Raw genomic sequence first — 144,179 nt, 5'->3', positions numbered from 1 at the left:
AGAAGGTTCTATCGTACAATTCGATTTTATCTTAAGGTAAGTTTAAATTTCAGCAATCTTTATAGAACTAATGTGTTTTCTTATATATGTAGTTTTCTTGGATTGCATTTAATTTCTCTTTTGATGAAACTCATAATAAAAATTTAATGTTAATATTTTTAGTTAATTATTTTAAATTATTTTTTAAAATTTTAATTTTTTAATTTTTTTTCTTCATTGAAAAACAAAACAAAACTTCCTTCGGAAATTAAGTATTCTCAAACTAGACTTTTTTTGAAAGCCTTAAAAAAATAATAAAAAAACAAAATTAAAATTTTATATAGATTTTTTATGTTAAAAAATTAAAGATTTATAAGAGGGTTATTTCAGAAAGAGTTTTTAAAACCCATTCAAATCTCAATTCCAAGAAACTAGATTCTTCAATCTTTCTTCCTTCTCACTTAAAAAATTCGATTTTCTTCTTGGTTCTTGAAGATTAATGTCATAGAACTGGTTTGAGTTCATCTTTAGATAACTTGAAGTTCCTACCATCTCTGTACAGACAATATGTTTTGTTATACATAAAGTTTTCCTGACCTGCATATAACTTCTCAGCTTCTTAGATTCCTTGATGAAACTCTATAATTAAAATTTAATGTTAATATTTTTAGTTTATTTTTTTAAATTATTCTTTAATTTTAATTTTTTTTCTACATTAAAAAGACAAAATTTCCTTCTGAAATTAGGTATTCTCAAAATTGAATTTTGTGAGAACCTAAGAAAATAATAATAATAATAATAATAATAATAAAATTAAAATTTTATATAATTTTTTTTCATATTCAAATGTTAAGAAGGTTATTTCGAGTCCAATTTCTCTGTTGAGTTACCGTCTTCTGCCGAGCTTTAAAAACACATTGTTTTGATACTTTAAATATAATTTTAATATATTTTAAAATTTTAAAATTAATAGTCATCAGTGTATTTTGAAGACACAACAGAAGAACAATAGAGAAAAAACAGTAAAGAATCCAAACTCGTTATTTCAAAAATAGTCTCTAAAAACCCTTCCAATTTCAATTCCCATAAACTAGATTCTTGAATCTTTCTTCATTCTCCTAAAAAAATTGACTTTCTTTCTTAGTTTCTTGAAAATCCAAAATCATAAAACTAGTTACATTGAAGGATTCTACAATATAATTCGATCTCATCTTAAGGTAAGTTCAAGATTCTCTTATCTCGGTAGAACCAATGTTTTCTTATACATGCAATTTTCTTAGACTGCATGTAATTTCTATGTTTCTTAGATGAAACTCCGTAATTAAAATTTAATATTTATATTTTTAGTTAATTATTTTATATTATTTTTTTATTTTAAATTTTCTATTTTTATTCTGCATTAAAAAAATAAAATTTCCTTCTTAAATTAAGTATTCTCAAAATTGAATTTGAGAGAACCAGAAAAAAAAATTATAAAATTTAAATTTAAATTTTACTTATATTATTTTATATTAAAAAGTTAGAGGTTTATAAAGGGTTATGTCAGGAACAGTTTCTAAAAACTCTTTCCAATTTCAATTCCTAGAAGCTAGACTCTTCAATTATTATTCATTCTTTCTCAAAAATTTAAATTTCTTCCTTATTTTTTGAGATCCAATGCCATAGAACAAGTTAGACTTAAGGAATTTTACCATATAATTCGATTTCATTTCTTAATATAAATTTAAGTTCTGTAATCTCTATAGAACTAATATCTTTTCTTATACATGCAGTTTTTTTGAATTGCATCTAACTTTTCTATTTATGAAACTCCATAATAAAATTTGTATATTAATATTGTTAGTTAATTATTTTAAGTTATTTTTTTTATTTTAATTTCTTTAATTTTTGTCTCCATTACAGTAAGCAAAATTTTCTTATGAAATTAGATATTCTCAAAAATTTAATTTTGTGAAAACGTGAACAAAATAATATATATATATATATATATATATATATAATATTAAAAAGTTAAAGTTTTATAAAAGGATAATTTCAGAAACCGTTTCTGAAAAACCATCCCAATTTTAATTCACAGAAACTAGATTCTTCAATAAATTTTACTTACTTCCTTATTTCTTGAAGATTTAATGTCATAGAACTCGTTAAACCGAATGATTATACTATATAAATTGAATTCAGTTTAAGTTTTTGTCATTTTTGTAAAATTAATATGTTTTCTTAAACCTGCAGGCAGTTTTTGTGAACTACATGTAATTTCTTTGTTTCTTAGATAAAATTCAATAATTAAATTTAATGTTAATATTTAGTTAATTTTTATTTTTATTTTTATTTTTAATTTTAATTTTGTTCTGCATTAAAAAGAAACAAAATTACATTCTGAAATTAGGTATTCTAAAAATTGAATTTTGTGAGAACCTGAGAAAAAAAAATATTAAAATAAAAATTTTATATAAAGTTTTTCTATATTAAAACATTAAGAGCATTATTTGAGAAACAGTTTCTGAAATCTCCTTCCAATTTTAATTCTTAGAAACTAGATTTTTCAATCTTTCTTCATTTTTTCTCAAAAATTTGACTTCCTTTTTTTTCTTGGAAATTAATGTTATAAAACTAGTTAAACGAGAGGATTCTAACGTATAATTCGATTTTATCTTGAATTTTCCTGTTATTTTTGCATAACCAATATGTTTACTTATACATTCAATTATCCTGAACTCATGTAATTTGCTTCCTTACGAACTTCATAATTAAAATTTAATGTTAATAATTTTAGTTAATTATCTTAAATTATTTTTTTAATTTTTTCTACATTAAAAAGAAAAAACAAAACTTACTTCTGAAATTAGGTATTCTCAAAATTGAATTTTGTTAAAACCTAAAAATAAAAAATAAAAATAAAAATTATATATATATATATATATATATATATATATATATATATTTTTTTTTTTTTACATTAAAACATTAATAGGGTTATTTCAGAAACTGAAAATCCTTCAAATTTCAATTCCATAAGCTAGACTCATATTCAAATGTAATAGAATATAGATTTAATACGAAGAAGATAACGTTGAGTTCAAAAATTCACCACTCATTTAAATTACTTTAAATACACTTATTTTGGTAAATTATAATTATATCATTAATTTATTAAATTATTTAAATCTTACTGTACTAAAAGACTGAACCAAAATTGATTTATTTTAGTTTTATTTTATTGAAAATTATAGCTAATTAATTGATATTACAAATCAAGAATCTAAAACATGCCTAGTTAGAAATAACATATTCATATTATAAATTCTAATTGTAAGTTTAAGTTTGTTAATGTTATCCAAATCTTAAAAAAAAACTCATTTTATTAACAAGAATAAAAGAAAAGATAAAAAATTAAAATTAAAATCTTTTTAAATAATAAAACTTCACAAATTTAGAATATTTAATAAATAATCCTTCTTAAACACACTATTATCAATATACATTTACTATATATAACCAATTCAATTACACCATAATGACATCAAGAACAAACCTTCCAAACTTTAACTTTGTGTTTGGATGGAACATTTTAACAATGCTCACAAATTGAAATGTTTTGTATTTGATTTGCTTGCGATTAAATTTCTTTCATTTTCTAAATAATTTGTTTGGATAAAGAAATTAAAATACCTTACATTTCAATTTTTTATTTGGAAAAAACAATTGAATTTCTTGTGAGATAAAATTTAATTTTTACATTTATTTTAAGCTTAATTATGTTTTGAGTTCAGGTCCGTTTGTGCCTGGCCAGGTTTTGTCGTTTGTGTCGGTTAGGTTGGTTCGATCCGTCTGGATTGTATGGCCAGTCCAGTCTGTCATGGTTGTCGGGTTCGTCGGGTCCGTTTCGGAGTGAGTTGAGAGTGTGAGATTGAATGAGAAGAATTTCAAATTCCACATTTTTTGTAGGTATTTGAATTTCTTCTAATTTAACTAATTAAAATACTTAAAAAAAATACATGCATTTTAAATGTTTTTTAATTTCTCTATCAAAATAAAACATTTCATTGCAAAAAATTTCAAATTCTTCAAATAAATGAATCATCTCTTGAATTACCTCGTCCAAACACATCATTAAGTTATAAATTTTAATGACAAAAGAAAGTATATTTGATTTCTTTAAATATGTAAACGTGCTATGAATACACGCTTTGCGCTTATGTCCAAAGTTAATGCTCCCACAATTGCCTTCATTAATTATTATTTAAAGATGTTGATGACAGTGGGCACAACAACTAAACACATTAAGGGATATGATTATGGTTGCTTTTAATTGACTCTATAAATAATTGATGACACCAATCCCCCTCCAATTTTTTTTCAAAGTTCTACTATGTGAGTCTAAATTTATGTGCAATGTTGTTGTCTTTCAAAATAATTTAAAGTCAACAACATGGTTCTGTTATAGATAACAAGAAAGTCATAATCATTTTTCGCATTAGAAAATCACATCATCAGAAATCCAAGTCTCTGCCTTTTTTCTCATTTTCAAAGTGACATGTTTTTATGCGCTGTCTTAATGTCTAGGCTCTAAGCTGTGACCGAGAAATTATATATATTTCAATATGGATAATAATAATAATTCAGCCTAGTGGCATATTAAAACAATAAAATGCAGATTATAAGGTAATTAGCATCTATCAGTGACCCACTAAAGCAATAAGATGAACAAGTGGTTAATTTTTTTTTCTCGGTTGGATAATCTAAAAATATTAGTAAAATGTATAATATAATCTCTTTATTTATAAGACTTATTGATGGTCCTTCAAAAAAATAAAATATATTAAAAAGAAAGTGAGAGCTGACCAGTTGGTCTTCCTCTGGCAAAGTAAAAGTCCAGAAAACTTTTTATTCACATTATATGTTTCGCGACTATAATACTTTTTTTTTCGTAAAAGTTAGAGAAAATAACATTGACCTGTAATATAAATAAGAGGTACATTCATATATTTAGTGTTGAACCAAATTTAGAATAACATTACTTTCACACAAGTGTTTCAGTAAAAAAGGGCATCTCAGATAATTAAATTAGTGTCATTTTTATGGAAGTTCGATGTGATATGTAATATTTTATTGACATGTATAGTTAATATATAATTTTTACAGGTGAAATATTAAAGTGTGATTCGGAGGAAAGTATAATGACGACAAAAGCTTTTTGTGGGATCGGTTATATATTTGGATAAAACATGCCAATGTATTTTATGCAAAATAGGTTTTAAAAGGGCCTCTATATTTAATTCCAGGTCCCCAACAACTCGTGTATTTCTTAAATAAAAATTTTTGCCTGTTAAAAAAACATGTGTGTGTGGTTCATACGACAAATTTCACATGGTAAAAGCAATTTTTTTTTTGTGCTATTTATTTGTTTGTCTTTTGTTTCTTCCCCGCTTATGATTAAGAACTAGACCTCTTACTAAAATAATCTACACTGTGATAATCATAACATAAATGTGTAGAAATTTTTTATTAGCATATTTGAATGGTGATACTCGTAATAGTAACCACACGTACCCTAACTTTGGAGAGTTCATTAGAAAACGAAGTTCAAGACTTTCCCTGTTCAAATGCAATTTATTTCTAGGTATATATGATGATGGAATTAGTAATATTTTGTTGCACATGGTTTTAATTAAATTACTTTAACATTAAGATTGTTGAGATCATTTTAATTTTTAAGCGACGTGAGATTATTAAAAATATTATAACAAAATTTTCAATGATAAACAAATTTTTAAGATTTTTATTTTATTCAAAGTATTACTTATTTTAAAATCTGAAATTGCGATATAGTTTTATTATTATAATTTTATATAAATGATGAGAGGAAAAAAAAACTCAAAAATAAAGAATGAATATCCGTAAGAGAGTTTGATTACACTAAAAGGAGTCTTGGCTGCTCCGAATGTTTTTTCACATAAATTATATAATAAAATTAATTTTTTAAATTTAATATATTTTATATATTTGGTCTATTTAAAATTTTATAGATCTGTTTTAATATTATAAAATATATTTTTGAAGATCTGCCCCTATGATTTTTTTGTGGGAGAAGTCTCTCTTGAATTGGATTGTAGTTTAACATTTTTTTATTGAGATTAAAGGTCTAAATCTCTATTTTATTTTTGAAATTAATATTGTAATTGTTTAGGTTATATAGAATAGTAGACCATATTCTTCTTCCAAATTATATAAAGTAGTTTAAATTATCTTATTATTTAACTCATTTTACGTCCTTCATCCGTTTTAGTTTAAACAAACATCAAATTTAAGAAAAAAGAATACATCCAAAATTTACATCGGAATTTAAATTCTACCTAAATTTAAGTTACTCATATTCAATTAAAATTTTATCTGCTTCCACCCTAAGTTCGTCGAGTGACATCGTTAGGAGTAATCATCATACATCTGAGGTACTGTTTACTTTGGAGCATCGTCACATTCATAGTTTTGTCCTTAAAAAAAGTCTCGAAGGGTGGAAGAAGTACTTAAACTGCCTTTTGGCCTTGACTCGTAAGTGGTGTGAGATTGTTGGGCGTGGTAGGAACATAAATCGCCTAGTTGAGGTATAAGGAGAATGACAGATCATTCCTAATAGAGAGCTTACGGGGTCAATGTTCCAATTCCAAGTTCGTTGAATGACATCATTAGAGTCATTTACCATGTTTTTGAGGTATTGTCTACTTTGGAACGTGAAACTCTATTACGGTTTTGTTCTTAAAAGACGCTTAAGAGGGTGGAAGGAGGAAGAAATATTTAAACCGCATTTGATCTCATCTACAAAGTGCACTAGTTGCACGTAGCAAATAAGAAATAGAGTTCTCTTTACATAGACTTGTGCAATACATGATAACTATCACATTTCACAACTCAATTCAACTACAAAGTTCACAAAAACACGAATAAACTCTTTTTGTAATTTTATCAAACTCTTGGTGTGCAACAAAAATTTAAAATAGTATATATAATTGTCAATACTATATTTCATTCACTTCATTCTCATGCATTAAAAAACTCTCAATTTCATATTCAAGTGAAAATCAATTCACAAGATTACTCAAATATTATCCCTAGTGACTTGAGCTTATGATAACTCATCAAAGTCCAATCCCTTGGATCATTAACAAGTAACCATGCATTAACTTCAAGAGTCTTAAGATTACTAATGAATCATATTTTATCCCTATATACAAGCTCAATTAGGTATTTAATTTCAATTTTATATTCAAAAGACATTTTTCAATACCTCAAGAACCAAGTATCAAGCTATGAGTCGCCAAACCAAAGCAAACATTAAACATAAAAATCAAATACTAACATTGAAATGGAAAAAACATATGTATTAACATCACAAAATACACAAGATTCAGTTTATTATATCTAATCTCAACCAATAGGGTTTACTCTCCATGGTGGAGATCCTAGGTCATACAAATTAAATTGAAACAAAAAAGAGATGCACACCCTTTTCCAAGGTTCTTAGCAGATGCTCTAAGCTCCGTATATGCTCCCCATTCAAATCCACATCTCCCATTCGTAGATCCTTTTGCTCATCAAACCTTAAAGGGACACTAAATCATGAATGAAGATTGAAGACTCAAGGAGAAGTGAGAAAGCCTTCCAGCACCCGAAACAACCTCAAAAGACTGACCTTTCTTAGTTGCTCTAGGTGGAGAGAGATTGTAGGAGGAAGAGAATACCCCAAACCCCGAGGAAAATACGAAAAAAATATCAATTTTGATATGTCAATAACACTACTGCTCAAAGCCATCTTAGTCTAATTTTGAAAACTTGTTTTTCTATCATAATCGATTTAGTGGAGTTTCTAATCAATCATTTAAATTAGACCAAATATGAATTTAGCCAATTTTGCAAATAATTGATTATGAACAATGATTAATTAATTATGATAGACTTTTAAAAAAATCAATAAATATAATCAAACAAAATTGTCTTAAAGTTTTTTTTTAATTGATGAATGGACAAACTAATAGTTTATCTTTAATAAGAATTGATTATTACATGAAGTTACGTCTAAACTTCTTTGAAAAGAAGTTATTTTCTTTTCAGAAAAAAATAATTTCATATCTTTCAAATGAAGAGAGTTCTATTGTGATTTAACAATGTTTTTAAAAAATATTTTTACATATTTTATTTGTTTTGTAAGAAAGATTATTGAAGGTTGATCATGCTATAGGATAAGTTTTTGTAATAAAGTCAATCACAACTCAGGTCTTTGTGTATTTTTTTGTTCTAACTTCTTTTGAATGTTGTGCACAAGTGCTTGGTGTGTAGGGATTGCGTAATTGAATATTTTTCATTACCTTTGTAAACATTCTTATGTTTTAAGAAGTGACTTGTAAACCTGTTCTAATTAAATATATGTGATTCTTGTGATTAAATAAGTCAAGATTATAATGAAAAATTTATCTTAAGTTGTTTGGATTAAGTGGATGTAGATCCAAGAAGAATAAAATCAGTATTGAAATTTTTTGTATGTTTTTATTTTTACTTATTATATTGAATTTTTGTTGCTCTTTGTGCTCATTAACAATCACACTAAAATTCTCCAATCATTTAAGTAAAGTTTTCATTGATTTTTTTTCAGCTAATTACCCCCTTTTGATTTTTTATTGTAGGTTTAGCCTTTTTTTAAAAAAATAATAATAATACAATAGTTTTCATTATTATTATTATTTTGATTTCTACATAGAAATCGTAAGAAAATGGTAAAGCGAAAACAAAGAAGGACTGTTGTATGTATATTTACGTAAACAACACATTGATATCGTATGATCGTTGACACGTTGGGATAGAGAGCGAAGATTTAAAATTGGACCAAGAATGAACATACGAACACCATCATTGAAATAAAAGATTTTCTTTAACATTGAGATAAAAAATCTAAATTAAAAGGCTAATCATTCTGAACTTCTAAAATAATTTTAAAATAGTGTATACAGATTTTTTTTCTAATAAGTTTATATTTGATGAAAATTTGTTAGAGAATTTAAAATTATAAAAGACAAACATCTCATATTGTTTAGACCAAGAGTTTTAGATAAATCATATCAATTTAGATAATTTTGCCGAAACATTTAAAACTTATAAAGAATGTTCACAATCCAGCTTAGTTTTTAAAAAACTGTTATAGATAATACTTTCAGCTTTTTTTAGTACTCAAGAAAGTTTTCTCTAATTAGACTAGCAATCGGTCTGTCATGCTTTTATTTGAATATTTTGAAAAACAATTTTTTTATCTTGCATAGTCTTTCAAGAATTTATGTAATTTACTAATACTTTTTAAAATATATACCAAATCATCAAAAACCTCATAAAATCGCTAAATTGAAAAAATAGAATGTCTGAAGGAAATAATGATTTTAAATTTATTTTTGAGATATATTTAAAAATTTACATGATTTAATGTTTAAATTTTAACATTTTATGATTTTATCCATGATTAATTATTTACACTCTTAGCTGTTCCAACTTGTAAAGAACGGCAAATAGGCCATCCCATTGAGAAATACGGGGCCAGTCTCGGCCATCATTTCGAAGAAAAGCCAGCTTTATCATAGTAATTAAAGGACAACTTGTTAACAACATAAAATAAATATTCTAATCCATCACTAATAAACTAATAATCAAAATGTTCCTTGTTTCTAAAAGGAGTGGCCTACACTAATAAAATCGATTTATCTAAATAACCGGCCTGTTGCAAGCATAGATTCTCCTTGGTTTGCATATAAAAGAAACAAATGTTGATTAAGGCAGAGAAAAAGAAAGTTAAGAGAAAATGGTGGGTATATTAACAGTGGACCACATGGTGATAATGACCCAAGGATGTCGTTTTATTACGCATAATAGCTATTCAGAGTGGTCTTTATCTTCTCCACTTGCGCCTTCTTCATACTGCACATGCATCGATACGTTCTTTCTTATATTTAATCCATTCCATTCATTAATGAATTGCGCTAATTAAACAAACTCAACTTCTGCATTATTTTTCGCTTTAGAAAAAGAGCAATGACAATAAATTATTTATTATTCTTATCCACTACAAAAATGTTAGGTTTCATTTCGTTCAAGCTTTCTTATGTTATCATTTTAATTAAATCTGGTTGAATATGGAAGATGAATCTGTGCATGGAACATACGACAGAGAGTGTTGTGATTGTCACCCTGGTGAGGGAACAGTGTAATTATCTGCAAGTTCCGACAAAGAGACAGAGTAAATGTGGTGCAATGCGTTTGGACAAATTTGAAAGTAGCAAAAAAATTGAAACGGAGATTTGAGAGTGAAGTAGTAATGAAAACAAATGTGGTAGATAGAAGCAGTTCAGTTGGTATTAACTTCTGCTCCATATCCAAACGTGGCAGATAGAAATAGAATCGCTTCTGAGAAAGTCCTCAGAAGGCATTATTTTGGGTCAATTGGGTCCTAAACCTAATAATATCAGTTTGGCCCATTTGTTCCAACAACTAAGTATACCTATGCATGCCCATGCGTGCATCATGTGCAGGTGTAGCCTAGGTCTATCTGACATGCAGGGTACCAGATTTTGACCAAACTTAGACCAATATACTGAATATAACTATATTTATATTTCTGTGATTTGTTACCTTTCAAAAGTTAGCCACGTGATCACGTGCCCATCGCGGGGCTCAAAATTCAAAGGCCATGTGATTTCAAACGCATTCATGATTTTTTTACTGGTATTTAATTAACTGTGATATCATTTAGTTCCTATGATTTTGTCTCTGTCCCTTCCTAGGCTACTACCATGTGATGCCTGGATTCATAGTCCTTATGGTCTTTTTCACGGACCTTAGTCCTTGTTTTGAGGAATTTTTGTGAAATGAAAATGGGTTTTGTAATTTTTAACTTTTCTGTGGAGAGAACTAAGCATGAGATTTTAGATAGCAGTTTTCACTTCTCCAACCACAGCCATTCTTTTTCGATCATAATCTTAGTTCTTACATTAAACTTCAAATGATTTATACATGTAAACAGAAAACTGTGTATAAGCATCTTTTAGTTTTCAAATTCTTCATATAAAGAAATAATTCATGAAAAATGGCATCATCATGAGACAGATAAAAAGTTTTTCTTTGAGACATGAAAATGTGTAACATCAGTGATTTAGGTCTTGATTGGACTCATCCTGATAAAAATCAGTGAGAAGGTAGTCATGTATTTCCTCAAAACTTATTGAACTTTTTCAATCCGAATAGCTTGCAAAAATCTTCTTTGAGAAGCATTATGTGATATCTTGTTCTTTTAACAGATATTTTAATTAATTAACTTGATTATAGCGTGAAGGATCAATTGATATCTTGATATCTTTAGTAATTGAAACTATTGTTTGTAATGTATACTTAGTACCAGTAAATAAAATTAACAGGAATTAAAAAAGTTATGTTAAGTATCACTTTTTTAGTGTATTTCTTATAACAAGTATTGCTAATAAACAAAAGTTAAAAGCTTTCACACTAAGAGGAAAGAATCCGGAGAGAAAAAAACTTGATACTATAATGTTGATGATTGAGTAATTGTTTGTAAATCATTGGAAGTAATTGGTAGAGAAAATAAGGATCTGGTAAGCACAACAATGTTTCAATTGTGACGAATGGAACTAGATGAATTTTAGTTGATTCACGTTGTAGTACTTTACAAGCAACATGGCAAATCTTTTCAGGATCAGAAAAAGTAAAAAACACCTGAAATTAAACTTTTGATTCTTTCTAAAAGTAATAAAATGTTGTTTACAAGATTAAAACTTCACCAGCAAATTATTATCCACCTTAAAGTCGTCAATATGGACCCGCTTCTAATATAAATATTTCTTTATTATCTGTTAAATCTTTTGTAGATCACACTTCACTTTGGATAAAGTATGGGCTCTCTGTAGTAATTGTTCTTGAACGAAAATCGCATTCAGAGGATCAAACATATACTTAACAACTTCAGAGGATTGACCCTACACCAACTTACAATGCTAGTTTTATAGGAAGTTTTATACCAAAATTCTGTCCATGAAAAAACTTAACCAACTATTATGAACTATCAAAGATAAAACACCTCAAAACAACTTCAAACACTTTTTCTTCAAACACAATTATGGATGAATAACTCAAATTATGACATGAGTTAGAAACATTCTACATAAATGATGAAATTAAGCTCGACTTGATAACATAGTTTGCTCACCATTTAGGATAATAAATTGATTATCAACCAATAACTTCCAATGTCAGATTGTTGTAGTTTGAAATTTGGAATCCTAGTGTAATGCTACTATCCATGTAGCCCCCAAAGCCAAGTCATCACCTAAAATTGAAACCAAATACAAAGGTAGTTTCAAAGCACGATCTTGAATCTTCACTTCTAATTCCTAATCAAGAACTCAACGACTAAAATTTTATCACACAACCATCACTTTAAAATTGGGAATAAGTTCAACTAGAAGTTTTACAAAAATTTTAAATTATTCAAATAAATGAATTATTCTTTTAAAATGTCTCATCCAAACACATTAGATAACTAAGTCAACTGAGGTTGGAAAAAATTAGCTTAGCTCTCACTATTATATATTAAAACATTAAACATTAAAATAATGACATGGAATATTTATAGAGATGAAATGAACATGACGATGGGATAAAGAAGAAAACGTAATCATCTTCAACGAATAATTTTGAAATATGATAATAAACATTAATTTTAATGAATTTATGTACAAATAGTTTTCTTTTATTGCATGTTTAATTTTTTTTTAGAAAATATTGGTCATTCTAAGACATATTCACTGTATGTATTTTAAGAAGATAGATACAACCATCTTATTTTAAGATGGAACTACTTACATCAAAAGGGCAAAAAAATTGAAAAGAAATTAAATTAAAATTGCTAAAAATGACTGAGTCAGTTTTTAAGGCGGATACAAACAGAATAATATAAGCAATAGGTGATTATTAGAAAATTCCTCCTTTTTTCTTTTTTAATTAGCAATTTGATTTCATCAAATTTGTAGATGGGTAAAAATCGGCCATTGTAATAGAAAGATGTCAATAAGACAGTGCTGGTATTGGTGCACTCTCAAAAATACCCGATGCTTGTGGGTTTGTACTTGGCCCAACGGATCTCATGATCATTAAAAATGAAATTCCAATCAGGCTATTACTTTATGCACCACACAATTACTAACTACACTTCCATACTAGTAGAAAATAAAATTAAAATACCCTTTCTCACTGCACTACACCACTGCTGCTGCTGTCACTCTATTATCACCACCCCTGAAGAAAAGAGAGGCTGCATAAAAATATTCTTGCCAAAAAGCTTATTTCGAAAATTTTTCAAAATATGTAATCTGAAAGTAATTTTTTTTTACAAAAAGTTAAATGGTCATTTTCAAAATTTGAGAGGTTGCGCCAACAAATTTTGGAAGTAAAGAAATAAAAAGACTTCTCGTAGTCGACGTCTTCCTACCAAAAGCCCAGATTGCGTCATTCTAAATCTGAACTTTCAGCTGTCTGCGGCCCAAACGGTAAGTTCATCTTTCTCTCACAGGCCCCATTCATGAGCAGTTTTCTATAATTTTTTGTAGAAGGCAAAAGAAAATTATAATAAATATTTTTCTGTTTTCATAATTATTATAATAATTTATATTTTATTATTACTGTAAAGAAAAAAGTGGAAACACTGTGTTGTGGCCACTGGTAATGAATAATGTTTTCTATTATATTGTAAGGATGATGAAAAATGTAAAAAAAATAAAAATAAAAATCAAATCCTAGTAAACATATTACAAAAAATTTAAAGATTCAAAAAATATAAAGATTATAGTTAATAAAAAGGACTTCTAAATTAGGCTATCCTTCATGATTGTTCGGGTACAACTAATGATCTCATTTGTCAAAATGTGTTACTAATTTATTAGACTCAAATTGATTTAATTAATAAAATTAATTGGATAATTTTTTTTATGGGCTACTAGCTCATTATACAATTTAAAAGTATGTAAACCTTTACATTAGGTTGTTTTTAAGAAGGAGATAGAGAGATTGTAGCTATGAGTGCCTTTCGTACCAAAAGAAAATAAGTCACCAAAAGATAATGAAAAAGAACAAAAGAGCATATAATGTGCAAATTTATATTGAGTTGTCTTGTTATTCATCTTATTGGTAAAAAGAATATTTATGTTTGATACTCCTAAACTTCAAGAGAACTTGTGATATACCCATTAATTATTATTAGTGGAAATTTTTGATTTGTAAGGACACAACCGTGATAGAATTTGAGCTCCAAAATTATTACAACCTTTAAAGACAAAATAATGACCAGAACTCTGAGTTCGAAAACGGACTATGCTTTGGATGTAATAATTGACTCTAACAATGTGCTTAACTCTTTTAATACATGGACGTGCACTCGTTTGAGCCACTTTTAACCATCGGCTCTGATACCATTGTTGGGTCTTTCGAGAGAGGATCACTAGGAAGATATAACACCAATGAGACATGAGTCAAACCCACACATACGGGATTGACACCACTTTCAACCAAAAATCTTAAAGCAATGAGTTGATGAGTCTTCATTCTTATATGGTGCTCAACTTTCTCATTTTTACTCAATGTGAGACTTAAACTCATATTTGGATTTCCAACAAATGATTATTAAGTTTTGGGTTAAATATGTTTTTGGTCCCTCAAGTTTCAGTGAAATTTAGAATTAGTCCCTCTTCAAAAATTTTGACCAATTTAGTCATTCATTTTTAAAGTCATTCATTTTTAAAAATGCATGAATTTAGTCCTTTTAACCATTTTTTGTTAAATTTATCTAACGTTTCAAATTCATTTCATAATAGTATTTGAATTATTTACACTGTTTGATACATTTTCACTTCAATGTTAACTTATATATTATCATAAAATGCATTTAAAATGTCAAATAAACTTAACAAGATTTGGTAAGAAGGACTAAATTCACGCATTTCTAAAGATGGAGGACTAAATTGACATAAAATTTCGAAGAGGGACTAATACCAAAATTCACTGAAACTTGAGGGACCAAAAACATATTTAACCCTTAAGTTTTTAATCTTCTTAAAAATTTAAAATATATTAATTATCATTGTTAGTTTGTTCTATACATTTAATTTCTCTAACACTGATACAAAAATAACACTTAAATTAAATTTAGACTAAATTGTTAATATAATTTATACTTTTTTAATTATAGTATACTTTATTAATTTTGGAAAATAATTTTTTTAGCATTTATTGCCTCCCTAGCCCATTTCAAAAGAGATGATGTTAAGATACCGGCAAAAAGGCTTCTTGGATCCTATCAAATTTCTTGCTCCACCCAATCATAAGCCTTCCATTTTTTTTTTTCGTAATAGAACTGGGATGATTGTTTTTCAGAGAAAAATATCCGAATTTGTTTTAACGTGTTCTGGAAAATGAAATCCGAAATGAGAAAGTATTGGGAGAAATTTGATATGGTTGATGATGCAATAGCCGAAGATATATAGTTTCCTTTTAGTTTAAAAGCCCAAAATAGATTAGTGCTGATAGAAGTCCAATTGGCCCATCTTTGTTATCTACAAAATATAATGAAGTTTTATTTAAAATTTATCTATATCTATCTATCCACTTGTATATTATAAATTTCATTATTTGCTTGCCTTTTTGTATTGATTTTTTAAGATTTATTTTATTTTAACTAAGCCACATCGGTTGTCTCGCAATGAATCACGACTTTTCTTCTCTTACATCAGCAACACCACACAATTGATTATAGCATGCCTTGAGGAAATTAAAGCATGCCTTCACCCTTATTAGCTTCCAGAGTTTGAAAATAAAAAATTTAATAACAAAATATATTAATTATATATTAATTTGTATAAATATTAAAAAAAATTGGAGGGCCATGATCTCCTATGTCATAAAGAAGATTTGTCATTGGTCATTAGGTATAGATAAAATTATGGTGCTACGAGTTTATATATTAACTTTAAGATTTCACACGTCTTTAGAGAGAAAATTAATAAATGTGTCAATAAATTTGTTAATTTTAGGATAGACTATAAAAGTGATTTTATTTGGTATCATATAATTTAGGGTCTCATTATATTAGACATATTTGTTATAAAAACTGGTATGGATAGTCGAAATACAAATTTATTTCATTATGCTTATTTCTCCTGTTTATGATTTGGTTCGGTCCTCACAATTTGATGTATTTGATGTCTTTTTTTTTTTTTAATTTATATTTCATTTTGGTATCACTTATATATTGAAAGTGTTGATCTGTCTTTCTAGTTAGGATATGTCAAGGTTTCATTGTAATATCTTATGGAACAAAACATTTTATAGAAAAAAATAGTGTATGCTATCAAATAATATCATAACCTTAAAATTTTTATAAGAATAAAATGAAAAACATGTGAATCTTAAAGAAAAAAAAAAAATGAAGTGTTGTAGACATTTAGCTCGCTATTTAATTTTGAGATAATCTTCTTTGTACTCCCAACCACGAAGTGATAGGTGAATGCCGAGAAAAAAACTGTGAATGATCTGTATTTAAGATTAAAGCTATAAAAAGTGACAGTTATTTCTTGTTTTTATGTTACCTTTATTTATTACATAGTTTAGAATGAAGTATTAATATATTTCTGACTAAAAAACCGGTAACCATTTTAGTACTTTGTATTTAGTGAGTTGTGTGAGTTATCCTCTTTGCTAGACTTTGGTGGTCCCCTGTTACGCAAAATTAAAATGATGTTGATAGATTATCTTTGTTGTACCCAAGGTCTAAAACCCTGTCAGGTTACCATCTTCTCAAATAAAAACATCATTTTTATTTTTATTTTATTTTGATTGGGTGAAAGCATGTGACTAATAACCCAATTGAACCTAAAGTATATTCAGGAAAATGTGTAGAGCATAAAATAAGGTTACTGAAAATAAGCTATAACGTTTTGTTAATGAAATTCCAATCGATAAAAAATTCACGTAATATATTAATAGAAGAATTTTTTTTTCAGCTTCTAACAGTAGAAAAGTTATTAATATAGGTATCGAGTTTTGACATATCTGGCCAGATTTTTTAAAACTACATAAACATATTGATTTCAAATAAATTAGAGATACAAATAAGTTGTGTTATAAAACATGTCTTCCCATTAAAAAAAATTTCATGTTTCAAAATACAATTAGATTTCTTAATATTATAATATGAGTTTGTTTTTATTTTTTTTAAATTAAAATAATTTGTTAAAATATTTTTTTACTATTTAAATAAATATTATGTTTTAAGACACAATTTTACTTATATTTCATAATGTATTTTAAATTTATCTATTTTGAAGGTTTTTTTAAAAAATATGAATATATATATATATATATATATATATATATATATATATATATATATATATATATATATATATATATATATATATATATATATATAAACAGAACTCACACTATTTGTTACTTCTATATAATAGGGTTTCTTTTATATAATACGCACTCACACATTATTTTAGTTTTTCATGCCATGACTTTATTTTGTATACAATGTTAATTATATACTTAAATTAACTTATTTAAACAAAAGTAAATTAAAATTAGGGATGTTAAAAAAAATCTGTATATGTGGGTATCACGGATAAAATCCACGATGGGTAGGAAATGAATATTGATTTTGAATGAATTATTTTTTTATCAATTAGTTTTAAAAAAAAATTATTTCTTTGTAAACTGTCATTCAACACTATTTAAATGGATTATTTGGACTTTGTTTAAAATTTATGAATGTTATGTATTATATTTTATTTGAATTTATGATTAAAATGTATTTGTTAAATATTTATTTATTTATTTTTTATAAATACCCGTGAATATTAAAAAATTATGCGGGTACCCACTTAACGAATACTCGACGAATATGGATACGAATATGTAACAAATATTTATCCAACGAGCTAAATATCCTTACTCTACCCCTCTCATTAACATCCCTAATTAAAATCTTAATTACAAGATTCCTGTTAACAATTCCTATTATTAGGACATGACACAAGTTTGTCAAAAGTTGAGAAATAATACAACACAGACGCATATGACACAAATGGTTCAAAGGAACTCCTGAAAATAGAATAAAAAAACAAAAAAACAAAAAAAAACACTATGTTCAAACTCCGATTAATACCGTAGAAAGTCTGGTTTTAACTGATATTTCTTATACAAGATATTTTTTTCAATCAAATGGAGTTAAAAATTAATTATTGTTTTTTTAAATGTAATGATTACTGAAGTAAATGTTACCTCTTCCAAAGGAATTCTTAAGGAATTTTTGTTTATACACGTGATAGAGGGTCGAATTCACCACATGTTAAAAAATGTAATCAGTTTTATATTGAAAAGAGAACAAAAGGTTTGACCATTTGGAATAAATATATAAATTGTTCCTTGGTAGATAAGATATGATGTATAACATTTCAGAGAGATCTTGCTACTCACAGTTATTACTCTCTGACTTATCATAACCTAAGGAATTGATGTTTCTAGATATTAGAATAGTAGAATATGAAACTAATAATTATTTAATAATAGTTTAACCTAGCCTTAACAAGTTGAGAAGTGTAATGCAAGTAAAGGATTAGTCAGTTGTCATTAAGAGGGTCATGTTTAGGTTGAAGCTAAGGCTAGGTGCTTGAAAAAAGAACGACACAAACAATGACAGGAATGTAAGATGGGCGTTTTCTTGGTGTGTTCACAGACCAAGAAAGTTATGTCTGAAGTGTTTCTTTATGGGGCTGTCTTTAATTAGGTGTCCTATATATTACTTGAAAAGGGAAATAAACAAATATACCAATCACTCATTTTAAAACATTACTTGAAAACTTTGAACAATATATATTGAGAAACATAAAAATACATCTTTTATATGTTCTCCTACAATTTTCAATAATTCTTTTTCACCTGTCCTTGGAAAATCAGTCAACAAATAGATCCATACCTTATTGTATGGAGATAGTGAGTCATTCCTTCCCCCCTTTAGCCAAGGGACTTTGCTTATAAACAATATTCAGGATTCCATGAGGGATTTCATTAAAAGTTAATATTCTCAATTTAGAGAATTTTTTAAAATATTTTGTTAATATCTATGTTTATTAGACAATAGTATAAATGTGGCAAACATTATTAAAAAAACAATTCATTGTATTAAAAATATATACTGCTTTAATTTTAATATTATAAAAATGCGTATATAAAACTTTAAATAATTCTTAATTATTATTAATTAAGATCTTAAAGCAGTCTTTGTTTTTTTATCAGCAACCTTGTCCTTTTGTGAAACTTGTTTGCCCATGTGTTTCAACAAGCAATGAATTTAATAGGTTTAAAAATTAACAATCATAATGACTTTTTTCATCTCATTTATACTTGAAAAATTTACATTTTTTTCTATTCATTACAAAAAATTCTATAAATAATAATCAATTTTATTAGTATTTTTATTATATCATTTTGTTTGTATATAAAGTCAAATTATTTTCTAAATTGGTAACTACAGTTAATTGGTTTTTAGATTGGCCACTAACTTACAAAAGGTTTTCGCTACCCAATAAGGGATCTTGAGGACCAAAATAATACATTCAAAATCAATATATTGTGTTGTCACTAATAAAATAAAAATTAATACATAATCTAGTATAATTGTAACTACAAAAGAAATAACTCCGACTATAAAAGAAACCATATATTAAATATTCCTATATTTGAAGACATCTTCTCAGATCTCATTCCAAAAATATATACGAAACTCCTCACTTGTAATTATTCTTTGAATCTTAGATTGACTCCTTTAATTGAATAATTAGATTATTAGTATCATGCTTCCTAATTAATATGTAAAGAAGTTGAATTTATTCTTCTAAAATATAAATCTATTCTTTTATTTTTTTCATCAATATATCTACTTTTTAAGTTTAAGGTTAAAAAATAGTTTATCATAATCAAATAGAAATTCAACTATGCAATTACTAAAAAAAAATTATGATAATTGAACCACAATTAAAACCAGTTATGAAAAAACAAAGGTTCATGAGAATAAAAAGATAATGATAATTATTAAACTAATATTTTACTATCAAGTTAAACAAAAGATAATTAATTTTTTCTTCAAAAATGAAAGAAAACAGATGAAAAAATAAGAGTAAAAATAATGAGTGTGTGTCTAACTTACTTTCTTTTTCATAAACAAAAAGAAATAAGAGTGGAAAGTTGTATAATATGTGATAAATTTAAAAGACAATAAGAAAGAAAATGAAAAATATTTTAATAAATATTTTTATTTTTTATTATACTTTATTTTATGTTTTACTGTTATAAAAAAAATATATCTAATTTAATTTTTATTAATTTTCAATATATAAACTACACATAATTTAACTTTTTTAAAAAATTTTAAAAATTTAAATATATAAATATATTATTTTAAAAATTTTCAAAAATTGTTTTGGGGGCGGGGGATGGTCCCCCTAGTCCCTTAAATCATCCATTGTGTCATTACCAAAAGAATTGATCTATAATAGTGAATAATTTAGAAGTTAATTTCTTTGGTAGTCTTGTTAACTAAAATTGGTGATCAGTTTAGAAATCAATTCATTATAATAATCAATTTAGAAATTATTTTAGTTATTAATAAATTTTATTTTATAAATTAATATCTAAGTTGAATGTGACTAATTACTTTTTGTTATTAAAATTAATTATTGTTTAGATACATTTGTGCAGTGATTTCATTTTTTTTGTTAGTCATTAGCATTATTTGTTTACTTAAAATTGGACTGATAGTATAACTGTTTAATACTGTGACTTTATATACAAACAAAATGACATATTAAACATACTATCTATTTTACTCGTTGATGTTGTGTTGTAAAAATATTTATATTAAAAGTACATAGAAGGTAAAGTCACAAAAGACAAAAGTTTTTATTTATTCCCACGGTTAAACTCGTTAGTCTAATTCCCCAACTTATTATATAAAATGTTAATATTAGTTATAAGCAATGAAATAGCATTTTTATCTGCATAAAACAGATTACATGTTAACTCTAACATAAGTGTAAAGGTTTTATTATAACCATTTGTAGTTGATTGGTGCTTGTTTGGGGCGGGGAGATTGAGGGAGCGTCTCAGACATTTTGAAGGCGTAGAAGCCAAAAGAAAGGAAAATGTTGTCTACAGCAGACACGGTAATTAATTAATAACTTAAGATGTTCGAAGCAACATAAGTATGATGTCATGTTTGTATAGAGGATCGAAATGTTGGGTGATACATTCGATTGGGGTTTTGAGGGCTTGATTTTGGTCCCTAGTGATGTCCCCTACTACATATATTAAACTAATTTGTATAGTTTTGGTAGCTAGCTATCTCCAATTTGTTCATTCCCACATCGACTAACTCTCCCATCACTTATCTATCTATCTATCTTAAATGTCAGTTTCAGTACCATGGCTACAGGGATTGGCCTTGTCTCGGTGACCAGATCCAAAATTTGTACCATCCAAACCCTAACTCCACCACCACCTCTCCTCCTCCCTCACCCTCATCACCGTCTTGGATGTGGAATCCAAGGGACCAAGAAGATGACTCCTGGGAGGTCAGAGCCTTCGCAGAGGACACCAGCAACATCATGGGCACCACTTGGCCTCCAAGGTCCTACACCTGCACTTTCTGTAGAAGGGAGTTCCGTTCAGCACAAGCCCTCGGTGGCCACATGAACGTTCACCGCCGCGACCGTGCTCGCCTCCACCAAGCCTCACCCGTCAACAACCACTACCACTACCACCACCACATCTCCTCTCTCTCCCGCTCACACCACTCGCCCTCTTTTCTCAACCTCCCTCACTCTCCGGACCCTTTCGCAAATGGTGGGGTGTGCCTCCTGTACCCCTTCCCTAGCCCTAACACTGCTCCATTCTCCCCTCTTGGCCACACCACTAGTTTCAATAATGCATGTGCCGACTCTCCCTCCTCTCTTTTCTCTGTCTCCTCTTCCCTTTCACACCCTCTCCCAACTTCCTCAAATGCCTCCTTTGATTTCCCGGTGGCGCAGCCTGCCACAGGGAGGAGGACCCTTTTCTCTTCTTATTCTGGGAAAGAGGAACAAGAACCCGCAACCTCCTCCGCTCGTCACGGCCAACACGAGGAGCTTGATCTAGAGCTCCGTTTGGGAAATAGATCAACATAACGATTGGGTTTATTTGTTTAATGTCTTGTGAAGCAGGTGATGTGCCTGCGAGGAAAGATCAAAGTCCAAACTCCAGAGAAAAGAGAAGTTATGTGCATGTGCTTTGCTCTCTCTTTTACAGCTATATGCGGAGAGAGATGACAGAGAGAAGTACTGTAATTTATGTTTTGAGGACACCATGTACAACTCTCGTATATTATAGCTGCTGAAGCTCTGATATGGATCTTTTGGTTCGATTTATTTTTTGCTCAATTTCTTTGTAAGGAACCCAGTTCTTGGTTGATTCAGTTTGTTAGTATGTTGTTGTTTTGCGAAGGGTGCACATGGAAGAGCTATATATGGTGGGAGGGGATTGGAAAGGGAGGAAGGAGAAGGCTTCGCATATGTAACTTCAAAGAAAGGAAAAATGTAAGTTGGTACTATTTTTTTTTTTCAAAAAAATTACCATTAATTTATTGATGGAAGAAAGATTAGGGTTCGAAGGAGACACTGAGGAAAGGTTGTAGTGGAGTGTCATTTTCCGTTTCAGAAATGTTGCAGTACATATATGTCTACCTGCTCATATACATTTTCGAGGTTTTTTTTTTTCTTATATATATATTTTTTTAATAGGGTAATATTAACATGTTGACACTCAAACTTATGCAAAACTCCAAATGCATCATTTTCAAACTTTTTACTATTTTATGGTTTTATTATTTATATATTTTCTAATATTTTACACACACATATATAATATACATAGTACAATTACCAGTTAATATTTTACATTTAATTTTTATCATATTACCTAAACAGAATTTATCATGAAAATATATAAAATTATATATGTTAGGGAAGTCATTAAACTTATGGATAAGTTTAATTATATTACCAAGAATTAATAATTCTTTTTTTATATAATCTTTAGAAGACTATATATTCCTTGGAGCTTGAACAAGGTGTTTCGTGCTAGTTTATATAGCAACTGCTTCGCGATAAATAGTCCTTTTAGGTTATTTGTGTTGAATACCAATTCATAAAATCTATTTTTTTCTTTTGTAAATTAGGAGTGCTATTTACGAAACATTTATATAAAAATTAATAAAATAAAAAATGTGTGTGTGTGTAAATGTTTTTTGTGAGAAATAATACTTCTCTCATGTTGTATGTGTTGAACCCATTCATAAAATCTGGCATTTTCTTTTACTGAGCATACTATTTCTTATGAAACATTTATACAGTACAAAAAAAGTAAAACACATACTTTTTTTTATTGGACAGAAGATAAATAAAATATGAAGAAAGAAAAACCTTAATTTTGAGAAAATTTGAGAGTTCTCATTGTCTCACTATTATGTTATCTGTGTGAACGAATTTATAAAACCTATTTCTTACATTTTATTTATTTATTTATTTTCTGTTACTCCTTCTGCTTATTAGAATAGAAACATGTGTTTGGTGTTAGTTTGCCAAATTTTTTAAGAAAGTAGTAATAGTCCTTTGTTCAGAAAGAGGTGCTAGGTTTTGCAAATTTGCACAACACGAGCAACCTAATAAAGACAATACAATGCAGAGCCATTATTCTTTCAAAAATGAGATTTTTAACATTTTATTTAACTTATATGCCTATGTCACAGAAACATATGTGTGGTACTAATTCTTGCAGTGATTGCTTCACTAGAAACAACAATAGTAGCTTTATTCAACTCCTATAAATGCTTTAAGTAGCTAATTTTTACAACTTTTTTACGGCTATTCTTTCAGATTTTGTGTATGAATAAACTGAAGTATTATAAGAAATTTATTAGAATGCAGGCTAATTTTCGTTTTCATTTGTAAGATTTATTAAACAGAGACTTACACAATCTCACTACACTTATTAACTCATTTTACAAAAAAAAAAAGGAAAAATCACTCAGATGAGAGGACAAAAAATTCTTAAACGAAACAACAACTCGCCTAATATGAGGTATACCAAAATTTATATTTAAAGAAAAAGTATTGCATTTAGCGTATAGGTTGATACGACTTGATTTTCCTTTCCAGTTTTATGCCCTTGGTTGATTCAAAGCTCAGTCTCTTTTTCTGTTTACATAGGAAATTTTTTCTTTAAATACATATGGACCGCGAGCCGTATACAAATTCAAACTTTTTAGATAGTTTGTATTAATATATAATCAATCATAACTATTTCTTTGTATTTTTCATTTTTATTATTAAATAATTCTATTTTTCTTTTATTTCCATTGTGAAGTTTAGATATATAATCAATATAAAAGTTTTTCAATGAAACAATATGGATAGGGTAGTTTGTTAGTTAACATTTAGATTTATGCCCGGATTAGTATTTAAGTTGGACAATCCTTAATTTGTTGAAGCTTCATATAGGTATTTTTATCTTATTCTTCAATTATAATTAAAATTTCATCTCTATATAATTCGTGTAATAAATATTTGTATTAAAAAAATCATATATATATATATATATACATATATATATATATATATAAAAGTAAGATGAAAGTTAAGTTCTAATCTTAATACAAAAAACACTTAAAAATTTATAAATTTTATCTGTTTCCTTTACTATGTTTATTGATTTCAATTATTCCAATATGTTACTTGCAAATTAAAGTATCGAAATCATTAATTAAACAAATCCTAGTTAATTATTTTCTTTGGTGATTGTGATCTAATTACAAGCGTAAAAACTCGCCCTTTAATGAATTGCTAAAAATATAAACATAAATTATTAGTTTATGCCGGGCAGATTATAATGTATATAGAATAAGATAACTCAAGCTATTAAGAAAAATAAATTAACATATAAAATAGTTTTTAGAGCTAAATTGCCATTTTTTGAATTATTTTCCATATTATTTTTACTAATTTTACCTTTTTAACGTTTTAATTATCTAATCTTACATTCATTTGTCAACTTGTTATGCAATATATTAATAAAGATAATAATTGAGTGTCAATTGCAAAGTACCAGTGAGGCATTTTATATATTTAGTTTCTTTTGTTATTTTTTCTTTGTTTTTTAAATAGTGTTTTAAAATAAAATTATATAAGATGAATATTTCTATATAATTATAGTATACAATAAATATTCTTATTTTCATCTATATATCTGTGTATCTTAGTTGTTTTCTACTTTTCGCACTGTCCAAAGGAATTGAATCATATGCAATTTATTAAAAATTATAAATGGACTTGTTTCAAAAAGATTGAATATGATATATTTTTAGTTCAACCCAACTTAATTAGTTCAAATTTTAATTTACATACGCGTATTAGCCCATGAGTAAGGGACATATTTATATCATTTTAAAAGTTTTTTATAGTTTACATAGAATTTTATTTTATACAATATATATATATATATATATATATATATATATATATATATATATATATATATTGTATACGAGAAAATATTAGACTAAAATAAAAACAATTGATTACTACAAAATATTTTTCACATAAAAATATTGGTGTCTACCGAAAAATTTACCTTACAAATAAATATTTTTATAAGTAAATACGAATGTGAAAACATTGTCATTCAATAAAAAGAAAAATGGAACTACTTGGTGAATAAGGATTTATAGGTAATGAGAAAATAAATATAGTTGAGTTTATATAACTTTTATATGGATATAGTCATAGAAAAAGAAATTATGAATAACATATGTTTAAGATTACACTACTAGAAAAAAAAATAAAGAAGTCATTTATTCAATTATATTTGAAGTTGTTAGAATTTTATTTAAGTTATGAATGTTTGTAACCTTCTCAAATCCATGAAATTTCATCACGATACAAGAAAATGTACAATTATTGATAAAATTTTACTGATGGAAAATAATTTATCAATAAACAAGATTTATTGACAGAATGAATGTTTGAATTTATATGGATAATATCCATCAGCAAATTAGAATTTTATTACCGACAAAAATATTCGTCGGTAAAATATATTGATAAAATTCATTGATAACTTATAATGTTTATTACAATATTTTCATCGATAAATTTTGTCAATAAAATGAGTACCAAAGTTTTCGCTTTGTATTTTGACAATTCGTTAGTAAATTCGTCGTTAATGAACTTCTTTTTTAAATCCATTGGTAATAAACTTGTTTAAATTCATTGGTAAATCTATTGGTAATTGAATTTGTTTAAACTTTGTCATTAAATTCATAGGTGATTCAAATTTTTAAAAATTTATTGGTAAATGTGATTTTTGTAAAAATCGTTGATAATTTCATTGGTAAATTTGTTAGTAAAATGAATGCCAAATTTTATATCAACTTTAATGAAATATTTGTTATAAATTAATTGAAAATGAATTATAAGAAGAATAGAAGAAGAAAGAGGCGGAGCAAAATGAGGAAAAAGAGATGAAGCAGGTAATGGCAAAGGTGACGAAGGCGGAGGAAGAGAAAGAGCAAACAAAGGAGAAAGAGGAGGAGAAGGAGGAATAGCTAAAGAAGATGAAGGCGACAAATGTAGTAGTGATTGTGACAATGATGGTGATAACTGAGGAGGAGGTGAAGGGAGAAGAAGAAAAAAGAAGGAAAAAAAATAAGAAAAGGAAGAAAAATACCGAATTGTGATATTTATCGATGAATTTTGACGATTATCAACAAATTTTGATCATTGGTAATTGTCGATAGATTTTCCTATCCATCGATAAAATTTATCTACGAATATTTTATCGATTAAATTTGACCGCTTTTAAGTCATCAATAATTTTCATTTATTACTAAATTGCTATGAATATCAACGAATTTTAACCATTTGTAGATCCAAATTTTTTGTAGTGCTATGAAACTCATTCTTAGCACCATCCCATTAATGTTTTTAAGCTCCAATCTTGCTCCCACTTCCATTCATATACTCACCTCTAATATTGTCGCCTCTTAAATCCTAAAACTTTGTGTAACCATTATTTAATTTATCCCACCTTCAATTTCGTTTTCACTTATAATCTTACTTTTCACCTTAATCTTATAAAATTTGTAAAACCTAAACCTCATTACCCTTGATAACACCCTCATGCGACTTATCACCCTTATTCATTATGTCACTCTTGTTTCATTACAAACAAGGCCAAGTTCATCATCATATAACACTCCATAATAGAACTCTCCAAGTTATTTGTCGTACCTCAAACAACACCTTAAGGATTGTCACTTAACTCTCCACAACCATCACCTTAAGATTTTTCTCATGTTATTTCCAAACTTTGTCTTCATCCATAGTATGTCTTTAGTGGTGATTTTTATGCTCACATCCCTAATTTTTTTAATATATATAATATTTTTCCATTTAATTTTTATTTTAGAAATAAAGGTGTAGGATTTTTGTCGGTGGTTAAGCATTTAGTTCAATTCTCTTATTTGTTATCAAATATTTTGATATAGACCTCATTATAGTGCAATTTACGTTTTGAATTTAGAAATTACATAGTACATAAAGAGATTAAGTATCTTGAGTATTTTTCTTTCTAATTAAATTTGGATATATTGCAAGGGAAGAGAGAATGCAAGTTATAAATTATATATAGGTATAGATATAATACGAGAGTCGCATTTAACTAGCTTGTTTCCCATTCTATCTTCAAGACCTTATTAAAGGTTTCACTATCTACACTAAAAGATTGGTCCATTGTGGTAGTTTTCTCACAAATTGAACTTTGCATCTTGTTCATAGTCTTCTATGGTAATACATGCACATACATATGTCAATTACTCAAATATTAATTATTTTAGTTTGATTAGTATTTGTACAATGTAGGAGCATTAATATAATACAAATATATATATATATATATATATATATATATATATATATATATATAAATAAGTGGTTGTTAGAGATTCAACGTCGATTAAGGATATAATTTCTTCATAATATAAATAATATACAAAAAATATACAAATTTTACCTAATAAGTTAATTAAGTTAAATATAAACGTATTCACTAAAATAATATCATAATAATTAAAGTCTATTTATAATGAAAATTGTTAGTAGTGTTGTGCCACTTGTTATTAAACTCTTTTTATATAGTTAAATAAATAAATATATATATATATATATATATATATATATATGACTGTAAATTTTATTTTAAAAGTTATGAATTTGAGTTAAATATAAATTCATTCACTAAAATTAATAAAGATGACTTATTTTGGACTTGAAAAGCCAAAATGTAATATATTACAAGACCAAAAGGGAATTTAACCTATTTTTTGTGATATTATTAAAGAACATTTTTCGGTAAAAAATAAAAAAAAAGTATAATTTTTAATATTTTGATGTTATTTACAACTTTTACATATATATATATATATATATATATATATATATATTGGATTTGTATACTCTTTATTGTGAAGTGTGCTTTGTTTTAAAAAAAGTTTCAAAATGTAAGATATATTTTGTCAATGTATGTTAAATTGTCATTACTAAAAATTCTGATATTACATGGTATTTTTTTTACAAATTTGTTAAAAAAATTTACAAAGAAAGATTTTTTTTCTGGTCTAAGAATCTTAATTGGTAGGTAATTTTTTGATGATTATTTTCTATGAAATTATAAAATTTGTAAATATTTCTTACAAAATTTTGTTGTGAAAAGTGTTTTATACAAAATATTTTAAAAAAAAATTGGCAACAATTTTTTACAAACTTTTTTTCATAAAAAAATTTATAAATATTTCTTAAAAAGAAAATTAAAACAAAATTGACAGAAAATATAAATTTTTTTAGTAGTTTGCATTCCCAATTAAACCAGACTTCCCAACAATTAAATCTGTAAAAAAAATAGAAAGAATGAGAGAAAAAAAAACTCCTTAAAACTCATGTTAATAAAGAAAATTAACAGTAAAATAATTAAATTGGTTCGAGTTTTTCCAACTTCCTTGAAATATTATTTGCTTAAAAAGTAAGGGACACAATTAGCCCAACAAAATTATTTCTTGATTATTTCAAACCACTCTCTTACTTATTTATTTCTGCATTTTATTTCTTAAAAGTTCATATTATCCACTTTATCCTTTACCTTTATTTTAAAATTGAATTTTAACCTTTATTTACACGTTAATAAGCAAATTTATCACAATTTAAATTATTAAACATAAATTTAAAATATATTTATATTAAAAATATTGTTATTATAAATAATTTTTCTATAAATAAATATTACAAAAATTAAATGGTAAATATCTATATTCCTTAATGGGTATTTGGTCTTTGTATATAAGAAAAATATCTATTAAGAAATTATCTTATTAAATTGATTTTAGTATTTTATATTTTATTAAAATAGTTTCTAATTCTTAATAAAGATATCCCAGGTACTAAATAAAAATACTTGTCAATTTCATATCTGAGTTAAAACACTAAAACCTTTCCATGATTTGAATGGATAAAAGGTGTCAATGTAAGGTTGGACTGTTGTACCTATTTTTTTTTTTTTCATTATAATTGATAAAAGAACTTAACCAACGTGTTATTTTTTATACTCATTCTAAGGTAAATGTTTTTTAAGACACTCTTTCGGCATATTTTATCTTTTTTCTTTTCACCCATCATTTAAAAAATCTCTTACTCTTCATCATCCCTTTCACCTCATTTTTTTTTTCATTTAAAAACCTAAACTAATATTTTTGTTGTCACTTTCTTCCATCTTTCCCCGTCTTAAACCTCAGTTCCCTTTATTTGTAATCACTTTGATCTTATTCTTTAATCTCAAAACCATATCCCTTCAAATTTTTTTCACCATCCTACTTCTCCATTACTTTTAAGATTTCATTTTAATTTAATTAAAATAATACGACATCACAAAGTAGTGAAATTTATTTGATTGAGTGTGTAAAGCACATAGCTATTAAATATTTTGTATATTTCCCTAGTTTAAATTAGAATAAAAATTTGAATATATAATTAACTCAATTCTGATAACCTACTTCTGTGTTAGTTATTAAAAAGGTGTTTTTTTTTTTAATATTTGGAAAGAAAAACATATATAAAAATGTAAAATAGCAAATGTAAAGTGGGTATAAAACATTGTTGGAAATCAAATTAATAAAAAAAAATGTATACATAGATTGTTGCTTTTGTGAAATGGAGGAAATGAAAAAACACACACACAAAACTTTTAATTTTGTTAGACTAGGTAGGCCTAACCTGCACATGCAGATATCTAGTTCCATGATCAAAAGCTGAAAATTTTTTCTTCACACATATTACCCAATTAACCATCTCTAGCTTCCCTTTTCTGGACAAGTAGGCTACACATGACCAGAAACATGGTAAAAGAGTAAAGACTAAAAGTTCAGGTACTTAACCTCCATTTCCTCCTTCTCTTTATTTTCCATTTTTACTGTCTACACTTTATACATGCCAGTTTCCACACACACACGCTATCTTTCTCTCTCTCTCCATCTCTCTATTCTCATGAATGGCTTGATTAGCTCAACAAAGCACACTCCATATGTATGTATATATACACATATACATATATACATATAGCATTAAAAGTGAGTCAGAGAGCTACAACAACTATGCTGGGAACCCAGTAGGTACATATGCATGTGTTCTTTGCTAGCTGTGTCGCCGCACTATTGGCGTGCAAGCAGAAAACGTACATTCATTGAGCACTTTCTTGTGTTGTTACCATTAATTAATCCATGCTCATGCATGTGGTCCAAACCCAACATCACAATATTCTAACATCTCATATCTCACTCGTCGTATTCCTTACGTTGATGATGCTATTACCACATAAGTTCAGAAGAGTTTTCGTGAGTTATTTGGTTTTGTGTATCACTAAGTTAGGTTTTACATTGGTAGTGTAATCACAAGTTCACATGTATAAGGGGACCATACTTGATTTTTGTGCATAAACCCCACTGAGTTATCCTACTCTGGGACTTGAAGGTTTGTAAGTTAGGGTGGGACTGTATATATAGGACACATACTTAAGTAGGTTTGATGTTTTTGTACTGACTCCACCAATGACTGAGGTAAGAGATGAGTAGGAAGGAAGTGGAGAAGGAACCAACCAAACCTCAACTTTATATGGATATGTATTTTCTATTTGCTTTGGTTTGTTTTCTTCTGATCATAGAGGTATGGCATTTGGGACTAGTGAAATTCTATATCTTATAAAAAATTATGCTACTTTTCTTTTATAAAAATATTATAAATTATCTTTCTGTTCTATTCAAAAAATATGGATTCCCTCTGAATGTGGATATATGCATATATGGGAAGGTATTGATTAGTTGAATTGTTCAAGGCGTGTTCTTGGGTATGGTTGGAGCAGAAATTCTGCGTGTGGGGTTGATTTTGCTTATCCTTATGCTAATCATTTGAATCCAAGTGGAATATATGCATCAATCTCTTTAGAAATTAAAAAAAAAAACAACAAATCTTATCGGTGAATAAAATTATTTAGTAAAATTCTTTTTACAAACTAGAAAAAAAAAAACAGAAGTTATACTTCAGGAATGTTTATAATTAAAAAAAATAACAAATTTTATGAGATATTAAAAGAATGTCTTATAATAATTAGATTTTGATTGTTTTCAATATCTCATTCTTTCGAAAAATTATAACAAACATTAAATCAATTATTTTAAAAAATATTCTTTGAAAAAATCAATCTTATTAAAAAGTTGAGTCGTTATAAAGATAAGTAAAAATTAAGGTTAAATATGTTCTCGTCTCTTAATTTTAATTTTTAGTAAAAATTAGAACCAATCTATTTTCAAAAGTTAAGGTAAATTTAGTTTCTCGTATTGAGAAATGCAGTTTAATTTTTTTGATTAAATTTTGTTAAGTTTATTTGACATTTCAAACGTGTTTCAGCTAACATTGAAGCAAAAATATATCAAACGGCATAAACAACTCAAATTGTTATAATGAAACGCGTTTAAAACATTAAATAAATTTAACAAATATTGATTAGAATGACTAAATCCACTTATTTATAAAGTTAAAAAACTAAATTAGACATAAATTTTGTTAAAAGATTAATTTTAATTTTTACTGAAAAAAATTAAAGTACAGAAACATATTTAATCTTAAGAATTAATGAGTAATACAAGATATTGCACTCCTAGTTTTGTCTCCTATCTCCTTTGAGGTGCTAAAGCTTATATCTCTTCCTCAAAAATACTACTGCATCAGAACTGTTAGATTTCTGTAGATATGATAACAATTTTTAAATATATGCTTTGTACCTACTCAAATTTAATGAACATGCTGCTGCCGAGAATTTTTGTACTATTAAAACACAGTTCAATTTTGTTCATTAATTAAGCAAAAGTTATCTTGCCAATGGACCAATAAATTTATACCAGTACATAAAGGGAGGTCAGTCTACACTATGAAGGGAATACCTGAAACCTGGATGCAATCTTTTATCCTTAACCTGATTTTGGAACATATATTACTATATCTTTTCTATAAATAATATAATAGAATAATTTTTCTTGTCCTCTAGTTTATTTTGTATGTTTTTTTTTTTTTCTTTCCTTTTTTTATAACTCTTGAGTTGAACTTCCTTTCTTCGTATAGGACTTCAGAAACGAATTTCAACTTTCAATTGAAGCAGTGAGTATCATTAATCAATAACTATTAGAATTTTTCATATTTCATAAATTTTTTTTCAAATTTTTTATAAAATTTTGCAAAAAAAAAATTATTATTATTTTTTACTAATTTTAATTTAAAAATAATTATTTTATTTTATTTTTTATAAAATTATAAAATTTATAAATATTTTTTATTAAAAATGTTTTGTGCAAAATATTTTAAAAAAAAGATAGCAAACTTTTACAGACTATTATTTATAACAAAATTTGTAAATATTTAAAAAAAAATTGATAGTATGTGTTTTTTAAACGGTGAATTAACCCTATTTTGATAATTTGAAAAATAAACATTTTAATCCACCTCAACCACACAATTCTCAACGTTTTCTTCAATCTCATATAATAAATCAACTCAATGGTGGACATGTATATATATTCTAATATCAAATTTTATTAACTTTTTTTAGTTAATTCTATAATGAAAAAAACAAGTTTAAAACTCAAAGAATTAAAATATTTAAAACTATGAGACTTGATTAACCATAATTAAGTTATAAAAAGGAGAAAAAAAAAAGAATTTAGCCATGATTAATATTTTGCACAATGAAGATGGGAGTACATATGAATAATGTGTTACAACACTGTGCTACGGTGTTCAGGTACTCAAGCTTAAACAGTGTAGTAGTGGACCCCAGCATTGTACAGGGTAGCCAGCTAAGAGGAGCACAAACATTTATAGGGTCTGCATGATTTCTTCAACCCTCATTTGGCACCACACCGAATGCTTCACCCTTTTATGTGCTCTCTGACCTTGGTCCCCTCTCCTACCTATTCCTCTCCTCTTTCTTTTATCACTCTGCATCTTCTCATCATTCATCTCTCTCTTCTGTTACTCACATAGATGCCCAAAAATCTCACAACCATGAATTCAGTGTCCACTACTTTTAACATCATCATATACATGTCCCTCTGAACAAACCCAACACCACCACCCACCTATAACTACAAGTTTACAATCCCTAACCTTAAATTAATAAAACTATTGATAATTAATTAGTATTATTTAATCTGACAGGAACCAAGATTGGGACAGTTATAAAAAGTTGAAAGGGGTTTTAAAAAGCAAAAGCGTGTGAGATGTGAGTGGGTGGTGGGATGAAGTTTAGTCGTGGTCACTGCATGGGCTCGGATACCCAGTTACTCATCAGTAATCATTGCCTTTCTCTTATCTTCATCTGCATGGAAGCCTGTCTCTTTCCCTTTTCCTCCCTTCTAAACAATTGACTGTTCTTAACAGTGACACTTCCATCTCAGACATATGCATTTTGAGACTCTTGCAACATGCATTCACATTTTTGCACACCCTAAATCATCCAGAATATGACACTTCCCACTTGATCATTTTTTTAATGTTTACTGTTGCATCGGTTTTTGTTTTTCTTCTATCATGTTATCTCAAACAATCGCAGCAAATCTGTGTGTTGTTGTTCTTACTGTGGCATCCTCCAACAACTAAAAGACAGGCCTTCAAAACAAGTTTGGAAATGCGATCTATTCTAAAATTGCTTTTTCGATATATGTAGGTGATGACATGTATGAATGAATATCTGTGAACTGAAAACTATACTACTCCATCTTTTATAGCAGAAAGGGAAGGCTTCTACACATGAGAAGAAAACGTAATAATAAAGCTAAAGTCGTGTCCTCGTCACTCTTTTCTTTTTACAAAGGAAAATCGACTTTTGAATATTTGATCATTTGTTTTGGTCTGTTTGGCTTCAACTACTGAAACTGAAAGGGAACGGCCAAAAAACCATACACTGATTACAAACTTTTCTGGAAGTATAGCTCCTTATTAGTTGATTATTTTGATCCAATATTTTGATTCAACCTAACTATTTTAAAGAAATGACTTTTTGTTTTTAACACATTAATGAGGAAACTATTTGAACATTAGTGATTGCTTTCTGTAAAACTAGCTAATTCTAACCAAATTTGCAATAAAGGAGATTCTGGTAAACTCATCAGTATAAACATAGAAAATTAAAAGAGCAATCAAAATAGTACTAATAATTTTGATTAAGAATGAAATAAATTAGATCATTCCCACAATCTATTGACATATATCAGTTCTAAGTTGGACCAGTCCTATTTACAACATAAGCTAAACAAATACTCTCTTAACCTTTATTATTAAAAAAAAAAAGATTAGGTCATTCAAAAGTTTATTTTTATGAGCTATAACACATTATTTAAGCAAAAATAATAATGATATAATAATCTTATTATTATTATTATTATTATTATTATTTTAATTTGGATTATAATATTTGAAAACAATATAGTGTTTTTTTTTTGTCAGCACTAAAACAGTATATAGTGTATATTAGTTATATTTAATAATAAATAGCTTTATATTTAGTGGAAATTATTAAATTTAGTTATAAGATATTATTGAGAATATATTTCATTTGCATAATTTTATAAAATAACAGTGTTAATAAATATGTTAGAAGGAAACTATGTACACAAAAAAAAAAGGGGAATAATGTTATAGTGAGAGGAAGAAGGATTTCATGTCATTCATGTCATGGAGAGTAGCATTTTATATTGGAAATTAAAAAAAAAACATAAAAAACTGATTATAAGTTAGTTACGATGTTTTTTTATACAGGGATACTCTTATTTATTATTATCAAGGAAAATATAAAATCACTATTGTGTAATAGTATTAATTAAAGAAAAAATATGGATAATAAAATGAAAAATATGATAATAATAAAAGCTTTCTAAATTTAATATATATTAGTAATTATACGAGAAGTAAACATTTTATTTGATTTTACAAATTTATACATATTTGTGGATGAGTCAGTCCTGAATTATACTTAGTCTAATTTCATTTTTAAAACCAAATCCAAATCTAAGGCATGTTATACAATTTTGAACAAAAACAAAGGATTTTTTATCATTGGTTAAAGCTCTTAAATTATTTTACACAAAAGACATGAAAAAAAAAAAGTTTTGTAAGTATTGTCATTCTTTACTATAAAATATTATTCTTCTATTTACTGCTTGTTAAGTTTTTTCTTTTTATAAAAAATTTAACACCAATTAGTCGTATAATTAAATTTATGTAAAAATTATAACATTATCGATTAAGAAATAGACTTTAAACTAATTCAACTTTATTAAATCGATTTATAAAATTTTATATATATATATATATATATATATATATATATATATATATTAAATTAACTTTATCTCTAAATTAAAATATATATTTGAAGATATTTTATCCTTATATTTTATTTAACTTCTATATTCTTAGGAAACATGTGACTACACACAAAAGAATATTTTTCTTCATCACGCAAATTGACATTTTTTGTGGATCTTAATGAAAAAATTATTGTTTACCTGGATAAGATGTTTTTTTAAGATGTAGCATAATTTTTTTTTTAAAGGTGCAAACTTTACAATTTACGGAAATTTTCATAATGTATTTCGATAAATCTATAGTTAGTGTAAATGTATTTTTGTTATGGGCACTGTTTTTGTCAAAAAAAAGTTGAAAATGTTGAGAGTGAACTTAACAAAAATGGGTGAGAAGAACAAAGCCCAACCTAAGCTAATGTTTATGCACATTATAAGCTCAAGTTTGAAGTTAAGAAATTGTTATTTGTACCTATGTTTCTTACTAATTCACATTCCATCTATATTTGTCTTAAAAAATATACTCTTTATTATCCAAACTTACCTTTTAGTCACATCTTCATTTCAATAAAGAACTCTAAAGCACTAGTTTCTTTCCTTAGTCTCACATCCCAAATACTTTTTTTCTATTGTTTCTATGGGTGGGTAGCAAAGTGAGTTGGGTCAACGAACCGGTAAGCCAAAATGGAGCAGGTCGGGTTGAAATTTTCAACCTACTAACCCATTTGGTTTAATCTGTATAACCCATCAAACTGGTAGGTTGACCCTTATTTTTAAATTAAAAATAATTAAAAATATTAATTTTTTATATTATACTTTTGTAAAGATGTAATTATACAATACTATTATTATTTAAATCATTAACACTTTTAAACTAAGTTTCAATTATTAGTTATAATAGAATAATTTAACAAGTAAATATAACAATTATTTTAATTTATTTGATTAAAAATATTAATTAATCAATTAAAAGCTTTGAAAATATTTATATGATTAAATATGAATAAATATTTATATACAAACAAATTTCATAAATAAAAATAAAAAATATTAAAAATATTAAAAAAAATTAAAAAAAAGTGACAAGCTAGCCTGTAGGCCCGCCATGTGGAAGGGCAGGTTGGAATTCCTAACCCATTTTACAATGATGGGCCAATCAAACCCAACCTATTTTTGGCAACCAAGGACAAGGTGGGTCAAAACAGGTCAGACTGACCCATTTTGTTACCCCTAATTGTTTCATCTCAAAATCCCCAATAACTTTGATGGCACCTGAATGTCCTTTGGAATTAATATTTTTTTATAAATTGTAAATATATTTGTGTGTTGTTAACTCCATTTACCATGAAGTAATGACTTAAGAGCTTACTTTTTCTTTGGAAATTTGGATTGTTATATTAATCTTATTCAAAATCATTTTATTGATTCTTAATTACAAGCAATACAAGTATTCTTATTTCATTTTAAAGAAAACTTGTTAAGTTACATGATTTTTAAGCAATTTATATTAAATAATTTTTTTTTCGATGAATTGTTCTTATAAACACTCACATTTATATATTTTTTATTTACACTTCACCTCTTAATTTTTCTACTTATGATATACACAGGGATGAACTTGATAAATACAAATCACTCTACATTTGCATAATAACATCCCATATTATATTAGGTTCTATTCATAATGTATTGCCTAATAGGATTCAAAGCATTATTTAAGACATTAATGTCATTATTTGAACCTATAATACCAAAAACAAAACAAAAAAAGCATGTCAAATATGTTACAAATGTTCCAAATATGTGATATGTGAGATATATGAGATATTCACATAGTCAATTATTCTCATAGATGTAGTTCATTTGTCAATCAATTTATAATTATTGTATAATTTTTTATACTATAATCTTATAGAATTGACAATAATTTATTATGGCAACTACTCTATGATTAACAGAGAACCCTATAAGTTTCACAAGTGCTTTGGCTCATTTGCTTTCTTATATAGTATACTATACCATCAAAGTGTAGAGGGTGAAGGTTGGAAACGAAAGACCACATTAAAGGATTCTCATAACAGTAACAATGGCCGAAGGTTATTCCTTAATTCATTTTTCGCATTAGTTTTACATTTGGTATTAGAGTAACGTTAATTACCTTTGCCTTGTTTTTGAATCTGTCGTGGTTATCCTTTTGGTTTCATTATTTATGTTTTTCTGTGTTTGATATCGAACCTAATATTATCGGACGTTGGAGGTGTCACTTTGATGAGGTGACACTAACCCATTATTGAGCTTTGAGGTAATAGGTACAAAAGATCTCAAAGCATCCGCATTGCGAACCTTCGAGGCTTTGTTAGAATTGTTTTAGGAATCCGAGATTTATTTTGTGTACTCATGTAATGCAAGCAAGACGTTGTCACTTGCTTATGACAATTAACACCATCTTTAGACAATGGGTGTATTGATTATTTTGAGGTTGAAGATGAATTAAAAATGCACCTTTTATTTGGTTAAAATAATGAGAAGTATATAACTTTATATCTATATTTTAACCTAAAACATTTTACGGTGTGATGATTAAGTAATGTTTTCTGTTTGGATTACAAGATGAGTTCATTAAGGATTGACATATAATTATTCCTTTTAAATCTTTTGATAAAAGACCTCCTTCATATAAAATTGAAGAAAACAATTGTACTATACTATTTTCTATGTACTGTAAATGTTTTACATGTTACACACACACACGTGTATATATATATATATATATATATATATATATATATATATATATATATATATATATATATATATATATTTGTATGTACTATACAGTTTTGTACGTAATATATGTTTGTTTTTGTACGTACTATTATAAGGTTTTGTGCATTATATATGTTGTGTACGTAATATATGTTAATATAAATTATATGTTGCATGATTAATTTGTATACATGAATATTATTATTTATTTTAGTTGCATTAAAAATATTGTTGATGCAAATATTTATTTTAAATGTTTGAATGGTGGATATATTTGAATGAATTAGAAAGTTGTTGTAACATCTCTTATGGATTGATATTTATAATTACGTAATAAACATTAATTGTAATTAATTATATGTGATGTGATGAATTTTTACCCTCGGGAATTTTCTTACATATGTAGATTAATTAGGATGGAATATTGGATTATATTGCTCAACTTTCCCACAGGAATTGAGGAAAGGAACATAGTCTAATAGTTTTATCATTTGGTTAGATGAGTCTAATTAGTAAGATTTTACCCCATAGGCAAGTTTTATGTCACTAGATTTATTCATTAAAATGCGTGTTTACATTGGTCAAACATAATAGTTAATAGTTTTATGATTTGTTGATGTGAGTCTAATTGAGTAAGACTTTAGTCCACAGGCAAGTTTTATGTTACTAGATTCATTCATTAAGACACGTGTTTACAACTGTAAAACATAATAGTTAATAGTTCTATCATTTGGTGATGTAAGTCAATTGAGTATGACTTTAGTCCACATACAAGTTTTATGTCACTAGATTCATTCATTAAGACATATGTTTATATCGGTAAACAATAATAGTACAATAGTTTTATCATTGGGTAATGTTAATCTAATTGAGTAAGACTTTAGCTCACAAGCAAATTTTATGTCACTAGATTCATTCATTAAGACATGTTTGCATCGGTAAAACATAATAGTTTTATTATTTGGTTATTTGGGACAACTTAAGTATTACTTTGGCCCACAGTAAAGTTTTATGTAAAGCAACATTAAGAAGATCTATAAAGATCAAAGGATCAATTAATAGTTTTTAGTGATTATTAAGTGTATTTACAATAATTAGATTATAAATTGGAGCTGGAAATGATCTTGAACGGGAACAAATGAAGAATGTTTCATATGCTTCAACTGTTGGAAGTCTAATAATGTATGCTCAAGTTTGCACCAAACCTGACATTTCACAATTGGAGTTTTGGGAATATATGAAAGTAATCCAGGTGTTGACCACTAGAAAGCTACAAAGAAGGTAATCAAATATTTTCAAGGATTAAAGGATTTCATGCTCATATATAGACAAACTGATAGTTTGGAGGTGATAGGCTACTTCTATTTAGATTTTGCTGGTTGCATTAATCCTAGAAAATCAACATCTAGTTATGTTTTTATGCTAACTAGTGAAGCTATATTTTGAAACAACAAAAGGAAGATTATTGTTATACATGAGAGATAATACTCACTTTTGGAGGACCTATCACCATGATCCTTGTATTTAGTTTCTTATACTGATTGACAATGGGATTAATGGACAAGTGGGAAAGTGTTTGAAAATTTTCAAATATGTGATATGTGAGATAATATGAGATATTCACATGGTCAATTATTTCTATAGATGTGGTTCATTATTTGTCAATCAATTTATAATCGTTGAATAATTTTGTATATTGTCATCCCATAGAATTGACAACAATTTATTATGACAACTACCTTGTGATGGACAGAGAACTCTATAAGTTTCACATGGACTATGTGCTTTGGTCATCAAATCCTATAATGGACAGAAAACTCTATAAGTTTCACATGTGCTATGTGCTTTGTATCATCAAATTTACTCTCTTCTACAGTATACTATACCATCAAAGTTTATCAAAATTTAGAGAGTGAAGGTTTGAAGTTTGAAACGAAATAACACATTAAAGGATTCTCATATAGTGATAATAACTTAAGATTAATCCTTAATCCTTCTTCCACATTAGTTTTACAAAATACACAAGTTTTCTGAAACCATAAATTTAAGAATGTTCATTGGTGTGTCATGATGACCTTGGAAAAATTGATGAAGAAATGATGCAAGTATTGGTCCATGACATGTTTTTAAAAATTAATTAGGATATATTTTCATATTCCAAATTTAAGTGTAATGTGATTCTTATCTTTTCTTAAAATATTTATTTGAATGCAAAATATGAAAAAGAAGTTTTTTTTTTTGGAGAACATATGTATTTTCTGTTACATTTTTCCCCATCTCATCATATCTAAATTTCCAAGCTCTTTCACCAATATAAGAATACTTTTCTTTATCTTATTGAAGGATCGAATAATGTCATATTCTTAAAAATCAAGTTACCATTTTTTTTTCAATTTAGATTTTCTTTCTCTTCAATCTATTTAATTTTATGAATGGAAAGTATTTATTATAATCTTAATTGAAAATAAATGTATTTGTCATTATTCAATTAAGTGTATGGCCAAATTTAGAAAATTAAGATTAACTACGTAGTATAAAAAATTAATACACTTTGATTAAGTTTTAAAAGTTTTGAATTTTAATTGATTCTATGTTAATCAAATACATAAACTTTTTTATCATTTTATTTGAATTAATTTTTCGTTGTAATTCAAATTTTAATCATGGAATTAGAATATCATTAAATTTATATTCAATATGTAATCGAATTATTAATTTTCTCTTAACTGTTGAATTGTGTTTAGTTATTATCTAATTAATTATGTGAGTTTTAGATTTTGTTTTATTCATTTTAATTTTGAAAGTCTCTTAATTCTACAGTTTATTTTTATTAATTTTTCTAGTAATCATTGAGAAACGATTTTGGTGCTTATCTAGTACTATATAATATAAAAACTAATCTTATGTTTTTAACCAGGATAAGACCATAAATTACACACCATTTTTAAGCATGAACTCAAATATAACACTAAAATATTTATTACAAAAATGTTAGCATCGCGTTTAGTTATTTAGTTTAAGTATTGTGTTGAGCTAATTAGAAAAAGAAAACTTTAATATAGGACTAAATTTTATTGATATCAAGCATTACTCTAAATTTTATTGATATCAAGTAGAAATTATTCAATTTAAAGGCTATTTAGCCTAACAAGTTGATCAAACACAAGCCTTCGAGTTTCACATATGTAAAAGTTATTAAGATTTGAGTCACCAGACTTCTAATCGAAAATCTTTATAGCCAAGTTTTTTTTATCGGTAAAAAATAAATAAATATTAAAATAGAATACTAAGACTATTTTTTTTTATAGATTATTTTTTAGGAAAGGGAGAGAAAGAGATTAGAAGGATTAGAGGGTAAAGTGAGTGTTGTTTTTTAAGGAATTTGGAGGTGACTTTGGAGAGGATTAGAGGATAAAGTTTGTGAAAGTTTGTGACTGAATTGATTGATCTAATATAATAAAAAAACTACTTCTAATAGATAAAAGAGTTAGATTAGCAAGATGTCATGATGTTAAAAATAATATAAAATGATATATAAATAATTTAGAATTATTTTTACAAATTTTTTTGAATGATTGAAATTATAAAAAAAGTATTTATAGAAAAAATAAATAATACAATATATTTAGCATGAAATAAATTTAATATTTACATATTAAATGCTTACATAGGAAAAATTATTTATATGGAAATTCTTTTTAATAGTAACGAGGATAATTTAGTAATTTTCACTAAATCACCATCTAATCTCACTATGGATAGCATGATGACATTTTGTAGGAATCTTGTACTAATCTTCTCTCGCAGTCCCCCTCTATCACCCTATAGGAAGACATGAAATACCTCTTATTCCTTTCTTCCTAATCCTCTTGCATAATAACTCTGTATGTAGGAACACAATGTAATAGCACTTAAACCTTTTTACAACAAAAGTTCAATGTATTATCCAAATTAAGATGAATAATTTGTGTTACCATTATACTCAACAATGTATAAGGGTGTGTTTACTTGTGAATATTGATTTAGGAGATGGAGAGAAAATGAATTTGAGTGGATTAAAGGGTGAAATTTGTGTTGTTCTTTTTAAAGGATTTAAAAGTGAAAGTAAGTGAATTTAAAAGTAAAGTTTGTAAAAGTTTCTGATTGATTTGATTGATACGATAGATTAAAAATTAAGTTTAATTGAAAGAAATACAAGATTACCAAATTGTCTTTGATGTTGAAAGTAATCTAAAATTATATTTAGATGAGTTAGATTTATTTTATAAAAATATCTAAATGAATAAATAAAAAAATATTTTAATAAAAATAATAAAAATACAATATATTAACTTCTTCAATTTTTGTTTTGATAAACAATTTAAAAATTTGGTATATTAATTATTTGTGTAAACATAATTTTAAAAGCCGTAATTTTATATTATTATCATAATTAGGCAACATTATTAGTGAATTAACGTGAATTAAGAAAAAGAGGAATGAATCGCATAATGGTAATCTTCCTCAAAACCGCCCTCAAATCATCAAATCATCTCACATGAGGAGAGATGTGAAAAGTAAGGAAATATCCTCTTCCTTCATTTTTTTTATTAAATTTCTACAAGTTATACATAACTCATATCATGCCTCTTTACTCTCTCGAGAATATATCTTTTAAGTAGGGATGACAACGGTGTAGGATGGGGACGAGTTTCGCTATCCCATACCCATCTCCACAGGAAAAAGTTATCCCCATCCCTATATCCAAATCCAACGGGTATCGAACTTTTGTGTCATCTACATTCCCACCGGGTAACGGGTATAAACCTATACCCGTACTCATTTCCTTATTGTTTCAATATTAATTATTTTTTATAAAATAATAAAAAATTATGATAAATGAAAATAATATTATCAAATATTCAATATTAAGAGGAGCGTTGTTTCTTCAATATCAAATATTTAGAAAGAAAATTATAATTGTGTAATTTTAAATTAAAATACTAAATAAAATTTCATGAGAACCAAAACATTTATTAAATTTGAAAACATTAATGAAACCTAGTTGATAAAATTTAAAAATATTGTTTAAAAAAATATAAAAGGAAAACAACTATTCAAATTAAAAGATATTTTAAATGTCTGTTTACTTCAAGTTTTTAAATTCTAATGAATCTTTTTTTTTAAACTAATAAAAGTTATAATAGATCACTTGATCAAAATCACACAAAAAATAAAGATCAAACTAATAATAATAATAAAATCTTAACTTGTATCTTTTGAACTTCAATGTATGTTGGATGGTTAAAACAAAATAGAAATATTCAAATGTGAGACATAAAAAATATTTAATTGACATGCATCATTTGAACATAATTGCATAAAGGTTATGATAAGATGAAAAATATATTGGAGATGCGAATTAATTTCATGAAAAACTAAACAATTAAAAAAAATAAAAAATAGAAAGTGTGTAGTAATATATATATATATATATATATATATGTGTGTGTGTGTGTGTGTGTGTGTATGCGTGTGTTTAATTAGTTGGATGATATCCACTTTCGTTCGGATGTAACAGTTTGGTACTCGCTTTTAAAAAAGTGTCAACTGCATCCCAACTTTTGCAAAAGTACCTCAATTATGTCCTTTTTAGAAAAGAATTATTAACGCCATTATCGATGTGCTGTCAGTCTCTCGTTTTTTCTCTTTTTTTTAATTATTTTAAATATTTATGAATTTTTTTATTTTCACGTGTCATGTCTCTGGTGTGACACGTGACACTATCAATGCCACATGGCAAGGTACTGTCACGTGTCAGTGTCACTACCAGATGTCATTGTCTTTATTTCAATTTAATCCCTACATATGTCTATTTGTTTCAATTTAGTCTCTACATATGTCATTTTAATTCAATTTAGATTTTTTTTTTCAAAATAGAAAAATATTCTCTCTCTTTAGACGAAATTTATTATTTATATAAATGTTATATTGATATTTTTCATTAAAAAATGACTTTCAAAACTAAATATTGATATTTATAATAAAATTTAGAAGTAAAAGTCATGAATAAAAAAACATGAGTTATCAATTAAGAAAAATGTAATATTAACATCATTTTTAATAAAAATTATGTGAACTATTAAAAATGTTAAACTCATATTTTTTTATTAAAAATGACGTTATAACATATTACATTTTTTTTAATTGTTAACCCATGTTTTGTTATTCATGACTTTTACTACTAAATTTTAATATAAATATTAGTAATTAATTTTATAAGTCATTTTTAATAACAAATATCAATATAATATTTATATAAATGATAAATTTGGTATTAAGGGAGAGACATTATTTATCTATTTTGAAAAAAAAAATTGGAACTAAATACATGTGGGGACTAAATTGAAACAAACATATCAGAGAACTAAATTGAAACAAATACTCATATATGGAAACTAAATTGAAATCAAGATAATGACACTTAGTGGTGACATTCACACGTGGCAATACCTTGTCACGTCCTACATATCACACTAAGGACCTAACAAGTGGCAATAAATAATAAAAATTAAAAAATATTAAAAAACCATAGACTAACATGTGGCATGCCGTTAACGACGTTAATGATTTCTTTTTTGAAAGAGACTTAATTGAGACACTTTTGCAAAAGTTGGGACCCACTTGACACCTTTTTAAGAGGGAATACCAAACTGCCACATCCAAACGAAAGTGAATACCATCCAACTAATTAAACCACACACACACACACACACATATATATATATATATATATATATATATATATATATATATAATGTTACTTAATTGATTATGAATATTTTAATAATTTAAACTTGAACAAAATATGACGGGACAAATATTATGGAAGTATGGAGATGAGATCGACAGATTTATACATTTCCATATCCATCTTTATATCCAATTGAAAAGTTAAAATTTTTTTATACCCATACTCATATTAAAAGATTTTCTTTTAAAACAATAACAAATTTGGACAATACAGACGAAAACATGTTTACTTTTCATTCTACTTTTAAGTGATCATAAGATAAATATTTTTAAGATTAAACGTAAGTCATCTCTAAAGTACAATCTGACAATATGCGCTAACTAAAAATTGAGTGACAAATTAAGAATTTTTGCTTGAACTGATATGCAAAATAATCAGAGTGAGAGAGATTGCAAATCGTCAGAAAAGTTGTAAAAACTTAAACTACAAGTTTATTTTAAATTTTGAAGCTTAGCAAAAGGTCTTCGAGTATAATAATAACAATGAATGAGATTATCTTAACTCTTTAATCTTATCAATAAACTTGTCAGAGGCTTTAAATTACAAAAAATGAAAAATAAAAAAAATCCAAGAGTAATGAAAACCTCTAATTCCCTAACTAAGTAATAAATAACAACATAATAGACTTTTTTATGTTATTGAAAACTCTTACATCCTCCACTAATTGCTTATAGAACTTTAACTATTCTTGAATATTGATTATTTTTTACATCTATTGCATATTACTGAAGTTTTTTTTTTCTTTTATTTCGCATACCATATATACTCACGTATCATCTCACAAATTCAAATAACTTATTATTTATAAACTTTAACAAGTTCACCTATCATCTCTAATATATATTTATTAGTTATAAAAAAAAAAATTCACTGTGCATACAAGATAGAGTAAGAAATAATCATAAATCTCATAAACGATGAAACTAAGCCTACATTAGAACTTCAACTTAGTACATTGATTATTATTTGCGCACCATTAAATTATGAAATAAAATATTGTGATGATTTTTAATTACAACTTTTTTCTTAACGAAATTCTAAACTTAAGGGTTGCCATTTTGGCTTAATTTAGAAACATGAAAGATTAAATTAAATTTTCGATAAAAACAAAATACTCCAACTAAGTTTATTTAAAAAAATGCTAGAATTATAAATTGCTGTAAAATGTACATAAATATTAATTTAATTGAATTTTAGTTCAATTTTGTAAAATCACTAAATTGAGAAAAAAGAAAGCTATAGGTAATCTTAAATTGACATAATAATGGTTTTAGCACTCGAAAACAGGTAATCTGACGATACTGGAAAATAAAAGAAGCGGTGCCTGTGTATGCTTCGAGATGTAAATGCATTAAAGTAATGAAATTGAGTTTGGCAATAGCAGAAAAAAGAGGAATAATACCAAAAGATTATTGCCCATTATGCATAACACACAGAGAGTGGTGTGGATCATGAGAGTTGTTAGAGTCTGTAACCCTTCCTTCCATTCCCTTGCCATGGGTATCGCTTCCTGTGTTCATGCTTTGGCATCATTGCCATTATTGGGGAGGCCAAAGTTCAAAACTTTAAGGATCCTCTATCATAATATTACTCACCACACTTCTCAGGCATGTATTTTTTTTCCCCTCCTGCTTTTACTCACTATTAATATTCTATTTTATATTATAATTAGCGTGGCGGTTTCGGATATAGTATGTGATTAAGTGTTTTCTCTTTGGTCTTTTTGTGCGTGTGTGAATCTATGGTCTCGTTGTCTGATAGGGATTGTGGGTATCTAATGAACATAAAGGTTCTGTTTTTCATGTTAATTATTGATTTTATTTTCTTTCAGAAAAAGAAAATTTTGTGGAAGGTCTGTTGTTTCTGCTGTTTCATTTCCTTTCTCTTGTTTATAATAACAAGTCTTAATATATTTTGGGTATATACGGCTTGGGTTGCATACCTGACATGTTACAATGGCATTGTTGAATTTGGTCTTTAATGATCATATGGTTGTGAAAAAAAAAAGCAAGAATGAAACTTTTTGGAAGTTTCTTCTGCTCGTCCTTATCATTGTATTGTAAAGGTTTAGGTTCTGCATATATGGTTTATTCATCAATTTGTTTGTCCTGTTGTAGAACTTTTGCTTCTCCTCGATCTTCTCCCTTACTGCCCTTCCCTGGTAATGATCTAGTTTGGACAAGGTTTCCTTCAGCGGCACTTTGCTACTCAATCTTGAACTTTAGAATCCAATAGTACATATGCTGCACCACATTTATGGTTTGCATGATTGCATCATTGTAACTTATGGGTTACGACCACCTGATTGACATTAGTTGCTGAAATTAATACTTTTTTTTTATATATTTTGAAGGCTCGAGTAAGAAAAGTGAATCAAAAGAAGCATGTTCTGATTAAAAGAAGTAGATGAAGATCAATTTATTTTTATCTAAATGGATTTTCAGTTTTTGACAGAGTACAATGGCATCACCTGTTCCATATGATTGACCCACATGGTGATTGTTGTGTGTTTTTAATGTTTCAACGAATTTAAAGAGGGCTAAAGAGTCCATAAAGCAAGTAAATACTGAATGCTCTTCTACCTTAAGCATATAGTAAACTGAAAATAACTGAAATAAGTGATTCTAACTAGTTTTGATATGAGAAGTTAAAGTCATGGATAATCCTAGGAGTCAATTATGCAGAGATTTTTTTTTTTGACTTGTCAAGCCATATTTAATGTTGTATTTTGTAATAGATTTTGCTAGTTGGGGAGTTGTTAGATTTGTGAATATGGTAATTAAAATTTCATCGGTGCCCTTTAAATTTAAAACAATCAGTTTATATCGAAGAACATTTTCTAACTTTTTATGTTTGTTTTCCCTTTTGGTGGTGTCTAGTTTTATTAGTTCATTGACACTTTCCTACTATCTTATGTGTAGGTAAAAGTGCAGAACAAGACAATATTGTGCCATAAATGTAAACTATATTGTAGTTGGTTGAATTTTTTCAATAAACATATGGGCTACCTTAGTACAGTAGTGGTCCATTCACCAGCAGTATACTTCCTTTTACAAAGATTAACCTTGGAATTCTTGCATGGAGAATGCAATATCCACTTCTCAACCATGAAGCAAGGAATTTTACATTATTGGGTGCTATCATTTTTAAATAGCACCTCATATTGCTATGTTGAAGTTGATATGATTTTGAATTCATTTGTTTGAAAACCACCTCAATTGTTGTCACCCTTACCCTACCTTAGTTGCAACCTCAAGGGTGTGGTTTAGTTTCACACCGACTAGAGATATATGGCTTAATGCTTAAACAATCCTCATCTTACAATCCAGTTTTGGATTTAAGTTAGGTCTTAAGACTAATTTCAAAGACAATTATTTTTAAATAAGCATAACACAAAGAGACTTGATTTTTAAATTCCTTGAAAGCATATTTGATTTTTGAAGTTGTATATGGTTTGAGTTATTTATGTATGTATTTATTTACAACACCCATGATGAGGATTTCAACTCTATATTGGTTATTTGCAAATCATGTAGTGTGTGCTGATATCTTTTAATTGAACATTGCTGGCTCCTAGGATATCTTTGTTGTTATTGGTAACTGTCATGGTTTGTTATTATTTCAATTACTAGATTGTCGTTTCCCTTCTTTTCAGCCTTTCGAGTTTGAAATGGAAGAAAAGTTCAGATCGCGCAATGCGTGTGACACATGTTGCTCATGCCATATTATGTGCATATTGAACAAGTGGCGACAATTGCGGGTGTGGGGATTTGCAACTTTACTTATAAAACCCATGAGGGTAAGGGAACGATAAGTTCTCTTCGAAGACAACATTCGGTCCTCTCTTTTGTTGAGTATCACTTGCAATTGTAGTTGAGGTAAGTACCATCTCTATTGTATATTCAAATCACAACTTGTTTTCTGGGAATGCAGAAAGTTAAACTACTTTTAGGGATTTTGATTTGGGCGAAGACATTGAATTGCTTTTAAACGTGAAAAACACCGAATGTCGCATTCGATCCAATGCCTACCCAAGGTTTGACCAATTTTGACGACGATAGATTTTCAAATTGACTTATTATATGAGAGTATAAATTTGGGGATTGATTTTCAATGTCATTGATAGGAAGAATTCATGAAGATCGGCTTTAGATGGTAATTTTTCTGTGGTTTTTGGTGTTCATTTTGCCGAAGGTAATTGCGATCATCTTGATTCTCAAAACTTGGCCGAAGAACCTTCAATAATTGTATTCATTATCCCAAACAGATCAGATCAATTAGATGTTTTCATTAAAAGATTTCTATTGATAGTGCTCATCTTTGTGGAGGCAGATTATTTATTATTTTTTGTAACTGTATTATAGATCTTATAGATCTCTGTGGGGAAATTTTCTAGCAATAAAAATTGATTCCTATTTTTTATTTCAGGGAGTACCTTCCTCGTTCCTAAGCAAACAAAGGGAGTCATCATTAGCAAAAACAGCACTATCCAGTTAGGTTGTTTGGCAGATGAGGTTTATAGCTGTGCTACTTGGGATGGTGGTGATCACATTTGAGTTGTATTGAAACTGAACATCATTTGTAATGCAAGAAGCATCTACATAAGTCTATTGTTGTGATTAAGAACACCGGTGTGCGAGAATCTTGTTCAATTTCAGTTGGTGAATCCTTGGGGTGCCTCAGATATGATGGATAGTGAAGTATGTGGTAGTTCCTTTTTATTTACCTCAAACTATCCACTATTAATTGTAAATTTTTTTAATTGAGATTTTCTGTTCTGCCAATTGGGATTGACCAAGGATTTCTTAACTGCTTGAGGAAATTCTTAGCGTGATGAATGTATACACATAATTCACTATCTCTAGTATTAGGAAACTAGGAAAATAAGGAAACTAGGGAATTGGGAAACAATACAAGTCAATGCCTAATTATTTACAAAAATAAATACAGCCAGTAAATAGAAAATCTTTTATTTTCCCAAAATAGGAAATACTTTCCAACAATCCTCCTCAAGTTAGAGTAGGTATACATTGAATTAGTTTGAAGTGGTTTTTTTAGGCATGGAAGTAATGAGAGGGTTAGGAAGAAATTTAGAGATAAAAATAGTAAAATTGTTAGTTGTTATAGGGGGAAGACTTTCCAGGAAAGTGTACATATTCTAATCTTGTGGGATGTTGAGGGGGGAGTTTTTAGAGTTGATGTTTGTGACAGGGCCTATGAGAAAGGAAAGCAGTTTTCCTTTGGAAGCTTTGGCTGTACTGTGTTAAGGTGAACAAAACAGTGCAAGGTTTTATCTTTGTTTCTTTTAGTCTTGTTCTGTCTTTTACTATCTCTGGGTTCTTAACAAATTGGTCCGACCTGCCGAATACGTTGAGGAGGAGTCATAGAAAGCCAAAGCAGTGCTTTGGAGAACTGGGCCAGTGAACAAGAAACGTGACTGCAGAATTGAAAGATAGCTTGCAAGAAATCAAAGAATTGCAAGGAATTTCCAAGAAATGTGAAAGAAGTTCTAAAAAGAGTGAGAACTCTATCAATGGAGGAAGGAGGGGAGAAAGAGAGGAACAAAGTGATGATTCAGAGGAGGAAGAGGAAGAAGTATAAAGGCATTGAATGAAAAGGGTGGAATTACCCACCTTTGAAGGGAACGATCCAATGGGGTGGACAACAAGGGCTGGATTATTTTTCAAAATTCAGAAAATTGCTCTGAAAGAGAAGTTGCACCCAACCATCATTAGCATGGAAGGAAATATAGGCCAGTGGTTCAAAATCTGGAAACAAAAATCCAATAACCTTTCTTGGGAAGATCTTGCAACAACTCAACCAAGGATAGTTGGAGGCAATAGGAGAAGCATGTTATTTGAGAGTTTGGCAGCAGTAACACGAACTGGGAGTGGAAAAAATTTCATTCAAGAATTCAAGATATTTGTGTCACAAGTAAATCCAACTCCACTGAGGGAGTATTTCTTTGCAAAGCTGCAGGCCCTATGCAATGCAAGAAGAACAAGATTCCCACCAACATCACCAATGTTGACATGGCTGACACACTCATTGCTCTCCATCAAGTTGATGTATTGGATGAAATTGTGAATCCAATCAGGGTTGATGTTGCAACTTTCGTTGGTGGGAGAAGAGCTACTAATAGTTTGGTTAGCACCACCAAGATTGAGAACCCAAGTGGTATTTCATCGCAAAGAATATATATCACAAGGTTGGTTAGATTGTTGGAGAGTGGCTTGTCCAAGATGAGTTTGATTGACACCGAAGACATTGGATTTGTCAAGTTTCATGATGTTGATGTTTCTCAAGAATTGGGTAACATCTCACACCAAGTAGAAGACTCGTGTGATAAATCTAAAGATCAAGGATTCGAAGTGTTGCTTGTACATGAGAAAATCATTGCAAACATTTTGCCTTCGGAGACATTTGAAGATGCTCTTGTGGGGATTACTTACCAAGCGTCTGCAACTTTGGCTCATGTGGTGGCTGATGAAGATGTTGCTGCCTTGATTCCTAAGTCACTTGTTAGTGATGCTCCAACGGACATAAAGAAATGTGTTGAGTACAACACCAGCGATGCAATCTAGGTTGTGAAGAATGAAATTGAACATTTAAATCTAACCTGTGGCAACCAAACGGATGATGACTACTAGTATTTGCTTACTGTTGATGAGAAACATACCAAGGAAAGTGACTTAATGATAGGTTTTGATGAAGTTCTTGAGATCGAGTCCATTTCTATTCTAGCTGGTAAGCTCAAAGAAGAATTGAAGAAAGCTAAACTAGAGCAGATGAAAGCAAGGACACATAGCACTCCTGATGTTATTGGTGTGCTGATGGGAACCAAGAAACAAATAATGGGCCACAGGATCACTTGATCCAAGAAGCACAAAATTAGCCCAAAGAATGGATCGTTTATGTCAGAAAAAAAAGAAGGAATTAGGAAAAGGAGGGGCATGAGTGAGGTGGCATAGTTTGTTACGGAGAGAGAGACTATAAGGCAATATGAGTCTAGTTTTGGGGGACGGTTTTGTTGTTGGTGGAATATTTATTGGTATGGAGATGCGTTTGCTCTCTGTAAAGGAGCCTAGCTTTGGGGCATAAGGGGGAATATCCTCTTATTGCATTATTTTTCTGTTTTGCATCCTTTAATTCCAAGAAGTTCCCTATTTCATCTATCTTTTTGGTGATTGTTTTCTTTGATTATGTGTTTGTTTTTTTGGTATACAACAATTTGGTCCGACCTATTGGATTGTTTATGCCGATTTGTTTGGGTGAGCCGTGAATGACAACTAAGAAGAAGGGAGCGACTGTAGTGACATCGAGATCGAGACCAGCTAAATCAGAGGAAGACAAAACGATGATGGATTCAAGACTTGAGATACTAGAGAAGGAGCTTGTTGGGATGCGGACATCCATAGAGGCAATGAGGTTACAAACCCATGAGCAACAGAAGACCATGTAATTGATGAGAAGAGAAAATGCAGAGACACAATTGCGAATTCTGGACATTTTGTCACAAGGTGCAGAACACCAGAAAAATCCTTGGGAGAAGGATGGAGAGCGCTCTGGAAATCAGAAGGAGCGCCGTGATAAGGCATCGGAGAAAACTCAAGGGAGTAATGGATCAGGATTTCGAAAATTACATGGCGATGCGCTTGACGAATTTCGTCAATCAGTTAAGAAGGTGGAGTTACCCATGTTCAATGGAGAAGACCGTGCAGGTTGGATTTCTAGGGCAGAAGTGTACTTCCAAGTGCAGGAGACAAGTGACCAAGTGCGAGTGAACCTGGCTCAACTTTGTATGGAGGAAGCAACCATTCATTTTTTCAATTATCTAATGAACGAGGAAGAAGACCTTTCCTGGTAGCAACTCAAAGTGGCGTTGTTGGACCGTTGTGGAACATTGGCGAAAGGAAATGCTTACGAGCAACTAGCAACCCTCATGCAAACTAGAGAAGTTGAGCAATATATCAGGGACTTCAAGCTTCTGACTGCCCAAATCCCAAATATTCCAGAACCCCAATATTTTGCATATTTTCTTCATGGGTTGAGAGAAGACATCAAAGGACGAGTCAGGAGTTTGTATGCCCTCGGTTCGATGTCAAGGCCATGGATGATGAATGTAGCGCGTGCGGTTGAGATGGAATTGAGAGGTAGGGGCAAAATGGGTTTTCCACCAGGAATGGGAGAGGCACGTGGTAGCAATGGACTACACGTGGGTGTTAGGCAAAATGCCACCTTTCCTCAAAAGTGGTAGATGGGTATATTGACAAAAGAGGCACAAATGGGTCGGGACCCAATCAAAAGGGGGAAAGTAAAAATGGGCCAAGAGACAGAGGAGTAAAACACCTATCATATAATGATTTGTTGGTGAAAAGGCAAAAGGGGCTTTGTTTTAAATGTGGAGGTATTTATTCCCCTCAACACCGATGTCCGGAAAAACATCTGAAAATTATGTTGGCCGACGAAGAGGTGGTTGGAGAGGAAGGTCGCAACTCGGAGCAAGAAGTAGAAGACGACGTCGACGGCGAGTGTCACACTTTATTCCTACAGAGTCTGACGCATGAGAAAGAAACAATGCCGAAAACCATGAAATTGGAAGGAGAGATCCAGGGAATCCTTGTTCGCATGTTGGTGGACAGTGGGGCCACACACAACTTAGTTTCTAAGAGGTTGGTGTGTGCTATGGGTTGGGAGGTGAAGAAAACAAAAAATATGGAAACTTTGTTGGGTGATGGGCACAAGGCTGTCACGGAAGGACTGTCAGGGGTTCAAACTGAAATTGGGAAACCATGAGTTCACATTGGACTTACTGTTGTTTGATTTGGAGGATTTTAATTTTATTTTGGGGGTGTCTTGGCTGACGTTATTGGGTGAGATGGTGGTGGATTGAAGAGCACAAACGATGAAATTTATTTGGCATGGAGAAAGAGTAGAGCTGCAAGGAATGCCCAAAGTGATTTCCACCCAAGCCTTGTTCAAGAGAAGTAATAAGGAATTGCAGATGGCCATGTCAGAAAGAGAAGTGCCTTTAAAAGAGGGCACTAGAGAAGAGATAACCCCGAAACAAAAGCAACAACTTGAAAATTTGTTAAAATGCTTTGAGAAGGTATTTCAAGAACCCAAGGGAAATCTCATAATATCGAACTTTTCCCCGACACATGCCCAGTTAATGTGCGACCTTACCGCTACGCACACCACCAAAAAGATGAAATTGAGCGTCAAGTGAAAGAGTTGTGGGAGAATGGAATCATAAGGCATAGTAGCAGCGCTTATTCTAGCCCAATAATCTTGGTACGTAGAAAGGATCAATCTTGGAGGATGTGTGTGGATTACAGAGCCTTAAACAAGGTTACCATATCGGATAAATTTCCAATTCCGGTGATTGAAGAGTTGTTGGATGAGTTAAATGGTGCTTGTTTTTTCTCGAAATTAGATCTCAAGTCAAGGTATCATCAAGTGCAAATGAGGGAGGAAGGTATTTCGAAAATGGCATTTAGGACATATGAAGGCCATTACCAATTTCTCGTAATGCCTTTCGGGCTCACAAATGCACCTTCGACCTTTCAGTCACTAATGAATGAAGTGTTTAGAGGGTGTTTAAGGAAGTATATGTTAGTCTTTTTTGATGATATATTAATCTACAACAAGAGTTGGGAAGAACATTTGCGGCATTTGAAGGCAGTTTTGAAGTTGCTGGAAGTAAATCAGCTGTATGCTAATAAGAAGGGCTTCTTTGCTCAAATTAAAATAAAGTACTTGGGACATATGATTTCCAAACAAGGGGTGGTCGTGAATCCAGAAAAAATTAGAAGTGTAGTGGATTGGCCCGTCCCTAAGAATGTTAAAGGCGTTAGGGGGTTTCTCGGTTTGACGGGGTACTATCGAAAATTTGTGAGAGATTATGGCAAGGAGGCTAAACCCTTGACAGAGATTACTAAGAAGGATTCTTTTAAATGGGGAGCCGAGGAGCAAGCTGCGTTTGATGAATTGAAGAGACCCATGACCACAACTCCAGTCCTAGCACTGCCTAATTTTGAAAAAGAATTCTTAGTGGAATGTGATGCTTCCGGAACAGGGGTAGGTGCTATACTTATGCAGGACAAAATCCAGTGGCCTTAGGTGTGAGAAACCTGAAAAAGTCAGCCTACGAAATGGAAATTATGGCAGTGGCATTAGCAATTAATCTTTGGCGACCATACCTATTAGGTAGAAAATTCTTGGTGGCAACTGATCATAAAAGTCTGCGCCAGCTTTTACAAAATAAGGTAATTACGGGGAACCAGCAAACTTGGATCGCGAAGTTGTTGGGTTACAATTTTTATATCATCTACAAGCCTGGGATGGAAAATAGAGGGGCAAACACCTCATCGAGGCAAGAGGAAGGAAGAGAGTTAAGAACCATGGCTTATGTTCCTGTATCGATAGATGCTCAGAATTTGATTAAAGAAGCTGAACAAGATGATAAGCTAAAGGCCATAGTTGAAAGAATTCAGAGAGGAGAAGTTCCAAGTGGGTTCACTTATAAGCATGGGGTTCTGTGGCTAGGAGATAGAGTGGTGATTGCTGAAAATTCCACTTGGATTCCCAAATTGTTGGAGGAATATCACCAAACTCCCCAAGGGGGGTATGCGGGATTTTATAGAACATATAGAAGGCTAGCAGCAAACTTATATTGGAAGGGGATGAAAAATATGGTGCAACAATTTGTTAGAGCTTGTGACACGTGTCAGAGGCAAAAATACATCGCTGCAACGCCCAACGGGTTGCTTCAACCACTGCAGATTCCAGAAAGAGTGTGGGAGGACATTTCTATGGACTTTATAACCGGGTTGTCCAAGGCTAAGGGTTATGAAGCTTTATTGGTGGTAGTTGATCGCCTCTCAAAATATTTGCATTTCATACCTCTTAAACATCCTTACACTGCCAAAACCGTGGTTGAGATCTTTGTGAAGGAAGTGGTGTGGTTACATGGGATCCCTAACTCCATTGTGAGTGATTGGGATCCAATTTTCATGAGCCAATTTTGGAGAGAATTTTTCAGACTGCAAGACACATCGTTGAATATGAGTACATCATACCATCCACAATTGAAAGGACAGACAAAGGTGACAAATAGGACATTAGAGACCTACTTACGATGTTTTGTGTGTGATCAACCCAGGCAATGGTTGTTTTGGCTGCCATGGGCAGAGTATTGGTACAATACGTCACACCACACTGCTGCTCATACCACACCTTTTGAAGTGGTTTATGGCCGTAAACCACCCTCATTGATAAAGGGTATTCCAGGAGAAGTTAGGGTGGCTGCGGTACAGAGGGAATTGATGGAAAGAGATGAGGCTCTGAAGCAATTGAAGGAGCACCTCCAAAGGGCACAGGGGAGAATGAAAGCTTTAGCAGACCTCAAAAGGCAAGAAAAACACTTTGAGGTTGGTGAATGGGTTTTTTCTGAAGCTAAGACCACGTAGACAAGGATCCATATGCTCTAGGATCAATGCTAAGCTGGTTGCCCGATATTATGGGCCTTTTGAGATCATAGCACAGGTGGGAATAGTGGCGTATCGTCTAAAACTGCTTGAGACCTCTAAGATTCATCCGGTTTTTCATGTGTCATTACTTAAGAAGGTTGTGGGGGCATATAAGGTACAGTCAGAATTACCTTCAAAATTGGATGATGCTGATTCTTATGTAGCATGGATTCCTAGTGTTGTGTTAGCCACTCAACATATAATGAAACATGGGGAATGGTTGAAACAATGGTTGATTAAGTGGGAGGGGACACCCGCAGAAAAAGCCACGTGGGAAGCTGCTGTTGTGATACGAAGTCAATTCCCTGACCTCAATTTGAGGAAAAATGCAGGGAGCAATGATGGGAACCAAGAAACAAATAATGGGCCACAAGAGCACTTGATCCAAGAAACACAAAATCAGCCCAAAAAATGGATTGTTTAATCAAAAAAAAAAAGGAATTAGGAAGAGAAGGGCATGAGTGAGGTGGCAGAGTTTGTTACGGAAAGAGAGACTATAAGGCACTATGAGTCTAGTTTTGGGGGACAGTTTTGTTTTTGGTGGAATATTTACTGGTATGGAGATGCGTTTGCTCTCTGTAAAGGAGCCTAGCTCTGGGGCGTAAGGGGGCATATCCTCTTATTGCATTATTTTTCTGTTTTGCATCCTTTAATTCCAAGAAGTTCCCCATTTCATCTATCTTTCTGGTGATTGTTTACTTTGATTGTGTGTTTGTTTTTTTGGTATACAACATGTGCTAAATAGGACATGGAAACCGGTTTACGATGCTTTATTGCAGAGCAACAAAAAACATGGGTTAATTTCATAAGGAAACTAAGTGCACTCCTTTTGAGATTGCATATGAATGAGCTCTACCACCTTTGGCTAGTTTTTGTATTAGGGGAAACATTTGTGGAAACAGCGGCACGAGATCTCGTGGAAAGTGATGAAGACCTTAAGCAACTTAAATTTCTAGAGTCCAACCTTGAGGACAAGGTTGTTCCAACAGAGGATAATAATGTTAGGCATGGAAGTAATGAGAGGGTTAAAAAGAAATTTAAAGATAAAAATAGTAAAATTGTTAGTTGTTATAGGAGGGGGGAGACTTTCTAGGAAAGTCTATATATTCTTATCTTGTGGGATGTTGAAGGGGAGTTTTTTAGAGTTGATGTTTGTGACAGGGAAAACCCTGTGAGAAAGGAAGGCAGTTTTCCTTTGGAAGCTTTGGCTGTACTATGTGTAAAGTGAATAAAACAGTGCAAGGTTTTATCTTTGCTTCTTTTAGTCTTGTTCTGCCTTTTACTATCTCTGTGAAAAAACAATTATTTATCCTTGTTCACAATCATCAACTACCATTGGCCTCTGTCCACCACCAACAGTTACCAAAAGTCATCCATCTTGTTCCTATTGACAATCGACAATGGCTAATGATGTCAGTCACTGCACTGGTTGCCATAATTTAACTAGCCTACGCAAGTAATAGCAGTTGAAGGTGGTAGGTGAGTGTGACTATAGCCACCATTGTTGATTACTGAAATCCAGCCACCTTTTTCATGTGTTAATAGTTGATGATGTCCATCAAATTCAGCCCACACCAAAGATTAATGATGGTTGGCAACTTTGATCATTGTTGCCAATCACCAAATTCAGGGTCCTTGTGCAGTTTCTGGAGGTTTACAGCTGCATGGTGAGTTCAGCTACCCCACTAGTCATTGATTACCAAAATTCAGTCACCTCTTTCGGCTGTCAGTGATTGGAATCATTCCCAGTAATACACATCCCAGGCATATTGTTGAGAATACATTTTAAAAAGTTTAACTGAATCAAATGCACTTAAAGGGTGTTCAGAGTGCCTAAGGTGCAAGGACGGCCCAAAGGAAATATCAACAACTCATTGAGATCCAACTAATATTGCAACACTACACAATTCCTTGTGCATTTTGGGTGTTGAGGGATTGCTATGAAGTTTTCAATTCTTTTAGAAGCTGAAATTTTGTATGCTGTTGGCTTACCTTCAAATAACATAAAAAGAATTAGCTTTGAGTCAACGGAGTGTGCGTTGCAGAAGGAAGAGGCAATTGGCAAAAAGGAACAAGTGGGCGATCTCTAAGCCAGTCCCAGTGAGCATGAAGATAGAGAAGTCAGGATTGTTCGCGTTTGAGACAGAATCAGGGACATCATAGGTGTGTTTCTTGTTTGAATCGCAATTCAGAGTGCAATACGAACGATACAACTGTGATACTAATATACAATTGCGATTCAGGAATACAAACAAGTTTTCCTACAATTCGTATCGTGGGGGTTATGAATCGTATCCTATCGTGCTATATGAATAGTAGGAAATTAATGATAATGTTCTCTTACTTCCATGTACTAAAGTTTAAATATATGGGATTAATACGACAACTAATGAGGACATTAATGATAATGTTACTCTTACACATAGGATACAAACAGGATAACTATGAAAAAGGCTTCAGGGGTTATTGGTAATCATAAGGTTCTTACCATATTCTCAGACAAGTTTTATTGTACTACTATATGTCCAATTATACTCTAATATAGAGAATGTTGAGCTTTAAAGAGACAACAGGTGGAAAAGGTGGCAGGAGTATAATGAGAATGTTAAGAAGGATGTGTGAACACCTGAAAAAATAAATAAAATTGGTTTAGGTGGTTTTAGCATGTATAAAGAAGGGGACTGAAGGCACTAGTGAGAAGAGTAAATTATATGGTCTTTTAGTTTTGTTAAAAAGGTGAGGGGGACCGAGAAGGACATTGGAGGAAGTTGTTGAGAGGGATTCCATGGTGAACGGCATTTTATTGCCTATGTACCTAACCTTACCAAGTGGTATAAGGCTTTTGTTGTTGTTTTAGTTTTCTGTAAGCGGACTGTTTATTGACCTATTTGTTCTAGTTCTGGTTTTGTTGATTCAATCTCAAATTGCATAGCAGCTTTGTGTATTTTTCATTTTCATATTCATGAAAAAACATTCATGATTACCAAATCTTATCCTACTGATCATTGTGATTCTATATTCCTATATGGAAAGAAAAATTGAAGAAATAGTAAAATATTGTCCACTGAGGTGTGTCTGGAAGAAAGTAATAGGAAGAGTATCTTGATTTCACTCTGTTTAATTAGTGTCATAAAGTTGATGGAATTTCTTCACTGAATGTTGGAGGAGAAACCGGGTTATCTGAAACCTCACCAGCAGTTGATGATTTGCACCAAGGAATTTCTTTTTGCGAAATGTGAGCCAAGGAACACTATTATATGCTAGTAGGTAAATGTTAAACTTTTAATAATAATAAAAGGGTCATAAGCAAAACGGACAGGTGTTACATGAGGAAATATATGGATTGATCAAGGTTGAGGAAAGACGGGGACAATTAAGTGAGGTTTAAAATAGAAAGCAAATCTAAGTATGTTTGACTTATGTAAGAGCTCCATATGGTGCATGGAATGCTTGAAATTAATTTGCAATGTTAAGAGAACTACTTCAAATTTTTTAATAGTGAGATTGTGAATTTTCGTTTTAGCAAACTTAGATTGTCTGCCTTTTGACCCCTTTGTTGCTACCCTAGTAGATCTTGTTGTAGCACTGTGCTATTTAGTATTTTATGTTTTTCAAACCTATCACGTGGAGTATTTGATAGATCTTTAACACTAGCTTTCTCTATCTTTCTGTTATACATGGCACTCAGTTAAGTATCCCATTCAAATATCACTCCAGAATTTGTGTTCAACAGAATCCTTTACATCCTGTTGTGGCATGCTGTGCTATTTTAGTGTTTGAAATTCCATCTACAAATACTTTTTTTTTCTTTTTTTTTTTTTCATTTCTGCATCATACCTCATAATCAAGTTCTGTTGACAACAATTTCGTGTGTATGAACTCCTGACATCATGCATTAGATTACACTTGTAGCATTATAGCATGTTAAAAGACGTATACATGCCACATAAAAAGTTGCTTATTTTTTGTTTCAAATGAATTTACATAGCTTCTTTTGCCCCCATTTGATAGCAGGATATAGTTTGTGATATCTGTGGGGATGCAGGAAATGAAGAGGATCTTGCTATTTGTAACAAGTGTACCGATGGGGCAGAGCACATGTATGTATTATAATATCTTGCATGGTTGTATTTTTTGTTTTGGTAGCCTCTCATTATGGGCAAGTGAAATGATCTGGTTTTACTTCTCATTCATGAACCAGTTATTGTATGCGTGATGTGTTGGAGAAAGTTCCTGAAGGTGATTGGTGGATGTGTGAAGACTGCAAGAAGTCAGAATGCAAAAAATCCAATAGTCAAGTAAATCTTGAATCTTCAAGTAGTGCAGGATTAAACAGTGCAGAATTAAACTCAAAATCTTCCCATGATTGGAAAAGGCAAACAGGTGTAATTTCTAGATCTTATTCATCAGCTAACCCATCAGCTAACAGGCATGGTGTCCAGTCAGAAGCCCAGTCTTTGAAGGACAAAATGAGTGCCAAATCCTGCGACAACACCCCACTGCAGCATAAGGACTCCTCATACAAGACTTTTAAAAAGGGAAAAGCAAAAGAAACCAAAGATACTACTTCTGAACTCCAAATTTATTGCAATCCTCAAGACAAAGCTAAAGCTTCTCATGTTTTTAGTGACAAGAGATGTGCTGACACCTTACAAGTTGATTTAGACAGAAAAACAAAGGCTCTTGAGACAAGTGCTGGACTCCCATATACGCCAAAAACAACAAAAAAGCGATCTCTACTAGTTAGGGGCGGGGGGGGGTCGCTGTCCAAAAACTTGAGGAATGCAAATGTGGAGAAATCTTCCTGTGTTTCTCTGGAAAATCCTAAGTTACATTCTTATTCAGGTAATGAATTGCCAACATTGGGCTCACAAACTGGGATAACACCTGTTGTATACGTGACACAGTGACTTGTTTTTTTTTTTTTTTGGTGTTATTTAATTTAGACAAGTATTATTAAACTTCGAAGTATCTACGCAGGCTCTCCTCACTCCATGTCTGGATTGTCTGAAATTGCAGATGTGAAATTCGGAGGATATCTGGACGAAGCTCGTTATTTGCCAATGAAAAAGGTTGGGAAAGATATAACTATACAGATACCAATTACCTTTTTTTTTTGTCTTTGCTTGGGTCCTACCATATAACTTTTATACCGAGTCTGGTCACAGTTCTATTTAAAAATGTTAGAGGTGCTGGTGCACCACTAATATTACATAACAGTCAGTATATTGAACTCAAGTGAAAGAAAGAAATCCTCTGTTGTCAGCATTGAGTGACAATGACATAAGCTGTAAAATGAATTTGGATACACATGTGCATGGAATAAAGCTACGTGCATGGATACACAATTGGTGCTAATACATGTTTACATCATTGCAGCGAAAAATTAGAGATTTTGTGAGCAGCTCAGCATTGGATCTCAATGTGAATACTCATGGAGGCACCAACAACGTTGGAGCTCAAGACATTCCTGAAGCTGGTGCTGTGGATACAAGTTTTTCAGGTGACAAGATTGAAGCACATGAAATTGGTGAATCTAATCTCGTTATTGATCTCAATACTTCACTGTGGCCTGAAAGCGCAACCCCGGAAGTTGTTGGCCCCTGTCTGCCTGTTGAGAATGTGGATGATCAACCAAGCAAAGATGTGAATGTGACGATGCGAACAGAAGAGACCAAAAATGAGGAAAATCTGAACAACAACAATGCTGAGAGAAGTAATACCGACAGGCCTGAATCCCTTGCTTCTCCAACAAGCGATGAGGAACATCTGGGCCTGCTTTATTGGCAAGCTGTGGAAGTTTTATCCTCTAACTTTGGTCTTTGAATTGAACCATGTCAAAAGCTCTTGAACATGGTTATTCTTTTTTGCTCTCTGGCTCACAGTGATATTTAAGATTTCCAGTAATACATACTCCATAGAACATTTGACGGTAGGATGGAGCATGCTTATTTGCGATTCCCTTAGTTTTTATTTCCCTTATTCTGGTTGTTGTCCCTTTCCATGTACATTTGCATGTGTGTTTTTTCTATTGAGACATTTTCTTCATATACATATTTTCCGGCAAAGAGTTTAAATGATTCTATAACTCCATTATTTCAGTTGCTCATGTTGATGAATCTGTTTATTTAGGAAATTATTGTCTGTTAGAATCGTGGATTTGGCTTTGGTAAAAAATGTGTTCATCATAGTTTGGTTGGAACACTAGTAGCCGCCAGCTTGGTATGTTAGATTCTCTACGGATATTATGGGTTATGATCTCCAAATATATAACTTATGAATGTTGCATATGCATGGAATATTCTCTATAGATACTGTATTAGCTTTTTATAGATTGATTGATCTAGAATATGATACAACACAGATGCTATATTTCGAACTTTTTCTTTTCTTTTCCTTTTGGTGCATGAATTTGTTTCTTTTTTTTCTAGTTTGTAGTATAATTGTCGTATGGAACTCAAATATCACTTGCTACTTATTTTCTTATCTATGATTTTGTGACTACTTTTTATATTTGATGAGTTTCAAATCAAGTAAATTTTTTCATGACACAGCTATGTTAAATTCTATCTGAATACTTTTATATTGAAACTCATGTTTTCTTTTTATTCATTAAAAGCGTATAACCTTAATGAAGAGAAATTATTATCATTGTTCATGGTCTTGGCATCACTTCTTCATAGTGACATCATTCTTCGTGTCATATGTGATTAAATATTATTATTTTAAATTTAAAGACTTAAATATAATCTGTAAGGTGCATAATCAAGAAGACTTTTTATGTGCTTGATAAACAAATTAAAACAATCTGTACCCACTAGATATCAGCCCCACCATTCCTCAATTTATTTATTTATTTATTTATATGTAAATGGTGAGATAAGGTATTTTAATTTTAGTGATCTACATAAGTGCTATATTCTCAAGCCTCTAATATCACTACATTCTAATTTCAATCTTCTGAATCTACGTGCTGCGCAAAATACTCAATTCACTGGGTTTCAAATTCAAATCGTAAATTAGATAAAGGAAAGTAATCATTTTAGCAAGGAGTATTCATAATTTTGATTTTCAAAATTATGAAAATATCAGTTCAATATTAAAGTCTCCAACTTGGGTCATTTCAGTTTTAAAATTAGGAACTAAATTGATTATATATTTTTAATTAAAAATTTACATGTTAGGTATCATTTTCAACATCAAGCTCATCCAATGTTCAATCATTATGTATTATTACATGAAAAGATGAATAAAAGAGAAAAAAAATATAAAAATATAGGAGAGCAGACCAAACTTATATAATAAAAAATATATAATCAAACTCCAAAAATGTTAATGTTCTATCATTATGTATTATTTTTACATGAAAATATGAATAAAATAAAAAACAAATATATAAATATAGGAGAGCAGACCAAACTTATATACTAAAAAAATATATAATCAAACTCCAAAAATGAAAAAGAAAACAAAACTTGAATTATGAAATTCATACCTAATATGGAAGAAATCTAGACTAGAGAACACTAAATCAAATAAAATCCAATCTATCATTAATACCAAAGTTAGCAAGACTATGACTACAATACTATTTATCTTTTAATGTTTTCAGATAATAAATTCAATATATATATATATATATATATATATATATATATATATGTGTGTGTGTGTGTGTGTATAATCTCGCTACGTGAGTTGGTATGATTATTCTAGATCAGAAAATAATATGACAAGTTAAGTAAGATCTTGCTTATGATAGATATATCACAGGCCAAATTTTCAACCATTTTATTAAAGTGAAATAAACGCAAAGTCTTTTGTAAACCTAAAGACATTCTCTCCCCTAAATTATAGAAACATTTTCTCACTCCTAAAATTTTACAAACCAAAAGGGGACAAAGTATATTCTAATCTCATTTTGAATTTGTAAAGCAATCTCCATTAGTCTTACTTAATCAACTTTAATATTATATTTTCGTAATATCATGTTAGTTCAGTGTGGATTTCTTCTCTATCGTTAACTGAAACATCAACGGAAAAAAAAAATCGAAAAGGGCAGGTCACTGAACTTGAGACAAAGGAAATGCATAGAATACTTTGAATAAAGTTTGATGATTATTAAAACAAATTAAGCAAATAATTTATTTATTATAAAAGAGTTATGATAAACAAAATAAGTCATCTTAAATAAAAAATAGTATACTTTATCACATGATTTTTATCATATAGCAATATACATGTTTCACGGACGAAAAAGGAACAATAAAACTGAGATGCCTTTTCATCATCAACAAAAGAAAACGTGAAAGAGCAACTTAATAAGAACATTTTGTTGTTAGCTTAATTCAGAATTATTCCATGAATCCGCTTCACATGCACTAAACAACAACACAACGTGGTGTACCAAAAACATTAAAATAAAACAACGAAATAGAATATCGTGCATTGGAAAATGACATATGAATTATAGCAATTATAATCAATGAATGTTGACAAAATGTAATGTTACATATCTTTTCACCTATTAGTAAATTTATTTTCTCTATATCCATTTCTATGACAAGATGATAAAGTTAAGACCTGAATATTAACATGACATAACATTTAACATTATGAATCATAAAGACAAGAAAAAGAAGGATAAAATACCTTTTGAGTTCCAATTTTTGTCAAATTTTGTCAAATCAGTCCTAATTTTATTTTTGTGCTCAAATAAGTCTTGATTTTCGTTAATTTTGTTCAATTAGGTCTTTTTTTTCTAACACCGTTTAAATTATTAACGGCCATGAACAGTGACGGTCATGTGTCACTTCGTGTTTTTTTTTTTAACTTTTTTTAAATGTCCACGTGTTAGCAGTGCATCACGTGTCAAAGTCAATGTTTTATATTCAATATAGTCTCTATATTTGTAATTTTTGTTCAATTTAGTACCAAATTTGTCCCTTCAAATTGAAACCAAATTTAATTTTTATATTAAAATTCACATTTTAAATAAATATTTTTATATAATATATTAAAATTCACATCATTATAATTTGTATACAAAAATTAAACTTGCTCTCATCTTCGAGTGGGACAAAATTTTCAATTTTAATTAAAATTGGGACTAAATTGAACAAAAATAACAAACATGGGACCAAATTGAATATAAAACATTAACTCTAACGTGGCACGCTGCTGGATTGACACGTGGACATTTTAAAAAAATTAAAAATTTTTAAAAAATAAAAAATAAATAAAAGCAGAAGTGACATGTAGCAGTTACTGTTCATGGTCGTTAATGATTTAAACGGTGTTACAAAAAAAGAACCTAATTGAATAAAATTGACGAAAATTAGAACTTATTTGAACACAAAACAAAATTATGACTGATTTGACAGAACTTGACAAAAATTTGGACAAAAAATGTATTTTAACCAAAAATGAAAGTACATTATATTATCTTAAAACTATCAATTATTAAAAATAAAATTTGATATAACATAATTAATTCACATAAAGTGAATTAATGACATAATTACTGCATTGTTTTTCGGTTTTCTTTCGCTGCATTATTTGAATTAAATTGTTGCACAATTATAACACATTAATTAAGAAGCAACTAGACACGGTTTATTTGTCTCCACTCATTATCATTTACAACTTACTTATTCTCTCTTCATATCAATGATAAGAAAGTTACACTAGCAATAATATTATATTTATAAATATTATATTTATATTTCTCCTTCACCAAGTTTAACTAAAGTAGTACATCATCTTGTTAATGTAAATCAAAGATTTCTGCACTATTTTTTTTAACCTTTTCATTGAAGAATTTCTTTTTCTACATTTGTTTCATAAAAATTAAACTTCGCCCCATAATTTTTAATCTAAAATTTGTGTGTGACTTATATAACTTCTCTACTTTAAATTTAGATTCATGTAAATATGATTATAGATTTTCCTTGGTGGAAATAGGTCATACAGAGGAACTTTTCTCAATATGATATATCCACTAAAAGCTTATTTAATGTTCAACAAATTTTCAAAACAAAAATAAAAGTAGAAATAAGAGTATAATTGAGAAAAAAATTTTATTGTTATCTTAAAATTAAAGAAATGATAGATAAAAACGAACACATTTTATTTTCTGAAGCGAATATATTATATAAGAACACAGAAAGCACTAAATTATATTTGTTTTATAAAATTATCGGTTCAAATAGAAGTTAAATATTAAATAGAAAAAACGGACATGATGATACGATGTTTTATATAACTCTTACTTTAATTTACTTCTGAAAATATACTTTGGAAAATTTATAATTTCAATCTTTTTTATTTACAAGTGGATCATTTAATTAGATTTTTTATTGGTTATTCCACTCTATCAATTAATATTTGCAAATAAATTTAAAATAGAAAAATAAAATTATTGTACTTTCAAATATTGTCGGTGTAGTTGATGTAAGAAAAATTATTAATCGGAGTGTATCAAGACTTATACTATCGATGATTATGAATGTTACTATGATTAAGAACTTCAATGTTAAAAGGAAGGATATTCTTTAACTTGTTATTTAGTTAAAATTTGGGGAAATGATAGAATTCATAAATATCATTCAAGAGGCTTTGAAAGTACTTCCTGAGAGACCATATGAAAATTTAAAAATTCTCAAGGTTTTGGTAGATAAAAGAGTCACAATCAGGGGCGGATCTTAGTTATTGTATAGGGGAGGGGATCGATGGCCCCTCCAACATTTTTTCACATTGTTCATTACTTTTATTTTTAAGATATATAATATATAATAATATACTTTTAGTTTTTTAATATATAATAATATATTTTTTTGTTGTTTTAAAATATGAGTATTCAAAATATTATTTTTCTTAGAGTTAGAACTCACTTATTATTATTTAATATTTTTTTTATTAAGTTACCAATATCATTTCAAAAGAAAACTAGTTTAAATTTTTAATTTCACTATTTTATTATGGATGCTCTTGACCATTTAAATTTGAAGAATTTTGTCAACTATATTTGAGTTATGTCAATCTTTTGACAAAAGATAGGAAGTACATTTTACTTAAACTGAAATATTTTTTTTTCTAATAATGTATTGAAAGAAGATTTCAAAACGAAATAAGCGATAAATTTCATTCACAAGATCAACGACAGATCTTAGACAATAATTTTAGGGGAATCAAAATAATACACTCAAAATTTATATTAAATATATTTCATTACTGTTACTAATACAAATAAATGTCCTACTAGCCAATTTCCTATAGAAAATATAACGAAAAAGTTTAATTTTGATTTAATTATTGATGAATTCAAATTGAAAGAAAATAAATATCTACCTATTTGATATAAGTGATTTCTCTTATAGATATAATTATATTAAAATACATATTTATTTTTTTGTATTAATGACAATGATAAAATATATAAATTTTAAAAATATTATTTTGGTTTCTCCGAACTTAATTGTCAAGATCCACCACTAATTACAATGAAATGAGTTTGAATATCGATTTATTAGTAAATAATTGTTTTTGAGTGTTGAATTGTCACAAAAGAACTTTATATAGGAATTGAAACTCTCAAGGATAAAAGATTTTTATTGAGGAATCAAAATGGTTTTTCTTGGAGATGAAAAATTCATCTATCCCATCTTAGAAATTTACAAATTCTTAATCAATATGTTAAAAAAATGAAATTGAACGATATTATGAGCAAAACTAGGTAACATAAATATTATTAGAAATTGATTATAATTGATTTAATAGAAATAATATATATATATATATATATATATATATATATATTAGTTATTGTGATAATAAAAAAATAGTGAAATTGTCCATCAATATTTATTTATTGAAATTTAATATCAAAATAATAAGATGTTACAAAGAATATATTGATTAAAATAAATATTATAATATAAAATCATCCTAAAGCAAATTATTATCAATATCTTTATGTCGTAAAAAGTAAAAAAAAGAAACTGATATAAATATTAATAATAAAAAAATGAGGTCACATGGAGAAAGAAATGTAATAAAAAATATTAAAAATTATAATAAAAAAAAGAAATCTAGAAGGTGGCGTTTTAAGAAATAGAGTAGGAGTTGTTGATGAATCTAATATTTGGGATGAGATACATAATATACTCGTGTGAAAGATAATTTTTTAAGTCATAATTTAACCTGATTAAGTATTTTGACTGAGTCACAATTCTATTAAAAAGAAATGAGATGTTCAAACTTTATTAATAACTAAATATGTAGACGAAGACATCGAAAGCTAAAAATATAATAAGGAACTATTCTAATTTGGAGTAGGTTGTCAATTAGGATAAAAGAAAATTAAGATTTTAATTTTCATGTATATTTGTCATAGGTTAGGTGTTAGTCTTGGGTAGAAGTTTTTAATATTATCTTTTAGAAGTTGTTGAATTGTAAACGTGAAGATATCTGATTTTTTTTTTTATCTTTACTAATATCAGCATAATCACAAACATTATCACATGTATTTTATAAATATTTATAAACTGTTTAAATTTTAAAAGTAACAATTTAAAAATTAAATTGAAAAATTATATATATATATATATATATATATATATATATATAAGTATAGATAAAATAAATTTTAGTTCATAATAAATAATATTTTATTATGAGTAATTATTTAAATTTTAAAAAATAGTTATTAAAATGATAAAAGAGTAAATAATTTTTTTATAATAAATAATTATTTAAATTAAAATAAATAATTACTAAAATAATAAAATAAAAACTAGTTTTTTTATTATAAATAATTCTTTAAATTTAAAAAATCGTAGTTAAGAGAATAAAATTATAATAAATATGTCAAAATATTCGTGTACATATCCTTTCCTTTTAATTTTTTGTAAGTGATTAGAATATATTTTATCTCAACAGTTAAAGGCATTTCAAAGATTTGATTCAGGTATTAATATAATTCATCTTTTAATTGGTTTAAAAATATTAAAAATGAAAAAAAAATGAAAAACTATTTAGAAAATACTATCTAAAATTAAAAAAATAATTGTCAAAAGTCAACAAATCATTTTCCTATTGTATACTCAGTGGGTGTATGATTTGTGAAGATAATGTCTCATGTTGAGTCATGTTGAGTGTTGAAAGATAAGTCCTCTGGGCGATACAAATGGGGTTTAAAATTATGAGACAACTTATAAATTTAAGTTCATTTGGATCGGAAAAAGAAATATCAATTTTTTTTACGTATGATCAATTTGAACTCAATTTATTTAATGAGTTTGAATTTTATTAAAGGTGAGTTTATCTATAATGTACTAACAACAATCTTTTTATTATTTTTATTGTTATTTTTTATAAATTTTTATTATAATAATTGACAATTTAATATTTTAAAAAATTATTAGAATAATGTTTAAAAATGTTTGAATAACTTTGATGTTCAATTTATTTGTTTGTTAATCATGTCCATTGACAATTTAATTTTTAAATAGAATCTTTATAATAATATTTTGTGATAAAATAGATGAAGACTATAGTGTTATACAAAATGAGTTAAATTAATTCATTTTAATTGCATTATAATAAATATATAAAATAAATTAAAGAAAAATAAGATATTTTTAAATTAGTCAAGTGAATCAATCTAATACTAATTTTGAAGTGGATTTACGTAGATTACAAAATTTTTAATTCATTAAAAAATAATTGCTTGAACTAAATTATTTTTAACTCAATCTTATTTTTAACTCAACCCCGATATCTCATTTTGACACCTATATTTCTGGGTTAAATTGTTATGTGTTACGATCTCAATAAATATAATTTAAGCACTCAACCTAGGTTAGGAACAAACAACAACTAATAAGTGGAAACAAAAACAAAGAACATGCATAAATAAAGATAAAACACAACTTTGAGATAATTTGAATAACAAACCAAATAAAGAGAGAACAAATGAAAACAAAAAATATAAATACAAAAAAAATAATTGATAGAGAATTTTGGACAAAATTTTAAACAATGAACACCAAAAAACCAGACACCAAAAAAGTTATATGTTTTTTTATCTATAAATTATTATAAAAAATTGTGTTGTATTTTGTTTTTAAACTAAATTATAAAATATTTAGTTGCACTTCATGAAACTAATGTAAAACATCATTTTCAATAAGACGTGTACGTTGAAACAAAATATTTTATAATTTACTTTAAAATTAAAATACAATTTCTTTTTTATAATAATATAAAGACAAAAATGTATTTATCTCTAAAGTAAATGAAATCTTAACTTTTTTGAAGAAAAAAAAAATGAAAGATTCATAAGACATTCTCTATTAATTCTTCATACAAATTATTATTATTTTTTTTCAAAATTAAAATTTATGACTGTATATTTCTTGTAAATTTATTATTGGCATTCAACTTACGTGAAAATGCAATGTAAATGCCTTATTATGGTGTCATTGAATAAACCATAATATTGCAAAAATAAATATATTAGTATATATTATTGATTGTTTTTGCTGATATTTAAATAAAATTAAAAAACATCTAATATATTTCTAATTTCTCGAAATTTAGTTTAAATATTTACAAAAATTTAATATGCTCACTCTCATTTATAAAAAAATAAAAATAGGTTTAATCTCCCGAAAAAACAAAAAATATATTAAACTTTTGGAACTAAAAACTAAATCCTAAAATAATTTGAAAGACTAAAATATACCGTATCAAATTAAAAAAGAAAAACAAAAAGTGGAAAACCTATGGTTATATATATCGCGTTGTCGTTTTTTCTTTCAAAAGTTTTATATATTTTTTGTAGTGATGGCAAGCCTGTGAAAGTGTATGAAAGTTAACTTTAAGAAATATTTACTCAGAGAGAAGGGAAAATGTGATCTCCATCATTTTATCCAGTAGCGACGATGAGCATCACTCATTGCGACCAACTTTTTCATCATTTTTAAACTTGTTACATTAAAAGTTCTTAAAAGGAACTGTTGAGAAGAAAAAAAAAAAGCATATCTAGCGTTACAGTAGGAAAAAAATTTACAGATACTTTTTTTTTATTATATATAACTTTACAGTCACAAGAAAGTCAAATGTGATTTCATGAAATCAATAATCTAATGACTAAATAAAAAAATATTGTGCAACTGATATACTTCAATAGTTTATGGTTTTTGTAATTAAAAAGTACAAATTATTGCATACCCCACGGCAAATATGGTCGTCGTAGTGATGTGAAGATTGTTTTTAAGTTAAAAAGTAGGAGATACTGTTTTTGGCATAATCATTTCATCCGCATTATTTTAATGAAGGTTTATTTTGCCTAGAAAAAAGAATCTAATAAACAACAACTAAAGGTTCACAATGTTGGGAGGTTCTGACTTTAGTCAAATTGATTCAGTGACAGCGGGTCCAAATACTATTTTTAATTTCATTTCTAATCAACATTAGGAGGTAAAATGCGGGTTGATTTGATACGTTTTGGTTAGTACATATTTGATTTAAAAAAATGAAACATAATAGATTGGTAAAGAGAGTGGGTTAATGTTAAAATAATTTGTACTCGCAGGTATATGTGAATAAGACTTTTAATGGGTAGAAAATGAATATTAAAAATGGATATCTGCAAATCACAGATACGAATATTTTTTATATTCGCATGTTAACGGAACGACTACGAGTATCATAGCATCTGTACTCATGGATATCTGTATATGCTATACTCTAATTTAAATTAAAAAAAATGATTAAAATATTTTTGAATGAGTTATTTTTTATTAATTGGTTTTACAAAATCTCTATTTATTTGTAAAATGTCATTCAATATTATTTAAATGGGTTATTTACACTTTGTTTGAAATTTATAAATGTTATGCATTATATTTTTATTTAAATTTATAGTTAAAATTTGTTGTTAAATATTAAAATTTTCTTTTTGTAAATACTTGTGAGTACTCATGGATATCCGTGGATATTAAAAAAAATATGCAAGTACCCGCATAACGGATACCCACACGGATATAGGTACGGGGCAAATATTTATCTAACGGGTAGGGTATGGGAGAGCTACTACTCGTACCTTACCCGCTCCGTTGACATCCCTAAGCACAATAGTATCAGATCATATTGTTTAATTTTTTTTAAGAATTAAATTTTAAATTTAAATTAATTTTATAAAATTGGATTGTAAGATGAGATTTGTATTTATTTATATACTGTAAATATTTCTTGTTTTTAGTTGATATAAAATTTCTAACATTTTTTACATAATATTAAGTTTTTGGGTTTGTCCAAGCTTTAGAAGATTGAAAGAAAAAATCAGTGGTATATGACCCATGAAATTATATTATGAATTAATTTATAATGGATAACTTGTAGTGTAATGTCTTATAATTTTATTTAAATGTTTTTTAAAATATAATTATCCTTCTTTTTTCTTTGAAAATTTGTTTTCGATTTATAGTATAGGAACATTCTTCAATTATTATCATATAATATCTTATAACATGTGAATTCAATATTAACAGAGTCATGATAATATCTTTTCAAATTATTATTTAGTACATAATTTACGACCTTTTAACACAGTGTTTTCTTATCGGAAATAACTGCATTCATATTATATCACATGAAAAAAATCAAAGTAGATTATGGGCATCTACCCCTCATTCTACTAAGTCTCACATCATAAATTATACATTTTGATCTTAATTATTAATTCAATTTCAATTCAACATAAATTATAAATTTACTCACTCAAAAATATTCCTCTCTTGCTTAGCGAGCACACAAACTTGGCAAGGCAAAGTTATGAGTTTTTAAAACTAAGGGTTGTCCAACGAGCCCTTTCACTCGTCCAACAAGATACTTATGGAGATATACTAGTCTAACTAAGATTTTTCTCGCTCAACACCAATCTTCTATGAGCCTTTTAGAGTTTTATAAAATGAATTTTGCTTAGTGAAGAGATTGACTCACCAAAAGACTAAGTACTAAGTTAATACTCAATAAATTCACTTAACTAGACATGGTTCACTCAATTTCCAAGCCATTATGAGCTCTCGAGTTTTTAAGAAAATAAATTTTGCTCAACTTACTCGTTCAACAACTTTAAACTTTAAGAGCTTTATTTAAAGGCTCGTTAAATGAATAAAGTAACTTAAGCTCTTTGGATTTTTAAAACTTGAATTTCATTCATGAATGGATTGCTCAACTAGTGAGTCTACACAATTTGGTAAACTTGATAAATATATCAACCTATCAAATTGGCTTCAATTGAGTGTTCTTATCTCTTTCACATACCACAACTAATGTTTTTGACTCTAAAACATTTTGTCACCAAGCCAATTTGATCAAACTAATAGATTAGGATTATTTCTAAATAGGCTCATGCTATACATCACTTCCATTTACATGGAAATTTTATTAAAAAATAAAAATAAAAGAATCACAGGGGCTACATCAAACCTAAGATAAATTACATCACACACATAGGCAAAAGATATCTATTATGAATAAACCAAGTATAAATGTGAATGGTTAATAGTAAACTCATGATTTCCTTCATGAAAATAATTCCATAATTTGAACTTCATATACATGTAAAACACTTTTTTAGATATTCATGCTTTGGAGGATTTAATATGACTTAATTAGTCGGAAGGTACCCACTTTCGTTTTAATGTTTTAGTTTGGTCACCGCTTTTAGAAAAGTGTTAATTGCGTCTCAACTTTTGAAAAAGTGTTTCAATTAGGTTCCTTTCAGAAAAAAAAAATATTAACGCTATTAATGGCGTGTCAAATGTCAGTCTCTTTTTTTTCATTTTTTATTTTTTTAAAAAAAATGTTTTTTTTGAATTTTTTTTCCCCACGTGTCAGGTCCCTGATGTGACACGTGATACTATCAATGTCAAGTTGTAAGGTACTAACACGTGTTAGTGTCACTGCCAAGTGTCATCTTGATTTCAATTTAGTTCCCACATATGTCTATTTGTTTCAATTTAGTCCCCACATATGTCCTTTTGATTCAATTTAGTTCCAATTTTTTTTCTCAAAATAGAGAAATATTGTTTTTAAGAGTCAAAAAATGAAGGTCAAAATATAATTTTCCTTTTGAGAATGACGTTATAACATATTATATTTTTCTTAATTGTTAACCCATGTTTTGTTATTCATAACTTTTACAACTAAATTTTAATATAAATATTAATACTTAATTTTGTAAGTCATTTTTAATAACAAATATCAATATAACATTTATATAAATAATAAATTTTGTATTAAGGGAGAGACAATATTTCTCTATTTTGAAAAAGAAATTGGGACTAAATGTATGGACTAAATTGAAACAAATAGACATATGTAAACAGTAAATTGAAATCAAGACAATGATCCTTGATAGTGACACTGACACACGGCAATACCTTGTCACGTGGCACTGACATTGTCTAGTGGCACACCAGGAGCCTAACACGACTTGGCAAAAAATATCAAACTTTTCTTAAAAAAATTTTAAAAAATGAAAAAAATCATAGACCATGACACGCTGTTAACATTAAATCCAATAACATTGAATATTTTCTTAATTATGTATGAACAAGTAATTTGATTCAACAGATTAAGAATAAACAAGAAATATCCATATCAAATTTCAAAGGTTTATTGTTCCGTATTTATATTAATATTAGAAAGTGTAATAATGCTGATAAAAAAAAGAAAGAAAGAATAATAATAATAATCTCAATATCATTGAAATAATTGTTTTTTTCATGTTTCAACCTAACTAAAAAGAACTTCTCTATTTTTTCATCTTTGTGATCTTTCTCATTATTGTCTACATATATTTAAACAATGACAATCAATTTGAAAGAAAAATATTACAATAAAAATAGTGTCAATTAAATTATCTCAAAAAACGTACTTTCAACTGGAAATACAAAAAATACAAGGGACACTTCCTGCACTTATTAAGGACCAAGAATCAATCTAGACATAAACCTAGTAATAAGAATGTTTAATGAATCCCCCCAGTCATTAGAGAGATGTTTCAAGAACATTGACTATTAATTTTTCACTATTCCAACACGCGCGTTTAATTTGAAAAATTAAAAATTCAAGCTAGTTTATTTATGTTAGAAAATGATTAAATAAAATAATACTATTAATAATACAATAATAATTATTAGAATAATAATAACACAAAGACATAAAAAAATATTAATGAGATCCAACATTTCTTGTAACCAATGGCAGATCTTACTAACATTGTTGGAGAAACCAAAATAATACATCCAAAAAATTTATACATTTAATTATTGTCACTAATACAATAAAAATGAATACATAATTTAATATAATAATAACTAAAAAAGAAATCACACATATTAAAAGATTCTCAAAAGAAAATTTGTTGATAATCAAACCACACTTAAAATCCAGTTATAAAAAACATACAGTACAATATTTTTTTCTTCTATGTTCATAAAATAAAAAATTAATATACAAGAGACTCATTAAATAAATGATTAAACTAATATTTCACTATCAAGTAAGACAATAACGAATTATCTTCTTCTTTATTTCTTTGAGAATGGAAAAGAACAGTTGAGAGATGAGAGCAAAAATAATAGATTTTGTTCTCTTCAGAAACAAAAGAAGACAGGTGAGGATGAGAGATGAGAACAAGTTGTAAAAGACTCAAGCCATAATGCAAAAAAAATAATAAATATATATATATATATATATTGATAAATCTTTTTATTATTTATTTTTTATCATGTTTAATTTTATATTTTATTATTTATTAACATTAATAATTATGTTTATAAAAGAAATAAAATATTTGATTTAATCATCATTAATTTGTAATATATTTTTTAATATCTATAATAAAATATTTTATTTAATCATCATTAATTTGTAATGTATCTCCTAATATCTATAATATAAAAAAAAATTAAAATACCAATAATATGGGGGGCATGACCCTCTTGTCACCACAATGCTCCACCACTGCTTGTAACAATAATAGATAGAAAGTCAATAAGGAAAATAGTATAAATATCTTGGGTTAAGGCACACAGAACACTGTCCTTAAAGAGAAAACGCCTTATTGCACATGATAAAACAAAATCATATGCGTTTCTCTCCCAAAATACAACAACCTTCGAGTGCATCGAATGATCTTTGAACCTTATCAACACTAATGTCTTGAAAATTAATCGTGCCTATCTCATATTTATTTTATATTGTTCATATAGGCACTTGAAATTATTAGAACTTAAAAAACTCTTAACTCAATATTTCAAACATTTATAATACGTATTTTACAATATTTTCTATATACTTTAATAAAAAATAATCATTTAAAAAAAAAAGTCTTTAAAAGTTTAATTGATCTACTCTTGAATTTAGTCTATATTTTAACTACAAGGAGGAATGAAACTCGTGATGACAATTAAAAAAAAAAGCAATTACAATTAGAGATCGCAAATAAACTCGCTCGCGTAGGTATTGTCCGAACTTGTCCCTGTTTTGACGGGGAATCCCCGCATTGATTGGGTATGAGTATGAGTATGGAAAATCTTCGACTTTTTCAATTGGGTATGAGGATGAGATGTATATATATATCCCTGTCATAATACCTGTCCCGTTATATCTTTGTTCCTGTCTAAATTATTAAAATATTCGTAATTAATTAAGTAACCCTATATATATATATATATATATATATATATATACTTTCTATTTTTTTGTTTCTTCTAATTATTTGGTTTGTCATGAAACTCATTCGCATCTCCACTATATTTCTCATCTTATCATAACTTTATGTAATTATGTTAAAATGATGTATGCCAATTAAAAAAATTTTATGTCTCACATTTGAATATTTCTATTATTTTTTAATATTATTATTTATTGTATATTTTCCTTTCATGAGAATGTTTAATACTCTCAATTTAAATGTTTAATTGCATAAACATTTCATTTAATACGTAGTATAAAAAAATATTCTTTGCTTATTATTATTAATGTTTGTTTCATTTAAAGTACTCTTTTGTTTCGCTAAAATATTTTTTGTTATTTCTCAACCATTAAGTATATATCTTGATATTTGAAAAGTTTTCTTAGATATCTAAGGTATTTGTCATATTATCATACACATAATTATACATTTGTTTTTCTTTGAGTGATTTCTGTCAATAATCTCTCAAATTGTTTCTAAGACACACATTTGTTAATTTTTTAATATTTTATTTGTTATTTATTTTCATTATGTAGAAATGAATTTCAATATATTTTATCTAATAATTTTTTATTTTCTAACTCATTATCAATCATATTGTAATTTTTTCTTTATAATTGTATAAATAACTTTTATAACTTTTATTTACTACAATATAAAAGTTTAATGTAATTGCCATGAATATTTTTTTATCACCATCCAACATATATTGCAGTTTAAAAGATACAAGATATATGTTAAAATCTTACTATTATGTTTATTATTTGTTCTTTGTGTCATTTTGATCAAGTGATGTATTATAACTTTTATTAGTGTATAAAAAGAGATTCATTAAAATTTTAAAAATTGAAGTAAACAAACATTTAAAATATATTTTAATTTGAATATTTGTTTTCCTGTTATAATTTTTTTAAAATATTTTTAAATTTTATCAACTATGTTTCATTAATGTTTGCAAATTTAATAAATGTTTTGGTTCTAATGAAATTTTATTTGGTATTCTAATCTAAAATATAAACAATTATAATTTATTTCAAAGTATTTGATATCGAAGAAACAATCATCCTCCTAATATTGAATATTTGATAATATTATGTTTCCTTTGACGTATTTTTTTATTATTTTATAAAAATTAATTAAAATTATTATTGAAGTAGTAAGAAAACGGGTACGAGTATGAGTACGAGATTAACCCGTTACCCGATGGGATGAGAATGAGACAAAAATTTGATACCCATTGAGTTTGGGTATAAGAATGCAGATGAATTTTTTCTACGAGAATAAGTATGAGATAACAAGACGTGTCCCGTCCTGCTCCGTTGTCATTCTAATTATAATGTAATAGGATTTAAGTGCTAGCGTGGATAAGTGATAAGTGTAAAAAATAGAAGATGAAAAAATCATATATAATTTATAAAAGTTTACGTAAGTCACAAGCTAGAATGGGCCAATCCATTTCACAAGTTTCAAAATTTGCAAATTATCACCTTCAACCAAAACAATATACTTTTAGAGATAAATATTTACCTTCTTCAATAAATATATCATCTCCGAGATTAATATTTTATTTTTTTTAAAGTGACTTATATTATATTACATAAACTTTAACCTTTTTTAGCAATTTTTTATTTAAGTATAAAGTCTTATAAATCTACACTTTTATAAGATTTTATTTACATTTTATTTTTTATAATTTAAAAATAATTTAATATAATTATAATTATATCAAATAAAATATTATGCTTAAGTAAAAATAATATTATAATCTTATATAAAAAAATTATATAAATATCATGATTATTAAATATTCTTAAACGTTCTTGGAATAACACACGTTAGATTTTTCACTCTTTTTAAACATATGGTCCAACATTTATATACTGTTTTCACTATCTTTTTAGTAGTTAATCATTAACGGATTTAGCAAAATCATAAATAATTTAGCTAAAGTGATAAGAAAGTACAATGTCATTAGACAACAAGCATTAATTAGTAGTTAAAATAAAATATAAAAACTTGATGGGTGTTTACACTTTTACGAACAAAGAAAAAAGGAACATAATTGACTATTTTGTATTAATACATGGTGACAAAATAATTTATAATTACTTCTCTTAAATCTAATAAAATCACTACATCCATATAATATTCTACAAAACTCAAAACAAACAATATCAAAATCAATTCTTTTGCATTGAAGTTGGATAGGATAAGTAAGAACTTGGGAGAAAAAGAGAGTGTTATTGGGGGAGATTGAAAGGGTTAAAAGTTATAATGACTTGTGGTTCTTCTTTATTTGGTTATTCATTTTACTGAGTTTTCTTGTATTTATTTGCTTAAAATGATTAGAGTAATTGTTATTAATGTAGTTATTTGAATGATTTGAAGAATGAAAAATCATAGTAAATTTTAAGATCTAATAGTGTTTTCTTTGTATTATTTTTCAAATAAGGAGTTAGTGCAAATGATTGGGAATAAATCTAAGAAGTATATGAGTAATAGTGTCTCTTATTTTTTTTGTACTGAAATTTTCAAAGGAGGTAGGGTAGGGCAGTTTCATTTATGAATATATTATAGCAAGTTCCACATGCTAATTGGCTTAAGGTAAATATTAATGGTAAAATAAGAGATTGTCCTGATTTAGCTTCATGTGCTAATATTTGCAGAGAAAGTCGAGGTGAATATATGAATATCTTTTCAGCCTTTTTAGGTGGTACAAACTTTTATTTATGATGAGTTTATGAGGGAGGGCTTTCATAGGGGGAAATGATTCTTCTTTGGTATGTCGTCGCTTTTGGGTCAACAAGTGGTTCATTAAAGTCTTAGAAGGAGATTACATCAATGCTTATATTTTTGTACACATATGCATTTCAAAGTTTATCATATTTTTTGTGAGGGTAATCAGTATGCTGACAAGTTACTTAACTTATCTTTCATTCATATTCATAAAGAATGATATAAGAATTTTTAAAGTTTTACTTTTGTGTATTTATTAGGATTTTTTTCATAATAGGTATAATTAACCAGTTCACCTATGTTTCACGAAGTATAGTTTTTATCATGGATTTTATGTGGTCTCTGCATACTTTGTATTCAATTATTTTATTTATTTTTTAATAAATTTTCATGCGATAAATGATTAGGGATATCAAAAATACCTATGTTTGTGAGTATTCGCAGATAAAATTCGCTATGGGTAGTAACTGAATAGTTCAAACATGTACATGTGAGTAATAGATAACATATAATTTAGTACTTTCTTATAAATAGGTCATGTATAAATATCATAATATCCACATTCTCAGATATCCATTACACCTAAATTAAAATTAAAATAATTTATATTTTATTAGGTTAAATTTATATTTATATTTAATTTAATTTATATTATATTTTATAATTTTTTGTAATTTTATTTATATTTAATTTTAAAAATCTATAAATCATTTTTTTAAATATCCACATAACGAAACGGGTAATCGATCAGATTTTTTTGTTATAAATCGAGCAGCAGTTAAGCACTATCTATATCCCATTATCGTCCGTATAAATGATTATTGTCAAAATTCATAGTTTAAGAAAATATTTACTCATTTGACTTGATAGTTATAGAAATACTAATCGATGAAATTTTAACGGCAAAAAAACATGATTAAACTAGGAAAAAAATTATATTTGAATGAGATCCGCGCACATGTGTTTGTGTAATAAAACATAATTACTAAAAAACATAGTTAATTAAGAATAACATACAAATTAATCTGGGCTGGCTGACTACTTGGCTCAATTATTGAGATGAATAGGTTAATTAAGATCACATGATTCATATTCCACATTAACAACTACAGGGTGGCACGTACAAGATAATAGATTTTCTTGCGTCTCCCCTATAATTAAATACAGTTCACATCAAGTATCAATTTTGAAAGATATAATTAAAAATTGCCAGTGTTATAATCCAACAACGCATAACAATTTGAGAAATCAAACTTATGCGATAAAATTAAACAATTTGTCTCACAATAAAAGGACAAATATGAGAAAGAAAAGTAATCAATAATTGATGTGAGGAAAAAGATGAAGAAAAAATATTATAATTAAAAGCATCATATAGATATAAACAAATTATAAGGCAGCTAGTACTCGTAGATTGTCCGCACGTGCTTTATTTCTTTCCTTTGTTTAAAGCCGGTTGAAGAATTGAAAAGGTGAAGAGTAGTAGGCTATAAAGAGTGAAGAAAGTTAACTCACATTTCGCATTCAGTGGAAGAGGAAAAGCTTTGAATAGAGAAAGGACAAATCAGTGTTGTGTACATAAAGTGTTGTGCTATTTTTGTTTCGGTGGCCTAATCATGACGGAGGAGTTAAAGAAACCAGTGGATGATGCATCAGCACCCAGCTGGTTATCTGATTTGGTAAGAAAATTGATTTTGATTCTTCCAATCATGAAAAATGCAGAAATGGATGATGGTTAAAGATCCTTTGACACACTTTGTGTTGCTTTACTTTTTTGTCTCTGGTAACAGGACATGGATGATTACAATTTATTTCCAGATGAGTGTGGCCTGAACTTGAACTTCTTCGATGACCAAGATATTCTACCAGAACACATTGCCAGTGCCCTTGAAGAACAGACACAGAACCTGCAGCGATCTTTGTCTTCGGAGTGCCCTTCCAAAACCGTGAGCAACTCATCCACTGATGAAACCAGTTTTGACTTTGAGAGACCAGCCAAGTTACTGAAAACGACAAGCGGTAGTTGCTGTAACTCTGACTCATCCACCATCACCAACAACCTCTCGCCAAAACTTTCCCCATCCACATCCTTCTCCTCCTTTCAGTCTCAGATTCTGTCTTTTGACAACCCTAACTCCTCCCCTCCCAACACCACCACCCAGTTTTATGGCTTTGACTTAAACCCAACGCACAACGAAATGGTGTCACTGTCACTGCCCCAATTGACAAAATCACGCTTCCCTGATCAAACGCCAAAAGGCTCCTCAAAAAATCACAACTTTGAATCAAAACCCTCGCATGGTAAGAGATCTCCTGCTCACGCTCAGGATCACATCATGGCCGAGAGAAAGCGACGAGAGAAGCTCAGCCAGAGCTTCATTGCTCTTGCAGCTCTTGTTCCTGGCCTCAAGAAGGTAATTAACTAAATATCACACTGTTCTGCTACCGCAAGTCAATTATGAATGATTCATTTTAGAAATTGTAATAATACACTTAGTTATCTGTTTGATCATAGAATTGATTATAAAATTTGCGTAGTTTCAAGTAATTTGAAGTTTATCCTGACACACTTGCCTAAAAGATAAATAAGTCATCAATGCACTGGCTTGGTTACTCTGCTTGACTAAACGTGTGGAAAATGTGTGGATCCACGCAGATGGACAAGGCTTCTGTGTTAGGGGACGCTATCAAATACGTGAAAGATCTTAAAGAGCGTTTGGCAGTGCTTGAAGAGCAGAGCAAGAAAACAAGGGAAGAATCGGTGGTGGTCCTGAACAAACCAGACCTCTCTGGCGATGATGATTCTTCTTCATGTGATGAGAGCATTGATGCTGATAGTGTCAGTGACACTCAGTTTGAGGTGGAATCAAGAGTGTCAGGGAAGGAGATGCTGCTTCGGATCCACTGTTTGAAGCAAAAGGGTCTTCTCGTCAAATTACTAGCCGAGATTCAGAGAAATAACCTACTCGTTATTAATAGCAGCATCTTACCATTCGGTGATTCTATCCTTGACATTACCATAGTTGCTCAGGTAGAAGGACAATCCTTCCCTTAATTAATAATAATGAATGATGATAATACTTTAATATTATTTTTCTTAGCTCTTGTCGTTTCTCTCGCACCCTTAATTGCTTGAGTAATGTATGTAAGATATGATAAGATTCTAGTGCATTATTTTTTCTTTTCAATGTTGAATCCATACCAACTTGAAATACAATTAGTTTAATTGTATCTGAATGGTGATGGTTTTGCAGATGGGAGAAAATTACAATTTGACCACGAAGGAACTTGTGAAGAACCTACGCGTGGCGGCATATAAGATTGCCTCATAACATAAACGTGGCTGGAGTATGGGATACCATGAAGGTGCACCAACCACAGTAAATAATCCTAAAATGGAAGACTTTGTGTTAAAATGTGAGATCTACTCCAGCTAGCTTACAGTGTTCCTGTGTTCCCCGAAATGCAGATTGATCGATCCGAAAGCGATCTTGTCATTTTCGTGTTTTTCTTTGGTTTCTCAGGCCTTCAGTCTGGGACTGCTTGACCAAAAAAAGAGTATTTGAATAATTTTGTGGAGATATTAGGAATGGTTCCACTCTGACACGGCTTATAGTTAACGTGAGCTTAATTAGAGATAATAAGTTAAATTAGTGATGACTTATGACATTGACAGCTTTTGAGTTTGATGTACAATCTGTTCTCTTTAATCTTTTATCATGTTTGAAAGATGCAAATCTCTCACTCTTTAAGCCTTTCTTTGTTTCAATAGAAAATGAGAAATTCACTTTTAATATTCAGGCACCAACATTTATGTAAACCACCTGCTTTATTGTCTAAGTTTATACCTGGAAAATTTACATTCCTCTCTTCCAACCATTTTTATTTATTCTTTTGTTCAATATTGTCATAGGATTGTAACGAGAAAAACATGTTCTGAACCTAGATTTTTCCTTTATACTTTTGGTTGCACTTTTGAGTGATATATAAAATACATATCATTGATGATGGAATATACTCCAGCTAATGCCCAACCGGCAAAGTAAAGATGCTGCCAAGGAGAAAAGCACATAAACAACATCAATTTTATCTCTAAATAGATTGATTTGGAAAAAAAGTTAAGAATTAAAAAGAAGAAAAAATACAAAAAATTATGAGAAATCATACCAAAACTATAATAAAATTAGATTGTACACACAAATAAAAACATATTTTATCAGAATTTATATTACGTATTATTATTACGTTAATAATCACCCGCCAATATAATGGTATTGCTATTTTTCATGTTCAAATCTCATGATAGGAAAAAAAAAAAAAAAGAGTTTAAATATGTTTTTTTTTTATTTGAAGTGAAAATTAGAATTAGTTATTTTCAAAATTTTAGTTCAGTTTACTCTTTTATCTTTAAAAATGTATAGATTCAATCATTTGAACCAAATTAAGATTCAATCATTCGAACCAAATTATGTTAAATCTATTTGATGTTTCATAGCGTTTTATGATAACATTTGAATTTTTTATACCGTTTGATATATTTTCATTTTAATGTTAACAAAAATGATGTCATATGTTGTCATGAAATATATTTAAAACTTCAAATCACAAAATGTGGTTAAAAAAAATTAAATTTATGTATTTCTAAAATTGGAGAGTTATATTGGTCTAAAATATTGAAGAGAGACAAATTTCAATTTTTACTAAAACATTAAAAGATTAAAAATCATATCTAAAAAAATGACTAAAAGGAGAAATTTCACAAAATTATTACGATAATGAAAAAATATATGAATATAAATAGAAAATTTACTTATTTTGTCCTAGGTACATTAATATTAACGCTACAAACATTATATTTTTGTTCATTTCTCTTAAATTATAAGAAAAAAATTAAGGAGGACAAATTTTACTAATCTCTACCTTATTTCATTTACTAAACCAAGCCATATAATAAAAATAACAATACCGTTATGGTTTATTCTCTTCCCCACTTTAAAGATGCCCTTAAATTATTAACAATTATAGCTAAGCATTACAAAAGAAATTGAAAGATGAATGTAAGAACACGTGTAAGTGTCAGTAATTTTTTATTTTTTGTTTGCATTTATCGATGGGGTGATCATACCTTGCCCGTAGTAATAAGTTACATGCTCCCCACCATGTTTATATACAGATACCCTTTACAATTTAACTTTGGAATTCACGCTTCTTATGTCTCTTTGAAATTGAGTAGCATTGCTCCCACTCAACATAACACGAATTTCAATACCAAAACGATTCAATATTCAAGATTTGAACCTCTATAGCAAGTTTTTTACGGATAGTAGCATTTTTTTTCTAACCAAAAACGTAAAATATTTGGCCGTGGCAATTTGCAATCGGAATTAGGTAACGTGGGGTACTTCAAAAAATATGGTTTGGTATGACATTGTTAATTGCGCTAAATTTCATCTAATTCGAGATGTAAATTTAAAGATTAAGTATATTTTTCTGAATTTTGATATAAAATTGAAATTCGTTTTTATCTGAAACTTTAATATATTTTGGTTTCTAAATTCTAAAAATGAATGGATATAATTATTTTAGTTTAATTATATTAATTTTTTTTACATGTTAAATGCATTTTTCAGTAGATATTGCAGAAACATGTCAAATTGTATAAATAACTCAAATATTATCATGAAATGATGTTTAATATGTCAAAAATTTAATGTAATTGAGTTAAAATATTATATACATTTATTTTTAAAGTTTAAAAATCAAAATGTATCAAAGTTTTGAACAAGAATATATTATAATTTCACATCAAAATTCAGAGACTAAAAATATATTTAACTCTAAATTTAATCGTTCACTAAACCGCACAAACTTTGAGCACTGCGTGTGACATGAGAGTTTAATCTATGTTGTCCGAAGAGCAAATACTTTGTCGATTAATGCATCCAGTTTCAATGTAATTTTGATTTTCTTAAATATCATATTAATAAGGCCCGCTTCATTTTAGATCCCATTATAATCTGGCCAAATCTTTGTGAATCTTAAACGGATTATAAATCACGTGGCCTCACGTGACATTTTAGATCATACAGAAAAATAGCACATGTTGCAACCCTTCGATTGTCCCTCCTCATTACAGTACATTTATCTTGGGTACATTAAGTTTTCGTATGTCTAAAATATTCCTTTGCTGCTAACAAAAATGTGGGAGCATTTAAATAATTCGATCACGTTTTCTTAACTGTAATGCGATAACATTACAAAAAGGGCACACATGCTTCATTTTTCAACTTCAATTCATAAAATTTTTATCATCGTAGTCTTCTTAGTTGTTAGATGGCGCTAACGTTGTTTCTGGAGAGGTCAACCCCCGTACTATTACGTCAAAACTATGGGATTCACAAAGATTTTCCTACATTTTAAAACGATGTTTTGTAATGATGAAAGAAAGAGTTTAAAACATGTGTGACAATGACTTTAATTAAATTACACCAAGTTTAATATCAAAGCTAATCTCTAATGTTTATTAACTATATTGGATGACCATACACTAAAAACACTTACACAATTACTAACGATTATGGAGACGACACGTCACTGGTATTGAAGATGAAAAATGAAGGAATGAATCGAAAAATGCAAGCTGCAGAGAGGAACCGTGTTAGAGGAGATATCACGGATGCCCCTATCCTAGGGATGCGAGAGAATGCATTGCATACCGCATGGTTTAGGGGTTTGAGAGTCAACTTGAGAAAGATGCCCATTACACAAGGACACATTTTGCGTTAATATTGGACCAAAACTATTCCCAAGTACTACCATATAATCATCATTTATGAATCAACTCAATTATTCAATATACAACCAATTCATGATTCTGACAACATATCACCATTCTCTATCTTTGGTATGCGATATGTTTTTCACTACACAGTATTTTCAACTTTTGTTTTTAGTTCATTAAAATAAAGTTTTAAACAACCCTAATATCATTGTTTCCAATTAATTAACGTGTGTTAATTATCATAGTACACATTGACATGAATATTGTTAGTTACATAAAGTATATTGTGAAGTCTTAATTTACCATATGTTTTTCATATAATACGTATTGTTAATTTTGTTTTTAGTCGTGCAGTTATATTGATAGATCATAATATAATAATAAATTATAATTATGTTTTAGCTTTACTCACCTTTGTTAATAACTGAATTAAATGTTTACTTAAACATTCTTATATGAAAAAAAATACATGTTACATGCATATTTATAAAATTTCAAAATTTATAATATAATTGTTCTTATAAAACCGAAATCATACTACAAACTTATCTTCTCGCTTTTCCATCTTTAATCTGAAATGTTTTTCTATTCTTCTTTTGCTTTTAAGTACTTCGACGTGTGTATAGGTTTGAATATCTTCACAGTTTGAAATTGGGATAACAAAATATACTATAACGCTCAAATCAGGTATGTGCATCCATCGACGGAACTAGGTGATGACAGGGGGAGCCACGGCTCCCCCATTTTTTTTTTGAATTTTTTTTACATATATTTATATATTTTTTAAAATTATATTATATATTATTTATATTAAGATTATATTATGAAAAATTATAATAAAAGATAAATAAAAAATTTTAATGGAGACATTAATTTATAAAAGAGATTAGGTTTTTTTTTTTCTGACTATAAGATCTTTCCACCATGTAAATTATCATGAAAGTATGTGAAGAAAGATAAATACAAAGAGATAAATTGGGAAATAGAGGTTGGAAACACATAGATTGATATTGTGTATACATTCTTGCATGATCTCTCACAGATCAAGGTTAGCATCTTATTATGATTTATATATGTTAGTTTATGATTCTTTTTAGGATGTTTCTTCCAAATTATAATTTTAGGGATAAACTTATGATTTTAGGGATTCTTTTATGAAATTGGTATGAACCCTAATTATAATTTTTTCTAAATTTTTATAATCCTTAATTATGAAATTTAGGGATTTTGTGTTTTTCGCTACCTATGGTAAATTTTTTTTTTTAAGTTTTGAATTTATACAATATTGCTTATTTAATTAAAGTAGTATGAGTTTTGTTATGTTTTGCATTGTGATAATTGTGATTTGTGAATATAAATTTTATTTTTTCTAAATAGGTGAGATGTGATAAATTTATATCAGAAAGATTATGATAAAAAGTATAAAAATTGATTCCTTTTTTTTAAAGGTTTGTGATAAAGATGAAAAAAATGCATTTACGTTAACTAAACTTGAGAAATTTAATAAGAACCAAGAATCTAATACCATATAAAACAAATCTCTAAAGTTCTCAAAGTTACATATCATGAATTTAAAAATTCATTAGAACGTGATATGGGAAAAACGACATCAAATTTGACAATATCACCAAATCAAATTAATGAGATACGAATGACTTATCTAAAATGGTATTCATGGTTTGGTATCATGATATAATAGCATGATATAATAGCGAATGATAGTAATATTTTTTTTGAATTCTACTATTATGTGTGTTTGTTTTAAGGAGAGGAAATGAAAAAAAAAATGAAGAGTTTTTCTTCTAAAGAAAAATTATATATAACAAATCTAATTTGGCCCCCCTACATTTTTAGTCCAAGTTCCGCCACTGTGTGCATCATATGATAATCAATATTATAATAAATACGTAATTATTTACCTTGTGAACAATTATTTATAGTAAGTTCATAAGCTTTTACCTGGTTGAACATAGATTTCCTATGTGATTACCTTTGTTAATATGTTTAAGATTCCGCTAATCTCTCTTATGCTTTAACATTTGATAATTATGTTTGATTCTTATTAGTTTTGGCCAAGATGATTTTGTCGACATGATGTAACTTTATTTAGTCGAAAATGGTCTCACTCATATATCATAGAATACTATTTTTAAAAAATAATATATTAAACTATATTATTTGTGGATAATTTAAATATTTTACTAATCTTTTTAAACAGTATGATAAATTATTTAATTAAAAATTTTAAAAAGAAAATAATAATTGACAAAAGAGGTAAGAGGTGCTTAAACGATAGTGCTTTGTCCAAATAATAACTTAAGAGTTGCTTGTGCGAACAACCTAACAATTGATATATGAAAAAAAAAAATGATGGAAAACTTAAAGTCACTAATTTTAATACTTCTACCAACTTAAAATTGTTTTATTCTTAATCAAGAGTGCTTTGTCCAAGTAATAATAACCATCTTTTAAGTGTTTCTTGAGGTGAAGGAAAAAATATCAATTAGTTGTTGGACAATTTAAAATCACTAAATTAAATACCTCTGTGAACTTAAATCATTTAATGCTTATCTCAATGTACATTTTTGTGTCATTTTATTTTTGCTATAAGTTATCATAACTATTTTTTTTTGTATTATAATTCAATTAAAAGTTGCTATCTTGAAATTTTGAAAATGATAAATAAAAATATTAATATTTTGTTAAAATCCCAACCCTCAAAAAGAATATAATAAATAATATTTTAGAAATAAACAATTAAGAAAAAACGGAAGAGTTGGTAGATCGAGTAAGAAATGGATCTGTATGGTAGTCAATAACAAAAACATACTTATTCTTTTCTGGTTATGTTTGAACTTACTTGGAAAAACATTAAGTGTAAACATTTGACTTTTAATAATATATTAATGGATACGTGGGTAAAGATTGTTGGGTAGGGGCCAATTTACCACCTACCAAAGGTAGATGAAATAATTAGTCGACAATACAGTTATCGACTAAATTTAAAAGCAGTAGTTGATATTGTGGATCACTAATTAATATCATGTGATAAATCAATTGAATTGATTCATTAGCCACTGATATGTACAATCACTAGTTTAGTCATTAAATGTCATCAAGTTAATTAAGACCAATGTAATCCAATTTCTAAATGAGTAGTATCATAACGACCATATTGTTAATAATGGAAATTTCTTTTTTATTCAATTTACAAAAACTGATTTAGAAATAAAGATTCACATATTTCAACACAGACAAGGGGCGAATCAAGGATTTATTCTTAAAGTATAGAAAATTATACCCAAAAAGAATGAAAAATAAGACAAAATAAAATAAAATATATCTCAAAACTTTTACTTCACCAAATAAGTAACAAGTTACATTAACCATAATTATAAAGAAAACAAAAAGAAAATAACATTTCCAAGTAACAAAATATTGGAATGATGCGAACTTAAATTTATCTAAATCGAAACAAATTAAACTTTTCTCAAATAATTATAAAAGTGTCAAAACTATCAAACTGTGTAAACAAAATATTTGAATAATAGTTTCTTAATTAATGTTCAAGGGAAAATTATATAAAGAATTCAAATATTATTATGAAATACATTTTAAACCTTAAATAAATTTAATAAAATTTGGGTAAAATGATTAAATTCAGGCAGTTTTAGAGTTGGAGAACTAAATTTTGAAAATTGACTAATTTTAATTTTCACTTAAAGTTAGGAGACAAAAAACATATTTAACCATATATTTTTATAATCTTTTATATTTTTTAGTATTAAAATTTCGTTATTTTTAATTATCATTTCCATTTTTTTAAGGTGGGTGTGTAAAAAAGTGAAGTTAAATTAAAAGAAGGGTAAAAAAAATGAAGGACCAAAGTGTTAACAAAACACATGGTGTAATGAGTAATTAATGTGTTGTTGTAAGTGTAGTATTGTACCTTTATATGTGATGAAAAGTGTTAAAACAATACGTGAACTTAAAATGTAGTACGAGAAGTAACAAAATGTAGTACGAGAAGTAACAAACAGACCAAACATCTAATACCCTCAAACTAACAAACACACATATTAATCAACGTTCAACACAATATAAAAAAGTAAAAAACAGACCAATAATACAATACATTCTAACGAGGAACTTACCAACAACAAAACTTGTTGAAAAATCCACGCCACTAGCAACCTTTCCCTTCCTAGTTGTGTTAAAGTGAAAAAAAAAGATGACAAAATAATATTATGAATTATGATCGGAAAAAGAGAGAAGTATAAAAAATGCTTAGGATACGGTCTTGATAGAATCACATCGTCAGGAAACAAATCATAACAAATCAGAGCACAATATCAATTATCAATATTGATTTTAAATTAATCATTAACAAATCATAGCACAAAATTAATCATCATCACTAATATTGATTTTATTCATTAAAAAAGATATTGTTTCTAATTATCAAAATCACAATCCCGATGATAGAAAAAGCAAAGAGTGGATGTAAAAATAGCAAAAAGGTAGTATAAAAACAAAGGGTGGTGTGGGTGACAAAAATTTGGACCGATAAAAATCAGGGTATAGAAGGAAAATGCAAATAGAAAATTGAAAATATCAAAAATCGATCGAGCCTAATCAAACAAAAAAAATTTCTGTTTCTTTTTTATTTATTATTTATTTTTATTATACATATATTTATTTCAAAAATAAATGTATTTACGCAAGCCAAATTGAGTGTTCACATATAAATCCCATTTCTTAGAAATAATATTTTTTAGGATTTAAATATATTTAAATAAATTAAAGTAAGTTATGGCACGCTATAAATTATTTTCAATTGTCACAACTTTTGAAATATTATAGAACATTTTTTTAAGAACACACATGCAACTTAAACTATAGAAGTTTGATTGTATCTTATTTTCGATTATGAAAATAATTTATACATAAATCTATGAATTATTTATTCCTGAAATCTTTATTTAATCTGTTTACCTAAAGAGGTCAAATGATTTTTCTGTTACGGCATATTGTTCATCGAAAACTGGTCATGATCTGTTTCTGCATGTATAAAATATAACTGGGCTCGAATCTTAACGCAACTTTACTGAGTTTAGATTAATTTGTTTAAGTAAACTTCATATTTACCATGTTACAGGTACTAATTGGCGTCATTTATGCTGTCTTATACACAATTATCTACCTTTACTACAACTTCCAATTTAACAATGTTCATGCTTCACAATTTTACCGTTTCCTTTATGTTATTTCAAAACAATGGGTTTCCCCCTCTGTTTTTGGAGCGGGAACCAAAACGTGTCCTTCTCTACAGAAATTAAAACAGTATTCAACTTTAATCAATATTTTAGAAGTACGATCTTTTTTTTGTTTCTGTTGCAAATATTTATAACTAAAATTGGATAGGGTTAGGAATTCAAGTATGAGTTGAAGTTTCACATTAGTTAAAAATGAGAAAGTAGAGCATTATATAAGAATAAAGATCTATAAACTCATTGCCGTAAGATTTTGGGTTGAAAGTGGTGTTAATGTCTTAAGTGGTTGGATTAAGATCTCATTAGTGTTTGTTCTCCCCAATGATACCCCTCTATAGACCTAACAAGTGGTATCAGAGTCAATAGTTAAAACCGGCTGAGACAAGTGCAGTATCATCCTAATATCGAAAGTCAGGTTTCAGGTAAGCGTGTCCCGTTAAGAGGGACGACGGTACAGAAAATGAGTACTTGTGGGCTTTCGCTGGAAGGGGAGTGTACCAATGTGGTTGAAGGGACTCACTCTTGAAGGGAAAGATTGTTAGGAATCTAAGTATGAGTCTAAGTTCCACATTGGCTAGAAATGAAAAAGTATAACACTATATAAAAATAAAGACTCATAAATATATTATTTTAAAGTTTTGGATTGAGAACACTGTTAATACCTTATATGATTGGACTCAGATCTCATTGATATTTGTTCTCTAGCTAAAACACCCTCCTTTGTAAACATATTGCTTCTTTTTTATTATTTTCTATGACTACATTAGTACGTTTTCCTCTTTATCTGAATTGAGAATCAGTATCATTAATTGAGGTATAGAAATGTAACTAGGCTTTAACCCGGATGATCAGATAACTATAAAGAATAGATCTTTTGGAGTTTCAAGGTCATTACTTTACTTGGTGAGGTTTTTTTTATCATGATATATGTGCATTAAATAATTTGTATGATCTAATTCTCTTTTTTATTAATTTAATTACTTTTGGGTTATAAACTTTTATAATCAACATTAATTAAAATAATGGAGATAAATAAATTTGTCTTTGTCCATATCGATTTTGATGAAAATATATGCATCGAATGATATGAATATATGAGTAATACAATTTTTTTTCTGGGTTCTCATCCTCATATCCATTTCTATAATTGTTTTTGTCAGTATTTTAAATTACTTACTTAATTAGGCCACTTAAATAAGTTATGTTTTTTTTTCATCCTTATTTTTCGTTTTATTTGAAAAATTAGTACTTTTTTCATTTCTTACAAAATTTTTCATTCCCTCTCAATGTTTGTTTTATTTGTTCAATTGAATTGCATTTCACAAAACACTAACGTCAATTTCATTAATTTAGATTGTTAAGAATAGTTCAAGTGTGCGTCAAAAAGTCTCACATTAGATAGAATAGACAAAGTTAAACATTATATAAGAATAAAGACCCATAACACCATTGCCTTAAGGTTCTGGGGTTAAAGTGATGTCAAATGTCTTATATGTGTAAGACTAATGTCCTATAACCATATGGAACCATAATCTCTCAATGACTATAACTATATGAAGAAATATAAAACCCAACAGTGATATCAGAGCTGATGGTTCGGGTGACCGCATAACTATAACCAAAAGGGGTCACCATACACTTGAAAGGAAATATACCTTATGAAAAGAAAAAAAGATTCACCTTTGAGAGGAGATTGTTAGGAATAGTCAAAGTGTGAGTCAAAAAATACACCATTACCTTAAGGTTATGAGGTTAAATTGTATAAGTGTAATAAAATATATATAACCCATCATAAATAGTTTTTAAGACAAATATTTGATTATTTTTACTCTTTTTCAATATTTTTATTTTTTATCTACTTTTTCACATGAAAATATATAATATTATTCTTTATTATTTATTTTTGTTGTGATTTTTATTTTTTATGAAAAAAATATTTAATTAATATTTAAAAAATGTGAAAACGAATATGGATAGAAGATGAAAATTGTTTAATTTAAACCCATTATTTGATAAGGGTGAAAATATAAAAAGAATTATTTTCATTAGATATGAATATAAAAATAGAGATAAATTTTTACTTTAAAAATGATAATAAAACAATTAAATTCATATATATATATATATATATATATATATATATATATATATTTCAAACAAAACCAACTTCAATATATTTAAGAACTTGTTAATTTTTATAAAATAAGTCCTTAACTATTTTTGTAAAACACGTTAAACTTTTAAATAGGTCAAAACCTAGATGAAAAAGAAGATTATGACAAGTGAAAAGATTATATAAGACTTGGTATTTATAAACTAAGACCCTCCACACAGGCTAGTAAAAGCTAAGCTTAGGTTGTCTTCATCTTTATTTGTATCACACTTAGACAAATGCAAACACCTTTTATTTATAACTCATTCAGATGACTGGGCCACCACCACAGTGCAGCTTGTATTAATGTAAACCATTTTTATTCTCAACACTTTTGGTCAACATATTTACAAACTCTTATCTATATGGTCACACTTCCTTAAAAACTATTTTCTTGGATATAACTTCAAGTATTGCAAAAATATACAAAAATGCATTAATTATATTGAAATATTATAAAATAAAATTAAGCTTTAAAATAGATTGTGTGATTATATAATAAATTAGATGTAATGTATCATGATTTTAGTAAATTGAACAATTTTAAATATTTGAATTATTAAAAAAACTTATTTTAAAGTATATATTTTTTCAATTTTATAAGTTGTTGTCCAATTTAATTCAAGTAATCCTATTTAGACATGATTTAATTTTTAAAAATTAAAGTGATATAATAATTCAATCTATTTTTTGTTAAACAATTCAATTTTTTTATGCATTAATATCAATTTAGAATGTTTTGTATATCATAGTTACAATATAGGTCATATTTAGTTAGAATGAAAAAATAATTTAATTTTTCCAAAACTATTTGTTACTATTTTTATTTTCGGCATTTAATTGGGATGTTCTCAAAATTCTTGATTTTGTGTTGTTCATGTACTTAATAGATTACTTTCAAGTAATTATTTTTCACTGCCTTGTTTTCCAAAAAAAAATAATATATATTTTGACCCTAAGATCCTTATTTCAAATTATGTTCTCTGTTATTTTCCAAGGTATGGATCTCTTCCTACTTCTTCTTTTGTTTATGATTATCATATGTGCATATATAATTAGACTCGTTACCAACCTTTGTGGTGCTTTAAGAATAAGTTGCAGAGTTTGTACATAATGATATTTCCTCACAGATAAAATCTTCCAACCCGCTCTCTATGATTGTTCCTATTAATGTAATATCATTTGCATCATGCATACAGAACCTGATGCAAAGATACACAAGGACTTGTGAACTTCTTTGGTCATGCTCAATTAAAGATCTGTATAAATTATCGGTGAAGAAAGTATTTGTCAGATGGTTCATTTGCTCACTTAATTAAAAATAAATAAAATAGATATTTTTTCTATAGATTCTAATAACCATTTACATGTTTAAAGGAAAGGAAAATAAAGTGAGGAGAAGAGAGACAAAAGTTGTGAATGTTCTAGGTGTGAAAAAAAGAAGTCATTAAAGAAAAAAAAGGACCGTGTAACTAATTTATCATGTGTAAATATGTGCAAATAAGTTATTTTTGAGAAAAAGTTGTATTTCTTATCTCATATATTAAGATTTTCTCTATTATTTATTTAAGTATTTATTAGGGTTCGTTATCCACCTTGTTGGTATGTTAATCCTTAAAAGTTCCAAGAAAACTTATGATATTAATTATCGTTAGTAAAAGATTTTTCTAAACTAGGTCTCGTTGATTTTTTTCTTCTTATTAATGTTTCTCCATATTAAAAGTTTTGATATCTATTAGCTTCTCCCTTCCTCTATTTTTTAGCATATAATTATTTTGTATATTGTTTACATAGAGAAGGTTTGAGCCTGATTTTACTTCCGCTTATTATTTAATATTTATTATCTTTCCAAAAGTAATATTTAGTTGTATTCAACTTTTGTAATTAGGTGTAGTAACTTTTACTAAGTACTATTTTGTATACTCTATGCATCCATTTATTTTATGTTCGATAAGAGTTTGGATTCTCTATTGATTTTTCTCTGTTATTATTTTATTATGCATTCAAAATGCACTGATAACTATTAATTTTAACATATATTAAAATTATCTTTAAAGTACCAAAGCAGTGTATTTTTAATGTTCAGTAGAGAATGACAAAATAAAACTCAACAGAGAAACCAAACTCGATAAATGAGGGTTACTTACAAAACTATTAATAAAACTCACAACACTCGTGCAACAAATGTAATAATGGTTATTTTTTATTTACGGTTGTTGAAACATAGTATATCAAGACATAATAAAAAGAGAGAAATAGACCATGATTGAAAATCGTAATTTTTAGTCAAGTATAGACTACAATTCCACCATATAATCATAGTCTAAAATCATTTTCAAAAAGGGAAAAATACACTATGGTTTTAGAGATAGCCGAAGCTTATAATCCTTTCAGGACAAAAAAAAATATTAGTATAGACTACAATTTTTGGTAGAAGTTGTTACAAGTGGACTTTAAGTGTAATTCAACTCCACAAAACCAACTTATAAGGTGATGATTGCACCCACTTATATATTGTGAATTAGACTTATCTCTAGTCGACGTGGGACTTCCAACACACCCCCTCACGCCGAGGTGTATTCATCTTGTGTGTGAGACAAGAAATTAGTGGGTGGTCCTATATCGGGTGGAATAAAATGTCCAAGAAAGTTCTCTAGGATATGCTCTACCTTGGCTCTGATACCATGTTAGAAGTGAATGTTAAGCCTAACTCAACTCCACAAAATCAGTTTGTAAGGTGAGGATTGCACCCACTTATATATTGTGAATTGGCCTTATCTCTAGTCGATATTAGACTTCTAATAGAAGCATAGCATAGCCTATATTACTAATAAACAAATTTTAAAATAAAAAACAAAAAAAATAGGCAAGCATTAGTGAAAAAAGAAGAAGAACAAGTATAGGCTACATCTTTGGGCTTGAATCATAGCCATATCCAGACTTGACTACATGGTACAACTTTGGTTGGAATCATAACCTATAGTCACTTATTTTCATTTTAGTTAAATATGTTTTTAGTTCCTAAATTTGAATGTGAATTGAAATTTATCTATATCTCAAACTTTGATACATTTTGATCCTTAAACTTTAAAAATAAATAAATATAGTCCTTTTAACTCAACTACATTTTAATTTATTTTTTTACGTGTATAACGTATTTTAGAATGACTTTTGAATTGTTTGCACCATTTCAAAACATTCCAGCTTAAATGTTAGTCTGGAACACTTTTTAACAAATCAAAAAAAAAATAATGTCATTTAGTTAAAAAGACTAAATTCATTCATTTTTAAAATTTAAAAATTAAAATATATCAAAGTTTGAGAGAAAAACAAATACCAATTTTACATATAAATTCAAGTACTAAATACATTATTAATCGTCACTCTTTTTTAAATATTTGTTCTAATTTAGTTTTTACCTACATAATTTTAAATTTTGAAAAATAATTACACAAAATATGCCCGGATACATCCAAATCCCATAACAAAATAGATAAGAATTCTATACTAAAGAGCAAGTAATTAATGTACAAACCTTCAATTTTTGCTTCTTTGAATTGTGTTTTTAATTGAGAGTATGTTTAACCCACAAGTTTAAATAACTCAAGCCATAAGATTAAGTATATTGCAAGTACAATAAATGTGAAAGAAAAGTTTGTCCGTATCAACAAAGAATTTACACCCATTAAAACTAAAATTCAAACATTTCTTTCTTATCTTGAAGATTTGACTCCTATGATTGTTGGTTAAATTTGTTCTTTTGATAATTAGGTATACATTTAAATTATTCACAAGTTCGACTATTCATACGTTACACATTGGTAATTAAAATTAATTAAATAAATATATGTTTTTTCAATTTTTTCCAAGCATCAAATGTTGAGAATATTATTTCACCATGTATTAAATAAGAGGATCATTAAGAGGAAAGCAATGGTAATAAGGGAGTTCTTCCATCCAATACTATAAAATATATATTTATAAACATTACTCTTGATACTTAAAATGGTAGCAGTCCAAATATAAAAATTTAATTGTGACTTAATTCATCTTACCTCTATCAGAAAACAATCGACGTGTTTTGACTATTTTTTTTAGGAGAATGCTAATCAGTGCCCTTAGGGCACGGGTTAAAGAATAATAAATGTGCTTTGATATCATCATTTTTATATTGAAAGCTGAAATAATTAAATATAGTAATTAAAATAGTATAAATGCATATAATAAATTATATAAAGACAAAAATATCCTTTAAAATGTGTAGACAATAACTTACTGTTACAGAACAAGTTTTTGAAATTTTTAAAGTCTCTATTAAAAAGAAAAAAAAATCAATTAAGTCTTAAATTGAACTTTAATTTTATTTTTTTTGTAACATTTTTAGATGTTTAACAGTATTTTTTTTGTTGGTTTTTCTGTTAATTTATACTTTTTCATGTTATTTTTTTAAAGTTTTAGATGTTTAACACTATTTTTTTGTTAATTTAAATTTTCTTATATTTAATTTTTAGCAACATTAAAATATAATTATTTTATTATTTAATTAGTTTTTATATTTTATTTGTGAACATTAAATAAAATATTAAATACACATGTACAATATTTATGGGCCTTTTTGTCTTTTAAAGAAAATAAAGTTGCATTAATAATTATTAGGTCAAGTTTTATTTAATATTATACTTATCTATGTATTTTTGTAAAATTCAATGTATATTAATTATCCTTAACCAATGTCCTTAGGACATTAGTTAGCGAGACTTTTTTTTATTCACTAATTAGGAATTGAACTCTCATCAATTGTTGCTTAACCTCGAGTGACAAAACTGACCAATTCATCATAGGCCCAATAAGAAGGGGACAGGTTAATGATGTTGCTATTTCCTATGTCTTTCATTAGATAATTAAAATATTCAATTTGATAAATTAGAAGACATATGTTTTTTACCTATTAAATTATTTCATTATAATTAACAATTAAACTTAATTTTTAAACGTTATAAATTTAATTTATAATATTACTCCATCTCAAGTATTATAATACAAATAATTTAATCTTTTAAACTAATCTCCAATTAAAAAAATGGGGTCGACAAACTCAATTAGAGTAAGATGATGGGTTGAAACAATTAATGCAATTTGCGATAATATCTCTTTTAGCAATTATTCCTATGACAATTATAAATTTGTCTTAACTTTAATACCAATTAAATTGGATACTTGCCACTAAAAAAACAAAATTAATCACACGTAAAATTAATTTTAGGATTATTTATTTATATTAGGTAATTCAAAACTTTTAGATTACTTAAATATCTAGATTTTGGTTTTGACTCTGGTTTGATTTTTGTATTTTTCGAAAATCTCACTTGTATTTTTATTGGTTTCAATTTGATATTTTTTTAAAAATATGTTGCAATTTGGTCATTTCTTTTAGTATAGTACTAACGATATTAATTAATGTACGTAGTGTCAATTAGCGAGTACATCTTGGTCAAGTTAAGGACAGGTGTATCTGGAGCCAATGTAAGGATAGGCCACATTCAGACATACATCATAGTACTTATGGACTCAAGCATACAGATGTACATCCCAGTACATACGGGCTCAAACATAAAGACGTACATCCTAGTACATATGTACTCAGGTATACAGGCATACATCGTAAATGGAATATAAAACTATAAGAGTGCATCCAAGAATATGAACATCATAAGGGAATGTAGCAACAACTACAGTTGCGATAGGACATTCATAAGGTTTATTGGTATTTACAAAGAAAATAAAAATGGGTTACTAAAGTAATGAAGTCATTATTAGACTCAAGTAATATAAAGAAGGGTTCAATGTCCAAGGTAAGGGGACTTATCTTTGCAATCATCTTTTACTCACCCCCAAATTGAAAGTATTACTAACTTGAGCCTGGAGTGCTTGCAAGTACCCACATTTCAGGTGTATCACCCATAAGCAGCTTAGAAACAATCCCCGAGGAGAAGAAGTGAAGGATAAAAGACTCTTGAGATCACTTGGTTCCATACAAGAACATTACATATTCAATATTAAAAGGAATATTGTTTCTTCAATATCAATTATAATAGAAATAAATTATATTATAATTATATTCATTTCAAATTAGAATAGCAAATAAAATTTTATTAGAGGCAAAACATTTATTAAATTTGCAAATATTAATGAAACCTAGTTGATAAAATTTAAAAAATATTTTTAATAAAGATATAAAAGAAAAATAAATATTCAAATTAAAAATTATTTTAAATGACTATTTACTTCAATTTTTTAAATTCTAATAAAATCTATTTTTAATATACTAATAAAAATTATATTACAACACTTGATCAAAATCATATAAAGAACAAAGATTAAACTAATAATAATAACATTTAAACATAGATCTTTCATATTTTGAACTTCAATGTATGTTGGATGGTGACAAAAAAATTCATGAAAGATTATATTAAATTATTATATTATATTAAAGAAAAATTATTTATAAAATTATAGCGATAAAATTACACATATGATAATGAGTTAGAAAATAAAAATAATCATATAAAAAATATCAAAATAATATTCTACATTATAAAAATAAACAACAAATAAAAATATTAAAAAAATTATCAAATGTGTATCTTAGAAACAATTTCAAAGACCATTTAATGAAATTGCACAAAGAAAAACAAATGTATAATTAAGGGTACGATAAGATGAAAACACTTTAGATATCATTAGAAAATATATAACGAAAATGGTTTTGGCGAAATAACTATTTTTCAAATGAAACAAAAATTAATAATAATGGAATAAAGAAGATAAATTTTTTATATTGTTTAATAAAAGAAAGGTTTATACTATGGAACATTTAAATTGATAGTGTTAAACATTCTCATGTGAAAAGAAAATATATAATAAATAAAAATATTAAAAAAGAGTAAAAATATTCAAATGTGAAACGAAAAATATTTAATTGACATACATCATTTGAACATAATTGCATAAAAGTTGAAATAAGACCATAAATATAGTAGAGATGAGAATGAATTTTATGACAAACTAGACAATAGAAAAAATAAAAAAATAGAATATATATATATATATATATATATATATATATATATATATATATATATATATATATATAATGGGTATAAAATTACTTAATAAATAACGAATATTTTAATAATTTAAAGTAAATGGGTATGGGAATGGGTAATATATGCAAGCTTATCATCATTATCATCTAATGTGAGTTTAGTGGTGAAATTATGAATGGGAACAACTTTTTAGATCTCAAAGCTGTAATCTCTCTTATGCAATGTTAATTTCCTCGTTGCCCATACCTTATTCAAACTAGTCCTGAATGCAAATATTTATAATCGTAAGGTCAGGTTTAAAATCGAAATCCTTCAAAAAAAATTACAAAGATTTGATATGTTGGAGGCCACAATTTTTTAAATGAGTTTTTAATTCTTATAATATTTGTTGTCATTTATTTTAATCATCACATGAATTCTAAAATAGAAAAACATGTTTTATGTGCATATAAATATATTATTTTTAAATTTTGTAAATATAATAACTTTTTGGTTTAATCTTTATATATACATATATATTAATTCGTTTGTCCCGACTTCGATGCGAGTGATGACTTTCATCACACTCATGATTTTAATAGGTGACGAAGAGTATTTTTTGAATTAAAAACTTAAATTGTTTTTTAAAAAAAGACTGTTATATTTTCGGAATATAATAATTAATGAATTTAAAGAAAATTTAAACCTAATCCACATCTTGTTTATAAAATGTTTTTGTTGAATTCTTTATCATTTGGTATAATTTCATTTTGAAATTATCAAAATATTGAAATTTAAAAAAAATCGAATTTGAATAAGTCTTGTCAAATTCTCATAACTTCATAAAGAAAAAGTTTAACTATGTAAGGATAATTTTATTTTAACTAAAATAAAGTTGTGTCAAGTTAAGACAAATTTCATAAAAAGTTGAAACCGTCACGACTTAAAATGATATAAATTCATTTCGTAAGAGAATCGAATTCGTTACAGCATCAAATGAATTTAGTACATTCAACTTTAGCGCATTTCATAAAGAAACTATGAAAACATAGTATAATTTCAGTATATCCTACATCGTGTAAAACATATAAGTCGTCATTTCAAACTGTGATGACTTTAACATTTTTATCAAAGTCATTTTAACTTATTACAACTTCATTTTAATTAAAGGAAAATCACACAAAACTTTGTTTTAGTTAAAATTAGGTTAAATTATTCATTTAGTCCCAATTTTCGTAAGTAAATTTGAATTTGGTCCCTTAATTTTTAAAAATGTTACCTAGGTCCTTAATTTTAATATTTTGTATCAATGAAGCCTCTTTCATTGTTAAGAGTATAGTGACATAGAGATATGAAATCTGAACAGTGAAGTGGCACAGTAATGTGGTCACTAAGGTGCATGCTCCAACCCCTACAATAACTTTCTTTATGCATGACATCATTGGTGGATCAACCCCTTCAGAAAGAATCGTTGTTGGTACCATTGTAGACACTCAAACAGCTAAACTTCCCTTCTCAAAACCCAACAACAGGATCTTCCCCTTTAAAGGTGCCATACCATTAGTTGATACAAACACTACCACTAATCTACACACTCAAGCACCACCATGGTCATAAAAACCATTGACAAAAACAAGGTTGTTATTGATAGGAATCCACTGGGAGCATCACTAGACAAGTTTTTGTTCGGAAGAATAACGGTTATTGATGATGAAATTACGCAAGGGCACGAGTTTGGGTCAGAGGTTATTGGTAAAGCACAAGGATTTCATTTGACTAGCTCATTGGATGGAAGTAGCCGAACCATGGCATTTACGATTGTGTTTGGTGGTGAAGGTGATGATGAGGAGGATGTTGTTAGTTTCTTTGGTGTGCACACGACAACTATAAAGGAGTCTCATATTGTTGTTGTTGGAGGAACTGAAAAATATGATAATGCAAAAGAGTATGCCAAAATTCAGACACTGCCTTCACCTCAACAACATATCACAAATGGCTTCGAAACACTTCTTCATATTACTATATACGTAGCTTAGATAATAGATCATAGCAATTAGCAAGGCAGATTACATATTCTTTGTAGTTAAAGAAGCAAAACTTTTTTCTATGCATGAATGGAAATTTATTATCAAACAGTTGGATATCCAAATTTTCAAGTGTTCTCAAACAGTTGCATACTTAAAATTCTACCTTTTAAACTTTATCTTTAGACACTTAATAACACCTGTTATATTTGTTTTGTACATCATGACATCCATATTTGGACCACTTTTTTTGTGTTATAAAAAGGTTACATAGTGGACCAAATTTATTTTGTAATGCTGAATGTTTATGGAGCATTATATGTTTATGAATATAAGCAGGTGTCCTTTTTAATACATATCATTTGTGTTATTTCGACAAGTTTAGAAGACTGAAATAATTCATTATGCCCAAATGAAAAATTAGTGCTATTTTGACAAATTAAGAAGACTCAAATAATTCAATATTTTACCCCAACTATTGCAATTTTTTCATTCATAATTAAACATTACAAAAATAACACAAACCAACCATCTGAACTATAAAACAGTCATGGATTTGTAACCAACAGATACACTACAATTATATTGAATACACGCAAAACACCAACTACCCATGTAAACACACTAAGCCTTTTTTTCAATTGACTTCATGCATTTCTCAATTTCTCCTATCACCACAAACCTCACTCCAACAGTGTATTCTGCATTCATATTCGCACCACAACCTTCAACATTCTTTATACTCATACCATCTTTTTCTTCAACTTCTCACGTAGAATGATGAACAATGGGATATTTATGGATGATTCATTACACATTTATATTGAAAATTTTTAACTGTTTTCAAATGTATTTAAATATAAATGATACATTTCAGTCTCATATCTCCACGTCACTGTTCTCTTAACGTCGTTTCTGTCATTTTAACGGAAGGACTTCATTGATACAAAATATCAAAATTAAGGACCTAGGTAACACTTTTAAAAATTAAGGGACCAAATTCAAATTTATTTACGAAAATTGGAACCAAATAAATAATTTAACCTTAAAATTAATTCATCTCGGTATGATACGACTTTATCCTTATATTTGTTCAAGTTTCAATTTTTTTAAAAAGTTACCTCATTTTGATAATTTTAAAATGAAATTAAAAAAAAAAAACGGTTTCGTTGATTAACTATAATGTCAAGCATATTTATAATCCTGTATTTTTAACATAAAGAGTAAACAAAAAACATGGCCAATAATTTCAACTTTGTGCTTGCTTGAATAAAACTTCTTACACATTTTTATGGTTTATAGTCACTCACATTTGGCAGCATCAAAATATAAGTGCACATAAAAAATATAGTCTATACGACAATTAACCAGACAGTAAAATGTCGCAGGTACAAAATAATATGCAGGTAATAACCCAGAATGATTCACACTATAAACAGGTTAAGGTGTCAACAAACTCAAGCTCGGATACACTGGTAAATTAGCATGTGGAACAAGCACTTTCGGACACGTAATAATGTATGTCTAAAATTTGAAAAAAAAAAATCTGCGCATGCGTGCTGGTGGGGTGCTACCCTCTATAAATCTAAACGACCCCACTTGTGAGTTCTTTCCTTAGATTGGGTTCGCGTTTAGGTATTCAGATATTGCTGGAAGAGGTAATTGAGATCTCGTTTTCTCTTGGAAGCTATATATGAACCAAAGAATGTCTATCAAACTACATGACCACCATTTGTTTTACTTCCTACTTTCAGGAACCATTGCTGCTCTCATCTTGCTTGCACAAACTGAAGTAAAATTTTCAACATCATGACCTCAATGGAGGAATCATGGACTAGTTGGCTCTGTGATATGGTAAAAGCATAGTATCATAACTATCGCTATTATTAATGTTTACATGCTTGCACTTTTTGCTTAAATTTCAGTACATTGTTGCAGGAGCCAGATGATTACAGTTTCATCGGTCAATCAGACATAAAGGTGGAGGATGTGAATGGAAGTTTAGCATCTCCATGTGATATAGCCACTGCATTAGAAGAGAACCCGCAGAGCTCATTTTCCACTGAGAGTCACTCTGAGAGTGGCATAGAAGAGAGGCCTTTGAAGTTGCTCAAGACATGCACTTCAAACTCTGCCAAAACAGACCAACTCTCACAAATGAAAGCTTCCATACCCTGCTCCTATATTCTTTCCTTTGACAACACCAATCCACCAACAACAAAGGTTGAATCGGCTATAAAGCCAGAAACCAAGGTTGCGAATCGTGGGATATCTCTGCCTTCGAAGAATGAACCAAAACGTGTTACTCAGGAGAGCAAGAAAACGGGCTCATCAGCCAGATCTTCTCATCACACACAAGATCACATAATCGCGGAGAGAATGAGGAGAGAAAAGATTAGCCAGCAGTTCATAGCCCTCTCATCCCTTATTCCAGACCTCAAAAAGGTTCATTTTTCTTTTTATAGTGTTCAAGCTTTGAAATCATGTTACTCAAACATGTAAATATATATACAGATAGATATATTTGTATTATGGCACTAAGGAACTGTAATTTGTTTGAAGATGGACAAGGTGTCTGTATTGGTGGAAGCTATAAGGTACGTGAAGGAGCTGAAGGAAAAAGTGAAAGTGATGGAGGAACAGGGCAAAAGGAAAAGGCAGGAACCGGTGACGCGTGGGAAGAAAGCTCAGGAGGACGAGGATGTCTCAGACACTTCATCAAATTCCTGTGAGTTCGGAAATTCTGAAGATCCCTCATCCAAAATAAATCTTTTACTGCCAGAAGTCGAAGCAAGGGTGTCAAAGAGGAACGTGCTGATTCGAATCCTCTGCGAGAAAGAAAAGGTAGTGCTGGCCAACATTTTTAGAGAGATAGAGAAACTTCATCTCTCAGTCATCAATAGCAGCGCCTTATCTTTCGGTTCCTCTGTTCTCGACACAACCATCGTGGCCGAGGTACCTTACTACTGTTACTATTAAAAAATCATTTCCCTTAAAAATAACTTTTTTAAATTTAATGGATTTTTAAAAAAGATGTTTGAAATTTCACATAAGATAGGTGAGATTGTTAACAAGTGTTGGTTTGTTTGATTTTATGGCAGATGGAGGATGAATTCAACATGAGCGTGAAGGAACTGGCAGGAAATCTGAGAGTACGACTGATGCAGTTTATGTAGAGGATGCAGAAGACTGAGATGCAATAAAGACCATGAATTCAGTGTATTAAATATCGTAGTAAATCTAATCTTTGTTGTTTGCTTCATATGTAGAACTTAGAAGTAGAAGAAAACTAGAAATAGTTGCTACATATGCGATGCGATGTAAAACATCATTAGACTGAACCGGTTAGAGAGAGGTAATGCCGTAGTGGACCAACAATAAAGCAGCATGGTCCATTACGGGAAAATGGGATTTAACTTGTTGCAAAAAGGCTCAGCCTCGGAAACTATGCATTCTATAACTTCCCTCGCTATTTTGTTTTGGCTCTTCACAAGTGTTATTCCTATTTAGATTCACGATACTAAATATTAAAGCATTTGTCTTTTGATTTTAGTCATTTTAATCTATTCTTATCCTAAATAAGTGAGTTTTACTCTGTTGAAATTTTATTCATGATTATTGAATAAGAAGAAGTTATTTTGAAAATACGAATGAAGAAAGAGAATTTATAGAATTATATATGAGTGGCATGAGTGGTGCAGTGGTTAAAGAGCAAGCATAGGGGACCACTTGCAATGTTTTAGAAAAATCGTTTGAAATAGTGGGGGGCTTGTTTCATGGCACGTACCTTGGTACGCAAAGGAATCTCTGGTGGACTGGTGAGCCATCATGTGAACGTTGTTGGATATCATAATATTTAAATCACCAGCATAGATTCATTAATTGAAAATGGTTAAATTGGTTGGTTATCTTTTTATATAGTCTTCTTCACAGATGGCTCAATAATAAAATAAATAAATAAATAAATGATATTCTATAACAGGAAATTTTACATTATTTAATGTACCATCTGTACTTTCAATTCTATACTATAATTGATGCTTACAGTAAAACTATTGTTAAAGAAATAATAAAGATAGAAATAAAAAAAAAGTATGAGAAAAAACTTAATATGAAATATGTTAGTAGTTTTTTTTTATTTTTTAGGAGTAGAAACTTTAATTTATGTCGAGTTTGTGGAATCATTTATGTTTTTAAACTGTATTTGAAATATAATTTTAAGAGACTTTGGTTGAAGAATAATTTTTTTTTTAATTTATCATACTTGTTTAGATCAATCAATGACTCCTTAGAGTCTAAGAGAAATATAACGATAATGTTTGTACTTGTATAAACATATGTAATTTAAAAAAAGAATTTATGTTTTTCATAAGAAAAATTATTATGATGATAAATTATAATTAATTTAACTTTTATTTATAGAACAATATAAGATATTTAATATTTTATTTATATATTTTTTGTAATAGGTATGTTTCTTGTGAAGTGTTATTTGTATTATCAATTTGGTGTTGTATTTTTGTATTTATATATATATATATATATATATATATATATATATATATATATATATATATATATATATAAATAAATTTTTATGTAACGGTAAATGTTCACATAGAGATTTCAAAATTCATATATAATAATATCTAACATAATTTTTTCTGGAAAAAAAATGAAAAATAATATTATTCTTATTTTCCCTAAATCGTATTTTTGTCTCTGCATGTTTAATTTGTCATCTTGATATTCCAATTTTTAGATGTGCGCTTTAGCCTCCCAATCTTTAGAACTAAGTGATTTTGATCTTATCATGAAATCTCCGTGCATTCACCACCGGTGTCTCAACATTGATTATGATGTAACTTTTGTATGGTAGCATGGCTCATACCTTACGAGGATTTAATAACTTCTGCTGCTGGACAAATGACCTTATGTAGTTTAATTAAAAATTCAAACAAATTAAAATTAAAATATTTGACATTTTAGAATTAAATATATTTAGATGTTATTGATATTATATAAATTATATAACTTTGTTTTTCTATAGCTTGTTAAATGATACTCGTTTTATTTAATGAATTATTTTACATTTGACATCAGAAATTATTTTTTTAACTTTTATCGTAATAATTTTATTGTTTGCTTTTGTGAATGTCATGAAAGAAAACTTCAATGTATTTGACTATTTCTAGTTGTATAATAATTTTAGGTCTTTTTCTAATAGTTTAGTTTTTTTTATCAAACACTTAAACTTCAAAAATAGATTAGACATATACGGTAGATTATTATTAGGGTTAGTCTCCCATGTATATAATTACTCAACTTTTCTTCAATCTAATGTTAAAGTTAACTTACAGTGTTACTCAATAGATGATTTTATGTTTCCTTATTAAAAGTTAATTCATTGAAAACTTATTAAACAAATTTGCTTTCACAACACGAGTTTCAAAAACTTAATTAATGAGTAAAATGTTTTATTAGGTATTTTGTTGCACTTATAGACTATAAAAGATATTTTTTAATATCTAATTAATCAAATATTAATACATGATGATCAAACTATAACAAACATTAAACACAAAAACAAAATTCTAATTGAGTAAAGTCATGCATATATATATAAAAACTGTCAAAATGAGTTGGAATTCGCGAGCCAATTCGGTTTACCATGTATTCGAGTCGGGTTGAGTTGAAATTTTTTTACAAATTTTAATACGGATTAATTTTTGATCCGGCTCATCTAGAACCCGGCTCACCCGGGTTGAACCCGTGGTGAGCCGGGTTGGCCCATCAACCCGCAGATAAAAGGGTCACACAAGTATTTTTTTATTTTCTTTATTAAGTTAGACTTTACATTTGGGTCATGTTAGGTTATTTTTTCATCCAACACATAAATAATTTGTATTTTTTTATTATTTTTGTTTGTATTTGGATTGTATTAAAGTTTATTTAGATTTTAATTAGAATTACAATTTAGTTTTGACTGAAAAAATAAAAAATTATATATTTTTTTTAATTAAGTGAACCCGTGAGCCAACCCGTTTAACCTGTCAACCCGTAGTGGGTTGGGCTGGGTTTGAATTTTTTTGGCTCATTAAAAAGTGAGTTGGGTTGGGTTGGCTCACTAAATCATCAACTTGTGGTGGGAGTCGGGTCGGACCGAGTTACCGATTTTGACAGTTCTAATAAAAACAATATCAGTTACATGAGAGTTTATTTGGTTGCATCTAATTCCAACAAAATTGTTAGAAAATGATTAAACAAATAATACTATTAATAATTAAAATATGAAATAATATAATAATAATAAAAAATAATAGATAAAAAATAAATGAGGTAAGGAGTAGAAATATTTTGGATTGAGACACGCATAACGCTATCTTTAGAGAGAAAACGTCCTTACTGCATATAGCAAAACAAAATCACATGCTTCTCTCCCAATATACAACAACCTGTTAGATCGATCGAATGCAGCAAAGGATCTCCGAACATTATGAATATTAATGTCTTAAATATAATACAGAGAAGAAAGAATAAGACTTTTGAGAAGAATCTACTGTTTGTTGTGTCTTTCCTGATGCACTTAGGTGGTATTTATAGGTAGAAAAGAGAGACACAAGAATAAATTGTGATAAAAAATATAGTCTTTAATAATAAATAGCATTAACGCATAAAATTACAAGTCCATGAAAAATATTAGTAACACTAGTATTTTAATTATTTATTTTTGAAATTATATTAAAACATTTCTAACAAAAATGAGTTTAGCTCTTCATTATCATTAAGAGCCCAATAAGAATATGAATGATGGAAGAAATGAAAAACCAAAGAGGAGAGTGGTGTAGAACTCATGCGGAAAAATGAATAAGGACTAACCTTCAGTCATTGCCATTGTCACAAAAATCTTTAATGTGCTTTTTTGTTTTAAACCCTCACTCTCTAAATTTTGATGGTATAACATAATGTAAAAGAGAGCATATTTGCTGACCCTTACAGAGAGAGCTCTATGCCCATCACAGAGTAGTTGCCATAATAAATTGTTGTCAATTATATGGGATTACATTATCAAAATTTATGCAACAATTATAAAATTGATTGACAAATGAACCACATCAATAGAAATAATTGACTATGCGAATGTATCATATGATCTTACATATCACATATTTGGCATATTTGAAAATTTTCCAACAAGTGGAGGTCTTCAAGGAAATACTAAGGGTAAAAAAACTTTCAAAATGGGTTTCACATTTCTAGAAAAACAAAAGATCCATTTTTCTCTTTTGGTAACTCGACTTGCCAAAAATTAATAGGTTATTGGATTGACTTGACTCACTTGAGATGTTTTGTTTTCCCAAACTATTTTATATATTTATTGTTGTATAACAAAAAAGATTGACTCGATTCATTTTTTTTATAACAATATAATCAAAGTGTTCACGTATTTCACCTAATGTTATTATAAAAAGAGTAGTTGAAAATTAAAATGTCACCTAACATAACTTGACAAACAAATAAATTAAACATCAAAATTATTCAATCATTATTAAACATTATTATTGTATTTTTTTTAAATCAAATTGTCTGCATAATCAAAGTAGTAAATAATTATAATAAATAAATTATAAAAAAAATTAATAATGGGTTGTTGGTGGTGGATTATGAGTGAATCCACTTTCAAACTTTCTTGAATCCATTTAACATGCAGGTTAGTGAGTCAGGTTCAATTTAGTCCATCTTTAAAAAAGCTGAATTTTTTTTCAAAATACCTCCATCATGAACGATGAGGCTGGGATGGTTTGGGTTGGAATCCATTTTAATATCTTCAAGTCTAGCACCAAATGTTACACTATATGCATGTGCTCTCAAACACAAGCAACGCTCAACACAAATCATTACTGGAAAGTGACACTAAACTTAAAGTAAGTGGCGCGATCTTCCTTTATTCGCTTATATGGGCAATCTTCCTTTTTTCACTTATTATGTTTAGATTGATACATAGACCTAACTTTTATATTTCAACTTCAAAAATAAAATGTTTATATTGACAAATATTATGACTTTAGTATGTGTTTGGATTACTGTTGAAAAAGTTTAGTTTGATTGAATGAAACTAAAACTTCATGCAACGGAAAAACATTAAAGGTGTTGCTTTGAATGCAATCACAGTTTGCACCTCTTTAATACTCACGGAATATTCATTTAAGTGGATTTTAACAATCCACCGATTTGTGCGGACAGAAACATAAATTTTTCATGTTTCTTTCTAACGATTTAAGAGCGAATGAGCATATAGATTTGCAGGATTAGATTAAATTCTCATCTCACACAAATGACATAGATTTGAAATGATATAGAGGACTTTTACAAATTTAACCTCGTCATCTCTTCTCCTTATATTTTTTATTTTTCTCATGATACATCAAATACTTATAATAATAAATATTTTTTTCTTTTCAAGAATACTTCATATATATATATATATATATATATATATATATATATATATATATATATATATATATATATATATATATATATATAAAATAAATAAATAAATAAATATAATAGAATAAATTAATAATAATATATGTATGATAATAATAATAATTATTAATATATATATATGTAATAATTAATAATAATATAAATTATTAATTTCACTTTTAAATAATTACTATTATTATAAAAATAATAATAATAATAATAATTTAATGTAATATAATTTTTTATAATTATTTTATTAAAATTTATTAAATAATAATTTTTAAAATTTAATATTTTTTACTAATTTATTTCATAATATATATATATATATATATAATAATTAATAATATATATATATATATGTATGTATAATAATTAATAATGTTAAATTTTAATGTTTTTATCTCATTTAATAATTATTTTATTTTATTTTACCATCAAGGGTGTTTTGGTGACCTTCAAATTTTATCTATTAAAATATTTTTTTTAATATATCATATCACTCAAGTCATTTACTAACTTTCATAAAATTTATTTCCAAATCCATTCAATTTATCCTCTAACTCCACTCAAAAAACACACATATCCATCCACTCAAATTTACACAAATTTATCTTCACGCTCCCCCTCAAATCCATTCATACAAAAGAACACAACCTCAATGAAACATTAAAAAAAAAAAAAAAAGTTGTCAAACGAGTGTAACTTTCAATATTCTTCACGTGACTTTTGTGTGCTCAAGCGCTAATTCAAAAACACAAAAACACACTTGCACTATATTCGTTTGATAAGATTCTACTGCAGAGTGGATTTGGTAAGAGAGATATAAAGAAAATTTGGTGTTCTTTTAAAACAATTTGTAAAGATAAGGGCTAATGAATTTGTGAGATGGTTTAATAATACTATCTCACCTCTCATAAGATTTGCAGTGAATTGATAATAGTTTACGATATTATCCTTACCACATTTTTAAATTATCATACCTTTTAACATATTTTATCATTATTAATTATTATATATAAATATTATTAATAATAATTATTTTTATTATACATAAAAATATATATTATTACATTATTTATTAAATATACATATATATCTATATATATTATTTATTATTATAATTTATTTTTTATATATAAAATAAATTATAATATTAAATAATATATAATATAATTAAAATATTATTAAAAGTATAATAATTAATTATGCATATAAAATAAATGTTATTAATAATTAATATGTTTATAATAATTAATAATTACTGAAATCTTGTTAAAATATAATATATATATATATATATATAATTATTGATAATAATAATAATAATAATAATAATATATATATATAAATATGTATAATAATTCAAATATTTTTAAATTTTAATGTTTTTATCTCATTTAATAATTATTTTATTTTTTATCATCAAGAGCATTTTGGTAATTTTCATATTTTATCTATTAAAATAATTTTTTTATCTATCATATCACTTAAATCATTCACTAACTTCCATAAAATTTATCTCCAAATTCACTCACTTTACTCTCTAAATTCACTTAAAAGAACACACATATTCATCCACTCAATTTCACACAAATTCATCTTTACACTCTCCCTCAAATTTATCCCTACAAAGAAACACACCTTTAAACTTATTTACCATGTTTAGTCCCAAGTTATCAAACGACCATACAACATTACGTTTGCCAACCCGTAGGATTTCAGTTGGAATCGTCATATGATGTTTTTTATTGGCAAGAACCATTTTAACTTTTTGCATGCTCTCTTTGTAGTTTTGTCTCCATCTATTTGATGGTTTATTCTACTGTGTCACAGTTGAAAACTTCATGTGTTGAGCAGCTATAGAAAATTGATTGAGTATATCTTTGCCCTTCATACCAAAAGAATCAAGGAATCATGATCAAGCCATCTACTTCGGTGTCAACCTACACATGATATCATGCTTTTAATACTATTTGTCACATGTTTTCACTAAATACTGCAATTAGTTTTTAAAATCAGACAAAAAGTAATGTACCCTAAAAAATATTAGTTTCATGACTCAAATGAATTAAAGAAATAAATAATAAATACGGTTATTATTTAATTCAGCGCACACGCACACCATAATGAATTTGGCCAACGGTTATAATGTATAATTAATTTCAATTAATAATGTACTAAGTGAAGGGGTTAGTCGTTTTAACAGATCTTATTAATAGAACTTACTTGATCTTTTGACGAAGAAGAATTGGTCGTGAAATCGTTTTATTTTAAAATAATGGTTAAATCATGTTGGAGGTCCCATTTTTGTAACGAAATCTCAAGTAGGTCTCCTCATTTTTATTTAACTCAATTGAGTTCCTATTTTTGAAAATTCGTGGCAATCGGTTCCTTTCCGTTAGTTGTCTAGTAACGGTGCTAATTATATGTCACGTGTCAGCACGTGGTTTTTTTGATTTTTTTATAATTTTTTTAAAATTTTTTAAAATTTTTTAAATTTTTAATTTTTTTTATAATTTTTTAAAAAAATATATAATTGTCACGTGTCAATCTGACATTGTGCCACGTGGCAGAGACAATGTGATGTGACAGTGGCAGTGCCACGTGTCACTATTGAATGTGAAAAGTCTCAATGTAGTCTTTATATTTGTTATTTTGTCTCAATTTGGTCCCAATTTTGTTAAAACTTAATCAATTTCATCCTATATCAAATTTAAATTTTATATAAATTTTACAATGGTATTTTTATTATAGTTGATATTTTTAACAAAATTAAATTTATTTAAATGTATATTTTACACTGATATTTATTTAAATTTTAATTTAAATATTTATATATCCATAATTTATAGATAAATATTAGAGCTTTTTTAAAAATAAAAACTTTATAAATTCAAATATAAAATTTAAAAAAAAAAATTATAACAATTCCAACATTTGTCAATATTAGAAGTATAAAAATTATTGACATATAAATATTTGAAACAATATTTAAATAAAGTTCAATGCAAAATATATATTTAAATAAACTTAATTTTGTTAAAAATATCAATTATAATAAAAATACTATTGTAAATTTATATAAAAATTAGATTTGATATAGGGATGAAATTGATTTAGTTTTAAAAAAATAGGGACCAAATTGAAACAAAATAATAAATACAGGGACTACATTGGGACTTTTGACATCCAATAGTGACACGTGGCACTGCCACTGCCAGATCACACCGTCTTTGGCACGTGGCACAATGTCAGATTGACACGTGGCAATTTGAATTTAAAAAAAAAATTAAATTTAAAAAATTTTAAAAGAACCACGTGCTCACACGTGACACATAATTAACACCGTTACTGGACAACTAACGGAAAGAAACTAATTGCAACGAATTTTAAAAAATAGGGACTCAATTGAGTAAAATGAAAATAGGGGGACCTACTTGAAATTTTGATAAAAAAATGAGACCTCTATGATTTAACGTGAAATAATTAAACTTTCATGTTTAGAATAAAATTTTGTAGAAGGACTTCTCGCTTAATAATTGCAATTGTACTGAAATACTAATATTATAACTTTACGCGTAAAAATATTCCTTCAAATAAAAAAAATAAAAAAAATCAGCACTATTTTCCCCAACACCTTAGTCATCTGATATCCATGTATTGATACTTTTATGGTAATTTTACTCACTAATCTAGTTTTTGTACGGTTTTTAATTAATTTTCGATGAAGATATACTTTTTTTATGCTTCAATACCATTGGTATATTTTAGGATGGTTGTTTCTTCACATTGCAACAACATCTTATAAAAGATTTGATTCTTAATAAAGACAAAAACGTATTTAAAGTAATAAATTTTACCAACTTGATCATTTTCAGCAGTGTGCCTTAAAACCAGGAAAGATAAAGAAATTTTCTGGGCACATGCATAAAAAATCTCTCATCCTATATTTCTCGATCAATTTTAATGTAAATTATTAATTAATGTATTACTTTTTTTTAAATCAATAATCTATACTAAACCGTATAAAAAGAATAAAAGATAAGAGTGAAGAAATCTGAGTCAAAATACAATTTTAATTTTTATTCAAAACAAAACGACTTGGACCAACAATACTTCCTTCTTTTCTTTTTCTTGTTGCATCCTTATAGCTGTGATGGAATGATAGTTTTACTTTCTTTCTTTTTTCTCCCGTATTCAGTCCTATACCCAACGGCTACACGCCTCTTTACTCCATTGTCACCCACAAATTTACTGTAAGGAGGTATATTCGATGAAATATTAGAGATGTCAAAATGAGTTTTGATTTGTGAACTAACCTGATTCATTACGGATTTGAGGCGGGTTAGATTGAGGAAAATTTATTTTTTTCAAAAGTAGATTGAATTCAACCCGACTCACTTAACCAACGAGTTAAACGGGTTCGAGCCGGGTTGAAGGTGGGTTGATCCACTTAACCCATCAACATTTTTTTACAATTTTTTTTAATAATTATTTACAACTCCTAATTATTTAAGTGCACAATTTTATATTTTTAAATACTAGAATATTACTCAATAATATTTGAATAGTTTGAACGTTTAATTAATTTGATTATCAAGTTATATGCATTAATACTTTAATCTTTAAATATAATCTTCATAGTAAATTATTCAAGCAACCGTCTTACAAACAAATTTTTTTAAATTAGCATGACAAAAATGTGTAGTTTTTTTACTTAGATTTTGTTGAATAGCATAATAGAAAATGTGAAATATTAGCTTCTTGGATTATTTGGATACTTTCTTGGAAACAATTCATCATGTATTGGTAGTGAGCATGATGAAGACATTGGTTCTTTATTTTACTGTGATTGTCATATCGTTGATTGCTTAAAAAATTATTTAAATATTTGGATACTTACAAATAAATAAATAATTTTTTTATGTGGGTTGGTGAGTCAACCCACTTAACCCACCAACCCGTGGTGGGTTGAGTCGGGTTACAAAATTTTTGGTTTACCATAAAGTGAGCTGGATTGGATTTATTCATTTTCAACCTGGCTCATGGTGAGCCAACTCGTGTGAGTGGGTTGACTCCATTTGACATGCCTACGAAATACATTATAGATTGCATATTTTGGAATGTAGTATTTGAATACATTTCGGGTGGTGCATTCCATAATATATTTTTTAATTTCAAAATCATTTCGAGATGTGCCTTCTACAATGTAGTTTTTCTTTAAATACATAATTCAAAATATATTTTTAGATTGAAAAATGTTTCAAAATGAACATTCTGAAAAGAATTTTAATGTATAGTGAATCTTTGTTTAAGTCCGCACTCACTTAAGTCCACATCCCCCTAAAACCACATTTGGAAAGGAAAAATTTTGGATCAATAATTTTGTAACTTTACTTTCAGAAAAGATCAGATAAAAACGTTTGTCTTTACATTATGTTACATATATATATATATATATATATATATATATATATATATATATATATATATATATATATATATATAGATATAAATATAGATATATAGATATATAGAGAGAGAGTATATGATTAAAATAAAATAATAAGTTCTTCCTCTTATAACTTACATCTTAAATTTATCATATATTTTATATCTCTCATATTTTCACAAATTCTAAAAATTCTAAACACTCATAATATTTCATTGTGTAATTATACAACTCATAATATCTCATATTATAATATAGGTTTAATTATGCCTTTTGGTCCCCATTTTGGAGTCAAAATCTCAAAATGGTATCCAAATTTTTAAAAGTCTCAAATTGATTCCCTTTTTTGTTAAAACGTCTCAAGTTTGCCTTTTCTGTTAAGTCAAGTTTGATGCCGTTAGAGGGAGTGCCACGTGTCAGTTCCTCGATTTTTTTTAATTTTTTGATTTTTTTTATTTTTGAATTTTTTTTATTTTTTTTATTTTTTTTTTAAAATCAAAAAATTTGTCACGTATCAAGCTGTCATCGTGCCACATGGCAGTGACAGAGTGATGTGGCAGTGACAATGACACGTGTCAGTATTATGCTAGGTGTCATTTTCTTAGTCTCAATTTGGTGCCTTTATTTTAATTTATTTCAATTTAGTCTCAATTTTTGTAAAAATTAACAATTTTGTCCCTCTCCAAATTGAAATCAAATTTAATTTCTATGTAAATGTACACAAATATTTCCATCAAAATTGAAATTTCAAGTAAATATTTTTAACCAAATTAAGTTCATTTAATTAATAGTTTACATTGAACTTTATTTAAAATTGTTTTAAAGTTGTTAATAGAAAATAATGTTAATAGAAAAAAATTCATAAATTAACTAGTTCATGTAACAATAAAACACATATAAATTTAAACAATTTTAAGTAAAGTTGAATGTGAAACACAATTTTAAATAAACTTAGCTATGTTAAAAATGTATAATAAAAATATCAATTTGAATAAAAATATCAAATTTAGTAAAAATATTTGTATAACATTTATATAAAATTAATTTTTGTTTCAATTTGGAGAGGGACAAAATTACTAATTTTTACAAAAATTGGAACTAAATTGAGACAAATTAAAATAAAGGAACCAAATTGAGACTAAGGAAATGACACCTAGCATAATACAGACACGTGTCACTTTCACTGCCACATCACTCTGTCACTGCCACGTGGCACGATGACAGTTGACAGCTTGACACGTGGCAATTTTATGATTTTTTTAAAAAAATCAAAAAAAGAATAAAAAAAATTCAAAAAATCGAGGAATTAACACGTGACACTCCCTCTAACGACGTCAACCTTGACTTAACAGAAATGACAAACTTGAGATGTTTTAACAAAAAAGGGGACCAATTTGAAACTTTAAAAAATTTGGGTACCATTTTGAGATTTTGATTCCAAAATGGGAACCAAAGACATAATTAAACCTATAATATAACTTTCAAAATTTTATAACAAACTCTCAAGATGAAGATGCGAACTTAAGTGAATGGTTATTTTATTTTACGATACATATATTGGAACTTGTTTCCAAATTTGACAAATATTATGAATTGCGAGGTCCAAAATTCATTAAGAAAACAAGGAGTAGAGTAATTTTTACCTTCTTTTTATAATTTGAACGAGGGACAATTTGGGGTTAGTGGGTCTTATAGGGTGCAGGAAGAAAAGTAGGAGGTGCGGAAAGAAATAGCCCAAAGCAAAAATAATTGGGTAAAACAACACTAACAGATATAAAGGGTCTCCAATATCACTTCATATAAAAGATCTGGGGAATGACTTGCTGTACCTTACTATTTTTTCTCCTGCACCCTGACACTTCAGGAATTAATTTTCCGGAATACAAAAATAGTTCCGAAATTATTTTCGGGTATAGCAATCAGCCCTCTCTATTACGGAAAAAACAAAATTTCGGTAATTGTTTTGATGGGGTGGATGAAAAAATTTGTGTGGATGCAGGGAGCAACACCCAATTATAAATTACTCCTATGTATTACTGTATAGTTATTTTATTTATACATCTGTATAAAAAGTGACCAGAGCAATTCATTGTCCAAAGTCAATTGCTACACAAATTCAAAAAGTTTATACTTTTTTTTTGTACTTTTCTTTTTCTTTTTAAAGAAGGTAATCATGATAATAAATATAATAACATTATAGAATAAAATATAATATTTTGGAGGAATGTCTTGAATTTGCACGTGATAAAGGAGGACAAAGAGAAAAAGTTGGGCTGATACAAGGACAAGACAGAAAGTTGAGTATTAATTTTTTATTTACAAATTTAATAAACCTGGACCAAACCAATAACAAATTGCTTTACTATTAGATATTAAGTATAGAGTTTTATAAAATAATTATAGATTTTTATATAATTATTTAGTTAAAGTAAGTTAATTACAATAGAATTATATATGATTATATTATATATGAATTTTTAGTAAGAACAACGTACTTTTCTTTTCTATAACATCATTTTATTGATTTGTATACCCCACTCCAAATTGAATCAACTCATTTTTTTTTTGTTTTGTTTGGGTTGCAAGACATTTATAAATGAAACAATAAAATATAGCTGGTTTAATTTATTTTATTGAAAATATTATTGAACATTTCTAGTTTAGTGCGGTGTAAATAGGATGAAAATCTTGTTGAAAATGGTCGGACGTAAACTACCTTCCAACCACTTTGTTTCTTTTCTTGATCTCTCTTTTAGGTTTTTATGTTTCTTTTTAATGACACACTTCTAATTTTTATTTTATTTCTGACATCTTTTCACGGATTTATTTACACTCAGCCAAAAAATAATTAAAGTTTATTTTTTGTTTTATTTATTAAAAGTGATACTAGACGTTTGAAAAATGTATTGAAATTAAGAAATAAATAAATATAAACCAATATGCGATGTTAAATTAATCTATTTATAATTAAATTAATCTACAATAAAGTATTATTTTAGAATTATTTTTCCTTAAAAGTCATGTTATATTTTTATAGTCACTTAAATCCACGTTAGCAATTTTCGGGAAAATGTTAAATAAAAGTATATGCATTCAACAATATCCTAAAGACATGAGTAACATACATATAATAATATAAATTGTGATTTGACAAAGTTATCTCTCCGTACGAAACAATTCTAGATAACTATTTTTGTTTATTATGATAAATAAGAATATCTAATTATAAAATTTAAATACATTTTTAGTAGTATGTACTTTTTTAGTTTTTGTAAAAATGTTTTGCAATTTTAAATCTCTAATATTTTCAAACATTTCCTTTTTAGCTTTTATTTAAATCATGGTCATGCTAAAATTAAAAAATATATTAATTAATGTAATTAAGATAAAAATATTTTAAATTAAAATTATTATTACCATTATTATAATTTTAACATCAAACTAATTAAATTAATTAATATTTTATATGGGATGTGAAATGTTTGTTCAAGAACATGTGAGACTTGTATTTACCAACATATTGAATAAAATGAGAAAGAGAGTAGTAGAAAAGTAATATAAAAATAAAAAGTTATATTTCGAGTTGTCATCATAACTCAATGAGTCTCTTGAACACATTGAATAAAATGAGAAAAGAGAGCAATGAAAAGTATTATAAAAATAAAAAGTTATATTTTGAGTTGTCATCATAATTCAATGAGTCTCTTGGGTGTATAGGGGCTTGGGGTGTTATTGAAGGGTTTGTCTATTGAGCATTTATGAATGTAGGTCCTGGGCTAGTGAACCACACTAAATTTCTTCCATGTTTTTATTTATATTTTTGCTCTTATTTGTAGGTATGCTTCAGCTTGAAAAAATTATTTTCTTATTACGATATAAAAATGGTATCAAAATCATATAAGAAAATGAGAAAGTTGAACATGTAAGAAAGACGACTCATAAATCCATTGTCTTAAGATTTTTTTTGTTAGAAGTGATGTTAATTTCTTATAAGGGTTGGACTCAATTTCATTAGTATTATTTATCTTCATAATAAACCCTCTTTCTAAAGTCCCATAAGCAACCCTCTCCTTCTCCATTTTTTTTATTGTCCATTCACCTTTTTATGGAGACATTGCTTCCCCAACTAAAATAAATTTCCTCATATTAAATGTTTTCCTCATGGATTCTTATAAGTGTTCATGTTAAGTATAATCCACATGCATTTTAGCACTTATCTTGGATGATTATATTGCATATTACTTTTAATCTAATTGTCTTGATTTAAAGATGACAAATTTTACAATTTTCTTCTCTTACTTTTTATATAAATCTTATCACACTCATAATTCTTATTCACATATATAAATCTTCACAAAGTCATATCTTTCATTCACACTCATCTTCTTTCCCCATATTCATTTCCTTCATTTACACTCATCTTTTTCATCAACGCATATCTCTTTCATCTACATTTTTTTCCTTATCTCCTTCATCCACATTTTTGACCTCATCTCTTTAATCCACATTCTTCATTCATATTCATCAATTTCACCAACATTCACCTCCTCCATACATATTTATTTACAATCATCTCATTCATCCATTACAACTTTTTTTCATTTATATTTGTTGCATATAGAAGTATTATTCATTTTTTTAAATTACTTTCATTAGTGTTAACCACACCGATACAAATTATCACGAAATTAAAAAATATATATATAAATGAAAAAATGTAATATACAATGTAAATGAAAAAAACATGGATTTAGTTTTAACATTAAATCTATGTTTTTCTTAGTATCATTTCTTTATCTAAAAAGGTACATAATAAAAAATCACGCACACGTTAAATATATGAAAAGATATGAAGAAATTACAATAAAACATATAAAAGAATTAATGATCTCAATTAAATCAAATAATCATGTCTATTTAATATATGAAAATCTTAGTTCCAATAGAATAATCTCGATACATCTTGTCTTCCTTTTTCTCAATAAAAGTTCAATTGAGATTTTGAAAATATAACACATTATTACAAGACCAATAAAATATATACCCATTCGGAATACCTAAGTTTAATATAATGGACATAGTTAAATATGTTTAATTTAATAACTTAATTACATGTTTTAGTTTTCAATTAATATCATTCTTTATCATTTAATTGTTTGAACAGTTAAAGTATAAATGGATCTATGAGTAACATCATGATATGACATGTAAAGATAAAAAGTTAATCCTAGGTACGTATACCTACTTTTTTAACTTACAGTTCTGCTATTACTCTCGTCCTTGGTCGCTCTCACTGAAAAGCTAATCACCCAAAAAAAATGCCCAGCAAATTGCCATGTTTTAGTTCATCGTTTTTCGAACAATGGGCACAACACAACAACATAAGCGAGTAGAAGATCTTCATTTCAGCACTCCACGCTTGACCTTGTTTTGCTACTACGCGGCGTCACGCATCTTCCCCACATTTTCATTTTCACCTGCTCCTCATTGTCGTACACCGCTACCGTACTTTTGGACCTTCAAAATCAAGAACAAAATTTTTAATAATTCTTACTTATGCTGTGGGACCCTGCACCTTCCGTACCCATAACTTTTCTGGAAATTTCCAAAATCAACAATAATGCCCCATGCATCCCTTTAGGGTTTACAATTATCACTGTTGTCCCTTCTTTTTCTCCCGTCTCAAACAAAGAAATGGTGGTCGATCTCAAAGAGTCAAAACTGCGTTTATTTTAACACTTGAGTCTGTGTCAACAAAATACAGAAAAGAAAAGTGGGACGAGAAAACAAAGCAAAAAGACAAACGCGTTTCAGAGCCACCAAAGATCGTAGAGAAAGTGGTAAAAGAAAAAAGGGAGTTTGTTTATTATTGTGAACATACATTGTCAACCAACACGATAGTGAAGGTTAATTAAAATATGTATGGGCTGATTTGGAGCGGAAAATCAGCATTTCCTGATTCGTTGATAAGCTTGATTAATCGATTAATTAATTAAAGTAGACGATGATGAACGTGTAAACACAGTTGGGCTTGGGAAGGAAAAATGAAAAATGAAAAGTATTAGTAATTAATGAATGTTTAAAAGGATAAAGAAAATAGTTGTTGGAGAAGATGTTGCAATTCCCGATTGATGGGAAGGAGAGTGAAAAGGTGAGTCATCCTCATTGTTAATCGAAAATGGTGATGCGATGATCCGTTGGTAACGGCAGGTACTTTGGGTCAACAACCATCTACAGTTATTAAGTCTACTGTTTATTATCACTGTTCAATCTTTGTCAATGCTTCTAGAATCAAAAACAATTTAACAAATTTCTTTTTTATTTCTACTTTTCACAACTCTTTCGATCCCTTCCAGATTACGGTACACACAATATACCGAAATAATTCACACTTTGGATAATTTTAACTAAACCTATTAAGTGAAAATGAAGAATTCATGATTCAAAATTAAAGATTTCATTTCATAATACGTAACAAAAGAATTAAAACACCACAAAATAAATTTACAATTCTCATTTTTACTTTACAAAAAGATTTTTGTTTTCAACTTGGTCTGACTCAACCGCTTCATAAACTACACTCACTTGAAAATTTGAAATCTTTTTAATTCTTCTAAATTATGATATTACATTTATACCTATATATATATATATATATATATATATATATATATATATATATATATATAAATACCTCCCTTTGATGTCCATATTTTTTTTTCAGTTTTACCCTTTAAATAAAAGGATTTAAATTAATATCATTTTACCAATTTTAATTTTCAAATAACTTTTTTTTTTAATTTAACAACTTTTTTTCAGTTTAACTATTTTTTAAATTTAATAAATAAATAAAAACTCCTTATAATCAAATTATGAATAATATTTATATTTAATTTTATAATTATAATCATAAAAACATTATTATCAAGTTATTATTTTTTACTATAATAGAAAATTGAATATATATATATATATATATATATATATATATATATATATATATATATATATATATATATATATATATATATATATACACGAATATCACATGTATTTCTACTGATCAATAGTAATATTAATTAAAAATAGAAGCCGTTAACACACAACAATATGCTATCTCATTAGATGATAAAAATAAAAATGAAAACCATATTTACGACGGCTACAAAAAAAATAATATATCAATATGATTAATATATATATATATATATATATATATATATATATATATATATATATATATATATATATAAACAAAAACAAAAAGTAACATATTTCAAGAATAGAAAAAAGAAATACTTATTTTTGTTAAATTAAATATATAATATATCAAGACTAAAAATTCATTTGCTAAAAGAAATAAAAATTATCTTAAATTAACATTATTTTAAGGATTTAGAAAAGACTCGGATTAAGATTTCAAAAGAATTTTTATGTAAATATTTATGTAAAAAATACATTATATTAAAGTAATTGTTTTATCTGATATAAATAAATTTGGTGGTATTTAATTAGGATAATTAATATGTTTTAAGGAAGGTAATAAAATCTTATATTATGATTAAGATTCTTTTATAATTGAAAATATACCAATTTTAATGGATTATTTTCTAAAAAGGTTAATGAACTTCGTGTTGCACTTTTACTGATAAGATACATAGTATTCACATAAACTAAATAATCTTACTGAAACTCACGACTAATCTCTCTTTCTTTTTCTACTAGTTGTGAGGCCTTTTTTTTTCCTCTTATTATTTCATATAATTTCTGTTCTCTTCATTCAAGACGATATAGACATTTTGAGGCTCCAGAACATCAAATATTTGAGTTTGCGACCTTTGAAAGTTGTAATTCATTTGCTCAATATAGAACTCACACATGGCTTATCATCAAGTTGAATAAATGAACACGGAGACACCATAGTAACAGACATGACTCCAAATAAGTCTGCCTACAATCTATTAAGCCATTTCAAACAACACTTTCAATACATATCCTCCATTAATAATTAATAATAAATAAATTCCAAATATTAATACACATGAATAAAACAAATAAGCAAAAGTAAAAAAAAAAAAAGCAAGGAAAAAACAATTCTATTTATTTATTACATATTTTTCTTATTTTCGGTTTCTATTCCACTCCCTCGATTTCTTTTCTTTCAACCGGACAAAAAATTTGGTTAATTTACTTAGAGTTAAATATGTTTTTGTCCTTTAACTTTCAGTAAATTTTGAAATTAGTCTATTTTAAAATTTTGGACCAATTTAGTCCTCTATCTCTTAAAATACGTGGATTTAATCTTTTTAATCAAATTTTGTTAAGTTTATTTGACATTTCAAGCGCGTTTCATAGTATTGACTTAACATTAAAACAAAAATGTATCAAACAATATAAATAACTCAAATACAATTCTCAAATGCGTACGAAACATTAAATAAAGCTAATAAAATCTGATTAAAAGACTAAATTCACGTGTTTCGAGAGATTAATAACTAAATTGGTCCAAAATTTCGAAATTGACTCATTCTAAAATTCACTAAAAGTTAAGGAAAAAAAACATATTTAACCCATTTACTTAATAATATTCGATTTATATGTAATTATATTAATTATTGCCAAATAATGAATGTATATAAAGAGTAACAATAATAATTAAAATTTTAAAATTTTCAATGTTCATAAGAAAATATATAATTCATAACATTTATTAATTACAGATTAAAATAATTATTCACATTTCGATAGTGCGTGAGATAGTTAGTTTTTAATAAAAGCAAACAAAATAAAACTAGAACAATATCTAACAATTAAAAATGAAAAAACAAATTGAATTGCAAAAAGGATATTCTTAAGAATGAGTAATTCACTTCATAGTCCTTAGTACAATTAATCCAATTACAGTTCCTTAAAACATGTGCCTACAGGGAGTTGATCTATCTTAAAAAAAAAATTAAGAATGATTGAAACACGAAAGTAGAGAAGCTAGCCTGTAAAGATCTTGCCAAGATATTCGCGGGTCAACTGGAAACAAACACAGACACCGTAAGTCAAATACATGTTATTCACGTGTTCTTTTAATGCAACAACGCAACCACATATCTCACCTTTCTCTTTATTTATTTATACCCGTACACGTCTTTTTATTTAATTTTAATTCTCTGTTGTTTTTAGAATACAAATTTTATAATTTTAATTATTAAATTATATGATTTTATTTCAATTATATATACAAAATTCCATAATATAAATAATTTTAGATAATTATATAATTTTGTAATAAAATGGGCTTATATATATATATATATATATATATATATATATATATATATATATATATATATATATATATATATATATATATATATATATCATACATTAGCATAAAGTTAACGGATAAACTATTAAACATATTTTTCAATTGAATATTTTATAATTGTTTAAATTTAATATTTATAAAATTTAAACAGAATAAATTTGTTTATGGAGGATAAATTGGCATAATTCACTACTCGTAATGGAATAAGAATATGCCTTCTATATACACAAAAACATTTTGTAACTTACACCATATTAAATTAGACAACGACTAAATAAGTGTGGCTTAAATAATAAACAATATTTTATAAATGTTGTATAAATATCATAAAATATCATGATTATATAATTGTTACTTTAAATTATGTAAACAAAACCAGTAAAAATATGTGGTCTAAAAATATAGGTGAGGTCTAAAATCAACCTGAACAACTATTGTCTATTATGATGATTTTAAGCAACGGTTTTAAAAGTATTATCGTAATAAAAAACGTTGTTTATTACCTAAAACTATACTCATCTATATCACGCCTAAAAAACTGTAGTCTAATATTTAGATCACGATTTTTATAATTTACATAACAATTTAATATTGTTGTGTAAAGTGATTTTTGTTGTAATAATACTATATTTTTTAACAAATATATATATATATATATATATATATATATATATATATATATATAAACACGACTTCTATGTTGTGAAAATTTAAAAATTGAAATCTGATTAATGTAACACTTCTTCTTTAAGATAATCTAATAATTTTTCAAGAATTATATCAAAATGGTAAATTTTCAAAACAAAACTCCATTCAAACTAGGATTAAAGTCTTCAGAGGAAAATAAAATGAAAATTTGTAATTTTTTCATATAATTTATCTTAAATTTTATTTTTAAACTAATATATAAAAAATTAAAATGTATAGAGAAGTTTGTTTCATTTTTTTCTTATTTTTTTCTTTCATAAACTCTTACGAGGGAGCTTGTAAATAAATATTTCTAATATGAAAGGCAATGTGAGTGTATAGGATTCCAAAAAGATTAGATTTTACACATCAGATCCAATAAGACTTGCTAGGAAAATACTAACACCTTCTGACGAGTCAAATATTTCAAAAGCTCTTAAGGAAACCATTTTTAGAAAAGTAATGGACTTTGAAGGTGTGAAACGTAGAAGTTTTTACAACAATACATGTCAGAATTACCTAACTTCAAATCCATTTTTCTGAAGTAAATGTTTGCAACGACCCCATCTTACATAACCTACAAGTACAAGCATCAACACACATCCACATCTTAGTCATAATATTTTGTATTTTTAATCAATAAAGATAATTGAAATTTTAAAAAATATTATTTAAATATGCGTTTAGCTTATAATATAAAAAAATTATAAATAAATCTAAGTCAATTTGAAGTTTAAGGTAATATCCGCTCTTGAAACACCTATCTTTATATAATATTGTTTTTAAATAATTTCTTAACTGGTCATGAGATGAAAACTATATAGTTTTTAAATTTCAACTGTTAAGCAATAAAGAACTTTTAGTGAGAGCAGTGAGATAAATTCCTAATTGAGATTGAGAAATATGAGTATTCATTTTTAACCTTTTTTCCTTTCATCTAAAAAAAGTTAATGTCAATATTTTAATGTGAAGTATCCTAAAATCATGTTATTAGAGCATAAAAAGTATTGTTGGCTTTGAAATCTCACTTTTATTGGATTTTGGCCTTAAAATTTATTTCGGTAATTTTTATTTTCAAAGAAACCAATATGATATTGCATGACACTCCTTCCTAATTGTTTGGAAATGCTTTTGGACTTGGATTGAAATTAAAATTCCACAAGCTACGTCCTTTATTCCAAACAAAGCGACCCGTAATTTCCCAGAATACTTAAGTTGAACCGACATAAGTTTTTTTTTTATGTAATCATCACTTCAAGGGTTTTTCTTAAGCTCGTGACGTGGAAAAACAAATACTCTTGTCACTATTGATTTGTAATTATCAACGAGCAAAGCAGTCAATGATTGAAATTTCTTCGAGTAATAAATAAGTTCAACATGTGGCAAGAATCGTGAAATTTCTTATATATAGTTAAACTTGAAACAATATTAAAAACGTTTATTGTAATAATATACAGTGACTAACTTTTACTAAACATCTAACAGTAAATAAAAAGATAAAAACAGTAACTCTTAAAGTTTACCCACTGTTTGTCATTTTACCCATCCAAAATATAATAAAAGGTTTTAAAATCATTATTTAATTTTCAAACTACTTATACTCCCTTCCTTTGGCATACGGTCCAATCTCATATTTTTATAACCACATGAGTTTGAATATTTGTGTGAAAATCTTATTTGTTGATAATGTGCTGTCTTATTAAAATTAATTAAATTTGAGAAACATATTTCTCTAACTTTATATATTCCTGAAAACATAAAATTTATCTTATATCAAACATAGTCGAGTAGCAGATGTAGAGACTACTTGATAATGCTGAGAGTCTTGATACATTATCGACACCTTCAAAAGATATTATCGGAAGAATTTGATGTATGAAATAATTAGTACGATAGATAAATTGTTTATTGGAATGACACGTTTGATAACATGGCAATGATATAAAAAAATCACACGTCACAGAGGGTTCAATTAAGTTTTTTGGGTTTGGCAACGGAGAAATTATTGACGTGGCTAACCTGACCCAACAAACAAAGCCACGGATAGAAGAACCCACAATTTGACCAACATAGCTAGCTGTGAGAGTGCCCCCACTTTCAGACAGTATGAACTAACCCAAGAAAAAGGGATTAACATATTCACACGCCTCTCTTCAGAAGCGGGTGCCAAGCGTGTACGTGCCCCTTTATAAAACACTCTCACTTCCACCCATTTCGTTCAACGTTCCTCTCATCAACAAACACTTCACCGTCCTCTTCTTCTTCTTCTTCTTCTTCTGCCTTTCTTTCTTCAATCAAGGTAACCTTTTCTGTCTTCTTTCCCAAACACGTCACTATCTCCTTGCACCCCATTTCTCCATCGTCAACCAATTTTTCACACTCCTTCTCATACCTCATAATTCTGGGTTTTAAAAACTAGACCATCTTCTATGTTCTATTACTTCACTTTTTTCTAATTCTAAACTTAAACTTCAGTTCATCTGGGTAATGATATCTTAAAGTTCAAGGCTCTACTACATATCTCTTCCGTGGTTTTGATTATCTCTCTGTTCTCATTTTCAGTGCGTGCTATAACGAGGTGAAGGATGACCCAAATCTCATCGACCGTGTACTTGCCTGACTTTGTAAGCACAGTGTGTACTCAACTCAGCCATCATAACCTTGGATTTGAAGGAAACTAACTAATCACAAATATATAATTCATGAACTCTTGACTCTTACCTTACCATTTTTTTTTTTTTAATTTTTTTGCATCAACAGGGAATGGAGGACCCCACTTTGTTTCATCAATACCCGATGGATTCCTTTCCATTCCAGCTCGATGATTTTGACTTTGAGTCCTTCTCCGCGTCCCCAAAGGGTTCTTCCTCTCACAAGCGCTTGAGCTCCGAAAGCACACAAAACTCTTCCCTCACTCAAAGTCCTGAAACTTCCGTTGCTCCACCAAGACCAACAAAGCAACCCAAGACTACTATGAGTACCTGGACTGCTTACGGCACTGACATCATAGCTCCCAAGGCTGCTTCCTCTTCGTCCTCCAAAATCATCTCCTTTGACAAATCCAATGCCTCTTCTGTTTCTTCTCAACAATTCTACAAACTAGATGCTGCAAAACCGCTGAAGAAGCCTAAAATTGAAACTGGGTATGGTGAGAACCTGGATTTTTCTGCTGTGGCTTCTCAAAGTTTCTATGACAACAATAGTTTTCTAGACTATGATAAGCAAGAGAAAAAGGCTGCAGCTACAATGGCTAGAAACCCAACCCAAGCTCAAGATCACGTCATAGCCGAAAGAAAACGAAGGGAAAAGCTCAGCCAGAGGTTCATTGCTCTTTCGGCCTTAGTTCCTGGACTCAAGAAGGTACCATTTGTAAAACTTCTTGCGTGGTTTTCTTTTTCTTTTTGTATACAATTTAGCAGCAACAAGATTTTAACTTGGGACTTCACAAAAATTAGACTAGGTCCATTCTAATTTCATGCATGCTCCCTACAGGTTAAACACAAAGTTCTTAATTGTACTCCCCGTCACAGTAACTGCTTTTGCAATTACAGTAATCACAGAAAGTTATGAACAAACGTGGCTGATGCAGTTATAATTATGGTTACTGAAACCTCCAAAATATTGTGGCTTGATTTGAAACCTTGCACACCTGAAATACATATCTTCTACTTTAACTGGGTGCAGTTAACAACTAAAATCCAATTATAGGGTGAAAAATCTAGTGATGAAAATTTGTTTGTTTTTTCATACAGCTTATTTTGTCACTAATCTTAAAATTAATTTCACGCAGAAACAATTTGATATGAATGGGCTATGTATAATCGTTATCATGTTTTACGAGAATATTCTTTCTTATTTAACAATGAATACGCATGCAGACAGACAAGGCTACCGTCCTGGAAGATGCTATAAAGTACGTGAAACAATTACAAGAACGGGTAAAGATTCTGGAGGAACAAACTGTGGATAAAACAGTCGAATCTGCAGTGTTTGTGAAGAGATCTGTTGTCTTCGCCGGAGATGACAGCTCCTACTCCGGTGAAAACTCTGACCAGTCACTCCCCGAAATCGAAGCAAGAATTTCTGGTAAAGAGGTACTCGTCAGGCTCCATTGCGACAAACACAGTGGACGAACAGGTGCTATACTAAGGGAATTAGAGAAGCATAATCTCACAGTTCAGAGTAGCAGCTTTTTACCCTTTGGAAATAACACTCTTGACATAACTATTGTTGCTAAGGTAAATATACTAACTTCAATCTTTAAAGAATCATCTTCAGTATCTTTGCATGTTACACAACTAATTCTTATTTATTAATTGTGTTTTTGTTTAGATGGAGAAGGACTACTGCTTGACTGCGAAAGATCTCATAAGAAGCTTAAGTCAGTGTCTGAGGCAGCTTTCATAGGGAACAATTAACCAGTTCAAGCATCCACTGATGTAGCCACATTAATTTGTTGTTGTGCATCCTTCACTATATAGGAAAAGAGCTTAATAAAGAGAGTTTTTATCGCAGTGCTTTCTTTTTCCCTAGTCCATTTTCTGGATTTGGGAGTAGCATATCAATGGCCTGCGACTGTTAATTAGTGTCTCCTCCAATGTACCTTAGTTTACTTGGGTCTGTTTTTCTGTAGAGTTCAAGATGATGCCATGTTTTTTTTTTTCTCCACAGTTTTTGCGTAGTTGATTGATTAACTACGTTAATACACACCCCATAGTGGCATTTTGAAATCTCTACATCTGTTGTTTATGTTTTTCTAAAGAGGGTTTTTTTAGAGGATTTGACCATGACCTCTTTCGTTCCTCTTTCGCTTTGTGAACAGGGTCCAGTTTCCTTGAAAAGCAATGTTGGCAGCATTTATTTTATATTCTTCCATGTCGGATTGTGATGATCACTTCTGTATTAGATTATTATTGTTAATTACTAAATGTCCGAGTTCATTATTTCGTTTATTTTGGATACTTGTGGGTGCATATCTTCAACAACTAATAATTTTTTGGTTTAAACGAGATTCTCGCCATTTGGACTTATTTTGTTCAGGTTGATAATTGATGCAATTAACTTAAGTTTTATCTCTTATATACTAATTGCTAACGTAGTTAGTTAACCATTTTTCTCAACATACATGTGATTAAATAGTTAGAAGAGGATTTTTTACTATTTCTGCTTTTTATAAGACTCAAAGTTATGTTTTTTTTCGAAGATGCAATGGTTATTATAGTTTGAATTAACAAATTTGGAAAAACATTTATAACAGATATATTGCTACCAACTAAAATGATCTACTTCTTTATTCTGATAAATTAAATAATACGATCTAATAAATATAAATGGTTAAAGATTGCTAAAAATAATTAAAAAAAGTACATTACACGTTCAATAAAAAAAAAAAACTTATCTTGTAATTCCTTAATCATAACATGAAAACAATATATTAGTAAACATTTTCCCAAGAAGGCTCTGCAAAATCTTATAAGAGTATTAAAAGGCTATAATTTACTAGTAATAGCTCAAGTGTTTCAGAAGAAGTTGATTAATTTTAATGATTGCCATTGGATCATGGGTCCACATGACATTGTCAAAACTATTAAAATTTAACATGGGAAACCACTTAAACCTACTCAAAATTTTGAGATCTGTTTGCCAATCTAGGAGTCATTTAAATACACACGCAGTCGCAAACTTCTGGGTTGTAGCGCAAAGTTTTATATTATATTAGCTTAAGTGAATATTAAAAGAATAAATTTTAAGATAAATATATTAAAAATTATGTAGATCAGTAATTAATCAAAATAAATAAATGTAAATATGTATTACTCTTTGCACGTCACCAACATGTTTCAAGATGTTTAATTAATAGAAAAATAATTATTCTTTTTAAAAAAAAAAAATATGACATTTACTGTTAAATGAATTTGTATATATGTATACAAATTCTTGAGAAAATACTTATCAATTTATGAAAAAAATAATTGTATTGCACGATATCATGTTCTATACATTATTATAGTTAAAACTAATATAACAATGTCTAATGCTATCTGGACATAAAATAAAACTATCTTTATCATTAATACATTATAATTATACATCAACTTGTATCTTGCCAAGTCGATGTTGATCAGAGCATGATCAGTCCCATCCTTAATTAGTCAAATGGCGTAAGAATGCTTCATGAATTTATTTTAAAAAATTCAATATAGATTGAGATTTGAAGTCTCATGACTCATTCAAGATGTGCAAAGAAAAATTCGTAGGAGACTTCAACCGAAAAAAATGCAAAATTTGTTTCTTATTCATGGATATTGATTGTTAAATGAATTATATAATATCATTTTTGTTTATGCTTTTCTAATTAAATAATTTTTTTAATTCTTCTATAAGATATTTTTAAATACAAATTGATGTTCTATACAGGTGGGTGCATCATTTTGGTACACAAAAAAGAAAGTTATATGGAACAATAATGTAATTTGAATCATAATACACATACACTTTTATTTTATATAGATCTTAATACTTGTTTTTTTCTTTTTATCTCTTTTTTTATAAGTATTTTCTTTTTATCTCTCTTTTCTTATCATATATTTTGTAAGACTATATTTTTTGTTTTCTTTAAATATATATTAGGTATTAATCAATATTTTGAAGGTATAATGTTATATATTAATAATTTTCTTATAGGTTTTTAGTTCTTGTATTACATTAGGTGAAGGGGGATTAAGGTGAGAAACAGTATAAGTTTTGAACCTTAAACAGCAGCCGAGAGATCTCGGAGGTAGCATTGACGAGAAGAAGATAGTTGCATTACTTTAAACTCCAAACTTAACTAAGACAGTCTTCCAAAATAAAAATACTTAACTAAGACTGCATTATTAAGTTTTCTTGATTAAAAATCTAATGTACTTATTATAGTGTTTATCACGACAGTGATAGTAGTTTTTTCAATATATTTAATTAAATAATTAAATGACCATGAAATCATGATACACGTGGTTAGAATGACAAGTACAACACTAAAACAGTTGTCACACGTTAACAAGTATTAACTGTTAAATTTCAGGATAATCTTTCCGTTAGATCTAATTCGTCTCAAAATAAATTTAATATGCAATAGTCCCACCCACTTACATATATCTTTGTGGTTAAATATCTTTTTATCCATTTTTAGTTTCAAATATAATATTTGTAAAAGTAAATATTTATAAATATAAATAATATAATAACAGTTTAATAATAAAGGACTCATAATTTGATTAAGATATTAGTATCTAATTATTCCGATTCCAATTTTGATTATAGAATCGTTGTTAATCATACATTTGAAGTATTGTCCACTTTAGAGTTTGGGTACGGTAGGAATATAAATTTCCAATCAATGTCTAAAGAAAATATGTTTTGCATGTAGAACCTCGTTATCTATTCAAGGTGGACGCCACCATTCTGATCCCAGATGAGGTGAGTAACATTGTTTGAGTCAATTACACCTCATCTGAAGTATTGTCCACTTTAGAATGTTGACTCTGTCAAGGTTTTGTCGTTAAAACCAACCAAATTATGTAATTTGTTTTAGAGCATTATTTGTATAGTTTTGACACAACAGTATGTAATAAAACATTTATTACTTTAATTTGTAATATTAAAGTTTATAATTTGAACTTCATAAAAATAAAATTAAAAGTTACCAAATGAATACAAAAAATAACACAATGAATATAAGATTGAAATAAATATCAATAAAAATTATTAAAACATGATAAAATAGTAATGTAAAAAAAAAAAAAAAACTAGCATGAGGTTAACAAATAGATTACAACTTGTAAGATATTAGCTCATCAACTATTATGAGATATTTATGAGGTGCTTTTGTATTAGTCCAAATAACTTATTAACGTATTTTTTTTTTTATTTCTATACATATAATAGATTTTAAATATATGATTCGCTATGCGAAAGAATCAAGTTATAAGCAGGGGCGGAGCTCTTAAAGAGCAGGTGGGGTCACGGCCCTCCAAAACTTTTCCAATATTTTTTCAAAATTTTCAAATTATATGTGTTTAATATTTTTTAAATTATGTATATTTTAAAATTATTTAAATTAAATGTATCTTTTTAAATTAAATAATATTATATTAAAAAATTAATAAAAATTAAATTAAATATTTGTTATTTCTTTTATAAAATATAATATTTAATGTTAATAAATAGAAGAATATAAAATCAAATATAATAAATCAAAAAATTATTAAGATAATTTTCATTTTTTTTCTTATTGTCTTTTGAGGTTTTTATATATTGTACTCATCTCTCACCTTTACCTAATTTCTTTTGTTATCAAAGAAAAAAAAGAAGAGTTAAACAAAAATTCATTATTTTTGTTCTCATTTTTACATCTTTTCTTCAATTTTTGAAGAAAAAAACTTATCTCTCTTGATAATGAAATACTTGTTTAATATTTAGCATAATTTTTTATCTCATGATATTTTGTATAGTATTTTTTATGAATATAGAAGAATAAGTAATGTATTATGTGATTTTTTATAGACAATTTTTAAGTGGACTTGATTATCATAATTTTTTATTAGATTATTATAAATTATTTTTTAATCTTAAACTTATTTTTTAAATAGGTATATTGATGGAAAACAAAAGAATAAATCCATTTTTTAAAATTGATAAAAGAGAAGTGAAGATCAAAATAGGTTAATATCATTGGTCATCCCATAACAATGAAATAAAATGTTTGTGATGACTTTTGAATTGATATGTGCACATTACTAAAATGAAAAATGAATATTTGTAGATAATATGGTTATTTATATTGAAAACAAATAGTTGAAAAATTTAGTTATGATTGAATAATTTGATAAGTTCAAAAATATGAAAAAATAATAGACAAACCTTCGTATACGTGTAGTTTTTTTTTATAGTTATAACTATAGTAAATTATCTTTTTATTTTTATTGAATTAGTAACAATTATGTTAAATATATAAATTTTAAGTATGTTATTTTGGCTCCCCCAATAATTTTGGTCAAGATCCGCACCAAATTCAAAGTGTTATTTATATATATACCAATAAAATTTTAGACATATAAATTTTTGTTTGATAAATTTCTAAGTATTAAATATAACTTATCTATCATTACAAAAAAAATCCTTGAATAATAACTAATTTTAGTGACAAAAAATAATTAGTCACCATAGTGACCAATAATTTAAATACCAATTTACAAACTTAAAATTATTGGTAATTAAAATAATTTCAAAAAATTATAATTGGTCTCTAAATTTGTCACTAACATCAGTTACCAGGCTTTTGGTTACAAAAGAATTAATCTCTAAATTGATATCTAATTACGAGACTGGTCTCTAAATTGATATCTAAGCAAATTTTTTGTCACTAAAATTGATCATTATTTAAAAAATTTACTAAAGTATGCATTTGACCTGTAAAGACAAAGATTTAATCAAACAAAACTTCAATCTTTAAAAAACTTTCAATTATTATCTTTTACCATTTTATCTTTGCATATGATTATTTAATATATATATATATATATATATATATATATATATATATATATATATATATAAGGGTTTACTAGTAAATACAAGATTCAAAGTAATGTTAATTAGTCGTAAAATTTTCCGGTCGTGAATTAAATGTGAACATTAAGGATTTGTATCTCTTCTATATTTCTCGAACACGCAATTCAAGAATTTAATTGTACATTAAATTTACCTGTCTTCGTGACAGTCTACTCATGTCTGAGGACTTTCTTTAAACAAATCTGACTTGATTTTCTTATTTTCGTTAAAACATAAAAACTTGAATAATCCCAAAATGATTTCACTTGTGCAACACTTCTTGGTTGCACTGTTTCTCTAAGGCAACTGAACTAATGCTTCACTTTGGAAACCCCCATAATTCAAAATCAATTTATGCTAATCCCATATTTTTAATAATCTCTGCACGATATTATCCTGATATCTGTTCCTTTCACACATTATTTTTCGAAATTTCGCCACTTCAATATTTTCTATTTTATTTGGATCAAACTCACTATACTACAAAGAAAATGAATGAATGGGAATACAACAAACCTAGCAGCCCAAAACTGACCAAAACATGGACGGCATCAGAATTTATGGGCATATATGTTGTGTTGTTGATCTGTAGTTTTGTCTATGGACACGATGAGACCCTTGACACTGTGGTCGGCGATCTTATTCCAAACTTCCAGGAATAGAAAAGAAAAACATCATCATATCGATATTGAAACAATTCATCTTCGCTTTTTCCCACTACCTTTATGCCAAAGACTCTACCACACACACACCAACTTTTGAAAAACCCAAACACTTTCGTCAGAAAATTCCACCGCAACTCTGCGTTCCTTTATGGTGCAATGTAATTTCCAGTTATAATTTTCTAAATCTACATGATATATTTGAATAAATTCTATACAGGAATATTAGAACCACAATTAATATTGCTTATTCTAAATTGTATAATTTGTCAGATTACAATTTGGTATAGAAAAAGAAACATAACACGATAACAACCAACTCAATATAAACCTAATCAACTGTGCCTCCCACTAGTTGGCTTTGCCGTTCTTCATTCAGCCAACGTATAAGCGTGTGTTTAAAAATATGTTGGTGGGGTGGTGAAAGGAATTTCTTTGCATTTTTTAGTTGAAACTATTTTTAAATTTAGATTATGTCACCAACCAATCCCTAATTCTTCTCAAATTTTATATATTTTTTCAGTGTTTTGTCCTTTTTTGAACCCATCTCAATTCTTTTGAAAAGTGAGAGAGGCACTCAAGCACATATTGAAAAACGCATCATGACGTGTGTCTTTGAATGAGATTTATCAAATAAATTTATATTTAAATTATTTTGAAGAAAACCATACTTTATCATCAAACAAAAGAGATTATAAACAATTTTATGTATATGAAAGCATATTTCAAAAAATAATTTAATCCACACATATGTAAGATATAGTTGTTTTTTAAAGAAAGCAAAGGGAAAAAAAACAAGATCATGGGTTTTTTTTTTCAAACATGGATGAATATTTTGTTCAAACATAACTGTATTTAAATAAAATGAAATCATTATGAATAACAAAGTTTACAAAGAAAATATTGAATACTTAAGATTAAATTATAAATGAATGATTAAACCAAACTAATTCTGTATAAACTTTTAATAGAATAATACAAGATGATATGATAAAAATGTAGAATGATTTCACGTGGGTATATATTCACGTCTTCTTATTCCTTTGGTCTTTTGATTTTGTCGTTTTTGTGGTGACGCCATCTTTCTCATCAATTACTCCAACTACACGACAACAACGCTCAACAAACTTTCGTACGTATATCTCTCAAAATCAAAAGTGTCAATATTTTTATAAGACAACACCTGTTTCGTTGATGCCAATTTGCCATAATGAGACAAACAAAAAAAACCTTGACTTTAGACCCACTTTTTAATTTATTTTTTTCAGGAATAAAATCAATGTTTCCTCTATTTTTTTTTGTTGGGACGTGTGATGTAAGGATACAGATTTTTTTAAATAATGATATAATGAAAAAAATAAAGAAAATCATTTTCTCCTGAGTTTATTCACATGTATCATCCCGAGTATATCAACTTTCTTCTGAATTCAACGAAAAAGGTTTCAGCACCACATATTTGACATGTTGGTTCATGTCCAACAACCGTCAACTTTCTGCTACCAAAATTTCAAATTTAGATTCCATAATTGCGAAATTAATCTGTATGCCGAAGGTATTTTCAAACTTTATGTGAAAGGTATTTGCACCGCGACTAAAAAGCTAGCTTTTTGCGGTGTTAAAAGTTTGGAATAGACAAGTTAATATTATTGTGCCACGACTTTTAGACACCCATATAAAAAAACGTTAAATTTATTTAGGCAACGTTTAGACAAATTGTAAATCTTGCAAAACTTTTTAAATGTCTAAAAACAAACATTAGGCAATTTAGATTTTGGACCCTTGTTACTATTGTTCCGTAAGCCCAAGCCCAAGCCCGAGTTAGTGACGTAGTTGGGTAGGCTTAGACCAAGTGGTTAGCCCATCTGTGTGAGTGATGTCTCAACCCATACAATTCCATGATACTCGTTCCTGTGTACTGGATTAACGGATTTCAGTTATTTGGGTTTTTTTTGGGGGGAGAAATGAATAGAGAAGAATTTAAGAAAAGCGTTTTATTGATTTTTGGAGATCTTGATCTGAAAATATCGGTGTTGGAGGATGAGGATGAGGAAGAATGTGGTGGTGTTGGTGAGCACAAGTATCGCGGTGGTGGTGGTAGGGGCATTGATCAGAAAATGGAAGCAATGGAAAGAACAACAATTGAGACACGTGAAACAAATAATAAGGAAGTTTGCTAGGGAAAGTGCCACCCCATTATCGAAGCTTTGGCAAGTAGCTGATGATATGGTGTCCAGCATGAAAATCTCTCTTGCTAGTTCCGATGAATCCCCCACTCTCAACATGGTCGTTTCCAACGTTGCATCGCTGCCACTTGGGTACATGTTTCTCTTTTTCATCATCGTACGTATGTGATTTTACTAAGGAGTATTTTCATTTTTATTTTTATTTTAAATTACATTGATTTGCACATGGCAGAGATGAAGAAGGATTCTTTTATGGGGTTAGTTTGTATGGAAGGAATTTGTTGATGTTGTGTGCGCGACTGGGAGGAAAGAAGAAGCCTATCTCTGCCTTACAGAGACAAGATATTTCCATCCCTGATGCTGTCTTGGCTGGTCCTTCTCTGGTACTTTTACCATAAATATTAATTCATTTTCTATGAATCTATGTGTGCATTATAATGCCCCAAGCACACCTCAACCTTGTTTTCCCAGGAAATCACTGATTACATAGCTACAGAGATAGCTAAGTTCGTTTCGATGCATCCTGAGATTGAGATTGAGGATAGTGAACCCGTCGAAAACAAGAAATTCGGCTTCACCTTGTCATATCCAGTTCATCAAGCTATGCCTTTCTCTGACACAGCATCACAACACAAAAACGCAAACAACCCAGTTGAGTTTAATTAGTACACATACATACATACATAAATGCTAATCCTTTTTCGTGTTGGAAGACCAAAACATTCATGTTGTGGAAGCAGGTTCGCCAGGGAATGGTGAAGGACCTAAATCGAGCGTTGGCGACCCATGGAATGACAATGCCCGTTGTTTCACTGGTTAGAGCCCTATCAATTAATTTTGCAAATGTTACATTTTTCTGGGCTCTCTCTGTCTTTCCACGTCTGAAGCAATAGCAGATTCAAAACATTAATACTGAATAGGTTGATGAAACTATTGGAGGCTTGGCCGGTGGAAGATACTATAACAGGGAGAGCGTGGCTGCAGTTACCCTTGGCACCACCACAAATGCTGCTTATGTGGAACCAGCAGAGGAAGTTGCCAGCGATTCCGCACAGTTTCCCAATTCAAGTGAACTGGTTAGTTAATTACTATTACTATATCCATGCATGTGCCACAAATTATCAAATACTCCTCAACAATAATTAATTATATGCCATGAAGAGATTAGTTTAATTACGCAACTTAAATGATTAATTCGGTTGTAGTGTTGCAGGTGATTAGCATGGAGTGGGGAAACTTCAATTCCCTTCGTCTCCCTTTAACATCGTATGATGCCAGTGTAGATGCTGAAAGCTCAAATCCTGGTAGCCAGGTATATATAGCTCCTGAAATCACTGTTAAACATTTACCATTGTTATAAATACATACCAATACCAATCATCTACAATTGGCAACTGAGTCTTCTGTTTTTTACCTCATCAGGTTTTCGAAAAGCTTATTTCAGGAAAGTATTTGGGAGAAGTTGTGAGACATGTCTTGTTGAAGTTGGCCAAGGAAACAGCCTTGTTTGGAAGCACAGTGCCTCCCAAGTTAATGATTCCCTACTTAATCAGGTTCCTCACCCATAAATACTCCATCTATTGGAAGCCTTTATCACTTTATTGCATAACTTTTTCTGTGTTTGGTTCAGAATTTATTTTTTTCAATGAAATCAAATTTGTAAAATTCTTCTCGATTAAAATTACCCTCTTAAGATCCTTCTAAACATTGTTTCCAATTATAACTTTTAGAACATATAAGTGAGAGATCCTTTCTGATTCATTTAACGTGTTTAAAACAGTGTTAAAAAATTCTTTTTTGATTATAGAATCTGACCAAGTATTAAATCTTCATCTAGTTTTGACTTCTCAGAACAGAAATGGGTGAGTTTTAGAAAAGCAACCAAAGTTTTCACTTAGAAAATGAATGAGCTAGCATGAATGAATAAGTAGTAGAGACATTGTAATTCAAATAATGAGACTTATTTGACACTTTGTGCAGGCCCTCTGATATGGCTGCCATGCATCAAGATACGTCGGAGGATCGTGAAATAGTGGGTGAGAAACTTGGAGAGATTTTCGAGGTAAGAATGTAGATTTGAGCTTTGTAATGATAAGATCCATGGTAGCGAAAAAGGTAAAAAAATGAATTAACATGTATAATTGGTAATTGGACAAAGCACAGATCCATAATTGTTGTCCAATGGCACGGGAAGCGGTGGCTGAGGTGTGTGACATAGTAGCAGAGAGGGGTGCACGATTAGCGGGGGCAGGAATTGTGGGAATAATTAAGAAGCTCGGAAGAATTAAGGATAGAAAGAGTGTGGTGACGGTGGAAGGTGAGCTTTATGAGCACTATCGCATTTTCAGAAATTACCTTCATAGCAGTGTGTGGCAAATGCTTGGCAAAGATTTTTCAGACAATGTCATCATTGAACATTCACATGGTGGTTCTGGAACTGGAGCTTTGTTCCTTGCTGCTGCTCAAACTCAAGCACACCATTCAGATTATTGACCCTTTACACTCAACACTTTTCTTTTCTTTTGAGCTTGCTGTTCTGAGAACAAAAATACACTGGTGGATGCACCAGCTAAATTGGGCTGCTGCTGGTGATTGTAGACAACAGTTATTTATTGAGTTTGGACATGCACCAGCTACGTTGTTTTTACTTATAAAGGTTTTTTGAGATTGGATTTCAACAATCATACTATTTATTTTCCATAATGGATGAAAAAACCCGCATCGAAAACACTAAGAACGTGACCAATGTTATCCAACAATCACCATCTCTACAACATTGATCGTGCAATCCCTCGCTCAACTTCCTCTGTGACATTTTTCAAATATCACACATCAACCACCTTCATTATCGTTGCATGACGCTATACTCCTCAATAACACCTTCAATTAGTATCTTCACATCTCCCAACAACACATTCTCTTCAACTCACTTTCATTCCCACAGAATTACCTCTTTAAACAAAAAATCGTTACCTCACTTTCATGTTTTTCAGCCCCGTTGTTTGATTGTTTATTATTAGGGTAATATTGGTATCAACTCAATGCAAGGCTGAATTTGATTTTCCTTCGATGTTTTTTTCAACTTCTAAAGTTATATAAGCTTACAATATCACGAAACATATAATCCAGATTTAATAAAATAGATACGATCTAAAAACTTAAATTCTTATTAGCTAAATCAAATTGAATACTTTTTTTTTCAATTTCATTTAAATTACATTAACTTTAGTTTGTTTAATCTTTCAAAATTGGATTTAAATTTACTTTTGAATGTCTTTAACTAGATCCAATTTATCATAAACTTGGTCCAAACTGACAAGGTTCGGTGCAACTCAGTTGAAGTTGAGTTTAATCCAACCTAGTCTAACTTGATCTCCTCTAGCCCAAGCAAGCTAAATATGGGTCTAAGCCAATTCAACCAATGTGAGTTTATTCAATTTGTCTTAAATTGGATCTAGCTAGACATGCACCCAAGCCCACTTGGGATGACGTGGACTTAGGCTCACTTGAGCTTTGTCCAACTCATCCCAACTTAAACTTAACCTGTCTTAACTCAACTTGATTCCTATCAAACTCTTTCCGACTATGGCTCAGTCTAAAATGGACACACTTGGACTCGATTTAGACTTGAATTGACTCAACCTAGCTTCATCTTGGGCTAACTTGAGTCATGTAAGCACGAGGTGACTTAACTCGACTTAGACTCAATTCAACTAGGCTTAACCTCTCCTAATCTCACTTGGGCACCACTAACTGA

General features: G+C 28.2%; 6 protein-coding genes and 1 pseudogene across 16 annotated transcripts; all 7 read left to right on the top strand.

Annotated features, from left to right (window-relative positions):
* The first annotated feature begins 21,431 nt into the window (after positions 1 to 21,431).
* LOC114179650 (zinc finger protein 10-like) lies at positions 21,432 to 22,941 on the top strand. Its single transcript, XM_028066062.1, has one exon. The coding sequence runs from the start codon at positions 21,669 to 21,671 to the stop codon at positions 22,296 to 22,298; it is 630 nt and encodes a 209-aa protein (XP_027921863.1). The 5' UTR covers positions 21,432 to 21,668; the 3' UTR covers positions 22,299 to 22,941.
* A 24,877-nt stretch (positions 22,942 to 47,818) lies between these two features.
* LOC114179329 lies at positions 47,819 to 63,258 on the top strand. Of its 8 annotated transcripts, none has more exons than XM_028065638.1 (9): positions 47,819 to 47,838; positions 49,333 to 49,555; positions 49,650 to 49,713; positions 49,804 to 49,871; positions 50,106 to 50,377; positions 61,220 to 61,308; positions 61,410 to 62,053; positions 62,189 to 62,280; positions 62,588 to 63,258. In XM_028065638.1, the coding sequence occupies exons 5-9, from the start codon at positions 50,363 to 50,365 to the stop codon at positions 63,032 to 63,034; spliced, it is 1,287 nt and encodes a 428-aa protein (XP_027921439.1). In that variant the 5' UTR covers positions 47,819 to 47,838; positions 49,333 to 49,555; positions 49,650 to 49,713; positions 49,804 to 49,871; positions 50,106 to 50,362; the 3' UTR covers positions 63,035 to 63,258. The 8 variants fall into 8 exon arrangements, with proteins under 8 accessions (XP_027921439.1, XP_027921436.1, XP_027921438.1 ...); XM_028065635.1 differs by having other exon boundaries at positions 49,630 to 49,713; XM_028065637.1 differs by having other exon boundaries at positions 49,333 to 49,713; positions 49,804 to 49,832.
* Positions 63,259 to 82,183: 18,925 nt separating this feature from the next.
* LOC114175022 (transcription factor bHLH18-like) lies at positions 82,184 to 84,537 on the top strand. The gene is made up of 4 exons (XM_028059781.1): positions 82,184 to 82,396; positions 82,508 to 83,131; positions 83,374 to 83,748; positions 83,972 to 84,537. The coding sequence occupies exons 1-4, from the start codon at positions 82,334 to 82,336 to the stop codon at positions 84,047 to 84,049; spliced, it is 1,140 nt and encodes a 379-aa protein (XP_027915582.1). The 5' UTR covers positions 82,184 to 82,333; the 3' UTR covers positions 84,050 to 84,537.
* A 15,843-nt stretch (positions 84,538 to 100,380) lies between these two features.
* LOC114175500 lies at positions 100,381 to 104,047 on the top strand (annotated as a pseudogene).
* Positions 104,048 to 105,588: 1,541 nt separating this feature from the next.
* LOC114176986 (transcription factor bHLH18-like) lies at positions 105,589 to 107,342 on the top strand. The gene is made up of 5 exons (XM_028062192.1): positions 105,589 to 105,693; positions 105,790 to 105,889; positions 105,974 to 106,480; positions 106,598 to 106,990; positions 107,137 to 107,342. The coding sequence occupies exons 2-5, from the start codon at positions 105,845 to 105,847 to the stop codon at positions 107,209 to 107,211; spliced, it is 1,020 nt and encodes a 339-aa protein (XP_027917993.1). The 5' UTR covers positions 105,589 to 105,693; positions 105,790 to 105,844; the 3' UTR covers positions 107,212 to 107,342.
* Positions 107,343 to 130,183: 22,841 nt separating this feature from the next.
* On the top strand, positions 130,184 to 132,938 carry LOC114179580 (transcription factor bHLH19-like). 4 transcript variants are annotated; one of them, XM_028065971.1, is made up of 5 exons: positions 130,184 to 130,285; positions 130,549 to 130,619; positions 130,747 to 131,346; positions 131,865 to 132,224; positions 132,319 to 132,938. In XM_028065971.1, the coding sequence occupies exons 2-5, from the start codon at positions 130,572 to 130,574 to the stop codon at positions 132,391 to 132,393; spliced, it is 1,083 nt and encodes a 360-aa protein (XP_027921772.1). In that variant the 5' UTR covers positions 130,184 to 130,285; positions 130,549 to 130,571; the 3' UTR covers positions 132,394 to 132,938. The 4 variants fall into 4 exon arrangements, with proteins under 4 accessions (XP_027921772.1, XP_027921774.1, XP_027921775.1 ...); XM_028065973.1 differs by having other exon boundaries at positions 130,185 to 130,285; positions 130,549 to 130,610; XM_028065974.1 differs by lacking the exon at positions 130,184 to 130,285 and adding an exon at positions 130,292 to 130,470 and having other exon boundaries at positions 130,549 to 130,610.
* Positions 132,939 to 140,154: 7,216 nt separating this feature from the next.
* Positions 140,155 to 143,089, top strand: LOC114179210 (probable hexokinase-like 2 protein). Its single transcript, XM_028065459.1, has 9 exons — positions 140,155 to 140,554; positions 140,655 to 140,805; positions 140,894 to 141,073; positions 141,163 to 141,237; positions 141,343 to 141,498; positions 141,636 to 141,734; positions 141,845 to 141,975; positions 142,403 to 142,484; positions 142,586 to 143,089. The coding sequence occupies exons 1-9, from the start codon at positions 140,277 to 140,279 to the stop codon at positions 142,913 to 142,915; spliced, it is 1,482 nt and encodes a 493-aa protein (XP_027921260.1). The 5' UTR covers positions 140,155 to 140,276; the 3' UTR covers positions 142,916 to 143,089.
* Positions 143,090 to 144,179: the final 1,090 nt, after the last annotated feature.

Source organism: Vigna unguiculata, chromosome 3 (assembly GCF_004118075.2).
Source record: "Vigna unguiculata cultivar IT97K-499-35 chromosome 3, ASM411807v1, whole genome shotgun sequence".
In the NCBI taxonomy this organism is placed as follows: domain Eukaryota; kingdom Viridiplantae; phylum Streptophyta; class Magnoliopsida; order Fabales; family Fabaceae; genus Vigna; species Vigna unguiculata.
This window is presented reverse-complemented; position numbering and strand designations above follow the sequence as displayed.

Coding starts and splice junctions, on each gene's coding strand:
- LOC114175022 (XM_028059781.1), top strand. CDS start 82,334: ATGACGGAGGAGTTAAAGAAACCAGTGGATGATGCATCAGCACCCAGC. Junction 82,397..82,507: donor CCAGCTGGTTATCTGATTTG/GTAAGAAAATTG, acceptor CTCTGGTAACAG/GACATGGATGATTACAATTT. Junction 83,749..83,971: donor ACATTACCATAGTTGCTCAG/GTAGAAGGACAA, acceptor ATGGTTTTGCAG/ATGGGAGAAAATTACAATTT.
- LOC114179210 (XM_028065459.1), top strand. CDS start 140,277: ATGAGGATGAGGAAGAATGTGGTGGTGTTGGTGAGCACAAGTATCGCG. Junction 140,806..140,893: donor TCTTGGCTGGTCCTTCTCTG/GTACTTTTACCA, acceptor TTGTTTTCCCAG/GAAATCACTGATTACATAGC. Junction 141,976..142,402: donor ATGATTCCCTACTTAATCAG/GTTCCTCACCCA, acceptor CACTTTGTGCAG/GCCCTCTGATATGGCTGCCA.
- LOC114179650 (XM_028066062.1), top strand. CDS start 21,669: ATGTGGAATCCAAGGGACCAAGAAGATGACTCCTGGGAGGTCAGAGCC.
- LOC114179329 (XM_028065639.1), top strand. Junction 61,309..61,409: donor ACCGATGGGGCAGAGCACAT/GTATGTATTATA, acceptor TTCATGAACCAG/TTATTGTATGCGTGATGTGT. Junction 62,054..62,188: donor TAAGTTACATTCTTATTCAG/GTAATGAATTGC, acceptor GTATCTACGCAG/GCTCTCCTCACTCCATGTCT.
- LOC114179580 (XM_028065971.1), top strand. CDS start 130,572: ATGACCCAAATCTCATCGACCGTGTACTTGCCTGACTTTGTAAGCACA. Junction 131,347..131,864: donor TAGTTCCTGGACTCAAGAAG/GTACCATTTGTA, acceptor ATACGCATGCAG/ACAGACAAGGCTACCGTCCT. Junction 132,225..132,318: donor ACATAACTATTGTTGCTAAG/GTAAATATACTA, acceptor GTTTTTGTTTAG/ATGGAGAAGGACTACTGCTT.
- LOC114176986 (XM_028062192.1), top strand. CDS start 105,845: ATGACCTCAATGGAGGAATCATGGACTAGTTGGCTCTGTGATATG. Junction 105,890..105,973: donor CTAGTTGGCTCTGTGATATG/GTAAAAGCATAG, acceptor ACATTGTTGCAG/GAGCCAGATGATTACAGTTT. Junction 106,481..106,597: donor TTATTCCAGACCTCAAAAAG/GTTCATTTTTCT, acceptor ATTTGTTTGAAG/ATGGACAAGGTGTCTGTATT.